Genomic DNA, 144,179 nt, shown 5'->3' with positions numbered 1-144,179 from the left:
CAGGTACAGGCACAGGCCTACTCAGCCACCCTAGAGACAGCACCCACGGATCAGACGGGTTTGACGTCCACACCGCAGTCGTCTTAGACTCTAGCGGTATTTATAAGGTTCCCTTGGATGCATATGGACCTCTAGCCCAGGGATCCAGTGCGATGCTGGGGGGAAAACCTGATGTTGCCCATCAAGGAATCTTAGTGCACTCAGGAGTTATTTGACGGCTGACTTTAAAGGTCAAATTTGCGCTGCGGTCTCCACGGCAAAAACCCCCTGTAACCATTCCTGAAAAGACCTGCCTTGCTAAAATAGTGCCTTTTAAGATTTGTGTCCCCAGGATAGAACAACAAACTCACTGAGATAACGGCAGTGAATCTACGGGACTTTCCGCAGGCCTTCTGGGACTGCAGACATCTCCGACCAAAGGCCACAGATGGCATGTACCCTGATCCTGCGAACGCCCGTCCACCCCGGACTCAGCTTCGAGGTTTGATTGATACGGCTGCTGATGTAACGATCATCTCCTTCTCTGCATGGCCTCCCTCAATGGCCTTTAGCCCCGGTGGGATCGGCCATCGCAGGATTAGGAGGAACCACACAGAGCTATTTAAGCAAAGGCCTGTGGTGGTGAAGGACTCAGAGGGGCACACAGCTACAATTAGGCTTTATGTTACTGCCACTTCCCTTAACCTTTGGGGGCGGGATGTGTTGGCAGCTTGGGGGGTATGGATTGGGACAAATTTTTAGCAGGGGTCACTGTGCGTAAAGGCGCACAATATCCTACACTGCCTTTGCGGTGGCTGACTAACATACCAATCCGAGTCAGGCTCTGCTTAGTTAGTTGAATTAAGGGCTGTTATCATGGCTTTTCAACAATTCTCACAGGAACCTTTGAATTTGGTTACTGAAGACAACTAGCAAAAGCTTTGTATACAATCAATCACCTTACAGTACCACAAAATTCAAATAATCCTGTTATTCTGAATCATTTTCTCTCATTGCAGTCTTCAGGCAAGACACGACTGCCCCGGGCAAAAGTCTGGGTAAAGAATTTACTTACTAACCAGTGGAAGACCCGCATGAAGCTTATCGTTTGGGGTCGTGGGTATACTTGCATTTCCACAGATACTGGGGATGGTGGCTACCTGCAAAATGTGTTCGCCCTGACTACGGCACCAGAGGCAGAACAGGCAACCTCCAAATGATGACCAGAACGCCAACCATCCAAATGGCGACCAGAATGTAGATCATCAGCCTAATGACTCTTCTGATGATGACCAAGATGTCAACCATCAGGCAGATGGTCCTTCTACAAGCAGAGACTGAATTTTAAATTTCTTGTTATGGAGTCAGATAGTTAAAGCCTTAAGGACATATTTAGAATTAATAACTGATGTAAATTTCTATTTTGGATTAATAATAGAGTTGTTACCTTATCAAACAAAAAGGGGGAATTGTAGATACAAAAATGCTGCTAGCAAGGATTTTCTTGCTATTTTCTCAGTCTGTGAGAGACTTTTCGCTCTCACAGAAGAGGTAGCAGAGTTATGTAAACAACCAAACACCTGCAGCCTTGAGAAGTCTTGTTGATAGTATAGTAGAAAAATATTTTGACAATGGATGTTTTAGGATTCTAGCCAATCACCCCCAAGGGGTGGCTGATCCTTTGTCCAATTAGACTATGAAGAAAAAAGTCTATAAAAGAGTTTGTAAAATAATTAATCCATCTTGCTGTACAATTCCTGCCTGCTGGATCTTCTCTCCTCCTCCTCCCTATGGCTGCAGGACATGGTAATATACCCTAGGGCCTAGGACGGCAGTAATAAGTACACCTCTCCAAGCCATGGGCTGACAGCTTTTCCAGGAGTATGCTGTGGAGATGTCAAAAGGCTTTGCTGACGTCCAGGTAGACAACATCCAAAGCCTTCCCCGCATCCACCAGGTGGGTCACCTGGTCATAAAAGGAGAGCAGGTTTATCAAGCATGACCTGCCCCTCCTAAACCCATGCTGGCTGGTCTGATCCCCTGGCCATCCTGTAGGTGCCGTGTGACGGCACTCAACATGATCTGTTCTGTAATCTTGCCAGGCACTGAGGTTGGGCTGACAGGCCTGTAGTTTTCTGGATCCTCCTTCCAGCCCTTCTTGTGGATGGGTGTCACACTGGCCAGCTTCCAGTCATCTGGGACCTCACCAGTGAGCCAAGACTGATGATAAATGATGGAGAGCATCTTTGTAAGCTCATCTGCCAGCTCCCTCATTACCCTAGGAGGGATCCCATCTGGTCCCATAGATTTGTGAGGATCCAAGTGCCTCAGCAGGTCTCTGACTGCTTCCTCCTAGATAAAAGGAGGGCTATTCTGCTCCCTGACACCATCTACCAGCACAGGAGGACAGTCGTCCTGAGGACAACCTTTCTGTTGAAAATTTAGGCAAAAAGGTGTTAAGTACCTCTGCCTTTTCCTCATCTTCAGTTACTAAATTCCCTCCTGCATCCAATAAAGAATGGAGGTTGTTCTTGCCCCTCCTTTTGCCATTAATGTATTCTTAAAAATATTTTTTATTGTCCTTCACAGAAGTGGCCAGATTGAGTTCTAACTGGGTTTTTGCCGCTCTAGTTTTTTTTCCCACATGACCTAGCAACTCCCTTAAGCATTTCCTGAGATACCTGACCCTCGTTACAAAGATGATACACCCTCTTTTTTTCCTTAGTTCCTTTAAAAGTTCCTTGCCCATCCAGGCCGATCGTTTTCTTCGCTGGCTCATCTTTCGGCACATAGGGACAGTCTGTTCCTGTGCCTTCAAGATTTCTGTTTTGAAGACGCTCATCCTTCCTGGACTCCTTTGTTTTTAAGGGCTGCTTCCCAAGGTACTCTCCAAATGAGTCTCTTGAACAGGCCAAAGTCTGCCCTCTGGAAATCCAGTGTGGAAGTTTTACTGATGCCCCTCCTTGTTTCACCAAATATTGAAAACTCTGTAATTTCATGGTCACTATGCCCTAGATGGCCTCCAACCACCACATCTCCCACCAGCCCTTCTCTGTTTACAAACTGTAGGTCAAGTGTAGTCCCTCCCCTGGTAGGCTTGCTTACCAGCTGTGACAAGAAGTTGTCCTCCACACTAAGAACCTCCTGGACTGCCTCTTCTCTGCTGTGTTAAGTTCCCAGCAGACATCTGGCAGGTTAAAGTCACCTGCAAGAACAAGTGCTGGCGATCTTGAAACATCCTCCATCTGCTTGTAGAATAAGTCATCCACCTCTTCATCCTGGTTAGGTGGTCTGTAACAGAATCCCACCAGGATGTCAGCCTTGTTGGCCTTCCCCCTGATTCTTACCCATAGGCACTCACCTTATCATCATTAATCTTAATTTCCATGGCATCAAGAGACTCCCTAATATACAGAGCTACCCCTCCACCTCTTCTCCCTCTCTTGTCTCTTCTGAAGAGCTTGTAGCCATCCATTGCAGCATTCCAGTTATGCAAGTCATCCCACCACGTTACTGTGATGGTGATTTGCTGTACCATGGCTTCCAGCTCGTCTGGTTTGTTACCCCTGCTGCATGCATTAGCATACACGCACTTCAACTGGGCTGCTGATTTCACCCCTGATTCTGGCTTACCACCCTTGGGCTTGTTTCTGGAGAGCCCAGTTGCATCCTCTTCCCCCTTCAAACCTGGTTTAAAGTCCTCTCAATGAGTTCCGCCAGTTGATGTGCTAAAATCCTTTTGCCCTTAACAGATAGATGGAGCCTGTCTGGCTCCAGCAGGCCAGGTGCCGTGAAAATTGCCCCATGATCAAAGAACCCAAAATTCTACCAATGACACCAACCCTCAAGCCACTTGTTGATAATGTGGGTTCTCCTGTTCCTTTCATCATTTGTCCCTGCCACTGAAGGGACTGAGCAGAACACCACCTGTGCTCCTGCCCCATCAACCAATCAACCCAGAGCCCTGAAGTCCCTTTTAATTGCCCTGGCGCTCTTCTTTTCAATTTCATCACTGCCAGACTGGAGTATCAACAATGGGTAATAATCAGAGGGCTGAATCAGCCCAGGGAGTCTCCCTGGTGATATTCCCATACTTGGGATCCAGGGAAGCAGCAGACCTCCCTGTGGGATGGGTCCAGTCAGCATATGGGGCCCTCTCTTCCCCTCAGAAGGGAGTAACCTACTATGAATACCCTTCTTTTCTTTTTTAATGCTAGAGGTAGTGATCTGTCTGACAAACAAAGTAGAACTGGGAGGCTCTCTGGGCAGATTATTTTCTTCTGTGTCATCTGGCTGGCCCTCTGGATCCAGAGCCTCATACCTATTCTGAAGTGGCACCTGGATAGGTGATGGGGGTCGGGAGGAATTTTTATTAACTCCTGGAGTACGGACCCATTTCCATTCCCCTTCATCGACCAGGTCTCCTCCTTCTGCCTGCTGGTAGGAGGCATGGGAGTCTTCTGACTCCTGGTGGGCTTCTCTCAGGGATGGAAGTGTGAAACTCCACCAGTCTATTTCCCTTTCACTTTCCCTAATACTCCTTAGTCTTTCTATTTTGTCCTTAAGCTCGGCCACCAGACAGAGGAGATCATTCACCTGTTTGCACCTCATGCAGGTGTCTTTTGCACCATCCCCTGGTACTACTGACAGTCTTGAACACTCCTTCCAGGAAGGGATCTGGACAGATGCATCCTTCTTGGGGGGTTCTGTTTGGGTTGGTACACTTTTACTAGCTGTACCTTTTGGTCATTTGGAGACCATCGCTGAAAAAACCCCCAAAAACGAACAAACCAACCAAACCCCAACACCAAATAAAAACCCCACTAGCAGGAGGACGGCTGCAACCGCTCCTGCTTGCCTTGCCCATGCAAACTGCCATGCAAACTGCCATGTCATACCCCTATTTGCCCACTTTGAGTCACCACTCTCCCTAGAGCCTTCTTTAAAATCACCTCTGATAGTCAGAGGAAGCCCCTCCCAGCGCCTGAATGCCTAATGAGAGGAAGGGAACCACCTGCTCAGCTCCCTTTTAAAATCACCTCTGATGGCCGGATGAAGCCCCACCTAGCACCTGAATGGCTAACGAGAGGGAATTGTGATTATTATAGTTCGCTATCTTTCTCTTCTCTAGCTCACCAACTTCTCATCTACCACAGGTGTCCCTCATATCAATTTATGTAAGAATTTGAGGTGTAGACATATAGATGAAATGAATTTTGAAAGGCAAGGCACTGAGTCCAGTTAATAGGGGTTGTGTTCTTTCTTGTGGGAGTTAAAAAAAATAATGTTATCAAATATCACTCTCCTGTTTAAATACATGGAAATAGGATACTGAAGGGAATGACCAGTCTCATTAGGATATCTGTTGGACTATCTGTTGGACTAGTTACATTCTGATGCCTAGGCAAAGAAATATGCTTGAGCTAAGCAAAAAGAAGCTACTTGAGCTATGCAGAAAGAAGTAGTTACTTTGTAACAGGATTTGTAAATGAAACACTTTTTAGAAATCAGCAAGCTTAGTAGAACAAGCTAACTACAAAGAAGTAGAACCAGATAAAACTGCCTATTCGAGCAAACAATTTCATAAAGAATGTGCAAAAAGCAAAGGTAAAAAGTTCAAGCCTGAGGAAGACTGCTAGAGCCTTCATCAAACGACCAGGAGGCTGATGACCGTTTCGTCAGGAGGTGGATGTGCAGGAACTGTGCATGTGTTACAATGACTTACATAATGATGTGATTAGTAAATATGTTGCAATATGAAGATTATGAAGTTTTAATATGCCAATTGAATAGAGAATGCATAAAAGCTATTGCTGTGCAAGGGATGGATGATTGAGCTTGGGGAGTGATCCCCCTCACTCCCAGCGCTGAATGAACAAATACCTGCTCTATAGCCACTAGACTCTGGAGTTTTATTTTCTTGCCTAGTTTTTGGGCATCAATTCCACCACTGTTTCCATGAGCAGCATACTGGACTGAAGCCCCTAGGCTTCAAAAGGAAAAATTAAACTTTCTCTGATGCAGCAGTTCCTCTCCAGTCATGCAATGCTGAGACTGGGAGTCACGTATATTTTGTTGAGGATTAAAAGGCTGTTATACAAAAGATGGTCTTTCAAAAACAGCAAAAAGCTATCTTTGCCTAGGCAAATATTTAAGAACATAGCACTACAAATGTCTATGTATTCTAACCCTTATAACTGTAGACCAGGGACTAAAGGATCAGCAGAATAACTATTTTCTCCCTCCTAAATATAGAGTAACTATTTTCTCCCTCCTATATATAGAATAACTATTTCCTCCTTCCTAAATACTACAAACTACAATTCACACCCATGTGCTCCTCTTCATTTGCCACCAGACTTAGCTGGTTTCTGTTACTTGCTATTTCATCTTTATTCATGTAAGTAAGTTTCATTGGATGTGGCACTTAGTGCCATGGTCTAGTTAACAAGATGGGGTTAGGTCATAGATCGGACTCAATGATCTCAAAGGTCTTTTCCAACATAGTTGATTATGTGATTCTGCGTATTAATTTGTAGTCCAGTTTACCAGCAGACTGCAATGTATAATCTATAGTATGGTGGTTTTTTCTCTAAAACATTTTCCTATATAGATCTTAGCAAAGAAGAAAACTAAATTTAGTGATGTTTTTCACAAAGTTCTCTGAAAGTCACAAATACCAGCCAAGCATCAGTAATTACAACAAACAGGAACTTGAGGCTACTTGCTCAGTGCAGGATACTGCAGGAAAAGGTGACATTTGGCTGTTTTCACTGTACATTCCTCTGGAAAAATAATTTCAGTAGGTTCATTATATAAGGAGGAAAAAAATCCCAAAATCCAGAGACCTTCCTACTACCCCACCATTCTGCTCTTATCATAGGTGCTAAATTACAAAAACCAAACTGAGATATTACACAATGTATTGGGAAGGAACAAGCTAGAGCAGACCTTGTGAGAGAAAAATGTACCATACCAGAGTTCTTTGGACTTTAATGCATCCTTCACCAGCAACTGCTGGTACAATGAAGCCTTCTTTTAGCCATCCTCAACATAAGCTTTTAAAATTCTGTTGGGGTCCCTTCCCCCCTGCCATGTGGTCCTGGGAGAGGGGTGCTGGGGGGGAGACACAGGATTTCCCTAGCCTCTGGTCAACCTCGTTTCCCCACTGGTTGTTTTGTGTTCCCCTGCGAGGGGAAGGACCCTCGAATCCCATGATTGCAGCAGTTTTCCTCAGCATCCTCAGTCATGCGGTGGGAAAAGAAACCTCTCTGAAAATATCTACCAAGAATCGGTCCATATATATTCTTTCCATGGGCCTCATTGTCTGATACATGTGTCACAGTATCCCCACTGTAACAAAATTCCACTCAGCATTGAATGGTGGAGACATCACGACTGTGCTCTGAATGATTCTGCTTTAAACTAAAGAATTCTGTTTGGACCAGAAGTTCACTGAGTTCATTGCTTAACTGAGGCTATTCATCTGCTTCTCAGAAATAGTCCTTTAAAGTTACTCTCTACCATGTCTTCAGATGTCTTGCTTTGTTTGAATCGAATCTGACACAGGCTAATACTTCCTATGAAGTTCACAGAACAGGAATATATACTTGTAAAAAATCAACTTGAAGAGGAGATTAAAATTTAGTATTTTCTAAATATTTTATATAAATATACTATATAATTTTAAAAGTCCATGAAATTCTTTGGTGTGGGATCCCTGAATCAATGTGAGAGAAAGATCTTTAGGTCATATTCATGGTTCCCTGACTCCTGGGCTGCTGGATTTTAATGAAGGCATGAAACCAAGTATTAGAATAATACTAAATCTTGGCTGCTAGTAATAGGCTTTGACAAACTATGGGGATTTACTGGTTTCTTGGGTACATGACTTTTCCTGGCTCTGACATCAGAGTCATGGATGTTGGAAAAGACCTCCAAGATCATCAGATGCAACCTGTGACCAATCTTCACTTTGTCAACCAGGCCAGAGCACTGAATGCCATGTCCAGTCAGTCGTGTCTTGAACACCTCCGGGTATGGTGACTTTGCCACCTCCCTAGGCAGCCTGTTTCAATGCCTTATAACCCTCTCTGAGAAAAAAAATTCCTTCTGATGTGCAACCTGAACATCCCCTGGTGCAACTCGAGACTATTTCCTCTTGTCCTGTTGCTGGTTGCCTGGAAGCAGAGCCTGACCTCCACTTGGCTACACTCCTTTTAGGGAGTTGTAGAGAGTGATAAGATACTTTGGTACAGAGCTCTCCATACTGTTTCAATTCTTCCCAGCAAAACTGAAGGTTTGGCTGATCATTTAAAATGCTCTGTAGCAGGAATGTGAAAAACAACAGATACCAGCACACTGATGCAACATTCTAGCTTAGTAATATCCAGCTTGTTGCTCATCCCCTTGCATACATGCCTCACTGGCTGTCATAATAAAAAACGATGATGTTCACAAAAACATTACCTATTGTGCCCTAAAACAATGATCAAAATAAAATTTTCAAAATGAATGCCCTGAAATTTAAATGATATTTTAAAAAAAGACTATTATAAGCTAGCTGTAGCTGTCCTGGTACCTTGTATGTTGACAGTTAACTCACTTCAACCAAGAATTTGATGTCATGACTGCTTAATGGCTAATGCTTAGTTTGAAAAAGGAAATAAAAGTCTTGTTCGAATGAAGTTTTTTTGATTTTGATTCATACTTCTTCAAAAGCAATATAAACATTTAAGAAAGACCATTTAATTACTCAGATTCCAAACTCTCATACCAAATGATGAAAAAAGAAATTGATTGATTGATTGATTGATTGGGAGGGAGAGGGTTTGGAAGAGAAAAAACATCAATGCTAATGCCTTAACCCAAGATTTCAGAATTTTTTCCAGATGTTTCTACTGTTTGCTAAGCTTCACCAAAGACTACTGATTATTTTATTAAACAAATGTTTCATTAATGAAACCAATAAAGCACACAAGTCCCAAGTTTTGTGTTTGTAAAAATACACAGAACGGTATTTTTAAATACTGTTTATCAAGTCAGCAGATGCCTACAGTTAGCATAGGTTTATAAATCACTCTCTGGTTCTCTACGAGAAAGGATACAACATTTCTGAAACTCTCCTTGTTCTTAAAATAAATAATGCCAAAGATGTTCCACTATTTATTTCCCTTCCTGTAAACAAATGCATGCAGATGATAGAACAGGGAAACTTCTGTCTTGCAAATAATTTTTAAAATCCCTTCTACCTTCTCTGCTGCTTTGATCTTTTCTGGAGACAAAATGTAGGTAAAGATTTCGTAGATAAAGCTTTCATGCAAGTCTACAAAAATAATGCTTTTCTACCTGTAGATTTAGAATAATTTTGTAGAATGTAACTGCTACACTGTAGACATTTCATCTACCTTGAATGGTAGATATAAGTGAGGAGTCCATAACTGATGTTCTTTGCTGCCTAGGATTAATGGCATTCCTATATGAAGCTTTTTGCCAGCTTTACTCAGCAACAGGCAGGAGTGTTGAGTACATTCCTCATGTGACAGAGACCTGCAGTCTGTGCAGAGAGGAACAAGACTGTCTTGTAGCCTTCTAGGAGTTCAGTGATAAATTCCCCAGTGCCAAAGATACTGTCAGAGATCAGAAAACCCGAATGACATAATAAAGTAGCTTATGTGGAGATAAATGGCAGTGTAATCATAGAGAATATTTTTGAACGAGAGAAAGCAAAAATTTATTTTAAAATACTGTATATTTTTCTTATTATAGTCAATAATAGTGTATGTGTAACTATGCCAATACTAAAATAGACCTCATACTAATGCAGTAGTCAGGAAAAGACATGGTACTCTGTCAAAGGAGGATAAAGTTTGATATTAAGAATCCATTTAAATATTGCATTAGTATTCAGGCCATCCTCAGAAAAAGATTTAGCAGAAAGAGTATCTTGAAGTGGAAATGTTACTGATTAGAAGTGCAAAAAATTTTCAGTTTAACAGAGGAGAAAAGATAGAGTCACTTTTGACTAGTGGTAGAATAAGTAAAGGGAGACAGAAGGGAATCAGAAGTTAAAAACCCAGTCCAGCTAAGAGTATTGCCACTGGGAAGCCTTTCATTAATTTCAGCAGTAGTTGGAGTACGCCCTCTGCCAGCTAATCCTGTTTTTTCTGTCATAGTGTAGGAAAAGAGAAGATACTGAATGATATGCAATGAAGTTATATGTGCTGAGGGGATAACAGCCACTGGGAGCTGGCAGAAAGGGGGTTTTACCCCTTGCGTGCTGACACAAGGATGCCTGGAGGTCAATGCTGAAACCCCTCTGGAAGGTGGCACTCAGTGCCCATGAAGCAATGAAAAAGGGGTAGAGCTCCTCACCCAGAAGGGGCTGTATCTTTCTGTCACTGTTAAGCAGGCACGCAGGTGAAGGCAAAGAAGAAAGAGAGGGGACTCTCCATATGTGTACCATACAGGTTTACTCTGGTGAAATGACAGGGACGAAAAAGCCAATTGGTAGGAGGGTCCAGGGATCTTAGACTGGGTACAGAATAGGCAGGGAAAGGAATCACAGCCAATGGGATAGAGGCAAGTAGGCGGGGTTGACAGCAAGGGAACCAATGGGAACAACACATAGGAGGGACTTAGGGAAGCATCCAATGGGGCGTCGAGGAACAAAGAACTTTCTAGAATTGATACATATTAAAGAAGGGAAATGAATATACATAATATCATACATAAATCAGGGAGGGGAAAACATTAACCAGTTGGGAGAAAACATGCAAAAGGCACGAAGAAGGGAATCATGGGTTCTCACCATGACTGTAAGTTACAGGCTACACTTGGGTTGCTGACCACCACAGCTGGTTGCCTGAGTTCTCTTCAGGAGACAGAGTGGCTGGAGCCACCTGCACTGCCACAATGTGCCACTGGAACTACAATATATATGTTGTACTCTCTAGCTCTGGACACTGATACAAAGAACCCACAGAAAAAGAAGGGTGATGTTTATATTTTTGCTGTGTACAAGAGCACATATAGGCACTGCTTCTGACTGAGAGACAGAAGATAGGTGGTGCTCAGAGGTGGCAAATACTCAGAAGATGAGACTACCCCTCCATTACAGGACAACATGGAGCAGAATTGAACAGACAACGTCTGGCTGCCTGTTTTTCTAGAACCAGGGGTTTGCCCATCTCAGCAGCTGCCCTGATGCTGCAAAGAGCACTCAAGGCTCTTTTGGAGAAGCTCAAAAGTTGATTGGCTTGATATACACTGGAAAACATGTAGAAGACTTATCATTCCTCGTGTTGAGCCAATTAGCAGCTAGAGTTCAACAAGAGACAGTCTTTAGCATGTGCATAAGATATCCTGTTAATTGCTTTGAAGTGATTTCTCTAGAGGTAATTTAGAGGTAAAGAGGTTTAAATGCTTAAGTATGTGCCCTTTCCTCTATTAAGTTTTCTCTAGTGGTCTGTGTATGATAATTACTGTTTCTAAACTGCTAACTAAGCTTCTGGAGACAGAGATGCCTGATTATAGTGAGTTTCAAAATACTAGTGCACTGGGAGCAGGATTTTCTTCTTGAACTGTGCCTGAAGATTAGCACTTGAGAGCTTTTATACTCAACAGGATGTTACCAATCCTGCATGCTTTTGAAAACCATCTTTCAAACCATTTCTGATAAGAGATTATTTGGGCATGATGTGGTGCTGTTATGGAGTTTTATAAGGAGTATCATTGTGGCTAGAACCTTAGCTCCAATCTCTTGATGTTCTTTGCTATGAATTAGTCTTCCTTCAAAACATCCTTCTGAGAAAACTAAATGGTTTTTGGTCCCAGAAGGACCTCAGCCCAGCAGAACCAGATGACACTGCCCTGACATTGTTCTCCTTCTTCTCAGCTTTCTACAAAAGTGTTCCATGATGCTGGAAAGAGTAGGAGACAAGCACATGTTCTTCCAGCAGATTTCTTCATTTTCAGAGCAGACAGTAGAGCTGGAATGACAGGCAGGCCCACGACTAGACTTCCTCTTCTGGGTGTTTTTACGTGGGCAGGGGATAAGAGCAGCCTGGGACAACCTGTAACAGGCTCTGCTTACCTGTGCAAGTTGGTTAAAGGCTGATAACCCAATGCCAGAGGATAAATTTTGTATTTCCCCACCTCCACCCCTCTCTCTTCAAAGGAAAATCCACAGGAGGAAGAAGGTAAAACCTTGGATTGAAAGCTTCTTGTGGATTGTTTTAAACATTAACATGAAGATGTATTTCCCTTTGTCAGCTGCACCTTTCAGTGCTTTGTCCAAGGGGCAGTACTCGGGAAATAACAATTAGGGTTGAGGAGTTTTAGAAAGGTTCAATCAACTTATCCCTTGCAGACAGAAAAAAAAAAAAGTACTACAGAAGATCCATAAAGTTGTTAAGTGCAAATCAGCATGGAATTCAAGCATGCTGGCCAACAACTCTGGGGCAATTTTACTCAAAATTTTTGGGAAATACTGAAATGTGACTTGCCAAGACATATGGGAAGGGGAGGGGACTGCAAGGGAAGGAATCAACAACAAAACCTGAAGAACATAAATACCAACAAAAGGCTTGTCTAGAGACAGGCTGGCATGGTGATCAAACATGATTAAAATCAAAAGCCTGGAAATGTCAGAATTTCTGGGAGTTGTCTACAGATCATAGTCTCCTTTATCTGCTATTTTTTGTTCCTTTACTACCAATACTATCTATTGGCAAAACTGTATTATTTTTGCAAGCCTTTTTTCAGACACATCTGTGGCCTGTGACTGGAGTAAGACACAGGAAGTAGATGCAAAGTTTTACTCTCAGCAGCTACATATAACAGAAATTTCCTTTTGTATGTTTCATTTGGGCTGTTGTATAAACTAAGAGATACACACTGCAGGGTAGTTAAAAACATGTAAAGTTGTTTTTCTTTGTTGACAGGCAGGTTCTGGCATACATTTGAAAAAATACCAGTCAGCTGTGTGTTGATAAATAAAACCACTGGCTTTCAAGTGATTTGGTGTGGTGGTTTGGGGTTTTGTTGTTGTCATTGTAGAATAGTGAAATCCTGAAAAAAGAAATTCATTGTATGTTTCTGTGTCAGCCTTCCCCTCTGAGCTGCCAACAGCAGGAGACCTTTTATGAGCAGAAACACCTGTGGATGTTTCTCATTTTTTTGTGTGCATATTTCAGCCTTCCAAAGCACATTCCTAGACCTACAGCTCTTCATGTAAAGCCAGAGCTAACCCTTCTCTTCTGTGCGACCACAAGGCAAATATTTTGGCCTCTTGGCCCCATCTGTGGAAATTCTCACACGGGCTGAGTTACGGCAGCATTTAAATAGTTATAAAAAATCACTCTTGAAGAACAGTTAAGAGCATTGTTCTGGCCTGGTCACGGAAAATACTTTTTGCTGGGCAGCACGGACAAACCCGTCTGAGGTTTGGAAACACGCCATGGCTCCATGGCAGCCACCCCCGCACCGCCGCTCGCCTGCGTTTACAGACCATGGCTCTGATCTCAGTTTACAAACGATCACAATTGCAATCCCACTTTACAGACAATCTCGACTTTAACCACGGTAGGAACCCCCTCGAACACTGCACTGGCCAAGGCGGCGCAAACAACACCGGTTCTGTCTTTCACACCACTCCGGGTCTCCCTGCGCCTGCCGAGCAGGGTAAATGCACCGGGAGGCGGGGAAAAGAGAGCTGCCGGCCCGGCTTGGGGACGGTCGCGGGGGGCAGGGGGCTCGGCCCAGATCCCGCCTGCCCCCCTCCCCATACTGACCCGCCCCCGCTATGAGGCGGACGGTGGCTCTGCGCGCGCAGCCAGGATGGAGCGAGTGAGGCGGTGCGGCCGGACGGAGGGGTATCCCGCCTGGGGTGTACTGCTTCTCTCTTTCCTCCTCCTCCTTCTGGCAGGTCAGCGGGGGCGGGGGACGGGCGCAAAGCCGCCGACAGCGGGTGTGTACGGGGCCGGCGGTTTAGGACAGATGTGGGAGCTTTTCCTCGTCGGCGATTGAATTGCATCCGGAGTTAGAAAGGGTTCCCCGGGGTGTTCCAGCAGAGCGCTCCCGGGAGGGGTGTGGTGTGCGGAAGCCCCTCTCTGGCTGCAGGGAGAGTAAATTTTGAGAAGACAGGACTGAGAGAGGACCTCATTAACGTGTATAAATATCTGAAGGGGGTGTGCCAAGAGCATGGAGCAGAGGCTCGGTGGTATTGACCAATGGAACGGGGGGCAACGTGCAGAAACTGATGCACAAGGAGTTACACCTGATTATGAGGAAGAACTTTACTGTGAGGGTGTCCACACACTGGAACAGATAGCCCAGAGTGGTTGTGAAGTCTCCCTCAATAGAGATACTCAGGAACCCTCTGGATGCAATCCCGTACCACATGTGCTCTAGGATGACTCAGCTTGAGCAGTGAGGTTGGACCAGATGACCCACTATGGTCCCTTCCCACCTGACCCATTCTATGATTCTGTGAACCCACCTGTGTGGGATAAACCTGTGATGTGCAGGGTGAAGGCACCTTGGCACTCTCCCACCAGGACAGAGCCAGACGATGTACTGGCCTGGCACAGCTGGAGCCACGAATACCAAAAAAGAGGTGACATTGCAAAAGCCTGTAGCTGCTGGCACGGGGGTGTGCCAAAGCCTTGTCATGGGGTGTCCGGGGAGGGCAGCCCCTTGCCAAAGCCTTGGTATGGGGTGTCCTATGCGGGGGTTGTCCCGCACTGCTGTTCCCTATAGCAGTGCCTGTACTGCCCATGAGCTGCTGCTCTCCTTGTGGAGATGGGTGTCTTGCTGACTACCCTGATTCACTTGTTGGTGGGGCTGGTTGGCAGAATGATGGTTTGGTTTTTCAGTTTTTTCATGTGTTTCTTTAATCCAGGGGTCATCTCACAGCGTTAGGGTGCAGTTTCCCAGGCTGACCCACGTGCTGCATTGCACAGCCCTCTCTGGCCCTCGCTTGGTGCTTATTTTCAAGCAGAAACCAAGTGTGAGCAGGTTCAGAGAGCTGACCTGCTAAAATCCTGTGAACCAATCAGGCTGTGAGATGAGTCAGAAGCATGAGTCAGTGAGCAAAGGAGTTTCAGTGCAAGGTGGGAACTTTCACCCACTTGGGGCAGGAATGGCAGCATGGCAGAAGCTGAGATGAGGTGGGGTTGCCTGGATCCTTGCACACCAACCAAAAGGGTCAGTACAGATGAAAGGCAATAATGGCAATGGGAGAGTGAGAACCTCCCAGGTGAGTTGCAGCCTGGAAAGCGGAAGCTACAGTGCATTGGGAATGCAGAAGCATGGTTTGCAATCTTCAAGTCTCTGCCACTGCAGTATGTGACCAAATACGTCACCAAGGATGATGGTGTATGGAACATGGAGTCTGTTTGAATTCATCTGGGCTGCAGCTGCAGCCTTGACAGTGGGGAAGGTGATCCCTGAGAATGTTTTTACAGGGCAGTGGCAGTACAGTGTTATCTTCTTGGGGGAACCTGATTTTGAAAACACTAAATGTCATGACAGCACAAGAGGTTGATGCTATTAAAATAGCTTTTCAAAGGAATAAAAAGATAAATGCTCTTCCATGCTTCTTAATAAAGAGCTCTCTTACTGTTGTTTCACAGTTTGCTTTGTCCAGCAGGGCATTGTGGCTGGGAACTCAGTGGGGCAGAGAGGGCACTGCTGGCTCCTGTGCCAGGCACTGCCATGCCACACTGGCCATGGCCCTGATGCTGGAGCACAGCCAGGGGAGAAGCTGCCAGATGGCAGGGGGCAAGGGAGCCCCAGGCAGCTCTGATTTGCACCCCAGGCTGGGACTGGGGGTGGTAGCCTGTTCCCAGACAGCTTCCTTCTCCTCTCCTGCCACCCTCCAGATCAGTAAGATGGGCAGCCCAGACTCAGGTTTCCTTCTGGACTCCTTGCTGGAATGGAAAAAGTTGGTCTGTGGTGTCTTGACATTTCAAAATGCTCTTTTTCATTTTAAAGGATTAAGTATAAAAAGGAACTGATATGGCCAGCTACAAAATACCCATATGGCAAGCACCTATATCTGAAATGCAGGAGTGTGGGAATTAGCTGCCATTAGGATTACAGTCAGGTCACAGATCCTGTGATTATATGAAATGGTTAGACTGCATTTTCTTCAAAGCTGTGCTGTACAAGATTTTGATGTTGCTGATGTTTGACCTCATGAGTGTTATTTTTATTCAGCAGAATATTGTTTGGCTCAGTGTGATAATGACTGCAAAGCTTACTGCTGTGATGGGACTACTCCCTACTGCTGTTCATATTATGCCTACATGGGGAATGTCCTTTTGTGAGTATATTTGCACTTTAAAAAAAATTATGTGCTGTGTTCATGAGCTCAGTGTTAATTTGCTGTGGCAAGCTATGTTTTGGCAATAAACTGAGACAGGGTTTGGGTTTTCTTGTTTTAGTTTGGTTTGTTTTTTTCCTTGCTGGTAACAATCTTCAGTATTCCTTTGAGGTCTCATGTTGCATGTCCTTTTGAAGCATACCAGAAAGCTTGCTAAAACTGGGGGTTCTACCCTTAGTTTGTGTACAATAATATAATTTCTGGAGGTGAGTTTTAGAGATAGTGAAATAGCCAGAGATCTGCCGGGATGAACCACACTTCTCATAGAGATATGATGGAACTCCATTTATTCTATTGTCAGACCCATAGTTATACCCTAATTCCCCAAGCACGCATAAGCAAGCTCCATACTATTGGGTTACAGCTACTGTTCACATGGCCTTTAATAGCAAGCAATTGGTTACAGATTAATATGCATGCGACCTAACTAACATAAGTTTTTATCTTTCTATGGTCAGCATCCCCCTCCCCAACATCCTGTTGGCTTGCCACATCAGCACTGCTCCTCTCTTTTTTCCCTAGTCAAGGACAGTTCACTAATATAGCTTGGATTGTGCACGTACACATGTCCCTGTTCACTCAGCCATTTCTCTACATAGTGAGAACTTTGTTTCAAGCTCTTGAGCTGAAAACATCTGTGAATAGAAATCTTGTGGGTTTTGTTGAAATGCTTTCTCACACGGAGTCAATAGTGATTGAGTAGTGATTCAAATTACTTAGATTTGAAATTCATATTGCTTTGAGTGTTTATTTTTTTCATTTTCACTTTTATTGATGCCTCGGTTTGAGACAAATGTAGGAGGAAAATGCTCTGGAATGAACATCTCCCCCAAAGACAGGTTTTCGGCACTCCCTCCCCCACCAATGTGAAAGGAATTTCTTGGATGAAAGTGAAAAAAACTATTTATTTAACAAACAAAATGCCCGCAAGGCATAGGAAAAAATGAATAATGTTAGATATTAAACCCCCTTGTTGCGGAGAAAGCTGGTGGATTTAGAGTTCCCTTTGTAGCTGGTTTGGCCCCTCCCAAGGTCTGAGGCCGGGATGCGACATCCCCACAGCCTCCCTGCTGGTCCACGGGGTCCGATGAACTGGTTCTCGGATCACAGCTAGGCTGAACAGTTCCAGAAGAAGAAGTTACCAGAGGATTTTGGTATGCCATATGCAGTCCTGGGAAAAAACCTCTTGCCTCACCTCACAAGCTGGCTGGAAAAAAAACTCTCTCCCGCTGCAAGCAGAGCCAAGCAATATGGGGGAGTGTGAGTCCTTGAACACAAGCCACACTGAAGAATTTGCCCGCCTTGTCCCCCCTTCCTGTTTTCCTCGGACCCAGCTTAAAGCTGTGGGACCCATTTCTGGGCATAAAGCAGATGGTAGGGAAATACAGTATTACCATAAAATCACCCCAAGACAATTGGCTTGTTTGTTTTTGTTAAATAGTGTTTTGGCTGTTGGGGGAATTTATTAAACAGATTCTGGGTGAGTGTAATCTGACCCTTTAACACTGCTGTATGAATAAAATGTTTCAGAGTGCTTTAAAAAAACACAGCAGATGAAATGGTTACAAATATTTTTTATGTAGAGAAAAATACAGGAGTAAACAGTTGATTAAAAACATAGGTTCCGGTGCAGCTGTTTGTCTTTGCATTAGTGAGGGAGAAGAGAAGCTTGCCTGCTAATGGACCTGAGTCTGACCTTTACTTAAGTCACAACTCACAAATCTTACATTCATGTGCAAGGGCAAACCTAAATGAAACATAAAATGCGGTTCTTCGTGATAGAGCATCTTATTTTCTCTTTCATAATTCCAGTAGTAATTTCTTTAACCTTTAGCATGCAGTCTGTGTATGCTAAAGATGTGACGTATTTTTGGTTTATATTCTTGACTAAAACCAGAGAAGATAAAAATGACATGGTATATGGACTGCCTGGTACTTGGGGAAGAGTGAATGGGAAGGTAGTAGTTGCTTTTTTCTAGAAGGACTCCTCTGATGCAGTTTTTGTTTCAGCTGTGGTACCTGAGGAATATTCCAGTGTTCCCATCAGTATATTTTATCACACTTTGAAGGAGTAGGCAGAGTGATGGTATTTTAATACAGAACTGATCCACAGTTTTTAAAGCAGATCAAATGCTTCCTGGGCTAAAGTAAATAAAATCATGGTAGAACACCAGAATCCTTCATTCATCTGGAAATGACTGTGCCAGTTTGGACAAATTTGGAGGAAAATATCCCCTGATAGAAGGAAAGTTAAAACCAGCCCTCCGCCACCAGGTTTGGGGGAAAAAAAAGAATTTTTCCTCGATGGAAAGTGAAAGAGATAAAAACTATTTATTTAACAAACACACAGGAAAATGATAATAATGCTAATTAATAAAACCTCTCACTGTGGAGAGAAAACCTGGGAAAAATTTCAGAGTCTTTCCGTAGATCTCTCTCTCCCCCTCCTTGGAGCTGGGATGGGGTGGTGAGCCCACCTCCAGGGCCAAGGCCTCAGTGGAAAGTCCTCCCAATGTATTCTGATGTTGAAACAGTTCAGCGGAGAAAAAGGGAAAAAAAACTAAGTCCCAGGAAAACAAAAGTTCAACTCTCTGTCTCTGTCCGGAGGAAAAAGGCCAAAAGCTGGTTGGAAAGCAAGCAGTGTGCTTCCTCTGCTCTCTATTGCAGGATGCAGAGAGGAGTCTGTGTATCTGTGTCCTTGAAAACAAACTGTAAACTGCTTTGAAAGTTTTGCTAGGTTTTTTATCCTCTCCCCTCTCTCAGGCTCAGTTTAAAGGCACAGAAAGGCACAAAATTAATTTCTGGGCATAGAGCAGAGATAGGGGACACACATCATAAAGTCACCCCAAGACAATGACAGAGCATGTATTTAAGATCGATTACTGTTGAAGAATGACAAGTGAATTTTTTTCCTGCTTACCCAGTGAATGTTTCCTTTGATTTTTTTTTTTGTATTTTTTCATTACAAAATTGGTTTTCCATTTACAAGCATCAAAGGAGGTGCTCATTTTGAATACGTTGTTCCAGATTACATGTGCTTAGGCATGATGAACACAAGAGCATAGGACATCCCATTATAAGAAGGAGGCTTCCCGTAGAGCAAGTGGATTTAATCTCTCACTTCCACATGAACATAGCTGGCATTTGTCTAGCCTAATGTTGGAACTGTGCTTTGTGAAGCCTTGACCAGGGGGTTCTTTAGAGTGACTGCTGAAATGTTCAAACCATGCATTCAGCACCAGGTTGACACCTTGTCTTTGGTATGTTTGTTTAACAGATGTAAACAGGTATTGAATTAGACCTGAGTGTGAGCGGCTCTGACACATTTGGAAGGGTTTGTGTATATCTGGGTGGGTTTGAATACTGAAGGAGGCTCTTGCAAGAGCTGTTTGCCACAACACGTCTTGAAGGAGGCATTTGATCTGTCTAATTTTTTATGGTTAAATAGTCCAATTCATAGACATGAAGATCAGTCAGCAGTTGTTATACTTCTTTGACCTGACATTTTGCATGATTAAGTCACAGATACGGTTTTTTTCCTGAAAGCAGATCAGGGCATGTCTTCTTTAAACATGTACTCTCATTTTAAAAACTTCAGACATTAATGAGTTGACCATCTGTCCTGGTAAACTGTTCTATAGTTCATTTACTAACATCACTGGGAAATTTTGCTGGGAAGTGAAGGTTGAAATTCCTACTGTCAACTCTTGTCTGCAAGTTTGGAACGTGGCCTTAAATGGTCATCATGACAGCTCCCAACCATATCTCTGAGCTGATATGGTGAACTCTGTCAGCCTCACATGTAACATTTGCTTTGTTTTATTTTGCCCAGCTCAGGGATCAATTCTTCGGCCTTCTTTTGAACTTCATCTCATATATTCACTTCCTTCTTTAAGTGTGGCTGGCAGGGCTGAGCACAGGGTTTGACAGAAGCCTTGGTAGGACAATTTTTTCCTGTACCTCTCTTTGAGTACCTATTTTGAAGCAGCTATCTGTGATGATCACAGAAGACAAATGAACTCAGCAGTTTGTTCCATCTCTAAATCTGTAAGTAAAAGCCTTCAAAGCATGTCTGCTGCTTTAAGCCTGCAAACTGTTCTTTGCTTAGGCTACTACCTTGGATTTAGTTGCATTGTAAAAGATTTTTTTATGGCTTTAGCTATGCTCCATAAGAATAATCTTCCCATTTCACTACTGGGCACTATATTGGTCTTTCTTTAATTATGTGCAAGAAGTTTCATGTTGCTCACTCCCAAATAACAATCGGATAAAATTACATTAGAATTTGGAAATGGTCACTAGTGACCTTTCTGCTTGTGTTTTTCTGTTGACAACTGTGTATTGAAATCTTTAAAAGAAGCAAATTTAATCCAAGACACTCTGTGTCCTGATAATTCTGTGTAATGTTCTTTAATATCTTTTATGTCTTTCAGCATCATAATTTTTGATCCTACTTTCTGCACCAAACAATGGACATGAGCTGTGTGGTTGCTTCCCAGGGGTGCCTTTTTACTGTGTGAAACACTATATAGTGCTCAGTGTTCTCTTGTCTCTGCTTCTTTAGAGGTTGCTTATGCTTCCTCATTTGCTTATCACTAGTTTCTATGCTCTCTCTATTCTTAATAAATCTGCATGTCTTTCTAATGTTTCTGCTCTTTATCTTCTTTAAGATGGTTTTGGGTTTGTTTTTTCACAAGTGTAACTCTTTCTTACAGTTTTAGAAAATCCTTTTGGCATGCAATGGGTTCCTTTTAAACAATTCTCTGTTTTGTTTCATGCCTCTCACTCTTCTTTTTTTTAGGTCCATATGCCAGCAGTTGTACAGACTATAAACACCAGGCAATAATGTATATACTGATTTTGAAACAAAGTTAGTGTGACTAGATTGCGATCATTAACACTTAGGTTGTACCTTTTAAGTGTTTAATTAACTCTTTTCACTCATTAAAACAAGTTTCAACATTGAGATATTACATGCAGGGTTTTAGAATTTTCTCTTTTAAGAAATCATTATCTTTTTAGGACACCAGGGATTTTTTTTAAGTTAGAAGATATTTTCAGCAAACATCTTCCAGGCTGTGTGCATCTGTGATTAGTGTGTTTTAATTTCTATGCATGAAGAACAGATGCAGATTTATCAACTCACTCTAGTTATTGGGGTTTCAGGGCCTGTATGAGATGTTCCAGTAACTCCATCTCTGGTTGGACTACAGGTATAATCTGTAGGCGTTCAAGGTCTGTGATTGAGACACCTGTTATCTCATGAGCATCTCTAATGCAAAATAATACATTCCTCCTCCTCTCTCCCTTCATGATACCCATTCAGAGCAAGCTGTTACAGTGTTAATGTTGCAGCTGTATTTCCCTTCCTACGAGTTTTCAATAGCTACACCCTGTCAGCATTTCCTGAGACATAAGCATTTCCTCCTGTTTGTTTGTTTGATAGCTAGTGCTTAGTAGTTAGGTCTTCTACACATTTTTTTCCTTGGGAAAATTACAGATTTGTTTGGACCTGTGCAACATAACAAGGCTGTGTCTGTGAGATGAAGGAAAAGGCACAGGGATGCTTGAGTGCTCCGGCTGTTTCTCCTGCCCATCTTTCCACTCCCTACCAGAAGCACAAGCTTGGAGACACCCTTCCCAGCCTTCAGCATCATCCCAGCCCTTAGAGTCAAGAAACTCAGGCTGTCCTTCTTCTCAGAAGCTAGTTTCTAAGTTATTGAATCGCTTCTGACTGACCTTTTAGTAGTTTTCCTGTGCTGCTGCACTTTTCTACCAGGCTAAGGACTAAGGTGACTGCAGCATGTTTCCTCTGTGGTAGATGCTCCAGGTCTGCCACAACAGTATCTCCCAACCTAACCAGCCAGCATTTTGCCTTCTTTCTCTGTGTCTTGGGGTGATTCCATGATGTGTATCCTCTATCGCCTGCTCTATGCCCAGATATGAATCCTGTGCCTCTCTGTGCCTTTAAAGCTAGCTAAGGGGGAGGGGGGAGAGCCAGTGGAATTCCTTCAGCGCTGTGTTCAAAACAGATAAGTTCGCTGGCTTCTCCTGCCTGGCTGCTCAGTTCAGCTCTGCAGCTCTGCAGCAGGAAAGAGAGTGGCATTCTCCCACTTTCTAGCTAGCTTTTTGTTCATTAGCTAAAGCAAGGAGTTTTCCTGGAACTTTGGTTTCTTCTTTTTCTCTTCTGGACTGTTCAGAACACCAAAACATCAGAATCTCACTGGGAGGCCTTTCCACCAAGGCCCAGAGGGGCCCAAGCTGACCCAGCTCCGATGAGGAGAAAGCCACACCCACAGAAAGGACTTACCAGGTTCTCTCTACAGCGAGAGGTTTTATTATTTAGGATTATTCTTTTCCCATGCCTGCATGCACTGTGTTTGCTAAATAGTTTTTTTCCTTTCACTTTCCTCTGAGGAAAAATTCTTTCCGAACGTGGTGGGGGAGGGATGGTTGTAACCTGCCTTCTATCAGAGGACGTTCATTTCAGATGTTCTTCTGAATTCGTCTCAAACCAGGACACTCTGAGATGTTGGAGGCATCTGGTTATTACTTGCAGCCGCAAACCCGAGAGCTCCTCAGAGATGGTTGTCAGGACAGAAGGAGTTTCTTCTGCGGGACCCAATTTTGAGTGTTTCTGGCAGTGCTTTTTGTATTTACTTTCAAGAGGCTTCAGATTGTCCGACCCTCATGCTTATCCTGGTGGATTTTCTGTGAGCTAATTTACAGCTAAGTTTTTTCCACCACATTGTGCCTTGTGTTTGTCTTGGCACACAGGTAGCTTTCGAGCCACAGCTAGCTCTTTGGGCAGGGACGTCAGTAGTAGGATGTCAGATGCCTTCTCGCTGTTCCTAAAATCGCAAGCCAGACACAGGGGGATAAAAAGGGGTTACCTTTGTAAGGAGCCTTAGGTGCGCAATTTGCCAGGTGGAAAATGCTGAAGATGCACACACAGCATAACACATATACAGTTTTTATAGGTTTTGCAAATTAGCATATCAGACAAAAATCACCGATTATATATAATTGGTGAGGTGATTCCCTCAGTTCATCCCTTTTTCAAATCCTCCCTTCTCTAGATAGGAACTAAACTTTGTTTATAAAAATACGTCTTGAAGAGCTGGTCTCAGCCTTGGTTGCCAGGAAGAGCCAAGATAGGATAGGAGCCACAGACCCCCAGCCTGAAATCTTTTGGAATGTGTTTTGTCTTTCTGCCTATCGGGTAGGGTAAGGTAAAATACTGGAGCTAGGCTAGGAATACAGTAATAGAGCTACAAATATATGTGTAAAGAATACAGAGAATATATGAAAGAAAAAGGCAAAAATTGATTCAGCATCAGCATGCTGTCACGGTTAGTTCTGAGTGCTGCTTTTGCTCTTCCACAATACTTCATGGCCAGCAGCTCTGAGTTGGTGTGAAATAATTCCAGATTTTAGATAAATAATGGAGCAAAGAAGACAAATAGTCCACCTGTTCTTTCAAACATTGCTGGGCCAGCTGAATGTTCAGTGGCAATGAGAGGACCTACACATGGATTTGGCCCACCAGATTTAAGAACATCTGTTGATAAAATATTCAGCCCATGTGATTGGTCAGTATTTCCCTGGGTAAGTCTTTAAGGGGAGTAAACTGGAATATTGGCTTAACAGAAGAAGAAAGCTAGCCTACTACATTACATTGCAAAGTTTCTTCATAAACTTTGTCTTCAGAAATGTCTTACTCTAAGGCAGCTTTGATTTAGAAAAACAGCACAAAAGGAAACAAAACACCTGATTGCAAGAACTTCAAAAGTAACTTGAGGAAAAAGTTAATAAATACTTGAGAGAACTGTAATCTCATTACATGTAGTGAGATGGTGGTTTGTGAGAGGGTAGAGGGAAAAATCTTACCAGTGACACTGAGGATGCAACAGTCTGTTTAGTTACGTCTGAATTAGCAGGTGTTATCTGCATGAACCTAATGTATGTTGGAGGAGGTGAGCTTTTTGGGTGGGTTTTGGGCTGTTTTTTTTAAGTCTAGAGGATGTATAATGCAGCCAGGATGGAAGGCAGACAGAGGGAATGGGAAGAAAAGAGGCAGAGAACACATTTAGCATAAAAATCATGTGTGTATCTTGGCCTGCAAAACTAAGGACAAACGTGTGTGTAGTGTGTGGCATTTGACGTGGAGTACTTTATATCCAATAGTACCTTTGAGAAAAGCATCTGACTGCTGTTCCTGAAGTGAAGAATGTTCCTTAAGCTGATTCATTTGATATGGGAATATTGAGAGTGGGTATGAAGGAGTAGTGCACCTAAGGATACGATTAACATTTTAAGAGTTAGGAATATAGTGAGGTAGCCTCTGGAGTTCATAGTGAATAAAAGAAATTCAGGAAGCATGGCATTCACTGAAGATTCCAAATAATTAAAACTAGACATACTCAGGCATCCTGGAGTAAATATGTGTAGCAACAATAGGTTGAGGATGGTTCTGTGTCTCCATGACAGTTGTATGGGACTCTACGTAAAATAAAATTGTTTTCCTCTTCATCAATGGTGATGTTCAAAATTTTCCATTATTAAACCACTTTGGGACAGTATGTAAAAACTACAATTTACTTGGTGTTTCACATTTCATGCCTCTGGCTCTGGGACTTTGATACTATGCCAGAGGTCTGCTGAAGTTTGGTAATTATTTTTTCCATTTGGCTTGACTTCTGATTAGGAGAGTCTTCCTGAATGGGCACATGGAACAGAGCCATACATACATGGAACAGAGAACATACAAGAGTATGCTTGTGCTGAATACAGGGGGCTGGCTATAAATGTGTCATTGGAAAGGCCAAAACTGATAATTAACTGTTTCCCTTTCATTCTGTCTAAAAGGTGAATAGCAGTTCAGCCTTTTATTCCTTGGTCTTCAGCATCTGGACTACCCATGGAATCATGCTATCCGTGCTTCAGCCTAGAAAAACCTCTGCGAGAGAGGTATATGTAGTTTAGAGAAAAATCTAGGACCACGTTTTCATTGCAAGATCTGCTGGAGTGAGAATGGGTATTCAAAATGTGACCTTTCCCAGTGTTTGAATTACCAGTTGTTTTTTGTTCCATGCCTATTGTCCCAGTTCATATCCTTTAATGAAGAATATGCGATCAGATTTACAACTATAGCAATATCTGCTCCTGATGAGGGCTGCAGAGGAAACACTTGTCAGCACCAGAATTAAAACACAGGGTGCCTCTTCTTTAGCCCTTGCCGGGCTATTAATCTGGCCTGTGTTATCTCTTCCAAATGCCCCAGCCATAAGAAAGAGGAGGATATCCTGCCAGAGGCATATAAAAGTGAGTTATTAAAAATTAAAGGGAATGAACTATTAATTCACAGGGCAGCCACAATTTCCTTTGAGATTGTCCTGGGCTGCAGTGTATTCTATTACCATCCTCATGAGCTGTTGAAACCAGGTGGGGCAGTGTTTCCTTGCCTCCTTCCTTTCAGACTATCTTCTGTTAATTGGCCCATCAATGCCCTGCCGCATGACTCAGAGATAACTCCCTCCAGACTATCTTCTCTTAATGAGCCCATCAATGCCTGGCCTCATGACTCATCATCCCATTGTGAGATGCTCCGTCCAGAAGGAGGAACCAAGCATTCCATCCTGGATATAATCTGAGATTCCGAACACCAGAGACAACCGTCCCCAGAGGACAGGAGCTACATAGCCACCACTGGACCTTCCGAGGAAGAGCAGACCCCTCTACAGGATCACTGTTTCGACAGAACCACATCCATCACTTCAGGAGGACTGCAGCCACCATTTTATTGGACTGCTACCGCCACCCTGACTAACAGGGTGTCAGGTTGTATCCTGACTCTGTCAGTTTAACCCAGTGTTTTCTGCCTTTATTTTGTTGATTTCCCTATTAAATTGTTATTCTGACTTGGTGCCTCCCACTGGTTTGTTTTCAAACTAATACAGAGATTTATAACCACAGCCCAGTAGAAATTCCATAGTTAATACAATCTTTAGAAATCCAATGAAGTTTTCTCAATGATTTTTCTCTCTTTAATAAAGAAAATGGTTGTGATGTTTGCTCTCAGAATCACTTCTGCTATCATAAAGACCTTTTTTTGTTTTTCCCTGTAATGAATTAATTTTGTAAAATACAATATTGCTCCTGGGACTCACTCTGTATGTAAGCATTTAGTATGGGGTGGAGAGGCACTAATACCACAAACCGACCAGGCCTACTATCATCACTTTATCTGCTCTGTTGGCTCATCCACACAGGTAAGAGATTTTTACTGCTATCATTACATGGAGTTATTCCTTTAACCCCCAAGGGGCACTGTTTTTAATGCTGAATATTCCAGCTTCTCTCTCTTTTTTGAGGCCTGTGGTACACTTTGGCACAAGTAGTACTAAGGATCTGCAGCTATTGTTGAAATATCTGTTCATTGGCTAAGATGCACTAAACCTTATAAAAATAAGGTGCCTTGTGGACTTGCTGTGCTGCTGTTGAAACGTAAAGGGATTGTGCAAACTACTCCAGTCCTTCGTATAATCCATGGTCAAGATGATCTAATGAAGGTATAATTAGGGTGCTTCTGCCCTGTAGCTGAGCAGCCCATAGGGCACAATTGTTTGTAAACTAGGAAAAACATATGAAGTGCAGCCCCTAATGTGTGTGCTTATGCTATCACATCAGCAATTTTGGTTGTGGTACTCTACACTGCTTACTCCTGTTGTGCCTGTGCATTTGAGTTTTCCCTTCCAATAGCAGGGTAAGAGAGAGCCTGGATGTAAACAGTGTCCCTTTCCTCTGCTCACCACTGGTGCTTCCTCCTCATTCCAGTAAAAGGAGAATAGAAGTAATGATTTGAAACAGGAGGGAGGCAGTCAGCCTCCCAAAGGAGAGTGGCATGTCTCTCCATGGAGGGGGAGGCACCAGCTTTACCAGCAGATGCCTTGCTCTTCAGAAAACAGAGTACACCCCAGAGCAGTTTGCACCTCCAGGCAAGGCAATGCAAACTTCAGAGAACGGGAAGGTTGTCAAAAAGAGGGCAGGGGATTGCAGCCACTGCTTGTTATCTTCACTTACATGATGTATGTGTGTATACACATCTATATATGTGTGTATGCATATATGGAATTATTGTCTTATAATGTATTTTCCTCTGAAATTCTGCTTTATCATTTTCTTACGACACTAACACCACATAATGCCAGCTGGCATTATGATCCGGTTCTGGTATCTGTGTTGTTGAAGCACCACTTCGATGGTGCCTGTCATCAGCACTTAAGGTTGGTGTCACTGTTGTAGCAGGGACGGCGAGAATAACGACATAGAGTTTGGGTCCAAGGAAAATGGACTTATTTAATTAATTACAAACTCGTTTATATAACTTGGTTCGCTAGAATGGCCAAAGCTATTGGTCCTTTGACCATACACCTCCCAGGATGATTGTTTAAGACCTTACAACACCCATTTCAAAATATTTTTCCAATGTACCATAACAAGACTGTGCATAACAAGCTGCAGGTGTTAGATAAAGTCTTGGTTTACGAAAACCTGAAACTGTTTTCGGCTAGCCTGTGTGAGAAAGCAGAACTTTCACAGAATACTCAGGAAGCTGGAGAATTTCTCTGTTTCTAGCTTTCAGTATCCACAGGTTGGGAGTTCTCTGTGCTGTAGAGCTCGTAAGACTTCTTTTTTCAGGAGTGCTCCAGGCCAGCTAAGAATGTGACTGGCAGGGTCAGGGTGAGTAGGGAGGAGTGCTGCACTGATGCCTCTGCAATAGATCTGGGGAGAAAGAGAAGCAGAAATATTCTGGTAGCGGACTGAGGAGAATTCTGCAATGGAAGACAAGCAGTGGAGAGACACAAAATTAACTACTTACATAAAAGTAACACTTACAGTATGATGGTGTTTTAAGTGGTGCATGACGGCAGCTCTTAATTCTTTTGTTTGGATCAAATCCCTCAAGTCCCTGCAATTTCAGACCTCTCATCTCCTGCTTTGGAGATATAAACTAAGGGGAGAGAAAAAACGCAGTTAGCATAAGTTTAACGCATCACTTTTAATTTTTGGGACTAAGGCAACTCCAAGAGTATTTTGTACCAGACCTTGTTGAAATATGTCTCTTGGAATCTTACAGATATTCCTGGAAGACTAACAAGAATTTTGGTAGTGCAATAATTTGCATTAAAAAAACACATCTTTTCTGTAACCATCTTTGCTTTCCACTTGTGTAGGATTATATTTTGAATATAGACACTGAATATGCCATAGATAATCACATTCAGATGAAAACGTCTTGGGATGGAGAAGACTTGTGTGTAAAGAGTCATCATATGCCATGTCCAGCACAAAAATGCTCTCAGCTGAGTGAGAAGCCTTGGTGTTATGTTGCAGCAGTGGTGACGGATAGTAGGGTGCCGCAACCTTCCAAAAGCATCTCCAGTAGGAAGCCGCTTGGCAAGGCCACTACACTCACACAAACACACACACACCAGATAGCTTCTTCAACAAGTCAACAGCAAAGAGACAAGGAAGGGTCTTCATGTAGGGTTCCACGGGAGAAGTTTATTGCAACCACACATGTGAAGGGGTCCAGGGATGAAGACCAAGAACGTGGGAGGGTCCAGGTTTACATATGGGGCAGAGAGAGAGAGAGCATCAGGGACCAATAATCTGAGGGCACAGGGGCGGTACACAGGTGGGACCAGGGTATGGGAACCAATAGGGGAACTCTGAGGCAGTGGTGAGGGAGCAAGGGCCAATGGGAGAACGGGGAAGGGACAATCTTCTGGATCAGGGACATGTTAGTAACAAGGGGCAGGGAGGCCAACGGGCCAATCGAGGAAGCAAAACTGGGGTACATTAGCATAATGTAACTAAGGAATTCTGGGAGAGGCCTTTTCTGTCTCCCTAACCTGGGGGTGCCACTTAGGGTTCTTCCCTCCAGGGGACCTTCATAGTCCTTCTGTCAACAGGCCCACCAGCCTCCACAGTGTTAATGTAGTTTAAGTAATTATTAACCTACCTACAGACTTATTCCGTCATGTGCAAATGTTGCATTCTTTTAAGATGAGTTATTTTTGTCTATCTTTCTGTTTGCCAACATCCCTGCTATGGGCCATGGGTTTTCCCTCACTGCAGTGTGATAACCCCTTGCTATGCTGTGTGGTCCTGTGCTAGTTTGAAGGTAAACCAGCAGGAGGAATTAACTCCACACAAATACCTTGCGAGAGATTTCAAGTCAGAGTTACAATTTAATAGGAAAATTACAATAAAGGCAATAGTACAGAAACACTGGCTTAAGCCAACAAAGCTGGAATACAACCTGACACCCTGTTGGTCAGGGTGATGGTAGCAGTCTAATTAAACACTGGTTGCAGTGCCATTGGAGTGATGGATGTGGTGTTGTCAAAAACAGCTGTCCCGTGGAAAGGCCTGGTCCTTCTCTGGAGGTCCGATGGTGGATGTTGTGGTGTCCCAAGCCCTAGATTACATACAGGCAGAAATGTTCGGCATCTCCTTCAGGGCAGGGAATTTCACAATGAGATGATGTTGGGGTTTTAGTTCTCCTCCTGTTTTCTTTTTCTCTCAAAGGAATTTTCCACATACATGTTGCCAGGGGGACAAATTACTGGGTGCTTAAGAAAAACAAAAGATCTGGCCATAGGAGTGGGGTGCATCTGGCTACTCTTTCACCTGGGTTTGTGGGTAGGCAGTTCCCAGCATTTGGACAGAGGGAGAGGCTGCTTCTTCAGTTGCCTTCCTTCTACTGGAGAGACCCTGGAATTCCCAAGCCCGCCTTTCCCTGCCCAGCTGGGAGCTGGGCTGCGGCCGCCCTGCCCCTGCTGTTGCTTTGAGCCTTCGCTACTCTGTAGCCCTGCTCACCCTGCCTGCCCAGACCTCCGGGGGGTTCCCACCACAGCTCTGGAGTTTTGATACATCTCATCTACCACCCGGGATTTGTGCTCATCCCTGCTGTTCCAGCCTGCTGTTCCCAAGAGTCCGGCCGGACACCGGGATCGGCTGCCCAGGGGTTTGTGAAGCCTTTGTTCCACCTCTTCCCGGGATCGCAGGCCACCAGTGTCGCGTGCTCCCCGAGCTCGCTCCGGAGCGCCCCCTGCAGCCGCGGGGGAACCATCGCACCTGCCCTGCTCACCGGGAGCCGCCAGCGCCCCTGCCGGCTGCGAGCGGAACTGCACCCGAGGGGAAAGGGCCTGAGAGCTGAGAAGGCTGGCACTGGGTTTGTGATTGCTGTTACTGCCATAGTTATTGTTGTTTGTTTACCTTGTTATATACACATATATATATAGTAAAGAATTGTTATTCCTATTTTTCTCATATCTTTGCCTGAAAGCCCCTTAATTTCAAAATTGTAATAATTCAGAGGGAAGGGGGTTGCAATTTTTTTTCTTCCATTCCAAGGGAGACTCCTGCCTTCCTTGGCAGACACCTGTCTTTCAAACCAAGACAGATGATGTAATTATGTGAGTCATTGTGGGGAGTCCTTGATAGCCCATTAGCAGAGATGACCCCCTCAGGGTGGGTGGTGCTGCTGCTTCCATAGAGGGTGTTATCACGCTTGAGTCATGGCAAAGATAAGAAAACACCCATTTTAACAATTCATCAGAAGGTAAGGTGGATGGTGGTAGAATACATACTTTGGTTATACCCCATAATGTGACCCAGGACAGGTCCTCAAAGACCCTGATGAAGCTGTGTCACATGGTAGCTAATGTACTTACATGGCTGAAAACTAATATTTTTGTTTAGTCCACAGCAGTAATCCTGTGTTTGGCTTGGAAATAAATTGCCTGTTTACATGAAATGAAATTATGAAAATGGATGACAGGATTACCAGTCTGCTTACCTTGTACTGCTTTCCTCCAGTGGCCCCTTGCAGGGATAATTTGATACTAAATGCCAGTGAAGAGCAAAAGAAGAGGGCTTCGAGGCATGTAGGTAGAATTAGAAGTTATGGTCCTCATTCTCCTGTTTCAACCACGTTTAAAATTGTCTGAAGTAAAGCACAATTCATCTTTGTTCCTGAACCTTCACAGTTGATGAGGAAAATGTAATGATGAAATTAGCATATATCCAGAAATGTAATAAAATGTCAGTTTGACAGTAATGCTTTCAGAATTGCTACATGACAGGGGCATTGCAAATATAGCAGCACATCTGCTTTGTGTCTCAAATAACATGCTACATTAAGACAACGTGCTGAGATTAGGAGGGGAGCTGTTGTATTTAATGTCTGTATTAGGTAAGCTTACATTGTTTCTGTCTCCTAACATAATTTATTTGCATTAAAATTCCATAGCAAGAGAAGAAATTTTACTTGCTTGTTACGCACCTTTCCCAGTCATCCTTTCTTCAGAAGTTTGTGGGGATGAAATGGCCTCTATGGTGTGGCTGCCTATGCTAGCAGGGGATGGATTTGATGACCTAGGAAGGTTATTTCACATTAGCCACAGAAATAAGAATTTGTTCTGGTTTGGGCCTAGGCAGATCAAACATTTTGAATATCTCAGCAAGTTGGGATTTGGGGTCTCCCTCCTGTTCTCTGCAGTCACCGGCTGACAACAGCTGCTTACAGGCTGACCTCCAGGCCGGCATTTGCACAGCAGACCGTGCCCAGTATTGCTTATCCAGTGGGGACAGTCACCTCTGCAGATGAGCTGGCTGTGCACTGCCACAAAAACAGCCCTGGTTTGCATCACCCCAACTTAGAAAGTTACAAAGCAACTTTGTTTTGGTTTCTGAGCTGTGGATCCTTGTTTAAAGGATGGAGGCTCTTTTCTTCTGTGTATATGTGAGTTGTTACTAAGAAAGATGCCTCAATAGGCACCTAAAGAGCCCTGCAATCCCCTCTGAAGGGTTGGGAAGCCTTGCTGGGGGATCCCACTTGGGAAGTTGCAGGGAGGTTGTTGGGATTCCCAGCCCAGGGCTTCTACCTGGGCTCTCTTCTCAGTGTCCACAATCATCAGATACTTTTAGGAGAAAAATAACATCTATAGTTCATCTCCATGTCATTTGAAATCTGTCAGGTACATGTACAGTTAGAACCCTTTGAGAGCAGGACTGTATTGCAGATGGAAAACTGCTGCTGGGTACTCTCTTTCTATGGCTCATTGTATGCTGGGGTTAAGGAGAATTGTTCAGGGCATTTGTGCTCCATAAATGAAGGGAGAGGACAGGTTGCACTGTGAGCTCTTCCCCCAAGCATCTGACCCTGTTGCCCATCACTGGTAGACAGTTACTAGTTAGCAGCCCTTATTTAAATCTGAAGGACCTATCCCTCAATGAGGCTTTCCATTTTGACTTTGTTATGTGTCAGTAATTTAACATATGTTGCAGTTGCTGATAGGGCTTTTTAATGAGATGCCCTTGTTTTTCCAGACTGAATACTTGAAGTACTCACAAAAAAACCACAGGATGTGGGGATATGTCAAACAAGTCAGCTGATTTATTACTGTTATCTGTGACTTGTGTTGAATGGTTTTAATAAGTGCCACGACTATCAGCTCCTTCCTAAATGGGGATAGCAGTTTCTATATTTTCTATATATCTTCTATACTTTCCATCCGCAGTATTTTTATCACTTTTTTTTTTCCAACTTGTGTTCTGAGATACAAACTCAATTAGGAGGGCAAAATCCTCAAGTCACTTGATTTAAACGGACATACACTGACTGAACATATGGCACAGTGTAAGAAGAGTTATGAGATTTTTCTCTGAAACTGGTGAACAAATTCTTTCAGGCTGTCTATGGCCTATCCAGAAGAACACTGCAGGAGCTCTGCTGCTGTAAGGGTTTCCTGTGCTTCTCTAGTTGTTCTCATGTGCAAGAAGTACCTTTTTCCTAGCTAGTGTCTGCAAAATCCTCATATTGGCTTTGCAAGAACATCATAAAACTTTCCGCCCAGGGGCCTGTGCCAGAAAACTGGGATTGAAGGTTTCTCCCCCTGTGAATTCAAATCTTCAGCTGTGGATTTTGTGCTTCAGGCAGAACTTCAAACTGGCCCCTATTTTGTAGGTTCTTCCTCCAAAAATAGCCAGCTGATTTTACTTTTTGTCTCTGTCCCACCTGCCTGGCCTGACGTGGACTTGGAAAGCCCTCGTGATGATTGCAGCAACACAAAAACCTTGCTCACAAGCACATCCCTTGGAAGAGTTCCACTCACCTGGCGTTTGCTCTCACACTCCAGCTCCAAACAGGCGTAGGAGGTGAAGTAAAAACAATCTGGGATAGAAAGGGCAGTGTATCCACTGTAGGACCTTAACTGTTTGAAGGAAAAAGTTCTCCTTTCTCTTTTTCACACAGGCTCAGCGTCAGTGCTGCTGTTGCCCAAGCAGGTGATGCTGTGCTTCTGGTGCTATACGGATATGTGCAGCCTTCCTGAGAAAATGTCAGGCTGCAGCCCCTGAGTGGGTCAGGCTGTAATTCCTAGGAGTTAGATATTTTTCCAATATAACCTAAACTTCCCCTGACTCAGCTTCATGCCATTCCCTCAGGTTCTGTCACTGGTCACCACAGAGCAGGGATCAGTGTCTGCCCCTCGACTTCCCCTAAGAAAGAAGTTGTAGGCTGCAATGAGGTCTCCCCTCAGTCTCCTCTTCTTCAGGCTGAACAAACCAGTGACCTCATATGGCTTCCCCTCAAGGCATTTCCCCATCTTTGTAGTTCTTCAGATGGTCCTGTCCCTGTGAGCTGGATCCCAGCCCTTTTCTCAGTGTCATGCCAGGGAAGCACTCTGAAGGGACAGATAAGGGATCTTCCACAGGACACCATTGTGTGTAACTACTCTTCCATTAAGAAGTTAAAAGCATTAAGAACTGGCTGAGATGTCAAAAAGTAGAGGCAGCAAAGAATTATTGAGTAATGAGGGTTGCTTGCAGTGAGGTTCTTTGGGGATTAGTACTAGTACGGAAAATTGTCCAGTTCCAGTCAGAACCCAGGAGGTAAACGCAGAAACTCTGTTTGTAAATGTGTGTGTGTGAGAAAGATAGATACATTTTTAAATTAATGCACTTTGGAAGTTCTCAGATGACAGATTTAAGATGTTTCTGTGACCTTAATTTGTTCCTTTGTTGTGTACTTTGTGGCACTGCCTTTGATTACATGATTTCACTGCGCATTCAGTTTGTAATACTCCCATATGTCTTCCCACAAGATGTTTTCAATGTGTAAGGGCATGTACATCTCTATACAGATTTAAACTTGGCCTTTCGCATGGAGTAGTGCAAAAGCCCCTCTCTGTTCTTGCCTCTGATGGCCTCTTTACCAGCTCATATAAAATGTGTTGCTGGCCTCATGCCAGCTGTTACTGATTTAAACTGAAATTCATCACAGCTTGGTGCCAGGTGAAATATTAGTTGGATAGCTCAAACCAGAAGCCCAGGGCCAGAGAACTGAGTGTGCCCTCTCCTTTGACAGGCAATGCCTTCTGGCCAGGACAAATGACAACTAGTAAGGCACTGCAGGGATGCTTTTTTCTTTTTTTTCTGTGGCATAACTTGCCTGAACACAAACAAGATGTGTTCTTCTGTAGTATTAAGATACTAAAAGAAATCAGCACACTAATTGTAATTTCTATTGTGGTGTTTCAGGAATTCAATGACAATACAAGGAGACATGATCTATTTAAAAACATAAAGTGCTTTCTAGCCCCTGTGTTCAAAAGTGTTTAGGGACGCCAGATCCCATTTTCAGGTATTCAGCACGAGGCTTACTTCCAGAGGAAAGGTTTCAGGAGGCCTCAAATGACTCAGACTTTCTGCAGGAGGTCTCCTGTGGAGTCACCCCAGGCTTTTTCTGTGGAGTCACCCCTGGGACACTCTCTTATGACCAAAATTTTACCCCCTGTATTGAAAAACGGCATGTCTTTATGTATACTGACTTCAGGGCACTTAATTCCTGACTTTCTAGTCTTGGCATCATGCCTCCTTACCTTATAAAAACCAAACAGAACAACAAAAAAATGTACACAATCAACTCAAAAAATCCTTGCATTCTCTGCTTGCTCAATTACTCTGATTCTTGAGCCTTCTATGCTTCCTTCTGACATCTTTATAACTCTTCATCAGATGTGACTGCATTTCTACTTTTGAAAGCCATACAAAATGGAGAATTAAATTGGGGAGGGAAGAGGGGTTTGGATTGCGCTGTTATCTCTGATAGAGTTTGAAATACAGGTTGAAAATAGGCTGAAAACTCATTTGAATTAGTGCCATCAGATGTAATACAAAATATATTGCATTTCAGGGCATCTTCTCACATAAAGGTCAAGAAGAGAGTGAAAATAAGTTCTATCCTGTTTGGAATATATTTCATTAACAATATATTCATTATCTTAAGGTACTTTGTGTATTTTTTTCATAGAAGAGTTATATTTAATCTGTGAAATGGGGTTTTTTAGTTGTATTTTTGGAAAGGTATTTTCAAGACTGTCTTTAAAAAGTATTGTTTAAATCTGCTTTTCTATCTATGTCTCAGGCTTAGTTTGTACAGTCTGAGAACAGATTTCCAATGGTCATGAAAATGACGACTTTATCTCTCTTCCTTTCTTGAAGTCAATAGGAATCTTGTTGATGCTGTGGAACTGGACTGGTAATCAATGCCTCTGGTCCATGTGCAGAGCAATGGTTCATGCATGCCATTTTAATCTCTGAAATAAAATAGATGGAAATGATCGGTGGGGCCCCATCACTGTAGCAAAATCAGTGTAGAATCCTTGTGGCATTCTTCTATCTCTTCTTGAACCAGGATATTGTAACACCCAACTTCATACAGTAAATGAGCCCTAGAGATTTGTTCAGAAAACATCACGGATTTAGTAACTTTAAGAAGATATTGCCTTGATTTAAAGCCTCTCCCACCCAGATTGAGGTGAATTTACTGTTCTGCTTCTTTTTGAATTTTCAAAGTATTTAATTACTCCCAGGCAAATCAGTCGTGCCGGCATTTTGCCATTTAGAGCTCTGCCTAGTGTTTGGCTTGGTTTAATTTACATAATGGTATTAGTTCATGATGACCTCTCTGTCTGGAGGAGCTCATGAAGGTGGCAGGTGACAGTAGGGCTCAGCAGGCAGACAGGAGAAATGAGGAGTGATGGTGAAGTGTGTCTGCCCCCTCCAGGGGTGTTTTGTGTTTGAGGAGGGGCAGGAAAGGGCTAGCAGAGGTTGCCATCCCACCCTTCTACTCAGCCCTGGTGAGGCTCATCTGGAGTGCTTTGTCCAGTTTTGGACTCCTCAGGACAAGAGAGACATGGAGCTTCTGGAGCAGGTCCTGTGGAGGTTGCAGAGATGATGAAGGGATGGAGCATCTCTCTTGTGAGGAAAGGCTGAGGGAGCTGGGCCTATTCAGCCTCAAGAAGAGACGACTGAGAGGGGACCTCATCAGTGTCTGTCAGTGTCTGCAGGGAGGGGTCAGAGGATGGACCAAGCTGTGCTTGGTGGTGCCCAGCAATAGGACAAGAGGCAATGGGGAAGAAATGGATGCACAGGAACTTCCACCTGAACAGCTTCTTTCCTTGCAGAGACCACACACTGGAACAGATCACCCAGAAAGGGCATGGAGTCTCCCTCACTGGAGATGTTCCAGAACCATCTGGACGCAATCCTGTGCCATGTGCTCTGGGATGACCCTGCTTGAGCAGGGAGGTAGGACCAGGTGATCCACTGTGGTCTATTCCAACCTGACCCATTCTGTGATTCTGTGAAATATAAGAGCCGGTTTCCAGGGATCTTTCTTCTGTCATCATCCAGCTTGAACAGATCATGGAAAGGAAGGTCACCCCTCTGTGTGCCTGGCTCATCCATGCCCCATGTGGAGGTGACCACCCATCCCCAAGGTCTCACACCCCACTTCATAAGGGCAGCGAGGAGGAAGACAAGGCAGCATTTTACTCCAGTGTGGTCAGCATGTCAGGAGGGAATATGATTTCAGATAATCTGCTGGGCAGGGTTTCATAAGGAACAGGGCATAGGAAAGAAACATCTACTGTGAAATAGTGTGATGTCTGAACCTGAAGAACTTTCCAACATGGTACAAGTTTCTCAAAGCCTTTGTGTTTAGTGGGAGCCAGAGTACTTTTATGCTGAGGCATATTGTAATATTTCTTGAATTGTTTTACGAGGACCAAAGTGTTGTTCAAAATACTGTTCATTTTGTAAGTACAAGTGATTGCACTGTGACTGTATGGATTTGCTGTGAACCATGTAGAGGGGTATTTTTGTTGTTGTTTGTTAGGGGTTTTTTTGCTGTTTCATTTGTAGTGAACTTTTAAAATCTGCTTGGTTTATAACCTGGGTCCCAGTTCAACTACCAGGGAATCAGTGGTAAGTTTTATGCTGTATTTCATGAACTGTGGTGGAGGAGATTGGGGGACTGTCTAGACCTTCCTAGTGGTAATGCCATCCTTTCCTCCAGCTGAGCAGATATGGTGTTTGCTTTTCAGTTTTTCTGCTAACTCGACCAGTCAGCATCAAGGTTGGCATTGGTTATGGTGGCTCAATGTCCACTTACAGCTATTGAGAGCTGGATCTGTTTCAGTTTGGAAAATGGACCAAAGCTATCAAATCATTTCACTGCTGGTCTTGCAGCAGTATTTTGGAACTGATCATGTGGATATAAATTTTATTGTAGCTCCTGTGGATGTCTTAAGCTCTCAAACCATGCATTTACAAATCAGTGTAATCTTCATTTAGAACCTGAAGCAAAGTCATACACTTAACACAAGACTACAGAGTTTGGGTCCAAGAGAGGTACTTTGATGTAAAGGTGGTACAGTTTGGAGTCTATCCATTAATTCCAGGATGCAGAACAGTTAATATTGTAATACATAACCCACATCTGGCAGTTTCCAGTGAATTGGCTACATAGAATCATAGAATGGTTTGGGTTGGAATAGACATTAAAGACCTTGTAGTTCCCCTGCCATGGTCAGGGGCACTTTTCACTAGACCGGGTTGCTCAGAGCCCCATACCGCCTGGCCTTGAACACTTCCAGAGATGCAATGTCCACAGCTTCCCTGGGCAACCTGGGCCAGTACCTCACCACACTCACAGGGAACAATTTCTTCCTCATATCTAACCTAACCCTACTCTCTCTCAGTTTGAAGCCATTCCCCCTTGCCCTGTCACTCCAGGCTCTTGTAAGTAGTCTCTCTCCATCTTTCCTGTTGGCTCCCTTCAGGTACTGAAAGGCCACAATTAGGTCACCCCAAAGCCTTCTCTTCTCCAGGCTGAACAGTCCCAATTCTCCCAGGCATTCTTCATAGGAGAGGTGTTCCAATCCTCTGATCTACCTGGTGGCTTCCTCTGGACTGGTTCCAACAGGTCCATGTCCTTCCTGTGCTGGGACCCCAGAACTGGATGCAGCACTGCAGTGGGGTCTCAGCAGAGTGGGGCAGAGGGGCAGAATCTCCTCCCTCCCCTGCTACCTGTGGGGTATGCCCAGCCCCTGCCTTGGAGGGATCTCTGCTGAGATAAGAGATTTTGCAATCGCCCAGCAGTACTCCCTGGAAAGGCAACCACTTCTTTGGTCACGGCGAGAAAAGACAGACCCACAATCCTTTAGGAGACCATATGCAGATCCTTTGTAACCCATTGGCTTTCACCCATCCCCTGTATCCCTATAAAAGCAAGCCCTCTGGCCCTGTGGGAGTCAGAGAGAGTTCTCATCCCTGGCTTTCCCCTTCGCCGGAGGGGACCAACAATAAAGCTACCTTCCATGCGGAACCAGCCACACAAGCCTCTCTTCTCTCTCTCTGGTCTGGCTTGGCCTGGAGACTGCCCTGCAGAGCTGAGCTGAAATCATGAACTGATAATCACTAAAGAGCTGACAGCCTCTGCAAGGGCCCTCCTGCCAGCAGCTGAGGGAAGACACCGGGCCTCAGGAAGGCGATTCCTTTCGGGACCATCTCCCCGGACCGGTCACCTCTTCCTGGGTCACAGCCACTGACCCCATCACCAGCTGTAATAGCTACCCACGGGGCTTTGGATGCAGCCCAGCACACGGGGGGTTTCTGGACTCCCAGTGCACAAGGCTGGGGCATGTCCAGCCTCTCACCCACCAGCACCCCCAAGTCCTTCTTGTAGGGCTGCTCTGGATCTCTTCATTCCCCAGTCTGGATTGGTATGAGGGGTTGCCCTGACCCAGGTGCAGTATCTTACACTTGGTCTTGTTAACCCTCATGAGATTCCCATGGGCCACTTCCTGAGCTTGTCCAGGTCCCTCTGCATGGTCCACCTGTCATCCCCGTATGTCAACCGCACACTCAACTTGGTGTCACCAGCAAATTTCCTGATGAAGAAGGTGGTGTGTAGCAGGGATAATGCAAAAATAGATGATGTGCTGTCAGCTTTAGGGATCCATTTGGAAGGCAGGGTAATAATGGAAGCACATAATGTTGCTCAGACATGAATATCAACTGCCTTGGTCTGCAGGTCCTGCTGGAACTGCTCTCAGAATTTACAAAGGCACTGTGTGTGTCTGCACCACTGGCCTGTGCTGCATGGGGTGAAATGGAGCCTTTTATGTTGGTGCTGATAAGGATATGTTCGGCAAGATAGATGAAGTACAGCGTTTCGTTCCCTGCGTAGTACTTTTCATTGAAGTATCTTCCAGGGAAGCAGATGATGCTCTGTAGGAATGAATGACTAAAGGGGAGAGATGACCCCAGGTGGGAAAAAAGTTACCAACTTGAGCAAATGGTTGGTTTCCTGGAAGATTCCTTGTACTGAGATAAATGATTAAAGCCAGATGAGCTACACTTTATGAAGTGAAAATGTAATCCTTTTACACTTCACTTTAGTACTCTCACTATTATCACTTTAGTAAGGGATTGCAAATGTCTTGCTTCAGAGGATTTGCATCTGCATCTGTCCTGTTTTTTCCAAAGCAGGAATTTAATTCCTCAGATGATCCAAATTATCGCTAATTATTAGTGTTCTGTCATTGAACTGAATCTTTTTTTGTGTTCTGTTTAAACCCAGACAATTAAGAATTGCCCACTCCCTCTGAAAGCTTGCAGAGGCTGGTGTTTATAAGGATCTCTGCACATGCAGTACCTCTGTAGAAGTCTATTTATAGCTCATGCTTGAAGGAAATATAAATTAAGACATATGCTAGCAAGTGGCAGAGATAGGACATGTTTTAGGGCTGTGTAGAAGGCAGGTCAGTTAACCGTTGTTTTGTCAAATAGGAAATACAAAAAACCCATATAAAATTGTTCCATCTTTCATGAAAAGTAAAAGTGATTAGTTATTCTGTAATCAAATTACTTCAGAAATGCTAGAGAGTAAGAACTGCTGTATTACTGCTTGCGAGGTGGGGGACATCTAGCTTTATTTTCCTGATGTTTTTCGAAGAAAGTAAAATTAGGTTTGTTCTCCAGAGAGCCAATTAGTTCTCTGCTGGTAAATATTTCTGAATCTGTAAGTAAAAAATGATAAAGCTTCATCAGTGCTTCAGAGAATAGGTCAATTTTGTAACTTCCTGCAGAATTCATTAGCAAAGTAACATGTCAAAGCAAAAGGTTTATTTGCAGATATTTGTGCTCCTCAGCCCCAAGTCCTCCAAACTGTAAGACTTCTGTACGTGCTGAGAGCCCCAGTGCCCACAGGGGACCAGTTTACCAGAAGTCCCATCTTCTGGCTTCCAGCTAAAACAGGAGTAATACATCTGGTAGAACAAGGAAATCTTCCTGTCAGTGGCTTTCTCCACTGATAGCTTTGTGTGATGGGACTACTGTGATGCCACTGTCAGTCCCTTCTGGCTTTCTGAGGACCAATTTTGTAACAGTGTGTCACTGTAAACTGTGACCACCATTTTAATGTCAGAATACACACTAGTGCCAGGTGGAAGATAATTATGATACAAATGCTGTAATTTTTTCTTTCCTGCAACAAAAATGTAAAGATGTGGTGTTGCAAGTTAATGGTAAGGAAAGCAAAAGAGAGAAAAATACTTGCTTTGTCTAAGTTCAGTTTTTAGAAAGAAATTGGTTAAAAGGTGAAATTTCAGCTCCTTCTGTGTGGATGAGGAGTGGGAACTGGGCTGTTAAATCCAGGATGTCAAACAAATTGCAGATTCTTACATGTTGCACTCATACATTTTAAAAAAATCTATTACACTCTTTAAAGAATAAGATTGCCCCTAGTGTCCAATTTATGAATATTTCGTGCTGAAATAATGCATGAGGTAGCAGAACTCACACCACGCTGCAGGGTTAGAACTGCTCTTTTTAGATTCTGATTGAAGTGAAATGCAGGGGAGCTGAAGGCAGTGTATCCAAATATGCCCCTTCAGGGTTTGCTTGTCACAGAAGCGTCTGAAGGAAGCTGCTTGAGCTTAAAGAAAATGGGGGAAAAAGTAATGTTGTGTTTAATATTACTCTGCAATGCAGTTACACATTCATTGCCCTTTTCACCAGGTAAATATGTAACTAATTAAGGAAAAAGCTGCCTATTTTTCCCCTTCTTTTTTCTTTCTTATTTCCCCTTTCCTGGCCCAGAAGATCAGATTTTGGGCAGCTAGTTGTTAAGTGGGGTAGTTAAAGAGTCACTCTCAGGAGCCAGTCATGGCAAAGAAAGAGAAAACTTCCTTTCCTTTTTGTGGCTTTGGGGTGGAAAGGTAGATTTGCTGAGCATCAAGTCAGGAGTGCTTCATGGAAATGAGGTTTGGCTGCCCCTGACCCAGAGGTGGTGGCCAGCCTGATGCTGCCCCCAGGCCCCTGGGAGGCTTCCAAGAAGACTGTGGGGAGGGGCAAAATCTGGGGATGCTGTGCAAGAAGTGCGTTATGTCCATTACAGCTCATAATTTATCATGGAAATTATGTGTGCAGGGGTAGAGTGTAATTGAGGACTATTTGAATTCCCCAAGTCAGCTAATTTTATCTATATAAACCACTTAATTTCCTGCACTCCGTCTCTCCTAATATACGATTTTGTCATGAACTCCCCAAATATGGGGATTCCTGGAGGTCATGTGTTTCTAGTTATCTGAGAGAGAAAATGTAAAAGAACTGGAGCTGAAATAAACACTCTGACAATTAAAATATTATAATGCTTCCTTTTCTGAATCACTTGTAATTTGCATGATCTGGTAAGAACTACTGGGAAGAAGCCCTTGGAGAAATATTATAAAATGCCCAGGTGATTTGCATATTTAAAAAATTAATTCAGCAATCTGTTAAACAATCCATTGAAAGAGAAAATACAACTCACCCAATATTTTAGTACAAATGAAGTTTCTTTGTTGAAAGATAAAACTTAATTGTACAACTGTGAATTGTACAATTGTACATCTGTCAGCAGGACTTTTAATCCTGTTAAATATTTATAAGGTCAGTAATTAATTGTTTCACTGAGCCAGTGGTTTGTTGAGGATTATCTACACTGTCACCATATCTGATGCATGGGAAAGAAACGCACGTTCCAGCCAGACTATAGTTTTTGTGATTCATCAGAATTATCTCAGCTGATACTGGGATTTCCTCCTTCGGTTCATTTTGTGAAAGTATCAAAGAGAGAATTCAGGTTGAAGTGCTGGATGAGGCCTAGTGAAAGTCACAGGTAAATCCTTGACTCTGGCACTGATGTCAGTCCCAAGCAGCCTTGGGCAAGCTGTTATCAACTCAGCCTATAAATACAGTGAAGGAATCACGTACTTTCACATCTGTAAGTGTGTGTGTACAGTCTTTTTTATTTTCTTTTTTCCTGGTTGAGTAGGTTCATAGTCTTAGCTGAAACACCATGGTACTGTTAGTCTTAATAAAGAATATTCCCTGTTTACTGGATGCACTTTGACAGAATTTAAGAGTGCAATTAAATTGGAATTGCCTCCACATTTAATGCTGCTCCCAATCCCATAGCTGCTAGGAACCAGGTACTGCTTTATAGCTCCTTTTGGAAACGGCAGAAAATAATTTCTACCCCTGGTGCATTTGCAGTGAGGCACCATGAGATGCAGTGAGTTGTCCTGACATTTTAAGTGAGCAAGGTTTGGAACTATATCACCACTCACAACCCATTTCTTCTGATATTTGGTCCCTTGCTTCACTAACTGCATTTCTATGCAAATCTTTATCAGATGCAGATTAGCAGGGCCTGGCACAGCTAATGGACTCCATCCCTGATTTTACCCTGCAGACAGTTGGCCCTGAAGTTGGAATTCGGTTTCTCTAAAGGTCATTTTCATTGTTTGAAACTGGAGACTTAGAAATGGATTGGCAAATTTGAATGCAGAAAACAGACTCCAGTTAAAATCCAAGTGATACCAGTTACTTTTAACATTATTGTAGTCAACTCATTTCTTGTGGATAATTAAGTACTTTGACTTCTTTTGTCTTATATTAGTTCTTTCAAACATCAGAAATAGAGGGGTTGTTGTTTTTCTCTGAAACATAAACTCATATTTAGCTTAGCAAGAAAAAATACTGACAGACTGGCAAGGAAGAATTATGCAGTGTGAAACTTCAGTCAGGGAAAAATGATAGCCTGGGTGCTGCAACTTCAGCAGCCTGAATTGTGCCCATACCTCCTGTATTTCCATGGTGGGTTGACTTTGACCAGCTGCCAGATGCCCACCCAGCTGCTCTCTCACTCCCACTCTTCAACAGGTGACAGGTGGAAGAAAATAACATGAAAAAGCTCTTGGGTTAACATGAGAACAAAGAGATCACTTACCAGTTACCATCATGGGCAAAACAGACTTGAACTGGGGAAAATTAATATATTGCTGGTTAGAATAGGGTTGGATGGTGACAAAGACAAAAACTAAAACACCTTACCTCTGCCATCTCCCTTTTTCCCAGGCTCAACATCACTCCTTCTTCCCCAGCTCGTCTGAGCAGTGCAGGGGGATGGGAGGAATTGCAGTTGGTCCATAGAAGCTCCTCTCTGACCTTCCTCTGCACACTTTTCCCAGGGTTCAGTTTAGGCTTTCTATGAGCTGCAGTCCTTTCAGACAAACCTGCTCCAGAATGGGTCCTGCCCATAGGCTTCACTTCCTTCAGGGCATATCCTGCTCCAGCATGGGCTCCTGCACAGCTGCAATGTAGATACCTGCCCCAGCATGGGCTCTCCGGGGGCTGCAGAGGCTCCCTGCTGGGGCACCTGGAGCCTCTCTATCCCTTGGGGGCTCTCGGGGCTGTCTCTCTCACAGTTCCCCTCACCAGGCTGTCCCCAAGGCACTGCCACAGCTAGTGAAACTGTGTCCAACACAGGCACAGTAAAACTGTGCTGCCTCCCTCCATGTTTTGGGTGCCCTGACCCAGGCAGAGAGAGATGGAGAAGGTGCTCCATCAAAGTCAAAGCGTTGGGAGGTGCTGTTGAAACTGAAAAAAGGTTGAAAAAAGGTTGAAGATCTCTGTGCCATCAGTGTTTCGTCTTCTCCACCAACCATCTGGCTGGAAGCTGTGCTCCTTGTCTTCACTGTCTCCATGACAGGTAGCTGAGTCTTTTCCAGACAACCTCACTCAATGGCAGGGCACCCTCACTATTGCACTCATGAGGAGTTGACATGGTTCAAAATGTGGGAGGCAGGGTTTCTTGATTTTAAATCATGACATTAAACTTACTTTAATTGGATTTACCGCACAAAAATCCTCAAAACCTTTTATAAGTCAGAAATTAGGTGCACAAGTCCTTCCATGCCTTTACGTACAAATCCTGCCAATAAATCCTAAATGCACTTTAATTACAAATCCTTTCTTTGCCCTTGGGATGAAAATTACTGGTTTATGAATTAGAATGGTAAAAATCCCATGGTTCTACCAGGTTTACTAATCCTGGCATAATTTTTAAAATTTAAAATTCTGGTCTTGATTTTCTGGGTTTTGTGTCACTTTATCCCTGGAAGAACAGTACGTGGTTGGTATCTGTCTATACTTCTGCATGCTCTGACATAGGTCTTGGTGTTTTATTTCAGCCTGGGTCATCAGTAAGAAGTGTCCTACTAAACATGGTAGGAAGGAAAGGTTTTTTTCTTTCTCTGGAGACTTTAAATGACTACATGAGAGGCAATGGAATATGCTTTGTTGCTGCCCGTTCTTAGCAGTGGTATGGTTGATGCATTTAGAAATCAGCTTCTCCCAGGGCTGACTGTCCAGGCCACCCTCTTGCTCCTGCTCCTGAGAGGAGAAGCAGGATTTGTGGAGGTCCTTTGAGGATCAGAGGGATGGGGAACTCAGCAGCAGCCCTTGGCAGATCAATCTGGTGAAATCCAGAAACCATCAGGACAAAAATAATCCCGAAAGGCTGCTCAGAAGGAGAAGTCACTTTTGCCAAAATGGTAGCAGAGACTGACATGTATTTAAAATTCTTTCTGACACAAGACTGAGTTTACTTCTGAATAGAATGGAAAATAACTTTTACATGTAAGAAGCTCGTTTCTCCTCTTCTGGCAATTATTTTTGTGTTTTCCTGCAGACTGCCCTGGACTCCATCTTCTCCACTGTCTTTCTTCCTCCTTGCAGCCCCAGGAATGTTGTTTAGGTCCTGACAAAGTGAGAAGAAAACATAAATGTGCAAGGTATTTTCAACCACTGCACTGAAGCTTCTTAGCTGGTCTTGTACAGGGGTCCATCTTACCTGTTTTCCTTGCAGAAGTTTGCCCCCCACAGACCAGGTGCTGTTCCAGCTTGGCTGACATGGCTGGGGCTACTGGCTTGACAGTGGCTGTGCTCCCTGTATTGAAAAACTTGAGTAACTTTCTGGACCAGCTGCAGAGATTTTCTTCATGAGACTGTTCCCAGAGGTGTGGCAGAGGTGGCCATGCCTCAGTCAGCAGTGACTTTTATTGCAGGCTATCCCTACACCAGAATAGATGCTTTCACAGCATTACTCTGACAATTACTCTGCTTAAAAAAATCACAGTGGTGAGATGGGAAAAACAAATACTTCCTTCAGTCAGTGGACATATTGTCAGTAATGAGATGCTACCTTAAAGATGTTCTTAGCTCTATTTTTTTCAACTTCTAAGAAATTGTTATGTGATATTTTGCATAATTTGCTGGTACAGATCTTGTCATTGTACTCCTTGTACTGTCATTGTGCTCCATTCAAAAGAAATATGGACTGGGATGTGATGAACAGTGGTAGGAGAATATGATACACCTGGGTCAGAGGATTAAATGCTAGGTAGGTTCATGCCAGCAGGTGTTGCCAGCTTGACTTCTGCTCCACAACTGTATCCTGCATATTTATCATGCTCACTGTACTATTATCTAGTACAAAGCCAAAAGCTTAAATCATACTACCTTCCTCAAAAAACAACTTATTGGAAAGCCCCTAAAAATAACTTTGATCAGTGAATAGGCATATTCCCAAGTGGCCAGTGGGACAACATAGAAGCATGTCTTTAGCTCTCTCAAAAGCTGACATTTTTTACATTTGACCCACTGCTAGCACATAAAAATTATTTTCATGGTTTTAAAGTAGAAGAGTGTATTCAGAGAAGATATAAGAGAGCTTTTTTACAATGAGGGTGGTGAAACACTGGAACAAGTTGCCTATGGAGGTTGTAGAGGACTTATCCCTGGAAACATTTAAGGCCAGATTGGACACAGCTCTGAGCAACCTAATCCAGTTGCATCTAGGTCCCTTCCAACCTAAACTATTCTTTGATTGTGTGATCTGTCAAACCCATCTTTGGTCATTCTTCTGTCATGCTTATGGAAATGAGGGACAGGGATAGGCCATCTTAGTGCAGACCTGATAGCCAAGGACTTCACATCACCAGGAGGATTTCCATTGTGAATGCCCCATGGTCAGACTCTGGTCATCTGTGCCCAGAAGTAAGAACTGCACACAGTAAGACAAAAATTTCCATAATCTGCAGAACTCATGGGCAGACATTATGTCATTGACCCAAAGACAGTTAGCCTGGCTTGGGTTTAAGTTGTTTTTCCTGGACATCTGTAGCTCTGTTCTGTCCAAGATACACTGCCCTTATCACATGTATGCAACACAGTACACATGCACATATTTCTTCCTAGGAACAAGTATTTGTTTTCAAGGTGATTAATGAGAGGCTTGGGTTCAAAAAGCTGGCAAAACAAAGCTCAAATGTGACACTGTCTTGCCCTATAAAAATGTGAAGAATATTAGCAAAATTTAGGCGTACAGATTTCAGAGGAAGCTTAATGCACTTATCTCAGAGTTGCTTTGCTTTTTATTTTGTTACAGTTAGAATTACCTCAGGAATTACTGGTATGTACCTTCTTTATAACCCATGCTGTTGTTCTGTGGTTGTGCTTGGTGTGAGGGATGTTCTCTCTTTGTGTCACTTCGAAGGTAGTTTATGAACTATGCCAAAAAATTTGTAACTTTTTGAAAAAGAAGAACAGGAACAACTCTTGTACTTATGCCAGACTTTGAGTAAGTGCTCAGAAATGCCAAATAAAAGCGTAGTTGAGAGGTCCTTTATAGGAGAAAGTTTCATGAGGGATGTCTGGACTTCAGGCGGCTCTTTTGAAAGCTGTTTATTGCATAGGCGAAGTTACAGCATTTCAGGGAGTGGGTATCCAGAGCCAGCCCTACAGCTGTCAGCTCCAGCTGTAGGCATACCTGAAGCTCCTTTCTGTTCAAGTTGCAAAGCATTATATACTTTTCTTTGCAGAGTATCTTAATACATAACAACCAATAAACACTATACACAATACCTTTACATTTGGCTATAGCCTATCATAACTACTACCATTACCATATTATAGTCATTATTATCCAATCACAAGAGTAAGTTACAATTTAAGCTTACAGTGAAAAATTCTCAGACCTCTCTTCTTCTTGCTACATCGACATTTCTTGTTCGCCTGCGATAGCTCTTTTTGGTAAAAACGTTTTCTATTTACTTATGTTCTTCTTGAGACTTTTTTACTTGGTGAAAAACATGTCTTTGTTTGTGGTCACATACCTTTGCCCTAATCATAAAAATCTCCTTCCAACTCATCTCCAACCTTTGCCTTTTCAGTTATTCCGTGATCAGTGTTTCAGCAAAACATCTTTTACTCTATATCAAAACTTGCTTTCATTTCTATCTCATCCTCAGTTTCTACATTCACAGATCTTTCTGCCAAGCCTACATAGCTGTGAAACTTTCTTACCAAACTTTCATCCTCTCCAACAGTCCTTCTTTATGAGAGATGTACAATTTTTTTTCTGTTTGCCAGGAAGGCAGAGCTTCCACCATGAAGGAAATAAAAAGTAATACAATGTCAGCAATCTTGTGTCCAGCTCCAAGATATGTATAATGCATTAATAGTTTTGCCTGACAGGCAATGCTTTTCAGAAAAGGTTGGATTTACACCACATTGAAGGAATTATGTTGCCAATGCCATTGTGGCTTCCAAAGAACTTTGTGTTCATGCAGACTTGATGGTGAGGCAAAATAGCTGTTTTCAATCACCAAGTCCTGAGCCAAGAGCTTGCCTGGTTCCTGAAGTGTAAGAAAATGCCTTAGTAATTCCTGCTTTATTTGGAACATGGGGAAATTGACACAAAGATTAAAAGAACTGAAATGTTGAAGGGGGGGAACACATTGATGGGGATGATTTTGATCACACTTGTTCTACAAAAGCTCACATATATTTTATTACATTACATTTATTACATTTTATTCTTGACTTTTCTCCCTGGTTCAAAAGTGCATGGCAGTGCCATTAAGATTCCCAGGGGAGCACTGTTTTCTTGTATTGCATTTGTGCCCCCATTTCACTCCTGGTTTATAAAGTCTAAGCATGGAAAAATGCTCTGAGAAACGCGTGTTTCTTGTCAAATGACTCATGATTTGCTACAGCACTAGTTGTGTGAAAGAGGGAGCATCACAGAGATTGGCAGGGTCTTAGAGCCATGCATAGCCCATAAGGCATGATGGGATTCCAGCACAGGATGGTCTCGTGCTGTTCTTAAGAGGCTCTTCTACAATCTGCCATGAGAATTTCATGGAAGCATTACAGTCTCTTTTTTCCCTACCATTTCTATCATGAATAGCAATTTACTTCTTCCCCCCACCCCACACTGCTTTTCATTGTGCATGTTTATACCAGAGCAAAGGGAGTGCCATCTCCCACCCTTCTTATTTGCAGACATCTTACGTCATTTCAAAGACATGGCCACACCAAACTACAAAACACAATGAGGAAAGGAATGTGCTGCCAGGTTTTTTCCCTGCTTGTTAACAGATGGGTGAGAAGACCTGTGTCTTTTCTGCTGGGAAGTGACTCCATTCCACACAGCTTCTTGCCCCATGACTTAGTGCCTTGAAAAAAGAGTATTCTGTATTTATTTGGACCTCAGGAAAGCTTTAAAATGAGGTCTTTCCCCCTCCTTTTATGCAACAAGCAAACTTACAGCCTGCTTCTTTGGTTTAGTTCCATTCATCCTCCAGTCAAAATCTAAGGGTTACTGAACAAAAGAGGGGGAAATGCCTGAAGTTTATTACTTCCAGCACCGACAGTAGCTTATCTGTTGCCATGGATGCTTTTGTACTGAGCACATCAAGAGTTAGTGTTTCAGTATTGTCCTGTTTGCCACAGTACCTGAGGCAGGAGAAGCACCCAATAAACCTGAAGTCTGTTATTGAACAGAGAGGCCTGGATGAGATTGAAATGACCTGTAGTAAGTTCTGGGGCTGCACTTTTCCATTTATTGCAAGCCGTGCTTATACATCTGTGCCCTGACCCATAACTTCTTCAGTTTGGTTTCATATTTAACCCAGATCCAAGCTAAAGAATCATGGAAATTTGCTGGTAACCAGAAACTTCGGTATTTATGTTTATTCATGACTGCCAGCCTCTTCAGGTGAGAACTCCTTGCAAATGAAGGAAATTCAAGCCTGGAGTCAGATCGCATCACTGGATGGTTCTTCAGCTCTTCTGGAGCACATTCTTGATGTGTTAGACCCTTTGAATACTATGCATGAGGAAAGGAAAAGATCCTACAGCCTGCCATCGGACTCTGCATGTCAGTGCAGATCTTAGTGCTCTGACTGCTGAGGAAGCCTCTAGCCCTGCTTTTCAGTATCTTCACAGCAACGCAGCAAAACACTTGGAAATTGTAAAGCTTTATTTTGCAGTAAGGGAATAGATGCTTGTGGGAATCAGCTAATATGTGCAAGGACCCGAAATCCTGGGTTTTCACAAACAGCTGCAGTTCAACCTGTTGTGCCTCTTCTTTCATAAAACAGGGTTATTGTTGTTTACTTGCCTTGTAGTATTTTTTATTTTATTTTATAAAGCTAATTCACTGTCCTAGGCAAGATCTGTAAAACACAGTGAGGGATACCAGCATCAACTTCAACAACTTAAAAAATGTGATTTCTAGTGCTTAACTTGGCAACGCAAACCTGCTACATAGGAGTTGGATATATAAAGAATCAATTTGTCTCTTCAAACAGTGAAGAGTTAACAAGCACTTCAGGCACAATCCAGTCTGTCACCTCTCGTTTGTCCAGCCATGCTTTCCCTTCCAGTGTAACATCTCCATTTTATTTGACTGCTTCAGTCAATCTTACTCAGGATTGGAGTGGAGACTGATAGGGTAGAAAAGGACTAAATATCATCTACCTCTCCCTATTTAGCTGCAGGACAGCAGTAAATCTTCTTTCTGTCATCACTGTAACTTTTAGGCTATGATTTTCTTAGCTGCATTTCTCAGGTTTGCCCTTCTAGCACAGTTTCCTTTACAGCTCCATATAATTGGATGCTGCACACATACTAGAGAAAACACCTAAGGTTTCCTTAGGTGGAAGGTTAGCATGTTGGGCAGAAGTATCTGACTTTATGTTCATAAATTTAGGTGATACATGTGTTTGCTGAGTTTAGCCTTATAGATGGAGAATAATATAATATATAATAATAATAATAATAATAATAATAATAATAATAATGCTTTCCTTTTGTTGTGTTGGGGTTGTCTTTATTTCCTCTTTTCTCATTTGTCATGGATTTTAATTTTTTTTTTCTTGAAATGACAGTTAAGCAGCTACTATCAAAACTTTGTAAATGTTACTGCATTTGCCCCTCAATTCTGCTTTTGCTTTCTATTGAAACTATTGTCACTTACCTCCAGTGTTTCAGTATGACATTTTAATGAATGGCTTGTTCCTTCAGTTTGGTTCACAGAAGCTGTTCTACCACTGATTTTTAAGTCATGTCAGCTTGAGACCAGAATAGGTGAGCTTAACTTCTGAGCAGCTGTGTGTTACATTTTAAAATATAATGCATTCTTTGCTTGTCTATGCCAGTTATGATACCTCCATGGTGAATTCCTTTGTATTTGCTCTCACCAAGCAGAAAATTTTTGTAAGAGGCAGAACTTTCTACTGCCCTGATTTGGAAGTCACATTAGCATCATCAAAGCAAAAACAAAATATGCCAGGCATTCAATGAAAAACTATGTTGCCCATCTTAAAATCGCAGTAATCAAGGTAAACTTGCTCCAATTTTGTGTTTTCTTAAAACATTGGCATGTTATTTGGGACAGCTGAGTAAGTAAGCAGCAAACTTGAGTGCTCCCTGAAGTGTGGATGGGAATCTTTGAGGAGGAGATGGAGAAGGCAGCTAGGACCCAGTCCTGGGGGTTTTTAAGACAGATTCTCCCTTCTCATCAGCTGGAAACCTGACTCCTCCTGACATAAGTGCTGGTTACTTGGATATCTTGGAACATCTCCCTGTGAGAGGCTGAATCACTGAAGAATGTCGGATTTAGGGCTCTAGATTATTTATCTGCTTGTGATGGTTTGATCTTGAATGGCTGCCAGATGCCTTCCCAGCTGCTTTCTCATTCCCCCTCCTGAATATGATAGGGAAAGAAAATAAGATGGCAAAGCCTGTGGGTTGAGACAAGGACAGGAAATCACTTACCAGTTGCCATTGATGCCTTAGGTTTTAACTTTTATATTGTTCAAATCCTGTACTGCCTAGTGTGTAAATCTGAAGTCTCGTGTGGCCTGTTAGCAACAGTTCTCTCATGCTGGTTAGATATAACAAAGCCTCTCTAGGTTTGCTCTCCAAGGACACTTTGACTGTCCCAGGCCCCAAAATGTGTAAACTAAAAGCCTCTGAAGAGGGGGGCAAACTTGGGGTAATTACATCATTAACTAAGGCTATAATTTGAGAATTAACCCAGATATGCAAATGGACCAAACTTATAAAAGTATGAAGAACCCATGACCCAGTGTCCATCTTGGGTGCAGCCTTTTGACTGCCCAGGGTCTACCTTTGAAGGCCCTTCGAATAAATACCTACTTTTATTCTCTTATTCTTGTCTAGCCTCTGTTTTTAGGTAGCCATGTCCAGGCATCACCATCATAGGCAAAAGAGGCTCAACCAGGGGAAAATTTATTCAATTTATTGCCAACTAAATATAGAGTCAGAGGCTGAGAAACAAAGACTAAAACCTTCCCCTTCCCTCCTCTCCTCCCCTCAGGCTTTATCCCAGGCTCAACTTCACTCCTCCATCCCCAGCTCCTCTTCCTCCCCACTCTGAGCAGCACGGGGAGTGGGGAATGTGAGTATGGTCAGTCCATCACAGCCCATCTCCACTGCTCCTCACGCTTTTCCTTGCTTCAGTCTGTGCTGGGCTGCAGTGTGGTTACCTCCTTGGTACACTGCTGGAAGAGTTGGAGAAACTGTTTATTCTCTGACTTATCACAGTTTTACATGAACAAAGTACAGTAAGGGTCATTTGAATGCTACTGAGAAGAAATTATTTTGAAACTCTGTAGGAAAGGTCCTTGGCTGGCAAATATCTGGGTTAATAATTGTTGACTTTCATAGACCTACATTCTCTCAAGCCAGCTGGGGATCTGAAATATTTTTTTGTCCGCTGGAAAAAAAGGAGAAGCTGTTTTCTGTATTGTGAATATTGTCACACATGCGTGGTGTTGATTAATTAAAAAGATGTGAGGCTCTTTAGGAATCTTCTCTGCCTCCTGCTTTCTGTCACCCTTAGACAGCGTGTTCACTGAGGTTGAGCAGAAGCACAGTGCAAAATGCCAGTCAAAGGCAATTCAAAATGTAGCTTTGGTGTGCCTCTGTGGAAATCCAGCACAGCTACAAGGCTAGGAAAAGCAGATTATGTGATCATGAGTTCTGTGCTGGATATGAATTTAAATTCAGACCTAACTGCTTGCCAGAATTCTGAGCTGTCAGTGCTCGATTTTGATTTTGTAGAATTTGATTCTGTAATGTAAACATGCTAAATGAAACAGCTCTCTGTGCCATTAGTAAATGAGGAAAAGACAAAATTAAAACATGGCTGTTCCCTTTGATAATTAAAGAGGAACAAAGGAATGCTCTGCTTTAAATCTATGAGCTTCCCACTAAGCTGCTCATTATTAATGAAAACCTCTACCTCTGAAATCTCCTGAACCCTGTTTTTGAAGGGAGAAAAATAGGAAAAAGAACTTCGTTAAACTGCTCTTTTGAAATGGAAGGATTTAATTTATCTGTTTCTCTGCATCCCAAAAGCTGATGTTTACAACAGGATCTTCATACCACACTAATCTGGTAATGGGTCTAGCACAACCTTCAGTTTCTAAATAGATGTTTATCTGAGCATTATCTGATTTCCTCATGTTGAGAGGGTCTGTTTGTAATGCCAGAACACATTAGAGAAATGAGGGGGTTGTAAAAACATTTTGAAATAAATGAAACACCTTTCAAGATAAGTTGCCGATAATGGAAAGCAAAAGCACAGTGTGACTGAAATTATTCCATGGATACTTTTTGCCACTTTTTTGGTAGCTGCTGTGTTTATGTCTTACTGTGGTGACTGTATTATGTGGCATGTACTGTCCAGTAGTTACAAAATAACTAACTCAGAAATACAGACTACTTTTCATTTTACTTTCTTATATTCCTTTTAAAAAATGCAAAATGCTTCTTAAAAATGGTGGTGGTTTGTCCTTGATGCAGTCCTATTCTAATAGCTTTGTTGTTTTTGGTGAGTGCAGAAGATGAAGGAGATGAAAATCAAGTGATATCCTGTTGTTTGAAATTAACAGCTTATAAAACCTGACGACATGTATGTTACTTTATCCACATGAGTTCTCTGAGCAGAAAAGGAGAAGCTGTAAATCTCTTTGTTATCTCTTTCTTATCTATGTGATAAAAGAGGGTAGAAATAGAATGTGGAAAATAGGATTATTAAATAACTCCTAAGCAAAACCCAACTATAGAAACATTACAATAATTAAATAGCTAGAAGATCACACACTTCATTATTCTCAAGCTGGCAGGTTGTAAGAAATGCAGAAGTGCATTTTTGTGGCAGGAAACACATCCATTAAATTACTCCATTAATTCTTATACACCAGTCATTGTATTCTCTTTATCTGTGGGTTTTGTATGGACTTTACCTTCTGTTCATTGCTGTAGACAAGAGGGTACTACTGGAAACAGTCAGGTAAAAATGCCTTTCCCAGATTGATAAATCATGGTTTTTTTGTTCAGACAGACATATGTAGTTGAAGTATGTAATAGCAAAACTGCAAAAAAGCCAGAGTGTAAGCTGTCCATTGGATCCAATTGTCCAAAAAGTTTAAAAATCGAACTGTACGATGAAATACCTTCATAGTTTTCTGGTTTTTGTAGTTTCTTCATTATACACAGTAATGTTTTGCTTTCCTCCATTTTTTTGAAGTCTTAAATTTTTTTTAGTGTTCTGGTGGTACTTTGCTTTGATTAAAATTCTTCATAAATGCAATGTGCATTGATTAAAATTCTTCATAAATGAGAGTGGCTTATTTGCTAATTAATACAGCTGACACATTGCTAAACTGGTGTTCCTATTCTCCATTAGTCTTTTTTCAGTCTGTGCCTGGATGTGTCTTCATCATGTGGCCAGAATATAGTGGTTTCATGTGATGGCATTCTGGTGCGTTTCTCACACTTCTGGATGCTCTTGTGTCAGGCATCCAGAACCGACTCCTATCACCCCCACATTGCTGTCCTGTTCCTAAACCATGCCTGTCCCAAACTTCCAGTCTGTTTGGAATGTTCACTATTCACATAAAGGATGAGAAATAGTGAGGTTATTGCTTGAAAAGCGAGGCACAATCCAGACGTAGGGCACCACTGCTCATAAAACTCTGATCCGCTCTAGAGACGTCAGTGTGCCTCATTAGCTTGACATCAGGATTAGACCTTCTCAGCCATTGTGTCATCTAGACTGTTGGTTCCTAAAACCCTGTTAATTCTTACCTCTCTCCCCGGCTCTGTTTCAGCTCATGTCACATATCCGACTCAGGGTGTTCTGCTGCTTCTGACAAGTCCAACATACTGCCACTTATTTTCCTGCTTTCCTTGCTCCCCTTAAGTGCTTGCCTCAGTATAGAGACAAGTTTTGGAGAAAACCACTCTAGAATGAGTGTTTTCTCTAAAGAAAAGGGTTTCAGCAATAAGAATTTCCTGCCAATAAGAAATAAATATTAGTGGATGAAAGTGAAAAAAAACCCGACTGTTTATTGACAAAGTGCCCACATGGCACAGGAAAAAGAATGAATAAATGCTAGATATTGAACTGTCAGAACCTTATGCTCCCCCCACCCACACCGAAACAAAAAACCCCCCAAAATGCCAGGGAAAGTAAAAACAATGGCCGACCATGTGGTGAGGAGGAAAAAAATGGCACCGGCTTTTGTTGCAGGGAAGGAAAAAAACCAAAAAGTTCACGCGGCAGCTCGGGCTAAAGCAGATGGGAACCTGGTGGATCTCTGATGCTGGTCGTCTCTTCACAGCAGATGAATCTGGTGGATTTAGTGTCCTTTCTTTCGCTGGGTTGGCTTTTCCAAGGTCTGGGGCTGAGATGGAGCAGCCCCGTGGCTCCCCACTGGTCCCGGCCAATTTGTCTCCCGTCGATAGCTCCCTCTGGCCTCAGACAAAACCAAACTGAACAGTTCAGGAAAAAAAACCCAACCAAACAACAACAGGCAGCTGAAGGATTGCTGCCACAGTCTCCAAGGCCACGGAAAGGGAAAAAACATAACCTTCTTGCTAAAGCTAACAAAAACCCAAGCTAGCTAAGCAACAAAGTAACCACCCTCCCCACTGCACCACAGACGCCTGGGGAGTGAGGCTTTGAAAAAGCCCGCCAAGAGCCCCAAGACTTCCCCCTTCCCCGGACCCACCTTAAAGCTACAGCAACCATTTCTGGGCATAGAACAGACGATCATGGGAATAGAAAACCACCCCAAGACAGTTCTGGAGTCCCCGTGCCACAAAGCATTTAAACATATGTTCAACTCTTAGTGATGAAGTGTTTTGTTGAGTCAGGACATTTGCATTCAGCTTGGCCTTTGAATGTGACTAGCCTTTGAAGTTTGAGAAGCACAAGGAGTAATTCTCAGCAGCACGGAGAGGACCAATTAATTCTTTCTTTTATTAGCCTCTTTGGTTCCTCAATGTACTTGCTCTTAGATTCTCCTTTTTTACTTTCTTTGCCTTATTGTACCATTTGCCTTTTTGCTTCACATCACTCTATTCTTTCATTTACCACTTGCCTTCCCCAGAGTGGGAAAGCGTAGTTCTACTTTGTACCTCAGAAAATTTGCTATACAGTCCAATTATTTTCATTGAGTTTGCAGTTCAGACTGGCTGATCTATGACACACTTCTGATATCACCAAGAATGCCACTCCTATGCCATGAAACCTGTCTAAGGGTACTATCTCACCTCCATTGGTCCTGATGGGACAAAAATATCTTTACTAGAGTAAATATTTGCTTAAGACAAGAGTGTTCCTGTGTTTTTTATGGGAATAGCTGATGCATGCAGTTGCTTCCAAAAAAAAAAAAAATTTAAAATTTAGAGAAGTTTGGAATGAAGGCTGCTAATCCCTCTCTCAATCTCTGAGCCCAGAGCTTTCCCAGAGCTTTGGTGACTTAGTGCTGAATGAGAGGGACATGAATCCTTTTGATGTCTGGGTATTTTTTTTTCATACCTACTGCAGCTTGGCTCTGAATTCAGAGCTTTTGCTTGCGTTGCACTCCTAGGTCAGTGCAACCAGGCTCCCACTATCAGAGGCAGCCCATAAATGTGCCAAGATCAATGTTCACAGTTCTTCATAGCTCACCACTGCTGCATCTACTGGAATGCTCTTCCAGACCCATATTCTTCTGATCACTGAGAATCTTTTCTTTCGCAAGCTTCAAGTGTGTCAATTCTAGTAACATATTTTAAAATGACCCTTCATTTTGATTTGGAATTGTGACATAATGTCTTGGTTTGAAAGACAGGTGTCTGCTAAGGAAGGCAGAAGCCTCCCTTGGAATGGCAGATGCAACCCCCTTCCCTCCGAGTTATTATAATTTTCAAATCAAGGGGCCTTTAGGCAAAGATGTGGGAAATAGGAATAACAGTTCTTTACTATTATATATCTATATGTGTATAAGCAGTCAAACAAACAACAGTAACTATGGCAGTAACAGCAAACAATCACAAACCCAGTCCCAGCCTTCTCGGCTGTCGGGCCCTTTCCCCTTGGGTGCAGTTCCGCTCGCAGCCGGCAGGGGCGCTGGCGGCTCCCAGTGAGCAGGGCAGGTGTGATGGTTCCCCCGCGGCTGCAGGGGGCGCTCCGGAGCAAGCTCGGGGAGCACGTGGCACTGGTGGCCTGCGATCCCGGGAAGGGATGGAACAAAAAAGCTTCACAAACCCCTGAGCAGGTGATCCCAGTGTCTGGCCGGACCCTCGGGAACAGCAGACTTGTCATAGGTTAGCAAGCATGTAGGTACAAAAATGCTGTTAGTGAGGATCTTCTTGCTATTTTCTAAGTCCGTGAGAGACTCTTCTCTCTCACAGAAGAGGTAGCAGGGAATGTAAACAACCAAGCCACCTGCAACCTTGGAAAGTCTTGTTTATGGTATAGTAGAAAATATCTTGATAATGGATGTTTTAGGATTTTGGCCAATCACCCCCAAGGGGTGGCTGGTCCTTTGTCCAATTAGACTATGAAGAAAAAAGTTAATGAAAGAGTTTGTAAAATAATTAAATCAATCAATCTTGCTGCACAATTCCTGCCTGCTGGATCTTCTCCTCCTCCTCCCTATGGCTGCGGGACACGGTGATATACTGTAGGAACCAGGCCAGCGGTAATACAAGCATAGTCCCAGAAGGGATGTCCTTGCTAAGGGGTGCTTACAGCTTCCTCTGGGACCTGATAGAACCTATCAGCTGGCCAGTTTGAATATGGACAATTCTTTAAGCCACTTAAAGTTGTGACCGCCTCTGTGATACACACTTAAGAATAGACAAACTCCCCCCAAGCTCTCTCTTGTTTCCAGCACTGGGACAGGTGGCTGCGGGGCCACGGCTCCAGGATGACCCCCCCAGCAGGACTGTGGGCAGTCAGAGTGGCTCGGAAACCACCCCCCCTTCCTCCACTGTGGCAAAGATTTCAGCGAAAGCGGCACCTCTGTCCGGCAGAGGTCAGGTGACAACAGCGATAAGCCACACAGCTGCAAGGCCGAGGTGAGATTGACCCTTTTATTGCTGTGAAGAGCTGAAAACCTGAGGGAAGAGAGAGAGGAGATGCTTAAAGCTGAAATTCTGTTGTGAAGCTATGATATATCAGAGTATCCCATTGTAATTTCATGAAGATATGGGGGGTGGAGTGTTCAGCTCGTAAGCAAAAGCACCTGTGCTGAGATAGGCAGATGCTGACGCAGCTGTAATTTCATGAGAAGTTTCGACAGGGAGAGATGGACCAGATGAGGACTTTTGCTCCAAACGGGAAAGGAGAAAACCTCAGTTCCTAGAGATGGACCAGATGAGGACTTTTGCTCCAAATGGGAAAGGAGAAAACCTCAGCTCCTAGAGATGCTCCCAGAGATAGTCCTAATGATGAAGATGAGGAAGACCCTTTGCTCCCAGGGAAGGAGAAGGGCCTCTGTTTTTTGTTTCTGAATGGCTCAACCTTAAAATTGTACCCCAAAAAACTTCAAGAGTGGACCCTCGAAAGCAGTTGTGGGAAAAGCTGCAAGTTGGGGGAAGGGACTCACATACAAACAGAAAGACCTCTTCCTAAATGGACTGAAAAATATTTGGAAGTGGGCGGCTGTCTCGTTGTGATCATGTTTTCATAGAACAAGCAAGAAGAGACTTCTCTTTCTAAACGAACTGAACAAGGTTATTATGGAAGTGGTAAACAGACTGAACATCTTAAGGGTTGTCTTTTTACATTGTCAGTGGGAGAAGGGAGGTAGGTGGGGGGAGGAGGAGAGCTCTGAAGGTGGTATAATATTTTTTCTTTCCTTCTTTTAGGTCTGTTAATAAACTTCTTTATATTCTTTCAAGTTTGGTGCCTGCTTCGCATTTCTCCTAATTCTTATCTCACAGAAGATAAACAGTAATGAGTATTTTGGGCCAAACCACTACACTAAATTGGTGTTTCCGCCCGGTTACAAACCCAACCCGCTACAAGGCTGGAATGGCAGGCTGGAACGGCAGGGATGAGCGCAAATCCCGGGTGGCAGACGATATGTATCCAAACGGAGAACCCCCCAGAGGTCTGGGCAGGCAGGGCGAGCACAGCTACAACATAGCGAAGGCTCGAAGCAACAGCTGGGGCAGGGCGGCCACAGCCTGGCTCCCAGCGGGGCTGGGAAGGAGGGCTTTGGAATTCCGGGGCTTCTCCAGCAGAAAGAAAAGCAGCCAAAGAAAGCAGCCTCCCTCTCTGTCCAAATGCCGGAGGCCAACTGCCCACACACCCAGGAGAAACAAAAGAGTAGCCAGCTCTTTTGTTTTTCTTAGATACCCAGCTATTTGTCCCCCCAGCAACCTGTATGGGGGAAATTCCTTTAACAGAAAAAACAAAACAAAACAAAACAGGAGAGCTCCTAAAACCCCAACACATAACTTTTTTTCATCCCTTCTCTAAGTGATGGATTGCGGACTGGGTTTGTTTTGGGGAGCTGCTGTATGGCAGACTATACATCCATTGTATGTATCACATGTGATTCTTGGGGTGTCCTGTGTAAGGCCAGGAGTTAGACTCAATGATCCTGACGGGTCCCTTCCAACTCAACGTATTCTGTGATTCTGTGATTCCTGTTCAGTGTATTAGTTAACTGTGTACATTAAAGTATATTTCTTGATTCAAAAGTGTAACTCTTGTTTAGTCAGTGGGATGTGTGTTTTGCATATACATACAAGGGAAAGGATTGTCTGCTTTCCTGGGTAAACATTTCTTTGTGTTACTTGACTGTGCTGTTGACCAACCTGCCTGCTCTTTCCAACAGTTACACATGTCTGAAGTGACTATAATGGACTGTGATACTTGGGGGGAAAAAAAATGAACCTCTTGAGCACATATCTTAATGAAAACTGTATTAATATGTTGTTTAGTGGTTGTGGATGCTTTTGATGTTTTGAATATTTGGCAAGCCATGTAACCGCCTTCAGTCACCTCCTTCATGCTGCTGCAAAATGGTGTCAGATTTAGATTAGTAACAGGTTGTGATGTAACAGTAGGGTTTATCTCAAGGGAAACTTCACAAAATGTTGTGTTTACAGATGATTCTGTCAAAATAGCTCAGATTGTCACTCCATCTGGTATTGTTACCAGAGATATTTTCATGGATAGGTCTTCTGGCTTGTGGATGCTATTGTTTTTTCCCAGAACCATGAGGAACACCAGCTCTGGTAAAGTGCATGGACTTAGTAGAGCGTGCAGGATGGCAAAGAACACCTGAAGGTTGGTTGCACTTTGGTGTTTCCGGTTGTGTTTAACTACTGTCAAATGTGATCATCACAGCATGGAAGAGCCTTCTGCCAGGCTTCCTTGTGCTTTAAAGAGGAGGGAGCAGAGAGGGTTTTTTTTTCAAATAGTCAAGCAAGTGTCAAAGCTGTTTACTTAGGCAAAACTAGAGTGGAAGGGTAACATTTTAATTGTCTGACAGGCAGTGAATTTAGGCTTTTTTTTCAGCAAAGCACAGTTGTCTGTTGATTTCATTGGGAGTGTGATATTTAAACCTAGCATATGCTTAAGTTTGTTCTGAGGTTTCCAAGCAAGGCCCTTAGGGAAAGTGCTTTTCACCTTCCATGAGTGAGAGGGGAAAAGACATTGTGCTCTGTGCCTATATAAATCAGGGCATGTTATTTACTACATATCATTAGCATAAAAAGCAAGGTGAACTATCACCAAAACTGTGAGGAAAGGACCAGGGTGCAGGGGTGTCTCTTCTGCACAGCTCCACAGGAGAAAGCAGTGTCCCATCTCCTGGGAAAGGGGAGGAAGGGACTGGATCCTCTGTTTGCGTTACCTCATTGCTCTGTGGGGTTTCTGTATCCTCCATCTGGGCCATGCAGGCAGATGAGCCAGGATGTCATGCACTTGCAAGGGAAGTTATTGCTGACTTATCAGTAACTGGCTCTTCTCCAGCCCCCAATGATCAACTGAGGTAGAGGAGGTCAAGCCTAGCCTAGTTGACATTACTTAATGTGTGTGCACATGTCTTTACCTTGCAGTGACTTCTGCATCCTCTGTGTAGCTGCCTTCAGATAAAGCAACTTTCACCATTTTATGGAACCTGTAAGAGCTACAGCATGTTTTTGTAACTATAGTTTAATTTTCAGTGGTTTTTTAGTTTCCTGATTCATAGTCCTCCAGAAACATAAAATGATTCATATACCCAAGCACTTAACACCTTTTCCATTTGTAAATGGCACTTCATGCATGCTTAATGAGGGTATTCCAAACCACTAAAACTGTAATTTGTTTATTCTACATAATAAGGTTTGAATCCAGCAAAGACTTACGTAAATACTTTAAAGTTCATTGTAGGTTTTTGCAAATGGTGATCTAGAACTAGAATGTCCTCTGGCTTAATCTCAGTTGGTCTTTGTGGCACTCATAAGCTCTGACACAGCACCTGGGAAGAGAGAATGGGAAAGAAAAATGGAATTGGTGCTATAAATCTGACAGAAAGAAAAGAATGCAGAAGAGGGTCTTTTATTGCTTTCACGAGGTAAGATTTAAATATTAAAATACATTAAAAAAAGGAGATGGAAAGAGAAGATGAAAAACATTTTTTATTTCAATCTGCTTTAGAATTTCTAAAATTAAACTCTCAGTGTCTTTTTATTTTTGTTGGAAGATATGAGGGAAAAATCCCTTTGCTGGGTAATTCAAAGCTCAGATTTATTTAGACTCAAAATATACATTTCTATCTAGCACTGCACTTTTAAAAAGCTATTGCATGGTTGCTCAAGCAATGCACATATTTTATGACTTTCTTTTTAAAATGGAATCAAATCATTTATGATGTTAGGTTTTTAGTGTCTTAATTCAGACTTTTTCTCCCAGATCATCCCAGAACCACTCCAGATTTTTCAATGTAAAAAAGAAAACCCTAAATCTTTTTCATTCATCTAACACACAGGATTCTAAAAGCAGTAAAATCCTCTAATTTGAATTGAAATTTAATAAATGCATTTAATTACTGGATTTTGGAAGAACAGTGTAGATTCTGAGAATCAGATTTCTGAAAAGGTCAAAAGGCATTTTTTTCTTCTCCATAAGGTAGTGTTGGTTGCAGGAAGCTGTTCATTTTCAGGTATTTTATTACTTTGTCTTATTCAATGTTATTTTAACTTTGTTGTTGTGAAAAAGGATTTTTGGTTACACTTTGCCTCTCCTTTGTTGCATTAAACGGTGAAATTCTCTTATCTTCCCCCATTCTCCAGTAACTTTAAAAAAAAAAAAGTTACTAACCTTCTGCTTCAGGAGTGATTTATAGCTCATTAATGTCAGTGAAAGAGTCCAATGCTAAGAGTTAGGAAAGGACCATGAATTCCAGTTCCTGCAAAGCTTAACACATGTCATGTGTGTTGAGCTTTGCAGAATTGGATGGGGGTTGGCTCCTTTGCAATCAAATCTGTTTTCCATGTGCAGGTGTTGCCACCAGGGAACTGGAAACAGCCCTGACACTACTTTAGCAAGTGGGTCTCTGTCCTCCCTCCCTCCCTCACCATGCTGGTCTCCACACAACATTCCATTAAAACGAGCAGGAGCATTGCTGATCTTTCCAGAAGGTGTAAGACAAGCTAAAACCTCCAAGTTGTTTATACTCCTTGGATGCTTTTCTGTTGAGCTTCCTTTTCTGATGAGAGTGAAAGAGCAGAGGAGGCTGCTGTCCTGCTAAGTTCTTTATTTCATAGTCTCACAGTTTTCTGAAGGTAGAGTTCAAAGGGGTTACATGATAAGGCCAAGCAGTAACAGCAGCAGCAGCAGGCCAGCAGCAAGTAGAAAAAAGCTTCTTCTTCTATTATCTAAACTTACAAAAGTGTGGATTATATTTGTTAATTGACCAATAAGATTAACACATGATTCTAGTTTTTCTTTTCTTAACCTATCCTGGTCTAACAGTCGTAAGACTTACACAAGTGTTACGTAGGTATTACACAGATTCGCATATATAGTTTCTATCAGCTCGTATTGTTTATGTGAACACTCTATCTGAAAAATGTGAACAGTATAGTTCTATCTATGTTTTGTCTAAAGTAAAGAAATTCTGTGAAAAGGTAACACTGCTGTAGTAAAAACTGATCTCTTTGCTGCAGCTTTTCGATGTTTAAAGCACTTAGTATATATTTCTACTAAAAGTTAAAAATCTATATTTCTATTTCACTTTGGTGTGACTTCATGTACCTTGGCTTATCCACAGGTTTTAATTCAACCCCTGTGCTTTGGCTTTCCTCTGGGCCTAGGTCCAGAGGAGCTTTCACTCCAATACTTTTCCAGTGATGATGTGGATAAAAATGGTTTGCATTCCTGGCACTGCTGCACTCAGGTGTCTCCTCATCCCTCAGAGGACAGTACTTATTTCAGAATGAAGCATTTTATGAAAAAGCATGTATTCCTGGAAAGAACCCCCTCTGGATGATCTTAGGTCCCATGCCACTTCTAAATAGATGATGAGGATATAACCTAAGATGCCAGAGGAAGATCTGTAATCCCCCTTGAAGGAAAATTATGCATTCAAGAAAAATGGGGTGAATGAGCAGGGAGCGTTTCAGGGATGAGTGTCTCTATGATGCTCTTCCATTTCAGTTCACACAAGAAAGAGCTTCAATTGGTTTTGTAATATATGGTCTGTGGCATTTGCTTGGTGGTTTGTCCCTCTGAACAGTGTGGTGTTCATTTCTCTCACATTCGGCTTGTGCTCTCTCTGTTGGGAGCTGACAGTGCACTTCCTTGCAATGATTCACTAAGTGTTTATTTAGGGGCTATGTTGCATTTAGGCAGAATCTTTCTATATTAAAAATATGTCTTAGCAATTTACATAAGATACTAGATTAGCTTCTAGGCTACTTTAGTCTTCAGAGCTGACCACCAAGAAGGAAAAATGTATTTCTGTTGGGCTCAACTTTTCCAAAATCAGGAAAGAGATCTTCAGCCAGAAACACAGAAGCATGCAATTTTAAATGAAACATGGACTGAATGCCAAGTTTGGGCTTTTGCCTCTGTTAAGAGTATTTTGAGAATGAAGCCTTGAAACATAGCCTTCTTTCGGAGACCCTAAGGGAAACCAAGAAAGTCCAAGGTCACAGCCTAGAAGAGCTGCATCTTCTGGAGTTATATTTAGTGGCATTTTGCTTCTCAAAGACAACCCAGTTATGGAAAGGATTTAACTGTCAGGGAAATAATATGTTTTTATCTTGATTCACTCAGTGGTGCATTTTAGCCAGAGATACATGGTCAGTTGAGTTTGGTATGAGTTAGTGCTGCCCCCTGAATGGGCAGCGGAAGTTTTCTCCAGTGCTGCCCTTCTAAGCCACCTGGCTTCTGTTGTGCTAGCACAAGCATTTCTGAAATGCCTGGAGGATGCCCTGTCTGGGGACCAGCTTTTAACAACTGAGAAAAGTTTATCCTTTTTCACTGTGCCCCCTAAATGAAATGGAGAGTGCTGCAGCTATTTTTTTTTTTTATTTTGTTGTTATTTTTCAGAAGCTGCAATAAATAGGTATGATTGTCATGTTAAGAGCTGGGAGGTTTTCTGCAACCAACCATTTAATACTCTTTCATTAACTAAGAAACCAATGAAACAAAGATGTTCCAGCTGAAGGAAATATGGCAGCAGAGGATGGTTATCTCTCAACTCTGCCAGTGATGCCTTAACAAACCTAGAAATAAAACAACACACTTTCAAGATAATATTAGTTTAGGAGGTAATATAAGGTTGGTCTTTATTGGAGGCCTCTAGGGGCAGATATGGAAAATGTCCACAAAATGCCCACCCCCCCATGGGGTGAATACAGTTTTTTAAGTTCAGCAAATTAGCATAATTGACAAAAATCACCAATTAGAGACGTAAGTCATCATGCAATTTCCCCCATTCAACCTTCTCTGAACCCTCCCCCCTCAGATGGAAACTAAACTTTGTTTATGAAAATGTGTCTCGAAGAGCTGGTTTTTGGCCTTGGTTCCCAGAAAGAACCAAGATAGGATAGGGGCCTTGTAGCCCCTGGGGCTTGGAGCTCTGAAATATGTTTTGTCTTTCTGCCTAGGGAAGAGGTAGGGAAAAGTACTGGGAAAACCAGCCACAGATACAAGAATAAGCTACAGAGCTGCAAATACATGTCTAAAGAATACAGAGAATATATAAAAGGAAAAGGCAAAAATCATTTGGCATCACCAACGCCAACAGCTCATGCTGCAATGCTTGTGGTAGCGGCTGGATGGCACACAAAAGGCTGCAAAGAAAATGGTTTTATGTGGAGAAAATTAAATACAGGAAGGACCGGCCTTTGTTATGCAAAACTTTGCAGCTGAAGTTGATTAGAATGGATAGAGTGCTGTGAAACAAGATAAGATAGCTTGCTTGTTGGCGCAGCAAGGAAATGAAGGGAGGGCTCTGAAGATGTCCTGGAGCATGGCAGAGCATTCTGTTGGTTTCCATACCTAGCGTTTACTTTCCTTGTTTAGCCCATTGACTTTGAAATACTGAAGAATCGCTCTTACTGATTACAGCCATTGCAGCTCTTCCTTTTTTAAAAATCAGTTATTGTGTGTGTCACTTACATTCTGCCTTGGTGCAAATGTTAAAAGCTCCATCTCTTGACCCTTTCCTTTAGTGTCTGCACAGCTGTTTCACTGACCAAAAATCAGTCATCTCTGTGCAGAATGTTCCCTGGCACATCAAAATCACATTGGGTGGCTGTTCTGGGGATTTGTTACAGCACAAAGCAGGCAGCAGATACACCAAAAGGTGCTGAACTATCAACCTTTCTGGCAACTGTGACTCTACAGATTTGGCTTCAGGCTGGGTAAAAATACCATGTAGATATACTCCTGGGTAAAACCATGCAGGTTTGGCTGTCGATAGGTCAGAGATTTCAGGATCTAACTGGTAAGATGTTCAGAAGTCACAATAGTAGCTTAGGCTCCTCCAGCAAGAATTCCCCAGGGGGGGAGCTGCAGGATTCACCTGCACTCAGCTCATGGAGTTTGTAGAAGCTACTAGAAGTAAAATCAGTGTCAGAAAGTGCATGTTAAGAATTATTAGAAATACCATGATCCTGTGATTCTCCTAGATATCTATACGCAGTAACCCAACAGCCAAAAGTTATCTGTAACCGGGGTTTAATAACTTTTTAGTCTTCTTGGAAGCCCACTATATCATCCTGACCTCTCTCGTGCTTTGATCCTTAGAGGGGTGGAAATTGGGCAGTGATTTCAGATTCTCCTGTTGCTGTTGATTCAGGAAGTATTTTATATGGCAGGGCCAGCCAGCAGTGCAAACTGCAATAATAAAAAATAAAAATCCCTAAATTAAAGCAAATGCTGTATTAGGTATAGCTGAGCCATATTTTTCTATTTAAGGAAATATCAGGTTGGGCCTTGAATTTGTGAGCACAGCAAGGAATGTGTTGGAAAGTGGGAATTGCATTATGGCTTCTATTTCCTTTCTAGGGAAGCATGTAAAGCACATTAAAGAGTGAGGGGAGGTCATGACTGCAGGGAACAGGATGTCTGAGAAGGTGACAGGAGCTGCTGCAATAAACGGACAGAGGAGAGCATGAGGGTGAAAAGTGGTAACTGGAAATTTTGCAATACCCTAAACAGTGTTCTTTCACATGAAAGGTGAAAAAAAAAGTTTCTTATTCATTACTTGTGTATTTCTGCCCTCTTTTAATCTCTTGTTTTAATTCAAAATTTTGGGTTGGGTTTTTCCCCATTGCAGCAATGTTCTGAAATTTTGGAACTGCCAGACAGATAGACTCTGTGTTTCAAAGCCAGCATCTGCATGTGTGCACATGTTGGATGAAAATGCTGGACAGGATGGGCTGATTAAAATGTATTTGCTTAGCCTGATCTGTTAAGAACACTCCTGTATAGTAAGTATTGTGCTGCTGTATTGCAGCATGCTCCTCCCAACTATGTTTCATGCATCATTCCCTTTATCCATAAAATTATTTCTGGGCCAGGCCTACACTGAGTCATAAGCAGGGTGGAAGAGATGGCATCCCTCCATCTAACCCCTCTGTCTAGGGGTGCAGGAAGATCTCAGGCAGGGAAAGCAGCTTGGGAGCCAGCTAGAGGAAGTCTCTACTCACTTTACTGTAGGAGATACCATGGCTTTTCCAGGATTGCTTACTTGAAGCACATTGCAGCACTGCTGGCAAGCAGCACATCTGGCAGTGTGTTGGGGAGAAAAGCATATGGTTTGGCATAAAGGAAGTAAGGATAAACTGTCTACATATTTTTCAAAGGGCAAATTTTCTGCAAAGTCTGTCTGATGATAGCCCAAACCAGAACAAGCTGTAATTACATATCCTTTTGGTTTACAGATTATATGATATTTCTCTAGTTTTGCAACTGTGCAACAGTTATGCATCAGTGACTCAGCAGCCTTTTAACAAGCTGTAGAAGGTATCCTATTGCTCAGGCCTGGCAGTACTGATGGGCAGTATGTCCTTTAACCCTTTGTAAGATTATGTAGCTTATGGAGCAGTCTCAGAGTGGTGATCTGTCCACATGGAGCTGGGGGAAGAAGTTGAGGAACCAGGATGATTACCCACTATCTTTTCCTTGGACAGCTCCTGCTCTGGGTATATTGGTGCTTGAGTTCAGCAAATGTAGCAAGGCAGAGAGGGAATGGCACAGAGGAAACTATTTGGAAGGAATTAAATATTAACAACACACCTTAAATACAACCACGTAGGAGCAAAAGAAGGGAAATATTGTCCAAGTGTACTCTGTACCCAGTTTTAACATAGGTGTACAGGATTTGTTTATGGAAGCAGACAATCGTTGCCTTCCTCACTGTGATAAAAAGCATATTTAAAAGAAGTACTAGATGGAATTTTGTATAAATACGCCTTGCAAAGTAAAGCCTCAAAGGCAAGCCTGGTCCATTTCTGTTGCCACTCTGTAAACTAATTATTTAATTTAAAACAGTAAGCAGTAGCTAGCTTGACTACTTAACTGATTTCCAAGTTGGTTGATTTTTCAGTCCACGTTACCCTTGTGTACCCCTTTTTCCAGGGCTGTAAAACTCTGCTGAGAAGGCTGCTTGCTCAGCCATGGGGTACCCCAACTGCTTCAGTCACTCCTCCACCATCTTTTGCTATGAGGTTCTCAAGGTACCCCAGCCAAAATAATCTGGACAGCAAAACCAGTCTCTTAGAGGATCACTCACTACGTGGTTTTATCCTTATGAAAATAAGGGGAGTGGGGAGGCGCAAATGCCCCAGAACAAGTCTGCCTGCTCTGGTGGAGGCCAGAGAAAATAGCATGTGATGCTGCTGCAGTTCTGTTATCGGTCCAAGTAACCAAGGGTTTTGCCAACCAAAAATAAATAGTCCAACACTGCCTCCCTCCAAATCACATTTAGTCTGATTAAGAGTCCAAAGAGTATTTTTCCCCAAAAAGGAATGTCTGCATCAGAATACCAAAGATCATTGATTTTTTTTGTTTTATTTTATCTCAGAGAGTGAGTTTTTAAAAATCACTTATCAGCTTCTTTTCAAATGCCTTAAAGGGGGAAAAAATTAAAAGGCATTTATTAATACTAGCAGTAATTTTCCGAAGTATTGCACACATTATTATTAACATTATTCTAGAGATGCAGTGCCAGCAAATCAAAGATACAAGGAATTGGCAATAAATAGTTGGAGAATTAATAAGGTATTGGAAATTAGGAAAGATGATGAGATGTAAGAGATCAGCTGAGCAAACAAAAGTCTGAGAATGGCACATCTTTCTTGCAGTGATATGGTAATGAAACTTGTGAAGACAGAGCGTGAATATTGATCCTCACATACTTCTCACAACTTGCCATACTTGATCAAATTGCTGTAAAATTGCTAACATTAGCAATAACAAGTTGAAAAGACCTTTATAACAATATAAATGCATCTCTGGTGCAGCGCACTGTCCCTTCTTGATTGATACAGTATTACAGAGTGAGCTGGGTTTCAGCAAAACTGGTGGCTCAAGCTCACCTGTGCTTGAGCCTGTGTCCTGCAGCAGAGGACAGGAGTCCAGGCATTGAGACAGAAAATCTAGGGCCCACAAACACTGTATCTTGCATCCAGGGGAAAACAACCCAAGCTCCCAGAGAACTTGGTAGGCTCTGGACTGACATTACTCTCAGAAATGAGACTTGGTACTATGGTAAATAGTGCCATAAAACCTGACTGTTTGACGGTCAAGAAAAAACAAATCTAATACCATGCTCTCAGAAAACAACAAAAGAGGTTGAGAAAAAGTGCAGTGAGGAGTGGCCAGGGCTTCAAGGCATGAAGCAATCCCTGTAGGCAGAACAGCCAAGAGGAACCGAGTTTCTGCAGGGGAAGAGTTGGCTGCCGGGCATGATTCTAAAGGTCGGTAAAATCATGGGCAGTGAAGAAAGGGGTAGCTGGTAGGTGATGAGCTGAGGGTTGTGGGTGAAAAGCTGAGGGCTCTGGATGATGAGCTGAGGGCTAGGAGTCTCAGAGAAAACTATTGGGCATTCAGTTAAGAACAGTCGCAGAGGAGACAGTTTGTCAGATACATAATGGTTTTAAACTGACAGAGAGCAGGTTTAGATTAGATGTTAGGAAAAATTCTTTACTGAGAGGGTGGCAAAGCAATAGAACAGGTTGTCCAGAGATGTCCCATCCATGGAGGTGTTCAAGGCCAACTTGGATGGGCTTGGAGCTACATGGTCTAGTAAAAGACATCCCTGCCAATAGCAGGGAGGTTGGAACTAGGTGGTCTTTGAGGTCCCTTCCAACCTAAACCATTCTGTGGCTATATGATTCTTTTATAATTAAGCTGGGGAACTCTTTGCCATGTGAGGCTGTGGATGCTAAAATTTACCTGAGATTAGGTCAAGGCTGGACAGATTTTCAGAAAAGAAATCCACCAAGTGATATAGTTAAAAAATGAATGAACCAGTCTGGGCCAGAAATGTTAAGCTGGGAATGAGATTTTTATTCTTTCCAGTGGGATGTTGCTAAAAACAGAAGGAAAGCTTCTTCTTTAAATATCTGATTTTTATCTTGACAGTGTCTCTTGACTTTTCCACAGCTTTAAAATTACTTTTCCCTCTCTCAGTCTTTATTTTTCCATGCATTATTTTTCTGTGGCAGTTCTCTTCTCTTCATTGGCGTTGTATTAAAAAGCTCTAGGGTATATTACCATGTCCCACAGCCGTAGGGAGGAGGAGAGAAGATCCAGCAGGCAGGAATTGTGCAGCAAGATTGATTGATTTAATTATTTTACAAACTCTTTTATAGACTTTTTTCTTCATAGTCTAATTGGACAAAGGATCAGCCACCCCTTGGGGGTGATTGGCTAGAATCCTAAAACATCCATTGTCAAAATATTTTTCTACTATACTATCAACAAGACTTCTCAAGGTTGCAGGCATTTCATTGTTTACATAACTCTGCTACCTCTTCTGTGAGAGAGAAAAGTCCCTCACGGACTTAGAAAATAGCAAGAAAATCCTTGCTAGCAGCATTTTGTATCCACAGTTCCCCCTTTTTGTTTGATAAGATAACAACTCTACTATTAATGCGAAATAGAAATTTATGTCAGTTGTTAATTCTAAATATATCCTTAAGGCTTTAACTATCTGACTCCATAACAAGAAATTTAAAGTTCAGTCTCTGCTTGTAGAAGGACCATCTGCCTGATGGTTGACATCTTGGTCACATCAGAAGAGTCATTAGGCTGATGATCTACATTCTGGTTGCCATTTGGATGGTTGGTGCTCTGGTCATCATTTGGAGGTTGCCTGTTCTGCCTCAGGGCGAACACATTTTGCAGGTAACCACCATCCCCCAGTATCTGTGGAAATGCAAGTATACCCACAACCCCAAACGATAAGCTCATGCGGGTCTTCCCACTGGTTAGTAAGTAAATTCCGTGCCCAGACTTTTGCCCGGGGCAGTTGTGTCTCGCCTGAAGACTTCAATGAGAGAAAATGATTCAGAATAACAGGATTATTTGAATTTTGTGGTACTGTAAGGTGATTGATTGTATACAAAGCTTTTTCTAGTCGTCTTCAGTAACCAAATTCAAAGGTTCCTGTGAGAATTGTTGAAAAGCCATGATAACAGCCCTTAATTCAACCAACTACGTAGAGCCTGACTCGAATTGGTATGTTAGTCAGCCACCGCAAAGGCAGTGTAGGATATTGTGCGCCTTTACGCACAGTGACCCCTGCTAAAAATTTGTCCCAATCCATACCCCCCAAGCTGCCAACACATCCCGCCCCCAAAGGTTAAGGGAAGTGGTAGCAACATAAAGCCTAATTGTAGCTGTGTGCCCCTCTGAGTCCTTCACCACCACAGGCCGTTTGCTTAAATAGCTCTGTGTGGTTCCTCCTAATCCTGCGATGGCCGATCCCACCGGGGCTAAAGGCCATGAGGGAGGCCATGCAGAGAAGGAGATGATCGTTACATCAGCAGCCGTATCAATCAAACCTCGAAGCTGAGTCCGGGGTGGACGGGCGTTCAGCAGGATCAGGGTACATGTCATCTGTGGCCTTTGGTCGGAGATGTCTGCAGTCCAGAAGGCCTGCAGAAGTCCCATAGATCCACTGCCGTTATCTTCGTGGGTTTGTTCTATCCTGGGAACACAAGACTTAAAAGGCACTATTTTAGCAAGGCAGGTCTTTTCAGGAATAGTTACAGGGGGTTTTTGCGTGGAGACCATAGCGCAAATCTGACCTTTAAAGTCAGCATCAATAACTCCTGAGTGCACTAAGATTCCTTGATGGGCAACATCAGGTTTTCCCCCCAGCATCGCACTGGATCCCTGGGCTAGAGGTCCATATGCATCCAAGGGAACCTTATAAATACCGCTAGAGTCTAAGACGACTGCGGTGTGGACGTCAAACACGTCTGATCCGTGGGTGCTGTCTCTAGGGTGGCTGGGTAGGCCTGTGCCTGTACCTGTGCCACTCTCTAGGGGAGCAACTGCATCGGAGAGCAATTCCCCCTCTTTGCACCCTGGCGGAAGTTTCCCGTCAAAGGCCGACCATTGGCATGAGTCCGGGATCTACAGTAGTCTGAGCAATGCCCTGGCCTGCCACACCTCTTGCACTGGGGGATTGGTGTGCTTTCTTTTTGGCTCGGCTTAGGCCGCTTCCATTTTTTCACCTGTTTTGGTTGCTTTGGTTCACGACCAGAAGATGCAGGAATGCAGCCAAAGCAGACCTTTTCTGGTTCCCAGATCCCACCTTAGTGCAGGCTTCGACCATGTCTGTTACGTCAGGGTCCCGTGCTAAGGCATCTATGATTTTTCTGCACTCTTCATTTGCGTTATCTCTCACTAACTGCCTTAACACCATCTGCCTTAACCTGTCATCTTCAACCTGCTTCTCGAGAGAAGCAGCAACTTCCTCTACAAAAGAGAGACTCTGATTTCCCTTGAACTATTTCAGTATATCGCTTTCTAGGAGCAGACAACTCCATGGTTTTCAACAGGGCAGCCATGCCGACCTGTTGAGCTTGCTGCAGGATGCTAGAGGACAAAGTACTCTGTAGGCTGGGGTCAGAGAAGGGACCAGTCCCCATCAAAGCATCCATTCCTGCTGTCTGTCTAGGATCAGCAGCAGGGAGCTGCATATTCCCTAATGTAGCCTTGTCATCCAGCTTTCTCCAGGTAGTCTCAAAAACTGTAAATGGTATAGATTGAAATAGAATTTGACCTAAGTGTCTAATATCAAATGGAGAAAGCAAATCTGTATTTATCACCCTTATTATCTGCACAACCTCAGCAGAACCTAGCCCATGTTGTGCCACCTGGGATTGCAGATCCTGGGCAACCTTCCAAGCAATCACCTCATGCTTGTCATGCTCCCCTGAATTTGGGAGATCCTTATACACTGGGAAGGCTTGGATCTCCCCTTTTGGGGAGTCACTACTATCCTGAACTTCTGGCACAGCCTGTGGATGGGGGTGGGAGGGGGAACAGTGTACCTCTAGAGAAATTCAGCTTGGCTCGCAGCATCAGGACACATCGCAGCGTGCAGGCCACATCAGCGGCACCAGATATTAAAAAGCCCTAGGGTATATTACCGTGTCCCGCAGCCGTAGGGAGGAGGAGGAGAGAAGATCCAGCAGGCAGGAATTGTGCAGCAAGATTGATTGATTTAATTATTTTACAAGCTCTTTTATAGACTTTTTTCTTCATAGTCTAATTGGACAAAGGATCAGCCACCCCTTGGGGGTGATTGGCCAAAATCCTAAAACATCCATTGTCAAAATATTTTTCTACTATACTATAAACATGACTTCTCAAGGTTGCAGGCATTTCATTGTTTACATAACTCTTGCTACCTCTTCTGTGAGAGAGAAAAGTCTCTCACGGACTTAGAAAATAGCAAGAAAATCCTTGCTAGCAGCATTTTGTATCCACAGCTTTGTTTCTGTGAAGGATTTTGCATAATGTTTTTCCTTAAAACTGTTCAATTTCAAAATCATCCCTTTTTTTCAAACTTCCTAGTTGCTCTGTGACTCTGTTGTGTAGTTTCTAGGTCTTCTTTTGCTTTACAGTGTCCCTTTTTTCTTTAGGCACTTTCCCTTGAACAGCTCTAAAACCACTGTATCCCTCCGTGTCTCTATACTAATATTTAGAACATCAGTGAGAGAAAGAGGGACAAGGCAAGCAGACTTTAATAATAGAGCATATTTGCTTATAGGATATTTATTTTCAAAAATTCTGTAACAGGGCAAAGAGAAACCTTACCATTTCATAAAAAATACATGCTTATTCTTCTTCATACATTCTAGTCATAGGCTTTCCACAAAATGAGCAAACATTTATTTTTGTGCTGTGTGCCCAGAAAAGCTGCTACATGACCATTGTCTTGCCAGGATTTGATGCTGAGAAGATGCAGCCTGATATGTGGAGGCAATGTGCTCCTGGTTTCACTGGGGTCATTGTGAGGGGCTTTAAGGGCAGGTTTCTGAGTCAGGGTGAGTTTACATTTTGACTCACCATTAGAGAGTGGTATGGAGTTAAATGTATTTTGTTATATACATTTGAAAGAGTACATCTCCCTAAGTCCTCTGAAACAGTATAGTTGTGCTCAGGCTGAGAGGCCTTTTCCAACAGTGGACTTCAGCCCATTTTGAGTTTCAGGTGGAGGCAGATGCAGAGGGGCTTTCTGCAGCTGCATCTTGCCCATGAAGAGTGCAACCTGTTTCTCAGCACAGATGGAGTATGGAATCTGGCTGAGCACTTCTGGAGCAACTAGGATGCCTTTACCTTTGAAAACAGTGGAGGCAAACTATTTAAATGGTGTTTACAACGGGCTTTATTAATCCAGGAATTTTAATTTAGCACTGGGAAGGTAACATGTGCTGTGTGTTACATGCTTCTGTGAGTTTTAAGGATGGAGGTTGAGTTTTTCTCAGGGTGCAGCTGATTGGAAGCACAAGAAAATGTTGTGGTTTCTGGGATTTGAGCAGATCAGTCAGGCAGAGTGCACCAGGGATGCAGGAGCTGGGCAGCAGTGAGCCATGAACAAAGCAGTGCAGGACTGGAGGCCAGTGGTCAGCAGTGACTGGTTCTGCTGCTGGGAATCCAGCTGGGAGAGGGATTATTTCTGCATAAGGGAGTGCCCTGCAACTCTAATGCAGTGCTCACAGTGCTTCATTCACTAAGTGAATGTAGCAAAAGTAGTAGTGAATCCCTTGTTTATAAAAAGGGTACCATAGTTTTTAAATTGTGATACTATTAGAGAACCTTCTGGAATGAAAAGAGTATAGTTTTAAAGTGTCTTCTGAATCAAACTATTGTCTCCTAAGACAGTTTCTCTCAAGGTAGTGATAATGTTGGTCACATCTTCCAAGAGCATCAGAACTCCTTTTTGTTAGATGCAAATTATTGTGGCTGTGTTTCTCAGTTACTCATAGTAGTTAATACAAAGCACTTGATCTCATCAGTGTTTTGAAGTATTGGTTTTATGGCCAGGTGCTTGCTGTCATGAGTTAGGGTTTTGTTAATTAGATCTTCATACATTCTGCAAAATATTAACAGATTTGCTCTCCCTGCATACTCTTCATTCTTTGCTACAGAACAGCAGAAAACAATTTAGCTCTCTGGCAGTGTATTTATTATGAAACCATATGGTCTGTGTTTACTTAGGCTGTACAATTAAGTGATTGTACTGCAAATCATGGCCAAGTTCCTGAATAGCTGGGGCCTAAAAACAAGCTCTTAAATTCATTTTAGGTCCTAAATAGAAGGTCTCATTTTTCAGGTATTGAGCCCATCCTGACTCTTTGCTGAGTTTTTTGAAGCAAGCAGACTATCAACGTTTTGAAAATTGGGCCTGCTATGTTTTCCCATGCTTGTACTGGAAATCTAAACTATGTTGTTTAGACTCCTCTTAATATTTGTGGTATTGCAGTGCCTGTTTTATTCTCTACATTGCAATAATTCCTAGTGAGGCTTATTTCATGCTGACAAACTATCAATTTGGATTGATTAAAATATCCAGTAGAAAGGTTGCCAGCAAGGTTGCAATTTTAAGTCTTTGCTGAAAGATGAAGAGATGCACAGAGTAAGAATATTTCTGGCAAGTCACTGGGCTTTTTTCATTAAAGGGTAGGCTATAAATACCATCTTTCATAGAACATATGCTTCACTGCCTGTAGCTGACAGCAAACCTGCATGAAACAGGGTTCATCAGAAAGGCTGATGTTACAGTGGGGACTACTGTAACACGCATATATCAAACCAGGAGTCCCCTGGAAAAGAAGTATACGTGGACAGATTCTTGGTAGATGTTTCAGATATGTTTATTTCTCCAGCCGCGTGGCCGGAGCTGTGCTCAGGAACTCCCCCAGTCACGGGACCCCAGGGTCCTTCCCACAAAGGGGAACACAAACCAACCAACCGGGAATGAGGCTGACTAGGGGCAGGGAAACCCCGTGTCTCCCCCCCAGGGCCCCTCTCCCAGGGCTTCATGGCAGAGGGAGAGACCCCAACAGGCTGATTTTGCTCTTAGTATTATTGGAAGCTCTTCAGTGTCTCTTAGTGACATTTTTGGAGGTTTTTCAAGGGTGTTCTCCAATGTGAGAGTGCAATAAGGCTTTCTTTCCTTTCTCCATATTAAAATTTCAAGGAAAGTCTGATTCATTACTTCCAGGGCTGAGTTAAATTCCTTCCTCTGGACCATTTTAAAAGAAATTGTTTAAGCCTCAAATATGTGTGCTGGCTGCAGCAGCAGCAGTGTGAAAGGGTGGGTGTTGCTTTGCTTCATGCTGTTTAGCCTTGAGAAGAGGAGGCTCTCCTTAATCTGTGGGCTCAGAAGCACAGCAGAAAGACTTTTTGACTTAGATAAAACAATGACAATACTCTACAGAAGTACATCATGCACATGGATGCTTCTGAAATATATTGCTAGGGATAACTTAGGCTTTTTTTTCAAAAGAAAATCATACCAATACCTTTCAGAAAAAAATAAAAGATCTTATGTGGAGAAAGGGAAGGAATTTTTCCTCATAGTGTTTAAAAGTAGATAAATTCAGATGGCCCTGGAATGGGAGGATTTAATATATGGTAAATCAGCAGAGTGATCTGGCACAATTGCAAAGGTGACTTTGAAAGAGTTTCTCATTTTGGTTTCAGATCTTTAATTTTTTTCTATTCACATGCCTCAATGGATCAAAATTTGCAGCATTTTCAGTAATTAGTATGTTGGTTTTTTTCTCAAATAGGGGCTTCTCTTGAGAAAAGAATTATGTTTTGTAAACATTATTTTTCTGAGTCTGACTGCATGTTTCCATTCCCCTTGCAGAGGCACAGCGATAGCCGGAATTGTTTTCGGCATAGTATTTATAATGGGAGTGATTGCTGGGATTGCCATCTGCATCTGCATGTGCATGAAGAGCAGCCATGGGACTCGAGTAGAGGTTATCAGAACAATGCACATCAATACCATCAACACATACCCAAGTAAGGAAGCAAAGTGGCAGTCCTGCAAGAGTGCCTGTGCTCATGGCAGGAGTGTTATCCTTGGGTAGTTACGGCTCCACAGTAAATGGGGAATGTGACTGCAGCAGGAGGCTCTTCTCAGTCCGGATGGAACAGCACAAGTCCTGCTGAGAAAGGCAGGACAGCTCAGTGCACAGTGTCTGGCAGCGCAGCTCTGCCTGGGCAGGTTTATTCAGCTGCTGAGTAGGCTAAGGAGATCTGGCCAGGTGACACACTTCATAGCTGGGTGGCTCATGGTGCCTACAGGAGCATGTCAAGTCCTTGCTCAGGGCAGTGCTGCACTGTGCAGGACAAACCTTCTCCCTGTGCCAGAGGCTCTCTGGCAATAGATCAGTTGTTCTTCTTTTGTGTTCTGGTTTCTGTATGTGTTCTTGTTCATGTACAGCCAGCTCCTTTGCATTGTCCAATATAATGGGGACCAGGCATATCACAGATGGGAAGACCTGGACATTAAGGTCTGTGGACCATGGTGCAAAGGCTTTGAGTGGTGATGTGGAGTCTAATGCAACCTGAGCTGACTAGTTTTCGGCCAGAGATCACAAGCACTGCTGGGTGCTGCAGGATCCCAGGTAACTTCTGCAAAAGCACACAGGCATCTCTGCAGGGTGTTCCATAGTGTGTGTCCCAGGAGGGACTGGTGGCTAGGACGCAGTGCTGCATCTTCTGCGTCCACCTGGTACCATGCCTGAACTGGAACTTGGAATATGAATTTGGACCATGGTTATAGAATCTTAGAATGCTTTGGGTTTGAGTGTGACACTTTACCATGCCATAAATTAAGTCTCTCCTGATGGGAGAGAATTTGCTGAAAGTCCTTGCAAAGAGTTTCAAAGATAAACGGAGATGTCTCCTTTAGTTTCAGTGTTTCCAGATAGTTGTTTATTAAGTCTTATCAGAGGAACAGCATAGAAGGAAGAAAAGTAGGAATGAGCCCAATTATCAAGATTTACATAGCCTTTTAAAGATATTTTAACCAATAGTTACTAAAAATGTACATTATTTTCACTTTCTTACCAATTATTCAGTAACACGACTAGGAACTGCGGAATTTTCTATCCAATCATTCCAAAGCACTTTTACTGCACAATATGGAGTAGTAGAAGAAGAAGAAGGTTTAGAGAACAACAACAATCCTCCATTTTGATATTTTTTACTCTTATCTATTTACTACAAAGAGAAGCCTAAAACCTCTAAATTTTTCACCCTGTGACAATCTTACATAGTAGTCTATCACCTAATTCACACCACTGTATTTTCTAGTTGTTGTCTGACTGTTGGTAATTTTTTCCAAGGTTTGAAGCTAAAACAGTGTTGTTTGGGGGGGTAAGAACCCTTAAAAACAGACAGAGAAATATTCTCAGCACTCTGGGTTCCTACAGAGTGGACCTTGGAGATCATCTAGCCAGCCCAGGCAGGGACACGGTGCAGAGGCCATGTTTGTGCCTTGGTCAAAGTTAGCCAAGTGTTGGACGTGCTCAATGCAAGCTTGTCTGTGGGATAAAATTGTTTTGATGTAATGTTTATTTAGGTGCAGGCAGCAGCAGGGAAGGCACAGGGTCTAAGCCAGAGCTGTCACAGGGTCTGGGGCATCCCAGGGGACAGTAGGGACCCCTTTTGCCTATGGGGCAGTGCAGTTGTGTCTGAAGTGAGTGCAAGCTGGTACACAGGGCTATGTATGAGCCAGCTTGGTGTAGAGCCACCCACTGCATCACACTTCTCAACTTGTGTAGGGTATGCCCAGCTTCTGCCCTGGAGGGAGGCCTGCTGAGACAGGGAGATTGCACAACCTCCCAGCAGAATCCCCGTGGAAAAGGCAGCCACCTTTCAGCTACAGCGAGAGAGGACACAGACCCATGATCCTCTTTGAGACCTATGCAGATCCTTTGTAACCCACTGGCTTTTACCCTCTCACACCCACCCCTGTACCCCTATAAGATCTAGCCCTCTGCCCCTGTGGGATCAGAGAGCTCTTCCCTAGCCTCCCTTCGCGGGGTGCAGGCTAATCAAGCTGCCCCATGCGGAACTGCTGTACAGGCCTCTCGTCTCTCTCCTCCTGGTCCGGCCTGGGGTTTGCCTCACAGGACAAGAGCTGAAATCGCTCCCGCTGAATCACTAAAGAGTGCTGAGACAGGCACCCCCTGCAAAGGCTCCCCGGTGGTCAAGGGATCGCCACAGACCTCTGGGGGACTGTCCCTTGCTCTCTCTCTGGAGCTCTCTCTGGAGCTCTCTCTGGAGCTGTCATGGCTTCCTGGGTCTGAGCCACAGACCCCATCCCGGCTGCTTCAAACTTGCACTACTCTAGGAGCACCAAAGGAGGTGGCACCAAGCCAGTTGGGGTCTGCAAGGCTCATTTGCCTCGATTCCGCACCTACCATGTTAAAGTGGCCACATTGTTGAAGAGAAAAGCAGATCCTGGATGCAGCATAATGGTGTTTATGCAATTCAGTGACATTGTTAATTACAAATCCAGGAGCAATTGCCTTGGGATAACTTTGGGAGTTCATTGTAATAAAATGCAAATGTGTTTACTGCATGAAGCCTTGTCATCCCACTCTTAGAGATCCCCTGCCTTTATATTCCCTCCTGTTGCAAAGGTTATGGCAAACCTCAGGTGCATTACATATACTTATAGGCAAGCTATGCAATATTTTTAATGCATTTCTTTATCATACCAGTCTTAATGTCTGTTTTCTCCCTCACACCCTTATGTTCCAGTTAGACTGAGAGCATCTATAATCATCCTTATCATTTCAACATTGTTTTGCGTAGAGAGATGAGTATGCAAGAAAATGGCATTACTCTCAACCATGAATTGCTGAAGAGCTACTTCAAAAATGAATAGTTGCTGAAAGCTGTAAAAACAAAATGAAAACTCCAGGGCTGTAACTTTTTCCTCCCCAAGTCTGCTCCTGCAATGACTCACCCTTATATCTCAATCTCTAGGCAGTTTGATGCTACACGCTCAAGGTCTCTAGTGCAAATATCAGTTTGACTACTTCTTCCTCTTAGCAGCAGCAGCAGGTTTTGGAGGATGGGGAAGCTTGGAAATATTTTCTGTGTTCCTTGCTGTCATGAACACTTCTGGAGTAATGACTGACCTGGTTTGGCTGCATGGCTTGTGGCCAACACTGCCCCTGTCATTACCTGTTTTGGACAGGAACAGCAGGTGTGGGGATGCTCATCCTTCTGCCTCAGGCACAGCAGCAGCCCAGTGTAGGGTATGCCCAACCACTGCCCTGGAGGGACGTCTGCTGAGATAAGGAGATTGAGCAATCTCCCAGCAGGACCCCCCTGGGAAGGCAGCTACTCTTCAGTTATGGAAAGAAGAAGACAGACCCAGAATCCTCTGGGAGACCCTATGCAGATCCTTTGTAATCCATTGGCCTTTACCCTCTGACACCCACCCCCTGTATCCCTATAAAGCTAGCCCTCTGCCCCTGCGAGGGCAGAGAGAGCTTATCCCTAGCCTCCCCTTCACCAGAGTACGGACCAACAATAAAGCTACTTTGTGTGGAACCAGCTACATGAGCCTCTCATCTCTCTCCCTGGTCTGACGTGGAGGCTGCCCTGCAGAGCTAAGCTGAAATCATGAGCTGACAATCACTAAAGAGCTGACAGCTTCTGCACAGGCCCTCCTAGCTAGCAGCTGAGGGAAGACACCGGGCCTCAGGAGGGTGATTCCTTTTGGGACCATCTCTCTGGACCGGTCACAGCTTCCTCGGTCAGAGCTACTGACCCCACCCCAGCTGTAATAACTGGCGCCCGAACAGCCATTGGACCCCGGACCTTGGATTCCTGGCCTGAGCTGCGTCTTGACCACGCCAAGACAGAACCAGCTGTTCGTGTGCTGATCCTCTGAAAAAAGGACCTACGTTTAAGCATGGCCTTTTGGAGGGGGACAGTTCGAGACACTCGCTTCTCTCACCTGGGGAAGAAACCCCTGAGGATCGAACTGGCCGGACCATCCCCCCAGCAGACTTTTTTTGGACTTCAACAGGAGCCAGCCCCAGCAGGAGACGGAATTTGTAAGTTTCAAATCAGCCTCTCCTCTCTTTCTTGCACGCAAAAACTTTTAAGTCCTTTTTGGGTTTTTTTCTCTTTTTTCTGCTGAGGGAGGAACTTAAATGGGAAATAGGCAAGCTAAACCCAGCCTTTCCCAATTTGAGAGAGACCTATACCCCTTTCTTCTGACCTTTTTCTTAAAATCCAACTTTAAATTCTCTAAAGGTGTTCTTTCTAAGAAAAATCTCAAATCTTTCACTAATTGGATATCTCAAAGTTTTCCTGATGCCACCAAAGACTCTGTCCTTTCTGATCCGTTCTGGGACAAAGTGGGGAAGAAATTCTATTCCTCTCAAGCAACTGGAAACCTCTCTGGTTCCAAATTCATTCCTTTATTTCATTTAATGGTTAAAACGTGTTGTGCGACTAACCCACCCCAGCCAAACCCGTTCTCTGCCCTTCCCCCCTCCCACTCCCCCTCTCCACCTCCGGCAATGGCCAGCCCGCCTGCCGCCCCGGCCCTGGCCCGGCTGGGGCGCCGGCCGCCCCACTTCCCTACTCCAATCCCGTATTCCCAGCAGTTCTCCCATACCCAAACCCCCCTGCTTGCCCCCTCGGTCCTGCTGCCACCCCCTAGGCAGTGTACACGAGACCCCCAGACCCATCCCCCCTCCCCGGGATGGACGGCTCTGAGCCCCCCCCAGCGCAATCCCCCTGGTATTTCGCAATCCTTCGCACACGACACCACACTTCCCCCTCTTGCACCGGCTCACGGTGCCTCTGACCCCCCCACCCCACTGCGTCTCTGCTCCCTGCCGCGTCCCTGCTCCCTGCCGCGTCCGTGCTCCCTGCCGCGTCCCTGCTTCCCGCAGGCCTAACCATGGCAGCCCCGTCCCAGCAATGCGTTCCACCGCCGCTGCCCCTCCCTGCACCCACAGAGCAGGCATGGTACAACACGGGGCTGGTCCCACACAGCCCTGCGCACGCACTGAGGGGCATGGAAAAAGCGTCACACCCCCCGCCAGCGTCTGTCCCTCTCGCCGCTGGTGGAATGCAGCTATCCACGCCACTGCCCCAGGCTGCCGCGCATGGAGCAGACTCTCCCTCCCCCCTCCCCCCACCGCCAATAGCCCCGCCACCCTGGCAAACGCCGCCAGACCCGCTCTCTCCCCCCACAGCTACATCTTACGCAATGCCTGCTACTAATCCCTCTCTTCCTACACTCCCCCCTCCCCCTACCACGGGTTCTTGCAAAATCCCCATCTCCGCTCCTGCCCTAAAGCCCACCGCCGCCCCACACCCTCCTGCAGCCCATGCTGACTCCACATGAAATTGAGAAACCGGCATCACCTGCAACCCAACCTCCCCCCAAACGACCTGCTGCTGTACAGCCTCTCCAGCCCCATGTTGCCACAACAGACCCCCTTCCCATCCCTCAAAACACCCCCGACCCCCCGCTACTCCTGCCCTGGCTAAAGCAAAGTTGGCATTTCAAAAATGCCGCGCTACGGCCCCTGTATCACAGCCCCGCCCTGCAACAGCCAAGCCCTCATTTTCAGATGACAGTAGCAGCAGCTCTAATTCTGAATCAGAGGACCACTGGGCACAGACACGCAGGGAGGCGAACCGGGAGGGAGACTGGGAGCTAGCCCAGAAAATCTCAGCCTTCCCAGTCATTATAGGGAAAGGGAGGAGGGGTGGTCCATCAACTACAAAAACATGGGAACCTATCGCATACAAAGAAGTCAAAGAGCTTTGCGAGGCAGCAAAAGAACATGGGAGAGGGTCACATTTCTTTAGAAACTTATTAGAAGCCACTTTCTCTGCCTATACATTAGTACCACATGATATTAAAAACATTATTAGTTGCATCCTTTCCCCTGCCGAATATATGTTATGGGAAAGGCATTGGAAGAGACATTTAAAAACATTGTCTGACTCTTATGCCAAAGATGCAAACCAGACAGATTGGACAATAGAACAACTGGCTGGAGAAGGTGACCTCCAAAAACCCTCAGATCAAGCTACAACCTTATCTGAAGTAGCATTACAAGACATAGCTATTGCAGCAAAGACATCGCTGCTCCTTACTCTAGATGATTCTGTTCCTACACAATATTTCTCTAACATCAAACAGTCAGCAAATGAAAGTTTCATTAAGTTCGTTGATCGTTTAAAAGCTAGCTTAGAGAAACAGATAGAGAGTCCAGATGGACGAAAGGAACTTTTAGATAAACTTGCCATGGCAAATGCTAATGAACAATGTAAGAATATTTTGACGGCCCTACCCATGGACACAGAATCCACAATAGACCAAATGGTAGAGACCTGTACCAGACACACATCCACAGAAAACACAATGACCGAAGCAGTTGTAAAGGGCATCACAGAGGGAGTTTCTGGTGCATTTGCTGCAGCAGTCTCTAAGGAGAATGCCCACTGTTTCTATTGTGGTGAACTTGGACACTTTATAAAGGACTGCCCACAAAGGTCACCCACCCAGGACCGTTGTGCCACGTACCAAAGGCACCAGAGACAGCAACAGCACCAGCAGCATTCAAAAAACTTCCATCGAAGTGCGGTATCAAGGCCCTGCGCTCAGATAACAAATCAAAGGCCATACTACCCCACCCACATCGGATCACTGAGAGCAGACAACTGGACCTCAGCCAGCACCATCATCCCAGGCGATCCCAGAACACATGAGAAGGAACCAACACATGGAGTGCTACCAATCAGAACCAGATGTCAACTGGTAACATCACTGCCACTTAACTTTATTGACAAGAGTTTTTACTGTATCCCCACAGAAAAGTACGGACCGCAGAACGGCCCATGGGACATTCTTATCCTAAGCGATACCCTCCATGGTCCAGAACAACTCTTTGTATTACCAGAGATACAAACAGTGCACCCTGGACAAGAGATTCTTGTCCAGCTTTGCTGCACGGACACACCTTTCTTTCTCCCACAGGGAACACCGATTGCACAAGCCTTTTTACTTTCACAGAACTGCCCAGAACAGCTCCCTCTCAATCCAACAGCAATGTGGATAGAGATTGCAGGCTCAAACAAACCGACTATAGAGTGCAGCTTGTTCTGTAAAGGAGAAAGGATCTACCGTCCAGGGATGCTGGACACTGGAGCAGATGTGACCATCATCGCCCCCTCCGAGTGTCCAGGGAATTGGGAACTGGAGCCAGTGGCAGGTATGATCTCTGGGATTGGTGGAGTTGCAGTATCCATGAGAAGCAAACGAAATGTCATCATTGAAGGACCCAAGGGCAAGACAGCGACCACCCGACCATTCGTGGTAAGGGCCCCCATCACCCTATGGGGCAGAGACCTTCTCTCCCAGTTGAGTGCCACCCTCACCATTCCCAGCCAGGATTTCCGACTGGGGCCACTGAAAAACGTGTGCTAGCATCTACTCCCCCGCTCACCTGGAAGACTGACAACCCAAAGTGGATAAGACAGTGGCCCCTTGAAGAAGAAAAACTCCACGCGTTGGAAGCCCTGGTGGAAGAGCAACTTGCCAAAGGTCACATCACCGAGACCACGAGCCCTTGGAATTCCCCTGTCTTTGTGCTGAAAAAGCCCGGCAAAGACAAATGGAGACTACTCCATGACCTACGAAAGATCAATGAGGTCATTGAAGACATGGGCCCCCTCCAACCCGGCCTGCCATCCCCATTGATGCTGCCCCGAGACTGGATGCTAGGCATCATAGACATAAAAGACTGTTTCTTTAACATCCTGCTCCATCCCCAGGACGCACCACGGTTTGCCTTCTCCATCCCCTCTCTTAACGAACAAGCCCCACTCAGAAGATACCACCGGCTCGTCCTCCCACAACACATAAAGAACAGCCCGACCATCTGCCAGTGGTACGTTGCCCACATTCTGTCCCCTATCAGAAGCCTGTTCCTGGAAGCAATCATCCACCACTATATGGATGACATCCTAATCTGTGCATCAGAAAAAAACTTATTTGGGCAGAACTCTTAAAAAGACAATTGAAGCCATAGAAGAAGCAGAGTTCGAGATCCGTGAGGACAAAGTGGAGCACTCCAGCCCATGGACTTACCTCGGCCTCCAGATCCGTGAGAGCACCATCATACCCCAGCAACTCCCCATCAAAGAGGATCCCAAAACCCTAAGGGACTTACACAGCCTGTGCGGATCCATAAATTGGATATGCCCCTTACTAGGAGTCACAACAGAAGACCTTACTCCCCTCTTCAACCTCCTCCGCAGCAGCGGAGACTTGGACTCTCCACATGCCCTCACATCTGAAGCCCGAGATACCATCACCAAAGTCCAAGAAGCCCTGTCTTCACGCCAAGCCCATTGTGTCGAACCCAGCTTGCCTCTCCAGTTTGCAGTTTTGGGTAAGGCTTCCCATTTACACGGACTGATCTTCCAATGGGACCCTCAACTCAGAGACCCTTTGCTGATACTGGAATGGGTCTTCACAAGCAATCAACCTACAAAGACATTAACCACCTTCCAAGAAGTAATGGCACATTTAATAAAAAAGGCCAGAACTTGTCTCCGCTCTCTCGCAGGGTGTGAGTTCACATGCATATACTTGCCCTTGACCACTGGAGATCTAAAGCAGTTGCTCCAGACCAATGAGAGCCTCCAGTTTGCCCTAGATAGCTACACAGGCCAAATTTCCATTCACATGCCAAAACATAGATTTTTCTACCATGATGCAGCTTTTAAATTGATTCCAAAATTAATCCAAAGTAGAAAACCTTTCAAAGTTCTGACTGTCTTTACAGATGGCTCTGGCTCATCCTATCGGTCTGTCATGACTTGGAGGCAACCCAATACTCAAAAATGGGAGTCTGATATCCAAATAGTAGAGGGATCTCCACAGATTGCCGAGTTAGCAGGTGTTGTCAGAGCCTTTGAGACGTTTAAAGATGAACCTTTTAATTTGGTCACAGATTCAGTTTATGTCGCTGGCATAGCTATGAGGGCTGAACATGCTTTTCTAAAAGAGGTCTCCAACCAAAAATTATACCAATCGGTTTCTACATTAATTCATTTAATCTCCCACAGAAAACAGCCTTACTACATTATGCATGTGAGGTCACACACCGACCTCTCTGGTCCCATTGCCGAAGGGAACAGGAGAGCAGATGCACTGGCCATGCCAGCAGAGACTGCAAACGTCTCTGACATCTTTGCCCAGGCGAAGTTGTCACATGCATTTTTTCACCAAAACATTCCTGCCCTCGTCAGATGTTCAGGCTCTCAAAAGATCAAGGAAAAGCTATCATTGCAATGTGCCTGAACTGCCAGAACTACCAAATACCATCTATGGGTACCGGAGTCAACCCCCATGGTCTGAACAGCTGCCAATTGTGGCAAACTGATGTAACCCACTTCCCATCCTTTGGGAGATCCAAATACGTGCACGTGTCAGTCGACACATTTTCTGGGGCAGCGTTTGCATCAGCCCACGCAGGGGAAAATGCAGTCCATGTCATCAAGCATTTTCTCCTTGCCTTTGCCACCCTGGGAGTCCCTGAAGAAATCAAAACAGATAATGGGCCTGCCTACACCTCTCACAGGTTAGAAGATTTCTTCAACCAGTGGGGGATAAAACACAAGACAGGCATACCTGGCAATCCCACAGGACAATCCATCGTAGAAAGGACCCACCAAACACTCAAAAGAGTCCTCAATCAGCAACGGAGAGAAACCGAAATTTTGTCTCCTGTTGAAAGACTCTGTAAGGCTCTCTACGTCATTAACTTTCTAAATGGTACCTCATCAGAGCCTGACCCCCCAGTACTCCACCACTTCTCAAATTCAACCCAGGCTAAGCTCACAGAGAAGCCACTAGTGCTGGTGAAGGACCCAGAATCACACCAGGTCTCTGGGCCTTTCCAATTGATTAGCTGGGGGAGAGGCTATGCCTGTGTCCAGCTACCATCTGGCCCGAAGTGGTTCCCAGGAAAAAATATAAAACCATACCGAGGCCCTACGAACACTGCTTCCACAAACACCAACAAGAACTCTCCTGAGTCAAATACAAAAACCAGACCAGCTCTGCATGGAGACGAAAACGTCGCCAAATGCCCACCAACCAGAGAAAAGATCGTTCCACCACACAGCAGCAGACGAAACAGAAAGCTGAACAAGAAGCTACAGCAAAAGTCAAGCCGTAGGCCAGACACAGCCTGAAAAACTGATCCTTAGTTTATATGTTACCGCCCCTTTTACCCCAAAATACCCCCATTTCCCTCAACCCTTGTCAAACCTCCTTAAACCCCAAAACCTCCCCTCTCACCACAAAGCTAGCAAATCTTGCTTATACTCCCTCTCAGAAGCCCCATCCCTGTCCAAAGATGAAATTTATCTACGTTGACCTTTTTGGATGATGGGAATAACAGGATGAATTGCATCTTTGATTAAGGGAGCTTTGTGGGCATTCATTGAAATTATTATTGTGTTACTTATGTTCTCTTGCCTCCTACGTTGTTATCCCTAGCCTCCCCTTCGCTGGAGTACGAACCAACAATAAAGCTACTTTGTGTGGAACCAGCTACACGAGCCTCTCATCTCTCTCCCTGGTCTGACGTGGAGGCTGCCCGGTAGAGCTAAGCTGAAATCATGAGCTGACAATCACTAAAGAGCTGACAGCTTCTGCACAGGCCCTCCTAGTTAGCAGCTGAGGGAAGACACCGGGCCTCGAGAAGGTGATTCCTTTTGGGACCATCTCTCCGGACCAGTCACAGCTTCCTCGGTCAGAGCTACTGACCCCACCCCAGCTGTAATAGCCCCGTGTTCAAGAGAGCATGGCAAGCTTTTCATGGCACTCTGGGATTTGAGTCTCTCTCCCCCATCACAGACATCCTAGGTTTCTGTTTCCACTCTATGCTAGTGCTATTTCACTGCCAGTCTGCCTGAGACATCTACGGATGGGACAGGAAAGGATCTCCGGTGACATAAATGGAGACATGAGCAGACTCTGGACCTTAAAATTTGTAGAGACTACTCTAATTGGATGTTGATACAGAGCCTTTAGTTCCTACCATGCTATCATTCTGCATCACTTACTGTCTCTTTAGTCACTGAATGAATCCTTTTTCTTTAAAGTTATTAGAAGTAGTTGAGAAAAAGTTTTCAGCTACTTCTGAATATTTTTCTTGTATCCTAAATGCCTAACCCAGTTTACAAATGCTGGGCTCTCCTCAGATGTCTCCATTGGTATGAACAAGGTGAAAGCTTTGTTCTTCCTCAGCCCAAGCTATGTTAAGAAATCTGGCATTTGCCCTGGGAGGCAGGATGCTGATGTGTTTGCCATGGCATGGCACATCACACACCTGGAGATCCAGAAGGTGTTTGAGGTGTCTGTGGAGATGAAGAACCCTGACTGCCATAATTTTGACATGACATAAATCCCTGCTGCTGCTGGAAGGGAATGGATCTGATAAACACCCAGCCTTTTTTCCCTGTGCAGTGGGTTGAACCTGAGTTAATGGACAGTCTTTTAGACTAATGACACTTCTCACAATTTACATATTTAAACCGCACGGGAGGGCGGGAATTCCCTTTTGTCCAAGCTCGCCTGCTGGAAGGTGGGGGGGCTCTGAGCCTCCAGGCCCCGCCGGGCCGGGCCGGGGCCACTGCCCCTTCTCCCCTGTTGGGGTTTTAGTTTAGTTTTAGTTTTTTTCCTGTTAAAGGAATTTTCTCCCATAGGCATGTTGCTAGGGGACAAATAGCTGTACTTAAGAAAGACAAAAAGGGGGGTGGGACGTGCCTGGCTACCCCTTTGTCTAGCCCTGGGTGTGGGGTCAGTTCGCTCTGAGCATCGGGAGAGAGGAGCTGCAGAGAAAGGAGCTGCGGTTTCCTCGTCTTGGCCGTTTTTTTCTTTTTCTGCTGGAAACAACGCCGGGATCCCAAAGCTGTTTTCCCTGCCCTGCTGGAGGCCGGGCTGTGGCTGCCCTGCCCCGCTGCTGCTTCGAGCTTTCGCTGCGTTGTAGCCCTGCTCTCCCTGCCTGCGTGGACCTCCGGGGGGTTCCCCTTTTGGATACATCTCGTCTGCCACCCGGGATTTGTGTTTGTGCCTGCCGCTTCTCCCTGCCGCTCTAGCCTGCCGTTCCAGCCTGCCGTTCCAGCCTGCTGTTCCCGAGAGTCTGGGATCGGCTGCCCAGGGGTTTGTGAAGCCTTTGTTCCATCCCTCCCCGGGATCCCAGGGCACCAGTGCCGCGTGCTCCCTGAGCTCGCTCCGGAGCGCCCCCTGCAGCCGCGGGGGAACCATCGCACCTGCCCTGCTCACCGGGAGCCGCCAGCGCCCCTGCCGGCTGCGAGCGGAACTGCACCCGAGGGGAAAGGGCCTGACAGCTGAGAAGACTGGGACTGGGTTTGTGTTTGCTGTTACTGCCATAGTTGTTGTTGTTTTGTTTGACTGGTTATATACATATATATACATATATATATATAGTAAAGAACTGTTATTCCTATTTCCCACATCTTTGCCTAAAGGCCCTTGATTTCAAAATATAATAACTCAGAGGGAAAGGGGTTATATCTGCCACTTCAAGGGGGGCTTCTGCCTTCCTTAGCAGACACCTGTCTTTCGAAACCAAGACACCCCCTTTCCCAACGCCGCGGCACGGACCCTGGGTCGCTTGGGGGGGACTGTCCCAGAGCCGCAGGCAGCTAAAACCAGCCATGGACTGCTTACAGCTAAACCCATCCAGCGCAGCTTCTGGGGGCAGGCGGGTCCTTCTCCTCTCCATGCAGAGCCGGTGGAGTCAACGGGAGCCGGCAGAGCCTCCTTTCTGCAGCCAGCACACTTTGTGCTGAACTGAAGAGGACACCATGCAGCCAGCAGCACAGAGGGAGCGAGGCTTTTTCTACCATAAAGCCTGAACAAGAACACTCTTTAACATGGCAGCTTCAGAGTCAGAGAAAGTGATCATGTGAGACGAAGCTGAAAATGGCGACGGGAGAAAAGAGGGCGGTGCCGCGATTCTTGCGCGTGGCTTAAAAACCTTCTTGCGTGGCATGGTAAGAAACTGTAATATCACAAACTGTTTGTCTCTTTAATCCATTTGAAGTACATGGGGGGATGAAGAATTCACGTGTGGCCTGTGAAGATTGTGAAGAGTGCCTATGCCAGGCTATATAGAAGCAGTGAGAGGCTTTTAGAGACTTGTGGCGAAGAAAGCCTTTGTGTGCAGGCCCAAAATAACTCATCCTTAAAAAGATTAATAACCCCATGTGATGTCCCATGTCTTGCAGTGTGAAGGAACTGTGAGATTTTTCATGGGAGAGATGTTTTACACCACAGCAGATTGATTGTTTCCGGGTGGGTCTGCTGTTAGTGGCAGTTTGGGAACCACATGCAACTGAAGAAAACCCTTTTTTCCTTAAGCATAAGAGAGAGACTTTTCAAGAACTGGAACACTGACTAACATCCCATGTTCTGTTATCCTGTGTGAGTTGGGTAAAAGGAGAGAAGTGCTGGAAAGGGGGGGGAGGATTCACTTTAATTTCTTGTTATTTCTCTTTACTTTTAATTCTATTAGTAATAAAACTCTTTCATTGTACTGCAACTGTTTAAGGTTTGTGCCTGCTTTGCTTTCTCCTAATTCTTATCTCACAGAAGGAAAATAAGTAAGTAATGAATATTTTGAACCAAAACCACTACACCCTGACAAAGTTTAGCTCTGCCACATTTGCCTGGTATCATCTGCCATTACAGGTACTCAAACACTGTAACTAGCAGAGCCTGTTGGTGGGCAAACAGCTAAGGAGTGAAGGAAAGGGCAATCAACAATGACTCACATTGATATAAATTGACTGTATAATGGCAGCCTGAAAAAAAAAGAATGCATTGCCAGGAGGTTTTATATCAGTTGCATGCAAGTCTGCATGGATGGATGTCAGCAAGAAAATACTTGAAGGCTGCATCTGAAAAACAGGTTTTTAACTATGTCTTCTTTTTTCTCCCATTGCAGTGCCTCCACCACCATACAGTTATGAATATGAAATGGAGTACTGAGCTGACCTACCTCCACCTTATACTCCAACCTCACAGACTGTGATACAGTATCCCCCACCCCCCTCCATATCCAATATCCCTGGACATTCAGGGAAATAATTAACATGACTTCACATGGATATTGACTGCCTGTTGAAACAGCCAGCACTATTGGGACAATGTTATTGGCTCAGGGACAAATAGGACTGGGTTTTGCATCAACATATGTGGCCAGGTATTGAAATAACTTGCAAAGGTTGCCATGGCTCAGGATGAATAAAAATACTGTCCACTCTGGGCCATCATGTTTCATGATTAAACAACATGTGACCAAAGAAACAGTTCCTATAAGTTAGTGTCTGATGAGTAGCGCTTAACACCAGCTCTTAGCTTCAGCTGCAGCACATGGAAGTGGGGCTCTTCCCATGTAGGAATGTGTAAGTGGTGCAAATGGTTCAACAAGCTGTTTCAAAAGAACAAGAGGCAGCTGCTGGGGCTTATTCTGGGGGAAAACAGCAACTGTTGTCCTGAGGTAACTGCTCTGCCTTTCCTTGAAATGGGGGCAATAAGCAAGAACAAGGAAGATTGAAACTGTTTTCTGTTTCTACTTACAGCTGGTAATACCCAATGATCACTGTGCATATTGGTCTGATAATCATGTTACAAGGAGAAGTGCTATTAGAGTTATTTAGTAACTAAAAAATGATGGGTATTATTTTTGGCCAAGTACAGTTTTTTTAAGTGCCTATTTTTAAGCAGTTTGTGACTAGTTTATGAACTAAAATGTTAACATAAGGAAAATTTTTGTATGTGAAATACTCTAATTTATAGCTGATTAACTTTTACCTGGACTTTAATACTCTATACATTGGAAATATGCTAAAATGCCTTTTATATCAGCAAATGATACTTTGATTTTAGTATAAAAATACTGAATCAGCAAAACTCACAAGTGGGAGAAGAAATGCAAAAGAAATATTAAAACATCATAGATTTTACTTCAGTTCAATTGCATAAAACCAGGGTTTTAAAATCATATTATGTATCAGTAATGAGGATGTTCAGCCTTAGCAAAGAGATGAGGGTAGAGACTGTGAGCATCTGCTTACTTTTGAATATTGTCTTGGGCATTTTAAAACTTTAGGTCACCAAGTAATACTTTTTGTATTTGTCATGCATGTTGTTCAACCTTACTTATTCTCTACTATATGCAGTCCAGATCTTTATGATTTAAAATGTTCCATGTACTTATGAAGCTAACTGTAATTCTGCAGCAGCTATTTGACTTCAGAATAGAGTATTCCATTACCTAAAGCATAATCTTTCAGCATTAAGACTATTATTTTTCTCGGGTTTATATGCAAACCACAAGGAGTGGGTCTCTTCAAGGATTTAAAAGTACTGAATGCTCTTAGTTTGAGTTGGGTGTCTGAGGAGTTTGAGAGTGCTACAGCTGTGGCATCAGCTGCAGGTTACTGCTGATTCACAGAGATCAGAATGTATTTAAATATTTTCCAGTGTAGCCTGTCTGTTCTTTTCAAGTGTATCCATGTAGTAACAAATAAAGAAGCAGCTTGCAAAAAGGAGATACTGTATCCCAGTAAAATCAAACTCTCATCATCCCCTAAGTCTGGTGGTATTGGTATTCAGTACTGATTCAGGGAAGAACTGAAGCAACCTTTAACCGAGCATAAAATTTATTCAGACATTCTTGGAACAAGACCTTACTGACTGTTCTTGCTCAGATTTTGCAGTTGTATTTGTCCTTTCCAGGCTGACTAAACTTACCCCTTGAAATTCCACTTTGAAGTGCAAATGGCATCAGTCCCTGCCAGTGTAAGTTCAGAAGATCTGTGTTGTGGCCAGTGGCCATTGGCCATGCCGAGTCCAGAAGCTACCAAGGTGCTTGTGACCCGGTCAGAGGAAAACTGAGCTGCATCTCAGATGTTTGGTTGCTGCTGTTTCCTTGGAGTCTTCTCTGAGAAAGGAGAGTTACATTCTCATTTCTATTTTGCTGTTCAGAGGTGACAAGTCCTGAACTGGCTTATCCTTACAATTAGTTCTGCTCTGGGTACATCCTGTGACATTTCAGCTGTTACCCTGACCTCTCAAGAGATCCCAGTTGAAATCCTCCCATGAAGAGCAATCCTCTGTGTGCGGTGTTTTGGCAGTCCCTACTCAAAACCACGTGCTGGGGTATTGATGTGTCTGCCAACATGGTGACCTACATGAAGAACAGAATAAACATAGCTTTTCCTGCAGAGAACCCAGTTCCTACTGCATCATTCTATGGTAGTACCTCAGCACTTTTTAGTTGATCTGGATAATATTTTGGTGCCAAAAAGTTACCTATAGATAATGAGTATTGTCACTTTCCCATTCTCATATTTCATTTCTTTGTGCTGAACATGGAGACACACAAATCAAAGAGCAGTTTGTATTTGATGAATCCAGTCTTCTGAAAAATACAGAGGAAGAAAACTATCCTATAGATTGTAAATCCTACTCTAGAACAAGTTAGGAAACAAATTTCTTGCATAAAAAGAAATTTCTGGAAAATTACTAAAAGTCTTTGATCACAGAGTTTTCTGTTTTTCAGCTTTGCGATTACATGTTTCCTCTGATGATGTTGCATAAAGGACATAGTGACCAAAGTACCTACAAGGTTTACATGACTTATTCCAGGGAAAATTGTGGAAATGGGAAGTTGAGAATTTAGTAGTACTCGAGAGCTATTTGTTTGCTATTAAAACAGTGCTGGGAATGTTCATTTTTGTATAGTTAATATTCTGCATATCCACATATACTGGGGCATGCCAGACAGTAATTTTAATCTCAAAGGACAGCACATCTCTTTTTCTTGCTAAGAATGTAAAACATAAAAGTATTGGTCTTTCAGCAAACCCAGCAAAACTAGTATGGAGAAGCCTAAAAGAGGTGATGATTGCATTAAAAAGAAGTAGAACTGAGAGAAACAGAGAGCAGGATGGAGTCTGAGTGATTTATAAAACAAAGAATAGAACAAAAAAGTTGCTGTGAAACAAATGGAAGCATTTGCCAATAGTAAAGTTCTATTATTTGAGTTTAGTTGAAAAAAATCAGTGTTCCAATACCTGAAGGGGGCTGCAAGAAGACTGGAGTGGCACTTGTATTTACAAGAGCATGTAGGAGAAAAGGGGGAATGGTTTCAGAGGATAGAGTTAGATTAGATACTAGGAAGAAATTCCTCCCTGTGAGGATGGTTAGACACTGGCACAGGTTGCCCATAGAAGCTGTGGATGCCCCATCTCTGGAATTGTCCAATGCCAGGTTTGACAGGGCTTTGAGCAACCTAGGCTAGTGGAAGGCATCTCTGCCCATGGCAGTGGGATGGAACAGTATGATTTCTAAGGTCCTTTACAACCCAAACCACTCTGTGGTGCCATGATTCTTTGTGTGCAAAGAACATCTCCATATTCAAAGTTCTGCAGTGCAGAAATTGCCGGCCAGTGGTCATTTATTCTGTTTCATATGAATAGCTTGCAGATGAATGCATTAGTACAAAGAGTCTTTACTTAGTCACACTGACTTTTTTCAGTCTCATGCCAGACATTGTACTGTAAAATAAGAAAAAAAATAATAAAACAAACCTGAAAATGTAACCTATAGCTGAGAAAGGCCAGAGGATCCTTTGCTTCTCTCACTTGGCAGTGGATATTAGCACAAATTTGGCTGGTGAATGTAGCATTACCCTGGGCAGTTTGTGGACTTGGACCAAATGCTGCTGGTTTTCTTGTGGTCTCAGGTTGCCCTGACTTTGGTTCATAATTTCTAGACTGCACTGGGGAAGCAGAGAGCGAAGGTCTCCATGTGAGGAGTATAGGGCCTGGTCCCATGAGCCTTTCTCCTTGGTTCCTAGTTTAGCACATTAGATGTCTGCCTGGTTACAGGATTTCTGTTAGAGATTGGGAGCAGCAGGAGTTGCAGGTGCATACAAGGGCATATGCTGGCACATGCTTTGATGCCAGTCCTGTTTGTGCGGGAAAAAAAAATCTGTGTGATGTCTTATTTAGTCATGTATGAGGGATATTTCAAGCCACGATGCATTTCACAAACTTGATTTAATCTGGCATTTCTTTAACTTTTTCCCCCCCCAGGAAGAGCTACTTCAAAACCAGTTCTCTCTCTGACAGTCTACTGTTTCTAGGGTATATACCAAATAGGAGGACATGCCTGTTAAAGATCTAATTACCCATTTGGGAGACTTTACAAATTAGGTAATGATCAGTTGGAGGAGTTAGAAGGCCGAGGCAATGCCAGGGGAATTTAATGTGGTAGGCTGCCATTGCCTAAACTACATATGACGATGAAAGGATCATTAATGTTATTATAAGCCATTTTTAATTAATGAAAAATGTAACAATTTGCTTTTTTACTGTTGGTAGCTTTGAAAGATGTAGTTTTACCAGTGTAGTACAGTAGACTGGATTTTCAGTAGAACCAAAATGAAAATAGTTTGCTCCATAAAGCACCTTGGTCAATATTAACAGTGTTCTTGATATAGCAGAAATAGAGTCTTTCAATTTATAGCAAATGTTCTCAAGACCATTTGTGAAATCACAGTGCTATTTTTTTGGATGTAAGGGGATAGTTTGTAAAGCACTGATGGCTGTCTATTAGAACAGTAAACATCTGGCATTTCTGTATTCACTTTCATCCTGGTGTTACAAACCAGTTTAACACAGAAAACCAAAGGAAACTAAGCCTCTGTGAATAAAACAGATCAAACCCAGAGAGGTACTAAATATACCCAAAAAACGTGATTAAAACCAAACGAGTTTAGATGTTGGTGCCAAAAAACTTGATATATTTTATTTAATAGTAAAAGAGGCAAAGAGAAAGAAAAAGAAAAGAAATAAATAGTAAAAGAAGTGTGCGTGGGTGGGGAAACGGGGAGAGTGACAGGGGTTAGGTAGAAACGTATCACCCTTCTGAGGGTCCCAACGATGTCTCATGGCTTCCCTCCGTCTGGTCTTCTTAGTGGTGAGGGTCCCCAGCCACCAAAAAGTGTAGAATCTTGTGGATTAATTTACGTTTGGGCCAGGTGGGAATGACCAGGTGCCTCCCCTGGGAAGGACAAGTTTGACACTGTCCCTTGCAACACTGTGGATCTGTTGCATCGTGTTGCAGTGCTCTGGTGCTGGTTCTGGGGACCCCTTTGTGGGGGGCCTTTGATAGGCCACGACACCCCCTCTGCTGTCCTTCACATGGGTGCGGCTTTTCCTGGGGTGAAGGGCCCTACAGCTGAGCTGGTCTACACAGCAGAGGATGGGCGTTCATTGCCTTTGACCAGAGGCTTTTTACCACACACCCAAAACCTCTCCTCCCCCCACCCATTGGTGTGAGGGTCTGTTCGAGCCTGGCAGCTGATAGCCCCTGGGCTGCGGTCTCCACCCTGAAGGTGCTAAGCTTGATCCCTCTGTGAATGTATTCTTCCCCCAGCCCAGATCTGAGTCACCTTATCTTATCTCCATCCAAGTGCAGTCTGGAGTCTTAGGGCGTGGTAGTCTTCTCTGCAGTTCTTTTATACAGTTTTGCTATAATAGGCAGAAGTCCTTCATGAAGATGTTTAAGTTATAAATTATAACATTTCAGTCTCTGACACCTGGGAATTCTCCAAATGCTTTAGTAACTATAAAAATAATTATTTTAGTCACCATGGAATAAAACACAACAGGTATTTAACAGCACACAGTAATATTGTCTAACACCCTGAGGCAGAAATTGCACAAAAGAATTAAGGGAAGTTGAATTTATTTCTTGTGCTTTACTAAGACATCAATGTTAGAAAAAAATGACCAGGACTTCATATCAAGCAGCTCCTATGATTACACCCAGAATAGTAGTCATAGTTTTTATATTGCAGCAATGTATGAGATCCAAAAAGCAGAGCCCCTGTCCAAGCCTGACTTGTGGTGCACCCATTGTAAATCCTGTTCCCACTCTGTTGTGACAATGGTGTACAGCAAGCAGAGGACTGAAAAAAAGAGATGTGATGGTCCATGACTTCAAAAAGGGAAAGAGAAATGCAGAAAAACAAAATGGCCAAGACTTTTTTTGTTCTGTATGAGCTTCATCGGACAGCTCACTGTCACTGTATGAAGGGAGCAATGAGCTGGGAATGTGTTGAAGAGCTGCCATGCAGCCAGGAGAACAGCCCAGAGAAGGATCTGAGGAGCTCCAGCTTCGGGACCATGTCAGTTAAGGTTCTGGAGGCAATAACTAGAGCAGAAGTGTTTATCTGTCTGGTCTGCAGTGGAGATTAGACAGTCAATATTCACACAGCTCTGGAAATGGGAAACATTATTTTTGTTATGCTATGTACCATTAGTATTCACATCCTTAGTGAAGAGTAGAAAAGGGCAGGCTTTGGATGCCATTGCTACCACAATGATAACTAAGACGGGACTAAAGCCACCAGAAACAAAAGGAAAGCCAAAGACTTAGGTATTTCTGAAGATAGTGGCCATTTTTTGTCAGACTAGCTTATGGAGCTGGTTCCTTCACGGAGGTGAGTTGGCCTGCTGCCAGCAAAGGCAGCTGATTTTAGACAGCTGAAACCTGCAGGAGGGAGGCTACATTGGAAACTGTGTAATGCCGATCTTTCCCCAGCCTGCAACTTCACCTGATCCCTCTGCTCACCCACAGGAAACGTGCCTTGTGGGAGATTTCAAGGCAGTCCTCCTTTCTGGCATTACTGCCAAACTGGCCACATTAGCTCATAAGCTTTGCAATATATCAATGTCACGTTCATTTTCAGGAGCGTGGGCAAAAACATTTTTTCGTGGCCAGTAAGCAATCTCCAGATTTCTCTCAATAGATCTCACATTATATTGATGAGAACTTGTCCATTACAGGAACTAATCTAGGTACTACCTTTCCCCAGTTTATTCAGGTTGTCCCATCTTTGTTGTATTACAACATATTTATCAGTGGCTCATCTCATTGCCCTTATTTACATGCTCCCTCCAGATCCTTCAGGGCTGCATCCTTACTGCTGCTTGCCAAAGAGCTTTTTCTTTAGTTTCTTTTCTTTCTTCTTTTATTTTTGTTGATCTACCTTGGACGGTAGAATATCTTCCAAGCAGACCCCTGCCCCTTGCATCACCACTATGTGGAGGCTTGGCTCATCAAATAATCTATACTCTGGTGTTAAACATTGCCTCCTCTGCAGGGGAGGGAGGACAGCTGTTTGGCAGCCATCCCAAGATCACCCTCAGCTCAAGTTTGGATTGTGATGAAACTCTGTGATGCTTCCTCTGTTTCCAGGAATCCAAATGTGCTCAGTAAGTTTAGAAAGAAGAAAGGGAAATGGAAAAAAATGTCAGCCCACATCTGCTTTCTGGTTTAGCTTTTTCCCTGTGTATTGCCAGCTCTGGAGTTGACAGCATGTCTCCTCTTTTTCGGATGCTCATCTTTCCCTTCATTGTAGAGCATCTTTAAGAGGAGGGAAGGGTGTGTTATGGGCATCTGTGCAACTGCAAAGCCCAGATATTCCATGAGGCTGCCATGTGATTTCGGTACCTATAGCCCCCTCCTTTACATCTGGACCATTATGAACAATGGCTCAACTGGAAAAATGTTTTTATCCTTTTGTTGAGGTATAATACTCTTCCTGGCTTAACTTTTAGACATTTAATGTCCCCTGGTCTTACACAGATGGTGAGCTGCTGATGACTGGGCTGTGCCTAAAGAAAATGGTAATGCATGCTGGGAATCCAGCAAACCCATGTAATAAGACTCATTATACCCTGTAACTTGAACAATAAATCAATAGCTACAGATTATACAGATAGATTATAGATTATAGATTGTACAGGAGGATATACAGCACATACATGTGCAATAAAACTGAATACTTGTGACTGGCCGTAGTTGAGGCCAACTATCATAGCAGTGAGCTGCTTTGTTACGGTGATGGGCTTGGGTACTTGAGTACTTGCCAGGATACAAAGGGATGCCATAGTACCTGCCATTTATTGACAGTTAATAGGTTGCTTCTACACCTCCTACCTCACATAATGAGAATCTATGGAATTACCTCAGGCTGCCCTTGTCAATTATTGTCATCATTATTTCTGTGTTTAAAAAACAAGGCATAGCTCTTGCAGGCATTCATCAAAGAACTGCTGTGGTAGAGCAGTCTCCACTACAAAGCCTTAGCTGAGACCTTATCAGCTAAATTCTTGAGATTTAGGAATGAAAATAAATACGTATGTGCTGCATTATTCCTTGTTTGGTAATGCTCTTTCCCTGAGGTGGAGGGTGGGGGATCAGGCCTCTGATTCAGGATTGGGAGATCAGCTGATAGGTGTGTGCACATAATGAACCTGGAGATAAACCACAACAGGCTTCTTAACAACAGACTCTGGACCTTTGTGTAAGATACCTGCCACAGCTATGCTATTGCAGTATATCCCCCTTCATCTACAAGAGGCTGTAGTGGTATAAATGGTCCCAGTTTGAGACAAATTCAGAAGAATGTCCAAAATGAACATCCTCTGATAGAAGGCAGGTTACAGCCATCCCTCCCCATCAGGTTCGGAAAGAATGTTCCTCAGAGGAAAATGAAAAAAACCCTATTTATTTAACAAGTAAAGTGCACACGGGCACAGGAAAAAAAAATAATGCTAAATAATAAAACCTCTCGCTGTGGAGAGAACCTGGGTAGATTTCTGAGTCCTTTGTGGGTGTGGATTTCTCCTCTCCGGAGCTGGGTTTCAGCATGGGGCCCTCCAGATGAAGGTGTAGGGTCTCCTAGATGATGTTCTGGTGTTGCTGAACAGTCCAGAAGAGAAGAAGAAGAAGCCAAAGTCCCAGGAAACCCCATTTTTTCCTCAGCTTATGTACGAGAAGCTAACTAAAAAAGCAAAGGAATATAACTCTTCCCTGCTGCAGAAGTGGAGCAGCCGGGCAGGAGAAGCCAGCGAGCTTATCTGTATTTTGCACACAGCGCCGAAGGAATTCCACCGACTCTCCCCTCTCTCTCATAAAGGTACAGAAAGGCACAGGATTCATGTTTGGCATAGGGCAGATGACAGGGAATATGGTATCATGCAGTCACCCCAGGACACTGACATATCTGGGAGACAGTGAGAGTAAAACAAAATTTCCACCAGCTCTCACTATGTGATACAATCAAACTAGGGCAGTTGAGGAAGCCTTCCCTACTAGAGTGGTCTCCCTCTCCCCAGCCATGAGTCCTCCCGAAGGCACCAGTGGCTGCTCCCTGGTTCTGCTGAGGTTGGTGTGTGGCAGCCATAGGATGGCAAAATGAATGGGGGACATGGCAGTGAGACAAGTTGGCAAGAATCAATACTTACTTCCACTGAAAAATCTAAAGTTAAAATCCATATTTCCCTTTGGTTGCTGGTGTTCATTGTTCAGCCTAATTTCTGGTTAACTTCTGTGAGTGAATTTGGAGACAAAGTGAGACTGGTGATGTGGTGCAGAGAGAGAATGCTGAGTGTCCCAGGGATTGGAATCCTGCAAAAAGGTAAGATTGACCTATTCATCTGGAAGCCTGGGAAGAGTCAGAACATACACATGCAGGTTTATTGATGCTTATCTTTGAAGCCAGAAGAGTAGCATCATGATGTTCCTATCCCTTCCACACCTGTCATATTCATTTAAAAAAAGATCAGGAGCCCAACCTATGTTTGTTCTTTCTCTAGCTGCTGAAGACAGTTCCTTTTGAAAGCTGTTGAAGGCAGTTCGTTTTGAAACCTGATCTACTCAGTGGTAAGCTTGGATGGTGATCCTTCTGACATGAATAAGGATAATAAAAGGGGCTGATTGAGAGCTTAGATCTTAGCTTTGTGGGAAATGAGGAAAAAAAGCATCTCGCTAGTTGAAACTCAAGATTCACTGAAGTTTAAAGCGCTTCTCCATCCATGGGTAGTAAAATAGAGTCTTTTTGATCTTGATAGTTCAGACGAGAGTTATGGTGAGAGATATCTCATGATACTTGATGAGAGTTTTCATAAAGAAAATAGGACAACTGTGATTGGTTCTGTCTGCAACTGAACAATAATTCTGGCCTGGGGAGGGCAACATGTCTGTTTTTCCTTCACCCTTGTTCAGCATGATTCTCACATAAGACTTGTGAGGATGATGAAGTTGGGTTAAACAAAGTGGGATCTACAGAATAAAAAAATCTTCAGAAATATGCTTACTCATTTTATATCAATTTGATGAGCAGGTATTTTCAACCTTTGCAATTTAAAAAGGCAATTAAGTCTACCATTTGCTTCTTCAATGCCCAAAAGTAAGAAAGGGGAGTGCAGGCCAACCTCTGGCAGCGGTTCTGCCTATCCTTGCTCTCCTGCAGAGTCTGGTGACAGTGTAGATGGAGCCCGAAAGGAATGGACACAGCTCTGAGCATCTGCTTAAATGCTTTGGGAACTGCTAGGGCATCAAATGGTCAGCTCTGCAATCTCTAGATTGTAAATTTTTGAGACAGTATAGTTACTTTGCCTAAGTTGTCCATATCTGCCTGCCTACCAAAGAGTTGATATAGTTTCTTTGACTTCCTGGCTTCTGCAAAAAACCCCCAAAATCCTCCTTCCTTTATGAATGATACATTGCTATGAGAGGCCAATTTCAGTGGCTCTATGGGCTAAACAAACAAAATTATAAATCTACCCTGGGCTTCATCTGAAAACTTCCTCATTTCAAGTCATTGGCTTGAGTCTACCCTGAGTACAAGGGCTGGAAAATGACAGCCAAGGATTTCTGCTAAGGGGAATTTCTCATGCTGGGAAGCAAGAGTGACTTGAGTGCTGCTTCTTTAAAATATGATAATGTGATCTAAAATTTAGAGACGTTTAATTTATCCTGGGTATGAAAAGGAAACACAACAGGAGGTATTGGAAATTTTCAAGTGCAGATAAATCTTACTGCATATCTTGGAGGTCAGTGTTTAAAAGCAAGAAGCCACAGATAAAGATCTGCAACAATTTTCAGTCTTCTCTTGCTTATGTATTTCCCAAGTGTCTGTCAAGTGTTGTTTCTTACTATTGTCAGCTTCTATTGCATGGTACATGATATATATTTAAATTGACAGCCAGTAACAGACATTACAATCAGTGAAAACCGTATTTTATAGCCAGTATGGATGGAAGTCATAACTTTGAGGATCTGTCAGTTACTTGTTGGAAATACGAATAATTGATACTGAACATAGTACCTTTTCACAGTCTCTATTTATTAGAGACAATGCAATCAAAAATAGGGTTTTTTTTCCCAATGGTTTCCTTTACATATGATTTGGTAGTCTGTGTAATTCAGGAAGAAAATTACTCAGCATCAGTTAGGGTCTGAGTGAAGACTTGAACTTGGAAATGTCATCAGACATGACAAAATATTCAGATCTGCCTGCAGTAATATTGAATACAAGATTGACAGGTGAAAGTCTCTTGCTAGCATCATTCATTGAAGTGTGCCGACAAGACTTCAGGAGAGGTCTGCATGGCAATGTGGAAGTGTGATTTCCACATGCTGTATCTGTGGCAGGGTGGCAGAGAGGACAGGGCAGTCAGACCCATGATGGGAGTTCTGCAGAGGCTCTGTGGACACAGCACCACATGCTGGGACCACTGCCCCTGGCATCCACTAGCATGGAAATGAAACACCCTCAAGGTGTATTTGGCTCCACTAGCAACTAACATGTTACCTGTGACCTGTGCAATATTTCTGAGCTTGACTCTGATCTTGAAATTTAATTTTTTCCTGGACTGCAGTGTGATACAGAAACTATCTAAACCTTTTGCCAAGACCATGCCACAGAATCAGTTGTTCTGATGACCGCAGGCCACCAAACCTGCCCTAAGCCCCCTTGTGGGAGGAAGGGTTGTTACCCCTGTTATGCTGCAGGGGAGTTATCAAGACCAGAAGGAATTTAAAACCACCGCTTTGTACTTGATGCTGTAGGCTATCCAACAGACAGTCCACAAGAAGGTTGTCTTTTGATAAATGAAGGGTGAATACCAGTTGAAAAGGACAGTTTTATTTGGTTTGTTTACCCAGAAATGAACAATTGGACTGTGGTTTGGGGAAAATAAGTGATTTTTTTCCCCCTGTATTTTTTGTGATTGTTGAATGCTGAATAAACTTTCAACACCTGAAGGTAAAAGTACTTAATCACTAAACACAGTAGACTTTTCCACCTACTTTGGACTTGTGGCCTGATTGAGCTGAGATGAACTCATGTCCAAGCTTTCACAGTTTTTTCCTGTTACCTTCTTTATCCACCCAGAGGGTTCTTCCAAGGCAGATTTTGAGGATCTTCCATAGTTTTCCTGGGAATTTGCAGCAGACCCACTGAGGCACCATGCAAGAGTCAGAGGCAGGAAATCCTGCCACATGTCTGCCTGCACATCTCACAGAACTACTGGGTCTGGGAAGGGGCAGAGGGGTCTTCAGCTCAGATCAGATTGTCTGCTCTTTGTGGTAAATTAATTTTGCCATTGAATGAGATCTACTGCATCTTCGCAGAGCTTTCCAGAAAATTGAGATTTATTGTGTAATACATCTGTTCAGGAAATCTCCAGGCTAGAATAAATGTTGATGAAAAAAAGGAAGGGAAAAAGTAAGTTGTTTTACCACAGGCTAAGCTAATAACAAGTCCTAGCGCAGAATCAAGTGGAAATAAACAGTCAGAGTTGTTTGTTACAATACTGACAGCAACTTCCCTTTCCTGAACCACGCTTTGCAACAACAGGAGTTACTCCCACACACAAAATTTTTCAGTGGAATAATTAGCCATCTCACAGATTAAAAAACATAGGCAAATTTCCATTTTTCACAGAGCAAAGACACAGTCTTTTACAATTAGCTGAGCTGAAGAAAGGAAGAGCTCCTTTTCCATCTAAACTTGAACCAAAGCTGCAATTTCAATTTTTATGCAGTGAATGGCATGGATCCTGATGGCTGCACAGTTGCAACACAGCACAGCACTGAGTGCCTCACACCCTGTGACAGTGTCACTTGTGTTTGGTGAGGACCCTGTGCACTAGGGACTCTGGGGCATGGGGAGATGGTGGGCCCAGTCTGCATGGCCATCACACACCATGGGTGCCCAGGCCAGCCCCACTTGTTGGACTGCCTCCATCCCTGGTGGCTGTCACCTCTTATCCAGCTGGGATATGCCAGCTTCTTCATGAAACATTGACAGAAATGTGAGGTTAATGAGACTGAATCAGCAGGCAGTTTGGCAAATTATCTTTTTATGTCCGTAGTTGATTTTCACACATCAATTCCGTCTCCCTCTCCTCTGAAAGCTGCCAGTTGAGCTAAAGTATGAGTACAAGAGTAAAAGTCCCTTCACCCCAACTCTTCTGATATGAGTGTAATTTCTCCTCTCCAGAAGGTGAGCAGAGAGGAATGTGAATGCTCTGACAGGTAAAATCCCAGCAAAAGCTGGCTGGATCATCCACAAATACAGTCCTTCATTGTGTCACATCAAAGCAAGCACAAGAAAACACCATAAAAAACCCTTGCAGATGTAAATAGTATGCGGTGAGACCTATGCTCATTTGCTGTCACTGGGCAGTCAGTTTGCCCAAGTCAGGTGCCCAAGCCCAGGTTGTGGCATACTCCGTAAGAAACCTTATCCAACACATCTGCTCTGGAAAAGAACCTTCCTCTTTTCTCAATCAGGGACCAATGGTGTGTGATTTGGGGGCTACCCATCATGCAGCATTCAGTTCTCCATGCCACCAAGTATCTTCTTTCTGATTTCATGCTTCAACCTGAGTTGAAACATTCCTATTTTATGTTAATAACTGCATTAATAACAGATCTTTTTCATCCTTTCTCCACTCCTTAGCATATAATTAGGGCTTCTACTGGCCTCATTTAGCTACAATGCAGCGTTCTTCCTGGGTGGAAGTAACTGTATGAGGCTTCAGGACCTTATACTGTAGTTACACCAAAGGAAAGTGGTACTGCTTCACATGCACTGTCTAATACTTAAAAATGCTTCCCAGAAAGTCAAGGAAACTCTGTACATCGCTCTTACATTACTCTCCTTTTGGGGAGATTTCAGACACAAACCTAAGAAGACCCAAGCTAGGACAAAAGCTGAATGTCATTTATCTGGCCTTTGACTTGGTCCCCCACAACATCCTTCTTTCTAAATTGGAGAGAGTTGGATTCAATGGGTGGACTGTTAGATGGATATAAAAGAGGCTGGATGGTCACATTCAGAGGGTTGTAGTCAATGGCTGAGAGTCCCAGTGGCCATCAGTGACCAGTGGCATCCCTCAGGGGTCTATACTGGGACCAGTGCTGTTTAATATCTTTGTTAATGACAGACAAAGAGATCAAGTGCACCCCCAGCAAATTTGTTGATAACACCAACTTGAGTGGTGCATGTGGCACACATGAAGGATGGGATGTCATCCAGAGGGATGTGGATGAGCTCAAGAAGTGGCCCATAGGAATCTCATGAGGTTTAACAAACCAAGTAGAAGGTGCTGCACCTGGGTCAGGGCAACCCCTCACGCCAATCCAGGCTGCGGAATGAACAGATCCAGAGCAGCCCTACAAGAAGGACTTGGGGGTGCTGGTGGGTGGACATGCTCCAGCTGTGTGCATTGGGAGCCCAGAAACCCGCCATGTGCTCGGCTGCATCCAAAGCCCCATGGGCAGCCGGGGAGGGGAGGGGATTCTGCCCCTCTGCTCCACTCTGCTGAGACCCCACCTGCAGTGCTGCATCCAGCTCTGGGGCCTCAGCACAGGAAGGACATGGACCTGTTGGAACCAGTCCAGAGGAGGCCACCAGGTAGATCAGAGGATTGAAACACCTCTCCTATGAGGAATGCCTGGGAGAATTGGGACTGTTCAGCCTGGAGAAGAGAAGGCTTTGGGGTGACCTAATTGTGGCTTTCCAGTACTGGAAGGGAGCCAACAGGAAAATGGAGAGAGCCTACTTACAAGAGCCTGGAGTGACAGGGCAAGGGGGAATGGCTTCAAACTGACAAACAGTAGGTTTGGATTGGATATTACGAGCAACCTGGTCTGGTGGAAAGTGTCCCTGCCCATGGCAGGGGGGATTGGAACACGATGAGCTTTACAGTCACTTCCAGCCCAGGTCATTCTATGGTTCTATGATTCATTGCCTTAAAGGTTGTTTGGCTCTTCTAGTGAAGAACAAGCACAGAATTTTGGAAATAAAGGACTGTGTTTGTTGTCACTAATAGCAATTTGTTGCTGCTTTTTTTTTGTGTAAGCTCCCCATTCCCAGTGCTGTGAGGAGTTTGGTGAGGCTCAGTGGTGCCAGAGCAAAAGGCAAGTACTGGGTAGAATCCCTCTGTTCCTCTGGAGAGATACTTGTCTTGTTTAAAGTTCAAATTCACATGATTATTGGAACTAGATGATGTTTAAGGTGCATTCCAACCCAGGCCATTCTATGATTCTATGATGTCTTCTTCCAGAGTCAGCTCAGCCTCCAGTGGCTTTGACTTGATACGACAGATGAGATCTTGTCCCCAAATACAAGTTAAGGCACCACCACAAGCATAATATAAGGATTTAAATGTAATCATTGTATATTTTATATCTTTTTTTCTTAATAACAAGAATGTTCTCTTAACATTTTTCAATGAGTACATACATTCTTATTAGCTGGTATTTTCCAAAGGGCAAGATGTTATGTCATTACCTCTAGGCAGCAGCTGTTTCTCTGTTGTATGAAACTTCGGAGAAACACCAAGGTTAATGTTGGGGTTTTAGTTTAGTCCTAGGTTTTTTTTCTGTTAAAGGAATTTTCCCCCCCTATACATGTTGCTAAAGGAACAAATCGCTGATCGCTGAGTGCTTAAGGAAAGACAAAGGACCTGGCTGCTCTTTTTTGTTTCACCTGGGAGTGTGGGCAGTTGGGTCTCGGCGTCCAGAGAGAGAGGAAGCTGGTTTTCCTACGGCTGCTTTTCTTTCTGCTGGAGAAAACACTGGGGTCCCAAAGCCGCCTTCCCTGCCCCAGTCAGAGCCAGGTCGTGGCCGCCCTGCCCTGCCGCTGCTTCGAGCCTTCGCTACGTTGTAGTCGTGCTCACCCTGCCTGCCCAGACCTCCGGGGGGTTCCCCGCTTGGATACATCATGTCTGCCACCCGGGATTTGCACTCATCCCTGCCGTTCCAGCCTGCCGTTCCAGCCTGCTGTTCCCGAGGGTCCAGCCAGACACCGGGGCCAGCTGCCCAGGGGTTCGTGAAGCCTTTGTTCCATCCTTTTCCCGGGATCCCAGGGCACTGGTGCTGCGTGCTCCCCGAGCTCGCTCCGGAGCGCCCCCTGCAGCCGCGGGGGAACCATCGCACCTGCCCTGCTCACCGGGAGCTGCCAGCGCCCCTGCCGGCTGCGAGCGGAACTGCACCCAAGGGGAAAGGTCCTGACAGCCGAGAAGGCTGGGACTGGGTTTGTGATTGTTTGCTGTTACTGCCATAGTTACTGTTTGTTTGACTGGTTATATATATAATAGTAAAGAACTTATTCCTATTTCCCACATCTTTGCCTAAAAGCCCTTGATTTCAAAATTATAATAACTCAGAGGGAAAGGGGTTACATCTGCCACTCCAAGGGAGGCTTCTGCCTTCCCTAGCAGACACCTGTCTTTCAAACCAAGACAGATCTTGGCGCCCAACTGTGGGGCCTGAGGGCATTAAGAGAGAGAGGTGAAAAAGGAATAACAGTTCCTGGATAACTTAATCTTGTGTTCTGGATATAGGAACCTTGTTAGGCAGCACTATGTGGTCTACTTTACCCTGGTTCGGGTGGCAGGCGGTCGTGGCTATATTCTTCCCCTTTGCAGCTCCTTACTTGAATATGGGTCCTCTGACTAAGGCTACCATTGCTGTTATCCAGTTTGCAGTATGGGTCGAGAAGGTGAGGAATTCATGGGTTTTTAACTTCCTCCAGAATGTGGTACATGGATAAAGGGCTATCACACACTAAGTGCATGTTTTTGGGGTTGTGTTAAAAATGGTACCTTCTGTGAGGAAATGACACCAGAGGAAGTTTTCTCCCAACCCCTCAACCAGTTCTTTGGGCCCACCCCACCAATTTTCGAAGGGTTTAGATTCCCTCTGAGTACTAACCAACTGGTGCTGGTAGGCCTACTCTACTTAGCACTCAGGGATAAGCTGAGATTGGTTTGGATAACTACCCAGACACCGGCCCCAGAGACTAGAGATCCTACCCCAGAGCCTGATCCTGCCCCAGAACCTGACATGGCCCCAGAGAGTAGAGTTCCTACCCTAGAGCCTGATCCTGCCCCAGAACCTGACACAGCCCCAGACACTAGAGATCCTGCCCCACAGCCCCTTTCAAACCAAGACAGCTAAATAGAAGCTCCTAACAGAAGCTCTGTGCTGTAAGTGGGCATGGGCAAGCCTTGCGCCCCATAGGGCACGGAAGGAGTGCCTTTCGTAGGGCAGGAAACAGATGCTGTATGGCACAGTCTACCTCCCAGCTCTGAATAAAAACCCAGCATGTTTGCTTTAGTAATCTTTCTAGGAGGGACAGTTAGCTCCATGACTTTAAAAAAGCATTTCTAAAATTTAGAGGATGAAGAGCTTCTCTCCTGCTTGACCCTGTTCTTGTCACTTAATAACAATGGTGCATTTTGGGATCTCTGCAGAGCCTGGCAGAAGAAAGTTTTTCAGCTGATGAAAAAAGGAGAGATATTTCTGTGAATGCCACGTAAGCATGAGGTTGTGTCACCTCCCTGCATTTTAAAGAGAAAGTTAGTATTTCAGAACCTTCTTTTTAATTTTTTTTTTTTAATATGGATGACTGGCAGGTGTCAGCACTATGGACATGGGTTTCTTGCCACCTCAGAGAAGACAACTATCTTGAGGCAACCTGCAGCATATTCCTCAAGATCCCAGGGCCTTCACAAACTGTTTCCATTATGGGCAAAATGTGTGTATGTTAATTAAAGAACTGGCTCCTAATAGGCAGTATTAGCCAAAGAGCAGAATGGCCCAGCCCTGGTAACACTGGCTTGTGCTACCCTGTTGGGGGCTCTGTCCTGATCTGCCCAGGAAAATGGCAGAATCACCAAAATTGGTGAAAATACTCTCACTGCAACATGCAGAGCTCTCACCTTGGTCTTTCATCTATGAGAATCTGTGGTTCTTGCATTGCTTTCTTGATGGCAATCTTATTTCACATCAATTATTTGAAATGTATCATTCTCCCAGCAGTAATACACTACATCCTTTCTCTTCTGCATGCCATTTTTCATCCTTTCCGATCAAATAAGCTTTTGCAATAAAAAAATATTTGTTATGCATATATTACATGGTGATGCGAAGCCTAATTTCTCTGCAGCACAGAGAAGAGGTGGAATAGTTAATATCCCCTCACTCCAGGAAAAGTTGTGGAATAATAACCTGGGAAGCTGAAATAATCACTCTGCCATAAGTGGCTCTCCCCTGGGCCTGCCCACAAGGAGTCATATGGAGAACTGTTAGAGGCAGGCATCACTGAAGATTGCCTGCTCATTTTACTCCCTGTAACATAATTTCTTTATCCAGGAGATGCATTCTATCTTCTCTGCCATGATTCAGAAGAATCTTAATCTCACGTGATTGTTTTCATTCTCTCTCCTCAGTAATTAATACTGCTGCACAAAATTGGAAACTTACTCTTTATTGCGAGCAACACATTATGAAGTTATTCTTTTTGCTTAAGAAAACATAATCTATGCATTATTATTAGCTCTCTAAATCTGCTTTTCCTATATAATAATGAGTGTTGTCTTGAAAGATGGTAGTTAAATGTCTAGATTTTTAGGGTTTATTGCAAAAGAAAACTTGGTTAAAATGGGAGCAGGAACATACTTGGGAAGTATAATTAATATAGTCATTTAAACATGGCTTTTGCTTGAGTTTCAAAGGTGTCTGCTGATAACCCTATTTATGAGATACCAAAGGGACCGTAGTGTGGAGATACAGCTAGAAAGCAGAAGTGAGAGCACTGCTAAACTCATGTCAGAAGTAGACGCGCTAACGCTGCTAGGCCGCAAACCGTGGCAGGCAGTAAGGCCTATAATGAAACAGTCAGCATAAAAGGTATGCTTGGTATGTACCTGTGATAGTGCTAGCTTTTAGTTTTGCAATGTTATTAAGAAACATAGATATGGTTGTTATAGTGATTGCTGCTTATATAACTGCTTATATAACTGAAAAGTATAAAACCCGACCCTGTATCAATAAAATCGGCTTATTGCATCCAAGCAATCTGCCCCGTCTCTTTCATCGCCGACTGTCTCGCGACCGTACCGCGACACTGTAGTGCTAGTTCACTTTGCAGGATGGCTGGTTTTCCTTTTCTTACATTTCTGTTCTGGTTTTTTTTTTGTGTGTGTTCAATTTGAGTTGGCCTGGGTTTCTGAAACCCAAGTGCCTGAAGCTGTGAGCCATTTCCCCAGAACAAAAATCTGAGTCCCAGTGCCTCAGTTTGATTTAAACAGTGCCTGGAGCTACATATGCTCACAGTGTTCAGAAGCAGCTGCCCAGGGATCAGTGCTTAACCTATTTACAGGACAAGTTCTCAAAACAGTAACCAGAGGTTTTAGTCTCACTGTCCTCTGTGTCAGGTGTTTCTCCCTCATCAAATAGCACTTCTCGTTCCCAAATATCCCACATTCACAGCAGCAGTAACGAAATATGAAAACATGCCCCAAATGCCAGTTTAGTTATGCATCAGGGGACACTCTCAAGCAGGCAAAATGGAAAGCAATTGCCTGGTTACACAGTAAAATCAGTTGATAAATCTTTCTTTCCCATGGTCCCTTTCTTTTTATTAATATCTTCTTCCCTCATTATTTTACCCCCATTTTCCTCTCCAAATATGTGATTTTTAATAGGACAGTTGAATGAATACGACAATCACCTGGAATGTGCTTTGCTTTTTCTCATAATTCTGCTGCAGCTGTGATTTTCAACAACTAATCTTTGCCATCCCTGGGAGGGATGGCATTTCTCCATATTACAGTGTGTTGGCTTTGTACAGCCTGGTTTTCGGTAGTGGTGGGGGGCACAGAGGTGGCTTCTGTGAGAATCTGCTGGAAGCTTCCACCATGTCCGGCAGAGCCAATCCCTGATGGCTCCAAAGATGGACATGCCACTGGCCAAGACTGGGCCAATTAGAAGATGGGTGAGTAAACGCTCTGTGATAACATATTTAGAAGAAAAATCAAAATGAAGTGGGGGCACAGTTTTCTTCAGAGAAGAGGAGGTGGAAGAACATGTGAGGGGAAACAACATGGAGACACCAAAGGTCAGTGGAGAAGGAGGGGGAGGAGGTGCTCCAGGCACCAGAGCTGAGATTCCTCTGCAGGCCGTGGTGATGATCAAGGTGAAGCAAGCTGGCCCTTTGCAGCCCATGAGGGTCCACGGGAGATGCAGAAATCCCACTCATGATGCTTGAGAGGCCTCTAGAAACAGAGACTAGACGGAGTAAGGGATAAGGTAGGTATTATTTGAAAGGCCTTCAAAGGTTACCCTCTGGGGAGCCAGAAGCTTATGCCAAGATGGACCCCAAGATGGATGACAGGTCACAAGTTCTTCACGCTTTTATAGGTTTGGTTCATTTGCATATCATGGTTAATTCTCCAATTAAAGCCTCTGTTTTAATGATGTAATTCCCCTCAGCTTGCCCCCCTCTTAGAGGCTCTTTGGTTATACTTTTTGGGCCTAGGACAGTCTAGGTGTCCTTGAAGAGCAGGCCCGGAGAGGCTTTGTTATGTCTACCTAGCATGAGAGAACAGAGATTAACAGGCTAACAAGAAACTTCAGAGTTACACACCAAGCAGTACAGGATTTGAAAAATACAAAAAGTTAAAACCTAAGGCATCACCCACAGCCTGTGGGGGAGGTGCCCATGCCAGAGCGGGTGGATGCCTGGAGGAGGCTGTGATCCAGTGGAGAGAAGGGAGGCCCTGCTTCCAGTCTGGAGCAGCCTGTCCTTTGGAGGACTGGCATCCCATGGAAGAGTGACACCCCCCACATGCAGCAGTTTGGGAGGAGTTGTCTGCCTTAAGAGGGATTCATGTTGCAGCAGTCCTGGGAGGAACTGCTGCTTATGAGATTGGAACCCACACAGCAGAAGCTCACAGAGAACTGTCTCCCAGTGGAAAGGGACCTCATGGCACAGCTAAGGGAAGCACTCCTCTCACCTGAGTAGTGGAAGAAGATCTTGGGTGATGAACTGACCGAAGTCCCCACCCCCATCTCCCTGTGCTGTCAGTGGGGAAGGAGGGAGGGGGTTGGGAGGAAAAAGGTGTTTAAAGGGGCTTATTTTAACTTCTTACTATCGTCCTCTGACTTTGTTAGTTATAAATTTCACTTTGTACTTCTAAAGCTGAGCCTGTTTTGCTCTTGGAGTGTTTTCTCCCAGTCCTTACCAACTCATGAACCCTTCATTTAGTATTTTTTTTTCCTCTCCTCTGCCCCAGCTGTAGCAGGGGAGGGCAAGTGAGTGGCTGTCGTGGATCCTGGTGTTTTCCCAGTGTCAAAACATGACATACAGGAGTATTGTAAAACAGAACCACTTGAAGTCATTGAGTGGCTCAGGTACAGTTTTTGGGAGGCCCTTAAATAACCCTTAACAGATTAATGAAATGCTGTGCCCCCGTCTTCTAGCCAAAATGCTTTGCCACTCACATCACTTGGACTTACATTACCTGTAACAACCAGGGAAAAGGGCTGAGGAGTTGTGTGTGTGTTTGTGTGTGTGGTGTTTAAACATTGCTTTTGACAAAAAAAAAAATTGTGAGTTTTTCTCGTGATGCCAAAAAGATTTTTGCTTTTTATATACTTTTTCATATATTCATAGCTTCTGTAGACTTATTGTATATATAGTTTCTTACCTAACTTTAGTACTTTGTTAGACAAAACACTTCCTGGAATCCTATTCTAATCTTGCTTCTTCTTTGAATAAGGCCATGTCACTTTCCCATGTATTTAGACATAACAATGTAGGGCTAGAAGCAAGGGGGAGGCTTCAGCAGGGGGCCAAACCAAGAGAGGGAATTGCTTCATTAACTGTACTTTCTAACTGGGGATTCTTGTCAATTATGTTTAATTTGCTAAACTTATAAAAGTGTCAGAACCCTATTATCATTTGTGCGCTCTGCCAGTAAGTGCACCTGGAGGACCTTCAATAAATTGGTAACTGCTTTTGATCATTTTAATCTTGTTTGGGTTGTGATTTTAGGGCTGAAAAGGCATCACCCCAACCTGACTTATGGATTGGTGGAAGGCAGAAGAAATTTATGATCCCCCAGCAAAAACTGAGCACTCTGCAAGCCCCTTAAAGCTCTCCTAAAGCTTTATCTCTTGCCCCAAGGCACTCCCTCTAGGATGGACATTTCTCACCCAAAGAGTGTTAGAAAGACCAGAGGGCCTGGCGTATAGAGAAGGCTTGCCTTGGCTGCCCATGGCTTAGTAAAATGAAAAAATGTGAGTACTGGTGTTGGAAGAGACTCCCCTGGTGAAAAGATGAGTAGAGCTCATAGCTAAGGAAACCCATCAACCAGCAAGGCTGGTTCAGCTCCCTGGACCAGGTGAAGCCCTGTCACAGTGAATTGTCCCCCTGCTTCACTCTAGATTGATACAGTTGCATGCCTCTCATAAAACCCTCCTCAGCACTTCTGACACTCAGAACCTGCACACACAAGCAGTTGTTCTGCATTTGCAGTATGTTCTGCCTAAACATCACAGTGGCAACCACCCGGGACTTAATATTTCAGCCAGTCCAGGAATAAATTACTGTTCAGTGGCAAAGATTAGTGGTTTAAACAAAAGATGGTATAGCTCTATGGGCGTTTTGGAGGCACTCACTTGGAGGGCAAACCAGATATATCCTTGTTTTGTTTAACTTTAACAATCCTACTCAGGCAATTTTTTTTCCTCCTTTCTCTAAGTTCTGCAGCATTATTTTTAATCCTGTGCTGTTTAATTTTAGTATTGTCTATAATCTTCCTTTAGAGCCAAAGCATTCTGCAAAAATGATGACAGGGCAAATAATAGTAAAACTGTATTTTGTGGCACATACACTTTCATGAACTGGGGATTGCTCTGTATCTGTGTATTAGTACTGTAAAATTGTTTGCCAACATGACTGGGTTGGCTTAAATCACCAAAAAGTCTGAAGATGCAGGCAGAAAGGGGGGAAAAAGGCCTCTAGATTTTTTTTTCTGTCTTCCATTTGAAACCTGCAGGAACTCAAGTCTTCGTGGTCCACAAGAACAGAAGCAGGGGAGAATATGATGACTCTGACAGAGGCTAAAGTTCATCTTTTCAAGGAAGGTAGTCAGATAAAGTCCAGACCTGACTGGTGTCTCACCTGGTGATGAGCCTCTAAAGGTAAAGAGACTAATTCATGTGGATGATTTGTTCTCAAGACCTTTTTCCACATATCAAAGTGTCTTGGTTCCTGCTTTTCAGGATTTACTGAGTTACATACCAACACTGTACAGGGATTATTGTAGAGGAGACCAGGTTGTGCCTGAACTCATGCAGGGATTAGCACAGTGATATACCCCCACACTGTGTCAAGGCCACAGCCAAAGTGGTCACAAGTGTGAGGATGCTCAAGGAGCAGATCTTAGCTGCTTGGTGGAGAGGAGAGATTGGACAGAGGTAATGCTGCTGAGGTGTGTCACAGGCAGGGCACATATGTCATATGGCCATGCAGGTTGGCATAACTTCCTTGGGAGCTCATTTCCAAGGAGACTGTTCTTGCTAAGAAGTCTGAAATTGTGGAAGGTTGGCAGAACTGGTGTAATTGTCTGAACTCTTTCGAGTTTTCAAGGACCACTATTTTTCTGTTTCTCTGCAACTGAATTAGGCTCAAAGAGGTGGGAGGCCAGCTTGCAGACTTCTCTTGAACAGTGCATTCCTTTTTATGCAGGTTTTTTCAGGTTCTCCTAGCTTCTGGGGAAAAGCCATCTTTTCCTCTCCTTCCTATTGAGATTTTCAAAAGAATCTCCAATAAAACTGTACAAACAGAACTGCAAAAATTATATCTGTCTTGGTAAAAATAAAGGGTTGTTTTCTGCCTTCCCTACAAAAAGTGATAAAGTTGATGCTTTCCTGGAAGCTTGTGATCATTATGCATCCATGTATCCTTGGCCTCCCATTTGCCCTCAACTGAAGATTGCTGAGACTGAAATAAAGAACAAATGAACAAAAGTCCTTTTTAAAATGTGCAAATACCTGAAATGCTCCTGCCACAAGCAGCCCCCAGAAAAAAGACTGTGACAGGAAAGTTATGTCTTACAGTGTATTCTGTTTAATTGCCATAATGCTTCCCACAGTTTAAGCAGGGAGCGAATAATTGCAGAAGCTTAATTGTAAGTAAAACATGGCTTATATTTCCATAAATCTTTCTTTCCTGGGGTTCCACAAGTTTGTGTTCCTGCTAGTTTTATCCGTTTTTTTTCAGAAGAAGACAAAATGTTCTTCCTCGTCCCTGACCTGTGCAGGTCAGCTGATGTCCCCACAGCTAAATCCCTTCCCAGTGCAGGTCTGCCCTATCCTTTCCTTGCCAAAGGCTATCTTCCCCATAAAACTAGGAAAGAAGCCAACTTCTTCCTCCTCTTTTGGATCCTCACTAACCTGAACATCATTTAATGGTTTAGTTGTATGTTTATGCTGCATGAAGGTTAAACCACTAAAAACTCTGCTGCGTGGGGCATTGCCTACACTGAAGCTGTGTTTGCAACTTTTTAATGACTACAGTTTCATGTTTTGGCAACATTAATTAATACCAGTGCTGCCAATAGTGGCTATAGTTAACAATGCTCCTCTTGTTTTTTTGGGGTTTTTTTCCTGATTATCAGTCCTGAAAGACTTTTACTTTTTTTTACATTAAAGAAATTTCATGTCTGGACTCTCTGAAATTTCAACATGATGAACTTTGCACTGTAGTTTGTCAGTCTTTTTGTGAAGAGAAGGTTGCTTCCTTGGGGACACAGGGACAGCCAGGCTCTTGACCTGTCTATGGAAAGGCAGGCAGACAACAAGATCCTGGTTCACACTAAATCAGGTCTAAAAGACAGGTCTCAGATTTTTCTCTGTGGATCCAGAGGACATGGACCTGGACTCAGGAACCTTGACTCTGACAGCCTACAGTCTCTGTACAATGCCTTGGTAGAGCTGATGTACTGTGTGAACTGTTTTCCCATAAACCAGATCTAAACCTGAGCTTCTTAAACTCTGTCACTTGAACTGTCATCTGAAGAGAAGACAGTGTTTATGTGACTTCTGTTTTGTGCCATAAATTAAAACAAGACAAAACACAGATTCTCATAGCCAAAATGAAACACAGGATTTGTAGTATTCAGTAGTAAAGAAAACTTTATTTCCTCATTTTCTCTTGTCTTCTCTGATTCAGTAAATTCCATTTTGGAAGCTAATTATATTAAGTAGCTTAACTTATTATAGGCCTGATGGCAAGCAAGCATATATAAGTCTAATATCCAAATTATTCCCAGAGAGACAATCCATTGTTTCAGCTAGTGATTGAAGTGTCCCTTTATATTCACCATGCTATATTCAAAATTATTTAATTTCAACATCTAATTTTTTTTTTCAGCCAGAAATGATAAACAAATTATTTGGAGCCTAAACGAGTAGGATCATGGTAAATATCTCTCCTTGTCTCAACTTACTTAATAAGGAATGTTGAAAATCTGGGGAGCTATGATGCAAAATGGTTCCTTTGCCTGCTCAAGAAAGAGAAATTATATAGGATATCTTTACTAGAGATTTTTGTTACTACATTTTTGAAGAGACATATAAAGAGGGAACAATATTAGAAGTGATCCCACTGTTCCCTGTCCTTCCTGAAGTTGTAATCCAAACATAGGTATTTTTGTATTTTTGCTTTATACTGTAAACCTTGTTTTTAACAAGCAGCCCAAGGAACCGAGAGCTCTTATGGCCAGCCTTTGCTTTGTACAGACTCTTTAAAATAAAAAAACCTGGGCCTCTTTTCTAAATAAGGTTTCACATTTATAGCAGAAGAAGGCATCCATCTTAAGCACTGCAAACATTTCTGTGAATTCTGGGATAAAGTATTGTAAAATAACACTGGCTCTTTCTTAGCTGTGTCATGGTTAAATAAAGCATCATATTTCCTAAACACTTACAGCATTTCTTTAGTCTAATAGTCAGCATTTGCCCCCAAATCCCAATTTCAGTGAGAAAAAGATCAGTCAGTACAGCTCCCACCCATGAAAATCTTTTTGTCAGCTTTGGTTTGTATTCTTGTGCTCACATGTAGCTAGAGTTGGGATTATTAATGTTTAACAGGAGAAGCTATAGAAAGATTCATGAAAAGTCGTCAAACAACCCAAAGGGCTCTTGAGATACGAGCACTTCTATAAAATATTGAAGAGAAACATGTGAATCTTTCTTCGATCCAGACACAGATTTAATTCAAAATTTAATTTTCTTTATCTTATTTGTGATCTCTGACTACAGACAGTGTCTGTGGTGGTTTTTTGCTGGCTTCCCATCAGTTGTGGCCAACCCTGAATGTCGGAATGCTGATGAAGATTTTGGGTAGTGCCAGTCTGAATCACAGGGTGTGAAGTACCTCCTGTTTCCCCAGCATACAGCTCTCTACCATTTGCACAACTGGATCCTCATCTTCCTCAGGAGAAATCTCACTGCTCAGTTATCAGATGCTCCTCCAAGAGCTTCCTTGCTCCTGTTGCAGATGTTGGACTCTCATGAGGCACAGCCCTGCCATCTATCTATTTATCTATCTATCTATCTATCTATCTATCTATCTATCTGTGGAAGGATGGCTGCAAGAAAGAGGACATGAAACTTAAAGCTCAGCAGCTAACCACAGGAATGAGCAAGGTCAACATGACCGTGAGCCTGCCTGCTAGACAAAGATAGGATCTTGTGGTCAAGCGAGACAAGGATATGAGTTACAGCCCTAACCACAGCTGGGCAGAGCTAAGAAAATGTAACTTTTAAGAATTATCCAATCAACTAAGGACAACTATGATTAGCTAATAAAGCCAGCTATAAATGTAATCGCAGAATCACTAATAAACGAAGCTTGCTTAACAATCATATTGATTGTCCGCATCTTCCCTCGTCTTCCGCAAATGGTGACGCCGACATGATACAAGGACAGCACGACAAGAGGATGAGTGAGAAAGCCCCGGTAAGCAGCGACCGGGAGGCAAAAGGAACCGCAGCGCTGGCGCTTCCTGTTCCCGTGCCTGGACCAACCCAATAACGGAGTGTCCGCTGCACGGTGAGTTGCCTGCAGGGGAAAGGCTGCAACGGGCGCCCATACTAACAGGCTGAAAGATGGAAAGACAGGCCGCTCTTGATTTACTCACTTGCTTTTTAGAAAAGCGTAGAGTTCAGGACCTCGATTTAAAAAAGGACCTGCCAGGGTTACTCGTGTACAGAAACGCGCAGGGGTTTTTCAAGGACCCTAATACTGTGTTTGATGTGGCAGAGTGGAGGCGGTATGGAGACTAGCTGTGGGAGCAAGTGATAGACGACAACAAAGCCGCAAAAAGGGTTATGAAACCATGGCGAGCAGTCATTGATAGTCTAAAGCAGCATCATATTGAGCAAAACCTAGCCGCGGTAGCCAATTCCTACTTGAAAAACGGGGGGACGGTCCCACGTTCGAGCACAGGCGAGCCAGAAATAAAACCAGGGCAGTTAGTCCTAGGGAGTGATAATGTCCCCAAACCCCCAGCCACTTGAACAATCTCAGTCGCTGCTTGAGCTAGCAATGCAGCGGCAGAGAGCACGTCATCAACCCAAACAGCAGAGCCCTCTGCCCCGCCGGCAGAAGAAGCACATTCAAAAACAGATCCCCTGAGACAACCACACCCCAATGAGCCTCACAAACACAAAAAGGGGTAGACTGGGACCATATAAAAAGGGAAGCATTACAAGCCGGCGACAGCACTATTTTAAAGGAGCTTGAGGATGGCTGGGCATTCCCTGTGGTATATGGCCAAGACAATCAGGGAAATGTCACGGCCACATACAGCCCTCTGGATTGGAAATTGCTATCCCAGCTCCGCAGTACTGTCACTGAGTCTGGCATCCACGGAGAGCCAGCAAAACAGATGCTAAATTATATTTGGGGAACTGGCATTTTACTACAAGAAGACATTAAGACCATTATGAAAATGATTCTAACCCAATCCCAATTAATGCTATGGCAGTCGCATTGGAACACTATGCAACACTGCGGCCCATCTCCCCAGACCCGCCGGCGATCCTCTAGCCGGATTCACAGCAGACCAGTACACAGGAGTAGGGATGTATGCCTCCATAGAGGAACAAGCTCGGCTAGGACCAGAATTACTGCGAGAAGCCATGCGACTAGCTAGGGCTGCCCTAAGTCGGGTCAGGACTGCCCCGCCGACCCCCTCGTACATGGGAATAAAGCAAGGTAGAAATGAGACCTTTGTATCATTCATTGATCAAGTTGCAGACACCATTAACAGATCTGATGTGCAAGAATGGATGAAAGGCGCCTTGTTAAGGCAATGCGCCATGAAAAACGCAAACTCCAGCACCCGAGCTATTTTAGTAACTCTGCCAGGGAACACCACAGTAGAAGAAATGCTAGAAAGAATGAGCAGGGTCCCTGTAGGAGAGCGTGCCATGCTCGTAGAGGCAGTAAGAGAGGTAGGGCCCAGTATCAAAGAAAACCAGAGACAAGTACTGGCCGCCCTAGCCCCCCTGCAGGCCAAGCCAGCGGCAGTGCTGAGAGGCCCCACATGTCCTCGATGCTTCCGCTGCGGACAGCAGGGACACATTCGCCGAGAGTGCACCGCCTCGGAAGTTTGGTGTCAGAGATGCCAGATGGACAACCACAGCACCTCAGCATGCCGACGCAGACAGGGAAACGGGACGCCGAGCGCTCGGAGCCGCGGCGCGATGACACCAACAGTGGCTCCCGCAATAGCATCAGCACCCCACCCCAACCACTCCAGCCAGCCGGTCGCCTCCGTGCCAGCACCTCAGGAAGCCTCGGCTTGGACTTGGCAACCACAGTAGACATTGTCCTTGCAAACAAAGAAGTCATATGCGCACCCACGGGGGTGTGTGGCCCTCTAAAGCACAATGGACAAACCTATGGAGCACTACTAATAGGCCGCTCCTCAGCAGCTCTGAAGGGCCTCCTCGTTATTCCTGGACTCATTGACGCCGACTACACGGGGGAAATTAAAATCATGGTTCAAGCACAGTTCCCTCCATTGATTATACCTGCCAGCAGCAAGATAGCTCAACTAGTTCCCCTGCCGCACCTCATCCAAGATGCGAATAGCTGTGCCCTAGAGCCCAGAGGCAACCGAGGATTCGGATCAACAGGAGGCCTGGCGCTCTTGACAGTACCTATGAACTCTCGACCAGTAGTCCGCATTACGCTCAGCCATGGCCCAGAAGGAATTCACCTGAGAGCCCTCCTAGACTCTGGAGCCGACATCACCATCATCTCCCACCAAGAATGGCGGCCACATTGGCCCCTTCAAAACGCAGCCGTAGCAGTAAAAGGGGTAGGGGGAGCATCAGCAGTACAACGGAGTGCCCCCGTCCAAATAGTGCTTGATGGCCGCCAGCTAACCCTTGCAGTCACCATTATGCCATTGCCAAAGGGCGTGTCCGCCTTGATCGGATGTGATGTACTCAGCCAAATCAGAGCAGTACTCACTACAGAAACGGCTTTTCAATAGCAGCCATTGCATGGACTTTCCCCATTCCACTCGTGGCTCAGTGATGATCCCATATGGATTGAGCAGTGGCTGCTAAAAGAGGAAAGTCTTGTCCAAGCACACTCCCTGGTGCAAGAGCAGCTAAACCAAGGTCATGTCCAGCCATCTACCAGTCCCTGGAATACGCCCATATTCGTAATCAAGAAGAAATCTGGCAAGTACCAACTACTACATGACCTGAGGGCCGTGAACGCCCAGATGCAAGCAATGGGAGCACTACAGCCAGGGCTGCCCAAACCAGCAATGCTACCCAAGGGTTGGCCCCTGCTGATCATAGACCTAAAGGACTGCTTTTTCACCATCTGCCTGCACCCTGCAGACACGCTGAGATTTGCCTTTACCTTACCATCAATTAATAAACAAAGCCCCGCACAATGCTTTGAGTGGGTTGTGCTGCCGCAAGGCATGCGTAATTCTCCCACCCTGTGCCAGCTCTTTGTAGACGCTGCTTTGCAACCCCTTTGGCAAAGGTGGACACAAACAATCATTTATCATTACATGGATGATATCCTGCTAGCTCAGCCAGAGCCCTTCACCCCAGCACAAGAGCATGAGCTGGTAAAGCAACTGAAACTGCATGGCCTAACAGTGGCACCATAAAAAATTCAACGCACTCCTGCTTGGAAATACCTTGGCTGGGAGATCACAGAATCGCACATTCGACCTCAAAAACTTGCGCTGCAGACAAAAGTGCGCACACTCCACGATGCGCGACGCCTGCTCGGAGATCTGCAGTGGCTGCGACCAGTCGTTGGCCTGTCCAACGACGACCTTAACTGCCTGCGCCCCCTACTCAAAGGTGTTGACCCAGCAGCTCCAGTGCACCTGACGCCTCAACAAGAAGCACAAATTCAACAAATAAGTGACCTAGTCACACAGCGCGCAGTAGCGCGTCGGGACCTCACAGCACCTATAGACCTTACAATCCTTACCAGTCCAGAGCAGCTCGCTGCCACTCACACACAAGAAAAGAAAACGGGGGAGCCATGAGTCCTAGAATGGCTCTTTTCGACCTTGCAGCCAAAGACAACACTGCAAGAGCAAATTGAAAATCTGGCCGAGCTAATCCGAAAAGGGCGAGACGGAGCACTTCAAGTAACGGGCCGAGAACCCAACACCATTTATGTCCCCATAAAGAAAGACGTACTAGATTGGTATCTACAATATTCCAATGCCCTCCGCGCCAGCCTGCTCACAGAAGGGACTCCAGTTGATACCCAGCCAGTTAAAGTGCCTATGCTACAGTGGATGCAGTTACACACTTGGATGCCTAAGCCAAAGCACTCGCTACAACCCTTGCAAGATGCCACGACAGTGTTTACTGATGCAGGAAGAAGATCGATGAGAGCCGCCGCCGTATGGCACGACGGCAAGCAGTGGTGCCAACATGTCCTGCCAGCAGACCCAGATGATTCCTTGCAGACACTGGAACTGGCCGCTGTTGTTTGGGCACTCAGCAACTGGCTGAAAGACCACGTCAACATCATTACAGACTCCCTGTACATTGAGGGCGTGGCACAGCAAATCGAAACCGCTCTTATTAAAGAAGTGTCCAATAAAAGGTCGTTTACCCTAATGTGCCAGCTAAGACAAGCAGTACAGCAGCAAGAAGAAGCCTACGCAGTACTCCACATCCGCAGTCACAAGTGGAACGAAGGCCTAGGAGAAGGCAATGCCCTTGCAGATCGACTAGTGACCGCCATCGCCGTGCCCCTCGATCAATTTCAGCTCGCACGATAAGCCCATGAGACATTCCACCAGAATGCCAAAGGTTTGCATCGGCAGTTCCGCATTACAATGGAAGACGCGAGAAGTATTGTGCGAGCCTGCCCCACATGCGGTCATCGTGGACTAGGCCTAGGAATCGGAGTCAACCCCCGCGGAACAGGTCCCAATAGCCTCTGGCAGATGGATGTGACCCATGTCCCTGCTTTTGGTAAATTACAATATGTGCATGTCGCCATAGACACCTTTAGCCATTTTGTCTGGGCTACAGCACAATCAAGTGAGAAGGCGCTACACGTAGCTAGACATCTCACAGTTTGCTTTGCCGTCATGGGAGTGCCAAAGCAAGTGAAAACAGACAACGGCCCTGCCTACACCAGCACGAGCATGAGATGGTTCTGCCAGAAGTGGAGCGTACAGCATGTTCTGGGAATTCCGCACTCCCCAACAGGACAGGCCATCGTCGAGTGAGCGCACCAGACACTAAAGCAATACCTAGAAAAGCACCGTGAAGTCAAGGACCCCCAAGAACGACTAGTGAAAACGCTCTTTGTGCTGAACTACCTTTGTATTACAGGAGACAGAGATGTTCCGGCCGCCATAACACATTTTAAGGAATCAGAAGCCAAACCAAAGACACCGTCCATGAAAGTCTTATATCGGAACACCCGAACCGGACATTGGGAAGGGCCAGCAGAAGTACAATATATAGGGAGAGGTCACATGTGTGTGCTTACTCCCACAGGTCCGTTGTGGGTACCGAGCCGTTGGACCCGACCTGCTCTAGCAGATGACAGAGAGTCTCCGCGAAACCAGAGACAGACACCTGCTTCACCTTCATTTAGCAGCTGACAACCCTTTACGACTCATCGAAAATCTGCTAAGGCGACCTCTCCCCTGGACCAGCGAATGAGAGCTGCGGACTTTAATAAGCTGGGTGTATAGGCAGGGGTGGCAAGGAATACAAACCCAGACCTGTCTCCATTGCGGCCAAGCTAGGTGCCGTGCCTGGGTCAAAATCAGCTGTGGGGGCTGCAAATGAAAAGTGTGGGTATTCCAGGAGTGCTTGCGATCTCGATGGTGTCACAATTGCTATAGCAATTGGGTCCAAAGATCCTGGGCACGAGGCTTGGCTAGCTGGACTGGGTACCCTCCTGACATAGCGTTCAGCCTTATAGAAGACATAAGTCAAAGAACCAATTGGGTCCTAGCTTGGAACCTTTGGCGGGCTGTAGCACGGCTGGCAGCCCACGAGGCCACTCCGATACTTGGCCACCGCTGCAAAGTAGGGCTTAAAATCCCTCAGTTGTGGGAGGTCGAAGATGAAGATTGGGACCGCATTTGCTGTCGCTTTGTTGTGGTCCCTCTGGTGGACCACCAAAACAGCTGTGCACCACACAGACCACCAAGAGCACATGTGGGTCACCTGGGCTAACCAGACAGGCCAAGAGTCCTTCTGCTTATCACTAGCCACGCCTTCTGATCCCTTCCGTACCTGCCTTATCGGAGTCCCATTGACAAAGGCCAGTAGCTTCAAAAGCTACACCTCTAAATATCAAGAGCCAGAAGCCGCGTTCTCGGCCTTTTGTGTTGTGACGAGCGGTAGCACAACACTCGACATCTGCAAGACCCTTCAAATTAAGCAGAACCCTTTAGCCGCCCAAGCACAAAATACCGCCCTAGGCCTTAATACATCTACGCTCGAACCGCAAGAGCTAGATCTCTTAGGCTCCCAGCCTGGTCCCTATTGCCTTATGTTTGGATACTATGGCTATAACGGCAATTTAAAGCCCCAACAGCCGATCAATGTTAGCACATGGCTGAGCCCGACCACCTCATGGTACTCCAATGGCACAGCCTACTGCAATGGCTCAGTGTGGCCAGTTAATGACTCTCCACAAAAACCTAGGGCATTACCCTCAAGAACCTTCCTTATTTGCAGAGATAGAGCATGGCCAGGAGTGCCTTCTAAGCCGATGGGAGGGCCGTGTTATTTTGGGAAGCTAACAATGTTTGCCCCTAGCATCCAGCAAATCCTAAACATCACGCACAAACGATCACGACGGAGCATTTGTCAGTTAGGCCCCGATTGCAGAGACAATGTGGAATTATGGGAACCCCCTGCTGTCTTTTTTGCTTCTCTCCTAGCCCCAGGAATCGCGTCAGCACACGCCCTCACCCAGCTTAAGAAGCTCGCATGCTGGGCAGGCCAGCAAGCAAATGTCACTTCAGACGTGTTGAGAGAACTCGCTACAGATGTAGATAGCCTGCGCCATGCACTGCTGCAAAATTGTGCAGCCATTGACTTCTTATTGCTAGCACAAGGCCATGGCTGCCAAGAATTTGAAGGAATGTGCCGCTTTAATCTATCCGATCATAGCACTTCCATCCATAAGCAGCTGCAATGGCTGCGAGAGCATACTCAGAAGCTTACTGTAGAAAGCAACCCCTTTGATCAACGGCTTGCTAGCCTCTTTGGTAATCTTTCCCCTTGGATGCGAACCATTTTAACAGAAGCTTTTCGCTGGCTCAGTATAATTTTTGCCATGCTGCTTATTATCCGGATAGCTTATTCTTGCATTATTCGCCAAGTAACAAAGATCACAAACAATGTCCTGCTTGTGCAAAAAGAGAAAACAGGAATTGTGGAAGGATGGCTGCAAGAAAGAGGACATGAAACTTAAAGCTCAGCAGCTAACCACAAGAATGAGCAAGGTCAACATGACCGTGAGCCTGCCTGCTAGACAAAGATAGGATCTTGTGGTCAAGCGAGACAAGGATATGAGTTACAGCCCTAACCACAGCTGGGCAGAGCTAAGAAAATGTAACTTTTAAGAATTATCCAATCAACTAAGGACAACTATGATTAGCTAATAAAGCCAGCTATAAATGTAATCGCAGAATCACTAATAAACGAAGCTTGCTTAACAATCATATTGATTGTCCGCATCTTCCCTCGTCCTCCACATCTATCTATCTCTATATCTCTAGATCTATATTTCTGCACTGAGCAAATAAATATTTTTGTTTAATTTCTTTGAAATTCTCCACAAAATTTGATGTTTAGGTATCCAGGGATGCATGATACCAAAAATATAATTTGATACTTGGTAGCAGAATAATTGGTTTCTGCCTTTTGTTCAGGCCACTCTCAATTTGAGACCTTGCTCTTGCATGTGTTTTTTTTAAGGCCACTGAAATTATCTTCATGCAGGCAGCAACTCACCCTGATGCCATGAAAACAAACAAGAAAACAAATAAAAGCTACATCTGTCATGTTTCCTAAACTATATTGATGAAAAGAGAAACCAGGCCACAGGAGTGACTATGTGTATCAGATGTCTGACAGCCTATGCTGTCAGTGACTTAAATACTTTGCTTGAAAGAGAACAGTACTGCCTACAAAAAAAAAAGATTATCTGAACCGGAAGTAGGACCTGACTTTTCAGGGTTTGGGATTTTTTTACTTGGACTTTTTTATTCTGCTTTTTAAAATTCGTTTTGTTGTTGTTGTTGTTGTTATTATCTTCCAGGCAGATAAATACGAAATTTACTGACCATCATACCAATAGAAGGTATTGGCACATCTCTTTTAAAATATGTTTTGTTTAGGTGACCTGAAATAGCTCCTAAAGGAAAAACTACCCATTACAGGCTGTTCGAGAGCTGATAAATTAGATGAGTGACCTGCTGAAGACACCTTGCTTTCTTCATTGCCTGCAGATGGATCCTAGATAAAATGTGTACTCTAAACACAGGGGGTGTGTTTCAGTTGTTTTAAGTCCTCATGTGATTTCAGCTTTTGGCTCCTTCAAAGGGCAGTTTGGGGCTAGAAGATGATGCAGGACTGGTGGAGCCACACATCTTCTGAAGTTGCAGGTAGGTTAGGCTGAGAGTTCTCAAATGATCGTGGATATTTGTGGTTTTGTTACGGATTTATACCTATAATGCCAGTTAGACCAGAGGAGTATTCCCCTGGTCTCTCCCTGTTACTGGGGACTGTGCCTTGTTAAGAGATCTGCAGCTCTTGAAATTTGAAGTAAAAGATAAGAAAAGCAATGTAAATCTCTTGGCTGTTTCAGTGCAGAGAAAAAGGTTTCATCAAGTATGTGATAAAAAAAAAGCTTTAAACCATAAGGAGTTATGGCAGCTTCAAGAATCATTCCTACTATTCCCTGTAGCTCTGGTTATCCACTGCAATCTACTGTTGTGACAGCAATGAAATTGGTTGTAGGTATGTGGGTGTTCATGCAGGTATCTATAAATTGTGGTGGTTCTTTGACACCTCTATAACTACAAGAACTCCAGACTGGTGAAGCTATTAAGTTTCCAGTTCCTGTTTCAAAATGGCAAGAAATGGTTTTTAAACCTGACTGTTTGCTGGAGCAGTGACACCGGTCATACCCTGCAGGCCCATACTTGTGTTTCTGGAGTCTTTCAGCCACACACACTTTGGCTGTGGTACCTATTAAGACTCTTATTTACACAGTGTCATAGCAACACATTAATTTAGCTTTTGGCCTATAACTGCTTGCTGGATTTTGTTTTCTGATACAGAACAGAAACTTTTTGCTTTAGTGCCACAGCAACAAGATCAGTTTGTATGTAAGCATGTATTTACACGAAGATATGTGCTTTTGGGAATGTGTGTAAAAATCCTGGAGGAGGGAAGGGAAGGCACAGAATTAAATGATTTGCCATTACGGCAGCATAATAATTCAAATGGACAGAAAAATCCCTTTAGCTGGGAGGTGAATCACTTGCCAACACACTCCACAGCCTGTAAGACCCAGCAGGTAGAATGAGTTGTGCTCCCTCCCCAGCAAGCATGGGGAAGGAAAAGTTCAGTGATTTTATTTTTTTCATGCTTCTGCATTTCTGATGTAAATAGTGCTACTGACAAAAATGAGAGGAAATCAGAGGGAGGGGAGAGACAACTTTGGAACAAAGTCAGAGGTTATTTCACAAAACACGTGGCAAGAAGACTTCCTAATTCAAATGTTTCTCATTGCCCTTGAACATTCTTAATATACTCATACTTCACTTTTTGTGAGTAAATATCTAGCAGGTGGCAAAACTCCACCAAGCTCTGCAGAGCTTCAGGCCCGTGCCCCCATGCAAACACTTCCCAGTCTACATCAGAGAGCTGTGTGCCTCAATAGGGGCCAGCCACTGCAGCTTCTGCCTGCTGGGTCTCTGAAATGCTGGGCAGTTAGGCTCCCTGTCTGGTAATCACATTTTGTTTGATATAGCCTCTTAATTATGCCATGAATTTGTGAGGAAACTGCTCATCTCTTTAGAGTGTGTAGATTAAAATTAAAACCGTCAGTTTCCTCTGTTCTTGTGTGAGTGTCAGTTCAACAAACTAATGCGGAGCAAGAAACTGTCCACAGAGATGTCACAAAAGCAGTCTTTTCAGCAGCAGGAAAGGCTGCTATTGACTTTATTGCTGAAGGAAATGTTTGCTTAGACTGTGTCTCCAGGTAACAATAAATCTATTAAAATAAACTCTGCATTAATTTCCTGGCACTTTACATTTCCTCAATGCCTAATGTCTCCATAGAAAATAGCATTGTTTTTTGGGTTTCAAGGATGAAACATGAACAGGTCTCCAAAGATATATATGTTTAATATTATGTTTATTAACAGCAGCAGGGAGGGAACTCTTGCCTCTTCCCTTTATTATTCTTGTGATCAGCCAGAAGCTAGTGTAAAGATTTTGGATCTGCAATGTTTGAGGAAGCCAGTTGTTGTGTGATGGGCGCCATTCTGATGTTTCTGAAATGTACTAAATCAAGAGGAACAACCATTTCTTGGGTTTAATCCTTCAACCTTATCATTCTGAAGGCAGTAACATATTAATTCAGGTAGAAAAGGAGTGGATAATAATTTTTTTCACTTTTTCTATAGAGGAAGAACTGCTGTTCCCACAGTGAGGCTTGCCCATTAGTATGAAAGAAAAGGGTAGTACAAGAACCATCAGTGTATTTGGCAGCATTGCCTTGAAGGCAAATAGGACATACCTTTGTGTCAACTGGTATTCAATTGAAGCAAGGCCTCCTCAAACAGGTAACACAAGAACATGTCCAGGTGGGTTTGGAATGTCTCTGGAGATAGAGTCCACAACCTCCCTGGGTAGCCTGTTCCAGTGCTCTGCCACCCTCCATGGAAAGAAGTTCTTCCTCATGTTGAGGTGAAACTTCTTGTGTTTTAGTTTATGGCCACTGCTCCTCATCCTGTTGCTGGTCACCACTGAAAGGAGTCTGGCACCAACCTCTTGGCACCCACCTTTGAGATATTTATATACATTAATGAGATCCCCTCTCAGTCTTCCCCAGACTAAACAGGCCCAGCTCCTGCAGTCTCTGCTCATAAGAGAGATGCTTGAGACTCCTCATCATCTTCATGGCACCTGCTGGACTGTCTCCAGTATCTCCTTGTCTTTCTGGTGTTGAGTAGCCCAGAACTGGACACAACACACCAGATGTGGCCTCACTTGGGCCAAGTAGAGGGGGACGATCACCTCTGTTGACCTGCTGGCCACACTCTTCTTGATGCAGCCCAGGATACCTTTGGCCCTCCTTACTATAAGGGGAGTCCGCTGGCTTATGGTCAACTTGTCACCCACAAATACTCTGAAGTCATTCTTAGCAGAACTGGTCTCTAGCAGGTCAGCCCCAGCCTGTGATGGTACTGGAAGTTGTCCCTCCCCAGTGCAGGACCCTACACTGAACTTGTTGAACCTTATTTGGTTTCTCTCTGCCCAGCTCTCCAGCCTATCAAGATTCCCCTGCATGACAGCACAGTGTTCAGGTGTATCAGCCACTCTCCCCAGTTTTGTATCATCAGCAAACTTGCTGAGGGAATATTCTATCCCTTCCTCCAGGATGTTGATGAACAAGCTGAATAAGACTGAACCCAATACTGACCCATGGGGAACACCACTAACTACAGTCCTCCAACTGGATTCTGCTCTGCTGATCACAACCCTCTGAGCTCTGCCATTCAGCCAGTTCTTGATACACCTCATTGTCCCTTCATCCAACCCACATTTCCTGAGCTTACCTACGAGGATATTATGGGAGACAATGTCAAAAGCCTTGCTGAAGTCAAGTTGCTGTCCTGGGGTGACTAAAACCAAGACAGCAGCCAACATCCACTGCTCTCCCCTTGTTGACCATCCTACCATGCCATCATAGAAGGCTATTAGACTGGTCAGGCATGATTTCCCCTTGGTGAATCCATGATGACTACTCTTGATGACCTTTTCGTCTACATGCTTGTTGGTGACCTCTAGAATGACCCTCCATCCCTCACCTTTCCAAGGATAGTGGAAAGGCCGACTGGGTGGTAGTTTTCCGGATCTTCTTCCTCTTTTTTGAAGACGGGAGTGATATTTGCCTTGCTCTGATCATCAGGCACCTCTCCTGTTCTGTATGATTTTTCAAAGATGATGGAGAGCAGCAGAGCAACAACATCTGCCAGCTCCCTCAGCACCCATGGGTGCATCCCATCAAGGCCCATGGTGTTAAGTCTGCTTAGGCAATCTCTAAACCAACCCTCTACAACCAGAGGGGAGTCTTTCTTTCTCTGGCCTGCTCTTACCTCTGAGGTCTGTGGCTCCGAAGAGCCATCCTCAGCAGTGAAGATTGAGGCACAGAAGGCATTCTGTAATTCTGCCTTCTTTGTGTTTTCTACTACCAGGACACCCATCTGACTCAGCAGCGGCCTCTCATTTTCCCTACTCTTCCTTTTGCTGCTGATATACTTGTAGAAGCCCTTCTTGTCCTTGATGTGCTTTGCCAGACTTGATTCCAAGTGGGCCTTGGCCTTCCTTGTCACATCCTTGCATACTCTAATGATGTTCTTATAGTCCTCCCATGTGGTCTGTCTCTTTTTCCACAGCCCATAAATTTCTTTCTTGCATTTGAGATTTAGTAGCAGCTTCCTGCTCATTCACGCAGGTGTCCCTGTGCTCTTTGCCTGATTTCTTCATCATGGGGATACACTGGTTTTGAACTCAAAGGAAGTGTTGCTTAAATAAGGACCGATTCTTGGACTCCCTTCTCTTCTAGGGCCCTATCCCATGGGAGTACTCTAAGCAGGGCCCTGGAGAGGCTGAAGTTGGTTCTCCAGAAATTTAGTCCTGCTTACTGCTTTGCTTCCTCCACGCAGGATCCTGAGCTCCACAATCTCATGGCTGGCTTCCAACCTTCATGTCTTCAACCAGTCCTTCCTAGTGTGTTAGCACAAGGTCCAGCAACATACCTTTCCTTGTTAGCTCTGCTACCACTTGCATGAAAAAGTTATCTTCAGTAATCTGCAGGAACTCCCTGTGTGTGTGCTGGGACATGCTGTCCCTCCAGCAAATATCAGGATGGTTGAAGTCCCCCAGGAGAACCAGGGCCTGTTACTCTGAGGCTGTTTCCAGTTGCCCATAGAAAGCTTCATCAACTTTGTCCATCTGATCAGGTGATAGTAAACATCAACAAGAATGTGCCCCGTATTAGCCTGTGCACTAATTCTCAACTCATTTTTCTGTCCCTGGGTAGAGCTTGGTACATTCTAGTTGCTCTGTCACCTCACCTCTGACCTGTCCTTTCTAAAAAAAGAAATTCTGAGTTGAAGTTTTCAATGAACAGGGCAGAAATTGAGCATGGCATAGGTGATGCTTATTTTGATAAACCGTTGAGTCACTAACCCAGGCTTTGTCTGATTCTAGATGCTCATCAGTAATGATGGAATATGGCAATGATGGAATATGGCTAGTTAATGGCTGATTTGCCTTATCTTTCATTATGCGTAGCACAGTGCTACATTAAATCTACTTATATTTCATATTAATTCACTTGACATATTCTTATTGTCTGCAAAAGTCTGCTTCTGCCACTCCAGCATTATGAGCTTTTCTTATTTTATTTTGATCAACCTTTTTTGGGGGAGGTGACAGTAGGAGAACATTCTCTGACTTTGATGTGTTAATATATTTTTAACTAAAGACAATTTAGAACTATGTCAATATGTGGTACAGCTGTACTCTGCAGTTTTTCTCAAGGAAAATGAGGGGTTGTGGGGACAGAGCAAAGAGGGGTTGATCTTTTTGCCCTCATGAACACATTAGACTCTTCTCAGGGATCTACACTGGAGTCTAATGCACATGATGGATATAGGGTGCAAATGGGGCATGCATCCAACCCTAGACCTCAGCAGGTGCTCCGGGTACATGTGCCTGTGGGTTCAGGGGGGTCTGCATGCATATAAGTGTATTTCCTACTGTTTTGAGACATTCTTTTCTTGAGAAACAGAATTATCTCCTCTTCTCTTTTGTGTCGGTGTTACATGGTGTCCTACATGGGCACAAAATATAGATAATGCACTTGGTGGTATGTGAAAATCAAACATCAAGTAGCCAAACATGGCCTAGAAAGAGACAGAAGGACAATTTCAAGCTAGAATAACTTGTTCATAATCATCTGTTTGACTTTATAAAAGTGACTTGGTCAATCCTTGCTTCTTACTGCAGGCCTTTTTTGGCCTCTCTACCAGCTCAGCGGAAACATTACATCCAGTTACACTCTTCCACTTTAAGTTTACTTCATACCATATACACAAGAAATACAGCTTAAAATAAAAGCCAGATTGTATCACAGAGTGTATTCCTTTGGCAAGAAGCAAAATTGATTTTGTGGTAAATTTTACAAGCATGAATTCTTATCATAGAAGAAACTGAATACAGGGTTACCCCAGACTTGGCAATGGCAATGTCTTTTTGCAGAACAGAAAGGATGTGATAGGTAAAACTCAGTTATAACTATTTATATATATTTTTGTTTGTGGTTGTATTTTATAGGCAGGGGAAGAAGCAGAGATGTTGGTTTCAATTCATCCCTAAAAGATAAAGTGTAGTAAATGAGAGTGGCTAAACAACAGTACGGAGAATAACGTGGAAGTGTTGAAATACAGAAAATATTTGGGGAAAACAGACTAAGTCTTAGGGATAAATCAAGGGCACCAATTTATTTTTATGTTCTTCCAGGGAATCTTAAGCCAGTCTGGCTCTCAGTGACTTTTGCCCCACATCCAAATGAATTTGTCTGTGTGTGTCCAAGTCCTGCCAAGTGGAAATGCAGGATGGCTGATAACAGCCTATAAAGCTCCCTGTCCCTTCCCTTTCATGGGCTACTGGGAATGCTGTGTCTCACGTTTGTTGCTGTCTCTTTTGCTAATACCGTGAGGAGCAGTTCTAGTGAAATAGGCATTAACAACTACAAATTCACTTTCAAGTGGCTGTCAGACATCGAGAAACCCCCAGCTTCTGAATAATGGCAGCATAAAGCCAATGCTGTGAAATCCTAAAGCAGAGTTACAAATATGACCGTAACACACTGAGATACAAAACCACAGCATTTGGAGCCAGGCCTGCCATCAAACTCACAGCATAGCTCAGTATTTGAGTTAAGAGGATTTAATCCTTCTAAAACAATATTAATAGGAACACAGAAAAGGGAACCTTCATTATAAGATGTTATAAAATAACTTCCCAGAAAAACTTGCCTTTGCTACATCCCTGAAATCTAATAAAAGTAATATTTTAGTCTTTGACACAGCATGGCTTCAGCCTCTGATGAGATCTGTCTGTATCTGCATGCATAAAATGCAGTGGTATCAATGGATATGCTTTCCCAGTTGAAATCAGATCAAGTTTTCTTAATGCTAATTTATTTATTTTAAGCTTATGGTGCCATAAGCCTTTATTTGGTTTATCTTAATTGGTAAACCAAAACAGATACAAAATGTGTGCCAATATCTTACCTTATTCCTTTTTTAAAAAAAAAATCTCTCGGAAAGTTAATCTTTCCACTGACTATGTCTCCCTCCTGAGCTCAGCAGGAGGGAGTGATGCCTGTGGAAAGCCTTGCAGGAGCCAAAGCTGCATGTTTTCAGTGTTAGCTTTACTGAGGGGTTTCTCTCATGGATCCTGATTGCAAATAATATGATTCTGGGGAAAACGGAAAACACTGAGGGGACTGGAAAATAACAAAATAATAATCCAGCTTTTCCAGCAGTGCTCATAATGCTGAAGAAAGGAAGAATCCTATAAAACAACATCTGAAAGAAGTATTTAATCATTGTGTTAACCCTTCTTATCCTGGATTTTTTCCCAAATACCATAATATAAAAAAAAGACTCAAAATCCCAAACAGACTTGCACAAGTTCATATAATTTTTATATAGACTTTACAACTAATGTGTTGCACAGGAAACCTACTTTATAAATTCGAGGAAATCTTTTGCATTTAGCATTTCTGCTAAACCTACTATGTTTCTGCTAACCTACTATGTTGTTAAAAAAATTCACTTTAACTCAGAATGGGCATGAATATATAGCCTTTTCACTAGTTTAGTTGGACTGGTTTCAACTTTAACTTGATCCAAGGCAACTTGTTCTTGTCACCTCAGATACCAGCTATTTCTAGAGGGAAACAGCCGAGAATGTTTTCTTTGGGAAGGCATTGTACTCAATGGTCTGAAAAAAAGTCCTTCAAATATGTATACTCAGCCTCCTAAAAGAGTATGTTAAAAGATGTAATGTAGTCGTAATAGTGTTATTCTTTCTTGGCTTAACCATTAACTCTCTACAAGCTTCAACAAAGGGAATCCCAGCCTCTGTGGAATTGGTCTTGACACAAGCTGAGTGCAGCTGCTGGACACTTTTCATGGAGGAAAAAGTCATGTTGCTCATCTTCAGCTCACACGAACTAACTTGCCATGCACACATACCTTCAGTTCTGTGACCAGCACATAAAATCAGTTTAGTTTCTCAGTATTCTTCTGAGGTGGGAGTTCTTGACAGCTGGTTGTGAGGAAAGCTGAGAAACCAAGAGGATACATGACTTAACATTTCTGGAAATCTGTACTAGTCAGCCATCAAAAAAGGCTCTGCAGGCTCAACTGAACTTTTTTGAGTGCTGCTTCAGGGACTTTGTGGCACTTCAGTACAATATTTTCTCTTTCTGGCTAATTCTGCAGGATGTCCCTATTTGTGTAATGCTTTCATAGCACAGCCCTGTATTAATACGAGTATGGAGTTAGCCTGGTTCTGTCTAGTCTATAATAATGGGAACAGGAAAGTGGGGTGGCACCTTGGCTATTCAAAAAAATGCTCCAAATCTTTCACTAACTTTCCTGGAGTCAGATGTTTCACATACAAACTCTAGCTCCTTGCACAATATACTGATAGTCTATCTGTATGGGGGCATAATGCTTCCAAAATCCATAGGTGCTCTAAGTAGAAATAATGATCATGATTTACTCTATTGTAAATCAGTATGGAATTTACAATATTCTGACATAGAAATGCTCAGCCTATGCAGTTTCTGTCACCATAACAGACAGGAAAACTTTGCTCATCTCTTCAATTCTATAATTTCTCCCATGCCTAAGAAATAGTTGTCATTAAAAATTTTAACTACAAATCATGCTGTAATTTTGAAAGAAAGCTTGATGGCATAGCAGACCTCACTCAAATTTTGAGAGACAGAGCAGTCTCTTGTAAGATTGAGCTCTTTGGAGCTGTTGGAAGATCAACCTAAATGAAATCCAAAGTAAAATGGATTATTGAGGAATATTACTTTCTGTTGATAAGCAAAGCTGCTTCAACTTGTGGCCTGATAGAAGAAAAAAATGAGGAGAGATTCAAGAAAGTTTTAGAGAAAGAATCCCAAATTGGGCTTTGGGGTGGGGGCTATGGAGGACAGCTCAAAACACATCATATAGCTGACCTGGAACAGAAGTGTATTATAGGGGTATGTAATTTCTACTCTGTTCATACACTGCATTGTTTTACCTATAATTTATATCACAAGACAAGGATGTTAACAGTGTCCCTGAAGTGCAGTCAAAGACAGTTACAAGAAGCCAAGGCCTTTCCCTTGTCCCTGCAGAGCCTGGGCTTTCTCTGACACCCAGAGGTTTGCAGATTGAAGGGAATAACTTTGTTGGTCAGTTTCCACCTAGAATACCAAGATCCTTCAAAGCTCTGACCTGCTCCTCAGATGGACCTGCTGCATGGCCCAGTGTGTGTTCATAGGAGATTTTATGGAATTTTATGCACCATTTATCTCCTAAATGGATGTGCTCAGATCTTTTCTGTAAGTCCAAAGATGCTGACAGGCAGACAAATATAATACAATGTTGATAGCTTGTCAAAAACAAGGAAAGATGGACTCTGTGAACTGTTGGAGGGAGAGCTGCTGGCTGCTGAGATGTTGCTGAGGGGAACTTTGCCACAAGTATTACCCATTCGTCCTGAGAAATACTCGGGTTGCACTTGCCCCGTGATATCACTCTGGGATGTTGCTGGTTGATGATACCTGGTCTGCCCCTATCCTGCAGCAACTAGGGTTAATCCACTGCTTGAAGTTGAGATGAAAAGTCACCAGAGACCACAAATTCAGACAACCTGAATGATCAACCTGTCTGTCTTGGCTTTGGAGCCTGTTTTCAATCTGCTGACATAGGACTTGATCTTCGACAGATGTATACTGGCAATATACTGGAAACAGAAGTATGATTAAGGAGACAGAATGTATCCAGTCCCGATAAGGGGCTTTATTTACTTTTCATCATGTCTTAATTCATAAAGGTTTTAATCTTCTCCTAAAATAGACTTATAAAAATGGAGAAAATCACCCTGCCTACAAATTTATAAGTACTATAATGACTAACATTACATTAGTATCACTGTAAGTATCACCACTGCTAATCAAGGTAACTGCCAACTTAGAAGGGTTTCACTGATAATCAGATAAATGCTTTTGCAGTCATTTGGGGTTCTGCAGGCTCATTCTCATGAGGTTGAAGAAAGCTCACTAAAAATGGAAATACCAGACCTTCCACAAACCTTATTTTTTTGTTAGTTTCTAAAAACAACTTTTTCTAATCCTAGAGCAGAAAACCTAACTCTTATGAAGAAGGAAGGTAATTTATGTTGAACCTTTGATGTTCAGTAATCAAGTCACTGAGATCTGATCGTGGGATTATGTACCAAGGATATTTCCAAGTTAGAGCAAGAACATTTCAAGAGATGAATTTCCCTTTCTTCCTTCAGCTAACACTTTTGTCATAGAAATTACTTTCCATATATCTGACTTTGCAAAGGAACTAGAGCTGTTCCACAATTATTTTAACCAATTACCTAAACTATGTAAGAAGCTTTTAATCAAAGTTTACTGAAATAAACCAAAAGATTGCAAGGCTATTGTGTTTGTACATATTCTTGGCTTAACTTTGAGACATTTGTTCATAATTTGCCCATTTTTATTAAACCTGCCACTTCAATTATTCTTAAATCTAAAAAAAGTGCAAGCAGTAGGAAAAAATAATGAAAACTTAAATGAGTGTGTTTTCTTACTGCATAAAGACCAAGAATATATTTTTAACTTTCAGAAAATAGTTAAGAACAAAAAAACCCAAAACGAAAAAAAAAAACCCCAGACACAAAACCCTCTCAAAACAAAAAACCCCCAAATCGATCGACCAACCAACCAACCAAAAAAACACTCCTTTGCAATTCACCTTTCACCTTTAAAATACTACGCTGCTGAGGTTCTTACTGGGATGAATGTTTCTGGGGCAGCAGAACAGGAACACTAGCCTACGGAAACATTTGACATCAGAGCCCACCTAAGAAGAGTACTTCACAATGTGAAAATTACCCTTCCTTCATAAGTGAAGCCATTAAATTGTGGTTTTCTTCTTTTCTCATGAAACATAAGCATTAGGTTTTTGTTGTTTGGGGGTTTTTTGCAGAAACTGCTTGCTTGAACAAATTCAAATGAACTATTTTTCTTTTTGAAAAAATTTTCTTCAGTATTTGCAGGCCTCAGGCTGCAGGGAATTGTTATTTGGTACTTTAAAACTGAGCTGTGGAGGTTATGTGTGAGTGATCTCAGAAGTTTCTCCTTGTTTCCTGACTGACCAGAAAATGCCATTTGGTTTCTGTTGCCAACTGCAGCAGCACTAATTCCTGTAATCAAGGTGAGGGTGATGCCACTGTGTTTCTTTGGGATTTTTTAAAACTTGAAAATCCCTTTCTTTGAACTCCCCAGGTCTGGTTTCTGTGCAGGTTAAGACTTCGGTGCTTTAAGACTTCTTGGTTTCGGTGCAAGTTTACAATGTAACATTTCTGTGTATGTGCGCATGGGTGCCTGGAGAAATTCCTGGCTGTTTCATGGAGCTGTTGTGAGGTTCCGGCAAGAAGGCCTGTGCTGAGTGGTCCCCTACAGTCCTCCCCTGCTGAGAAACTCCTGCTGCTCCAGTCTGGCTTTGATTTTTTTGCCCCCAAGCATAATAGGCAATTTATTCCCAGGAAAACTGACACCCTAGAGCCCTTAAAAGGTGGTAAGTCGGGGGATAGAAATGGCAAAAAGTCACCTATATGCAGATTCTCAGACTTAGCTGATTTCTCAGGAGTTCCAATCCACCAAGAAATCCTGACAAACCTTTTCTCACATACCTGAAAACAAGTACTCTTGAGCAGAGGGAAGTGCCCATCATCTAATCAGTCATCTGTTCTTACATGACTCAGTGAGGGGAAGACAGCATATCAAGCACAGGGATTTATTCTCACAGTATGGTCATGGGTCTGTAACTCCAAAAACTCCAGAGGTGAATGTGATCCTCTGTCTCAGGAACAGAGGATACTAAGGACTGAAGTCACGGTGGTGTAACAAGGACTATGAAAGCACAACACTCAATACCAAGTTTGTCCTCTGAAACTTACTGGTTTTGTCTTCCGAAACACCTATTGTCATTCTAGAACTTTGGTTTAAGTGGTGGAAAATCGACTACGCTCTTCTAACAGATACATGCTGTATCTGTCAGCAAGCTTTGAGTATTTCTGTTCTATCAAAGACAACAGTTGTCTTGACTTCAGCTGATCTTGGTGATCTGTGTTAGTATTTCTTCAAGTTTCTATGTTTGGGAAACCATTTTGTCAGGCATAATATATCTTAACACTACCAAGATTTTCTACAAGTAGATTTCATATTGATGTGGGGTTTAAGCCTTTATTACAAAGTTGTTACAGGTTCACTGTTGTGGGCTGCTTTGATAGCCCTGTGTTCCTTCAGAATATCCACTCAGTAGAATTGAAGAACACAATAAATAACACACATCAGGTGTTCTCATAAAACCATCCCAAACTTGTTCTGCATGCTAACCAAACAAAGGAGTATTTCGCCTCTTTGTGATGCACTAGATTTTCTTGTGGACTTTGCCTATCTTATTTTATCCTTATACATACATAGATTAACAAGGTTTATTGGTCTGCAAAGCAGAGCAGTGGCCCATCCACAAGTGAACCCTTTGAAAAATTGCTGTATGTGATAGACTGGTGTCAGTGTCATGCAGTGGTGAGGAATTAAAGAGAAAAGAAACAGTGATGGGAACAGAGCCTTACAAGCTTGTTATATACAGCCACAGCTTCCGGTTCATAAATGTTTTTAGACGTTACTGACCTCCTCTCTTGTCCCCAGCTGAGGAAGCTGGGTGTGCACAACACCACAGCTGAAGTCAGTTGTAGACTCAGATTGCTGCGGCCTCTCTAACTTAACTGGTTATGACTGAGAGCAGCATGTGGCCAGGTACATGACTCAAGACATGGGCTGGGTCCACACTTTCAACGTGTAATTGTAGACTTCCCCCCAGAAGCTGCCTGTGGGTTGTAAGCAGAAGAGAGAGAGAAACCTCTCTGCCATTACAGTTGAGGGATGTGAAATCCAGAAGGAACAGAATGCAGGCACACAAAGGTTTTCTAATCTTCAGACCACCCCTGAAGGCTCTGAGTTGCAAACAGGCAACTTCCTGGGTTAGCCTCACTTCAGGGAGGCTGTGCAGGACTAAAGCAGTCTCTGTGAAGGTTTTGTCTGAACACACAGTGTTGCCATATGCAACAGAGAAAGCTCAGTGGCTTCATGAGCCACTTGTCCTTCTCTGTAGGAAGAAAAAATGGAAGCTGTTAAGAGAAGGGCTGTGGGAAGAGGGAGACACCCATGTCACCCACCATTTCAACATGGGATAGTGCTTACTTGCAAGTCAGGGCTGCCTTCTACTGCTGATAGATTTGGAACTTAGCTCTGGATAATAAGCCCCTAAAATCTGTGAGTGTGAGCATACGTGCCAGGTTTAATCAGTGACAGATGAGCTAAAACCAGAAAATGTAGTTTGCTAGAGATTTCTGATCCTATAGCTGAGATAGAGGAATGGTTTGTGAAATGATTCAGTTATGACCTTATATTACAGGGCAGTGAAATTAGTGTTGGGTTAGAGTAAAAACCAAAGAATGCTGAAAAGCAGATACTTTTATTTGGAAATGTACAGGTATGCAAGGGAATACATACAAAGACTGGATGTGAAAATTTGCAGCACTCTGTTGTTCATATACCTGCTTGGGTTGTCACCTGAAGCTTTCCAAGTTATGGATGCCAGGGTGACTCTAAAAGACATGCTGTGTTTTGTATTATCATTTATGGTTGTGGATTTCATTCCATCTCTAAACTGCAATTAAGTGTTCTTATCATCTTGTAAATGAGAATTTCTCTTTTAAACATCATATTTGCAACTCTGTGTTCATATAATCCTGTAATTATTCAGCTATTTTCATTCCAGCACTGATTCAGCAATGTACTTAAGCATATGAATAATCTCTTTGAACCTAATGGGACTCCTCACAGGCTTACAATTAGGCATGGTTTAATTACTCAACAGCTACACTGGGGTATAGAAACAGGGATAAAAGAGGTGGCTTGCTTCTACTGTAAACACTGTTATTGAACTGGACATTTCTAAACTCCAATTTTATCTTCCTAATTTTAATGTTTTCAGCTGAATCATATTGTTGGAGACACCATATGTGAAGTATTAAGATTGAATGACATCTCTTAAAACTGTTTTCTCTGGAGACAAAGAAGTTTTAGGAGGCTTGATCCCTCCCTTGCCCTATGTTCTCTGGAAGCTGGCTGCCCTTTCAGGCATGCCACAGCAACTGGAGAGATCAGCACCAGAGAGGGCCTTTTTTTCCCTTTAAAAGAGGAATGCTGCGGTTAAGGAGATTCCAGCATGATCTCATATCTTGTAGTTATACTTGAGATGGTGATAAACCATGATACATGATCAGGAACTGATAGTGGATATCAGAAGGCCTGGGGCCACCTCAGACCACTATGCTACTGAAGAAAATATGTATGTATCTACATTCTGATAAATCTTTAACTTGCTCTTTAATCCTAAAATTGCATATTGTCTAGGATCTAAAATGTTAACATTTTTAACCAAAGTATATCCATAAGAACTCTTTTACCTTATGCTATATGAACTAGGACTTGAAGCATAGTCACTGATCTGAAATTACAGCTCTTCTATGTTCAGATGAAATGGAACATCAAGAAGTACCCTTGAAGAAAGTGGGAACATAAAAGAATGAAATGAAATATTACAAACTGCCTTTTATAGCAGAATATGAAAGTTTGTAATAAGTATCTCCAATATTTACCTTAGGAAATGCACAGGTAAAGTTCTTTGAAGTTAAGTACAAATAACTGATTTCTATGAGGCACAATATTGTGATAATTTTAAAGAATTTTTCTTACTGTCATAATGCCTGATCCACACATAGAAGAGCTGTCAGAGAGCAGTGGTCTTGCCCTGAGTCAAAACAGGACTGATAGGTTTGATACCTTTGGTATTTATACAGTGATTATTTAACAAAATATCAAGACACAATCAAAATTCTCTACAACAGGACAGGCAAGGACAGAATTTGGTCCCTAAGTCAGTACACAGAGAAAAAAAAAAAAAAATTAAAATATGGTTAAGGACTATTTTAGAGACAGAATCCATACAACAGCGTTTAAAGGTCTTGTTTGTGGCTTAATAAGCACTAATAGAGATGGACTTACCTGAAGCTGTGAATTATGAGAGGCTGCTCAGACAAATGTTTACTGAATAAGGTGGCAGCCTGCAGGGAGCCTGAATCTCAATTAATAATCCAGTACCCAACCCCATGAAAAAAGAAGACAAAAGGAGTAGAGGGTATTTTTACTCCTTGGCTAGGAGAGTTGTTTGGTGATATTCACAGAATAAACGGGAATGGATCCCTTGTGAGAAAAAGAGGATTTAGAAAGAATCAAACAAGAAGGCATTTGATCTATTTGTTTCACAGTAGGTTCTGAAAAACAGATTAGTCTTTGAAGTAAAGGCCTGATTATTGTTTTCTAGTTGAAATTCTGTTTTATAGAGATTTTAATGGTAGTGGGCTAGTGGTGGTGACACTGCTACTAGCAAACGACTAATGCCCTGGCAGACATTAGTGGAAAAATTTGCCATCTTGCACAGATCAATCCATAACTTTACCAAATGTTTTTTTGCATCAAGCCTTTACCTTTTACCTGAACATACCTTCTAAGAATTTAATGTTGATTTACAGATTTATTTTGATGAAGAATAAATACTCTTCATCTACTGAGATGTGCTTTTTCTTGCCTGAATTTCTCTAGCTCCAGCTATCATGAGTCAGTTAAATAGGTCTTTTTATATCTCGTTCCACCAAAAAGGTCACTGAGTTATTATATATTATATTAAAAACCTGTTTTGCCTTCTGATGTTCTAACAGCAGTCATCTCTGACTCCAGAGCCAGCCTACTATGGTCCAGGGAATCCAATTAAACAGCATCTGTGTAAGAAAAACATAGCAATGTTTAGCACTCCAGAATGTAATTTAGTTACCTAAAACCTATTTTATGCAACCTAAAATTTGGGTTGTAAACCTCCAGTTCCTACTTACCTATTCAGACTAGACATAAATGGTGTTTTAAAATAGCATTAAAAAATGAGATTTGCAAATGAGTAGAAAGACCATGCCTTTTTACTTTATTTATTTATTTATTTGGTTTTTGTTTTGATGTCAAGCACTGGGACAAAAATGTCCTCACAACGTGGATGAATGCCCCAGTGAATATCTAGGCTCTTGGCTTCAGTGGAGCAGTGGTATGTGCCGGCTTCTCATGTGCTGCAATTGAAAGAGCCGGATACAGCTCCTCAAACTGTATTCTGTCTGAATGAAATCTTAAAGAAAATGAAGATAAAGACATGACACAAATTCTGCCTCTTTAGGGCTCTGGAGTTTTATAAAAGTGTGGGGTGTTAGGGCCATTGGGAGATCGCTGCTGTGTTCCCCAAAACCGTCTCGGGCGCGAGACCGCTCGGGTGCATCAGTTCACGCTAACAAACTTCTCCTTTCAGCCCCGCGCAGATGTTAAACGCTGGTGACACACACACTCAAGCCAGATAGCTCAATATTACCAGAGATAAGGAGCCGAGGAGGGCCCTCCGCATGGCGCATTCCACAGACAAGTTTTATTTCATCCTCCACAGAGGCAACCAAAAGCGAGAGAGAGTAAGGCGTGTTCGTGCTCACGTTTACATAGGGTCACAGAACCAGTGATCTGAGGGCATGGGGGCGGTACAAAGGCGGGACCAGGGAAGGGAACCATTGAGCAGAGGGAAGGGGCAGAGTCGGGGATCAGGTCAGGTAGGCAGCCCCACAGGCTGCTGGGAGAGGTAGTTTTCTTCAACCAGGGTTTAGGGGGTGTGTAAGGTTACATTTCATCCGCAGGGAATTGTGGGAGAGGCTTTTCCTTTACTCACACAGAGGTGAGAGTGGTATCTCAAATATCTGAATTTTTCTACCAGCAGGCCTTTGCTGTTTCGGGGCTCTCTGGCCCACCAGCTGGCTCAGCTGTTGGCTCA

The 144,179-nt window shown here is 43.6% G+C and overlaps 1 long non-coding RNA gene and 1 other non-coding gene across 3 annotated transcripts; one reads left to right on the top strand and one right to left on the bottom strand.

Annotated features, from left to right (window-relative positions):
• The first annotated feature begins 13,680 nt into the window (after positions 1–13,680).
• Positions 13,681–26,013, top strand: LOC104686958. Of its 2 annotated transcripts, none has more exons than XR_002044748.2 (3): positions 13,681–13,906; positions 16,201–16,306; positions 25,235–26,013. It is a non-coding gene; the product is annotated as an uncharacterized LOC104686958 (transcript). The 2 variants fall into 2 exon arrangements; XR_002044747.2 differs by having other exon boundaries at positions 13,682–13,906; positions 16,204–16,306.
• A 36,062-nt stretch (positions 26,014–62,075) lies between these two features.
• On the bottom strand, positions 62,076–143,867 carry LOC109144169. Its single transcript, XR_005602623.1, has 3 exons — positions 143,733–143,867; positions 143,017–143,103; positions 62,076–62,244 (listed from the first exon to the last, which is right to left on the bottom strand). It is a non-coding gene; the product is annotated as an uncharacterized LOC109144169 (long non-coding RNA).
• Positions 143,868–144,179: the final 312 nt, after the last annotated feature.

The sequence above is a fragment of the Corvus cornix genome, chromosome 1 (assembly GCF_000738735.6).
Source record: "Corvus cornix cornix isolate S_Up_H32 chromosome 1, ASM73873v5, whole genome shotgun sequence".
NCBI classification, from domain to species: Eukaryota; Metazoa; Chordata; class Aves; order Passeriformes; family Corvidae; genus Corvus; species Corvus cornix.
Note: the sequence above shows the minus strand (reverse complement) of the source record. Positions and strands in the feature narration are given on the sequence as shown.